Below are 141,787 nucleotides of genomic sequence, written 5' to 3'. Positions count from 1 at the left end.
CGTCGCAAGCCTTTAAAAATGATTAGGAGTGACAGAAGACAGGGATGAGAATTATCAATACATGTTCTGCAGCCGCATAAGGGACACGTGCTGCAAATTTGGTGTCAAACGAGGTTACGATACCAGACAGAAAGTATTTTAAAGATGCAATTCGCCATGAAAGAACTAAAAATTACAACTATCGATAGACAGGATCATTGCTCTGTACACGTATAAGCACTCTGTGCTACATTCGCAGGCAGGGAGCTCGTAAACAAATTAGTGGTGCGAATAGTAAAATGTCTGAGCTCGCACACTCTATTCCACTGTCAATTACAACTCTTTTACATGGAACTGAACGAAAAGTATATAGACTTTATGTAAAGTGTGGTGTCACCGCCAGACACCACACTTGCTAGGTGGTAGCCTTTAAATCGTCCGCGGTCCGTTAGTATACGTCGGACCCGCGTGTCGCCACTATCAGTGATTGCAGACCGAGCGCCGCCACACGGCAGGTCTAGTCTAGAGGGACTCCCTAGCACTCGCCCCAGTTGTACAGCTGACTTTGCTAGCGATGGTTCACTGTCTACATACTCTCTCATTTGCAGAGACGACAGTTTAGCATAGCCTTCAGCTACGTCATTTGCTACGACCTAGCAAGGCGTCATATTCAGTTACTATTGATATTGATATTGTGAATCATGTACCTTCAAGAGCGACGTCCGCTTTCTGAATTCTAATTCCTTGTCATGTTCCAGACCTCACGTCAGTATAGTCCTTCCCGTTTCACGCCAGCCTGCGTGAGCTAAACGGGTGCATTTCGGCCTCCAAACACGGTGTTGGCCCTTCTGCCAACACAACATAAAGTATTACGGCGAAGTGGTCCAACTAAAAAATTCATATTTCTTTACGTACTACACGAATATGTAATAAAAAATGAGGGTCCCTATTTAAAAAACGCAGTTGATATCCGTTTGACCTATGGCAGCGCCATCTAGCGGGCCAACCATAGCGCCATCTGGTTTCCCCCTTCAAGCTAGACGAGTTTCGTTCTTTGTAGTTTTTTTCGTTTGACGCTTATTTCGTGAGATATTTGGCCCGGTCACTATCAATGGACCACCCTGTAGAGTAGTTGTAATTAGTCGTCTAGTATTTCTTCTGCCATCGCATGTATCGCATTCAGAAGGATGTAGGTTGCAGTAAGTACTGGGAGATGAAGAAGCTTGCACAGGATAGAGTAGCATGGAGAGCTGCATCAAACCAGTCTCAGGACTGAAGACTACAACAACAACAACAACATTGTATGTCAGTAAATACGTAATGTTCTTTTTTGTCAGGAAGTGTACTACGTAAAGAGGTAAGCGTCAGAGAATTTCTTTCTCGGTTTTACTGCAAAGTTATTTTCGGGCTCGGAGTGAGCGAGAGCAGTACGCCAGCCCGGAGCTGAAGATTCGCGCCGCGTCCCCCCAAATCGCATTCCGCGACACGCGCGGAGCTCCGGGACGCCGCTGCCCTGGGAATCAATAGCCAGCCAGCTCAGGCGGGCCGGCCAGCGAGCGGTCACGTGACCCGGCCGCCGTACTATGGAGTTGTACTCGCGGCACGCGACGTAAACAAACACAGCCGGCAGCCGCCATTGACGGGTCTGCGCGCCGCCGCCGCCGCCGCCGCTGCCAGCCACGACGCCGCTATTTTAAGCCCAGACCGGCCTCTTCCTTAACGGTGCCCTCGCCTTAGCCTGCTGACGGGACTGCTGCTGCTGCATTTCCCCACTGCGCCCGTATGCGCTACAAGTGCGACTCGAAATGCATTGCAGCCCTACTGACGCAAATGCATACACGAGCCATGCCGAAAAGTAATCTCTCCGATTGTTGTATGTGAAAACTCTTAAAGCTTTTTCATAATCATATGTTATTAATGGGAGGTTAACTATCTTTTGCCAGCCGCTGTGGCCGAGCGGTTCTAGGGTTCTAAGTTCCGATCGGTCGCGAAATGGAAACCACTGGGAAAATCCGGTAAAGCTTTGCACAGATGTGTTGGGCAGTGTCTCTAGAATACCCGTCGATCGTGTCGCGTCGCTATTTTCAGTTTTGAGTGAACAGTGGCCACGTAAAGATGCGCAGGGAATAGCATCTCCCGCCAAGTATGAGGGCCTGGTTAGAGATTTCGCCTGTATCATGCAGCCCACATAACACAACTGTCGAGCAGTTCTTTCTTCATACCAATTCCCGGCCGCACACTGCAGCGGCAATGAAGACGCTCCTGCAGCGTTTCCGATGAGAAGTGTTTGATCACCCACGATGCAGTCCGTAACTGGATCCCCCTGAGTCTCATCTCTGCTCTCAGGAACCGCTGGCTATGAAGACAAAAATTTTCCACAGACAACGAGCTGCAGACCAGTGCAGATAACTGGCCGAAAGCACGGGCGGCTGCTTTCTATGGCAAGGATATTGGAAAGTTGATACAACACTACCACAGAACTTGAAGTTGGAGCGGCGACTATGTAGAGAAGTAGATGGAAGGTGTAGGTAACTGTTGCAAATAAAACGTTTCTCGTTTTCACTGTGGTTTCCGTTTCGCGACCGATCGGAACTTACTTTCTGGACAACCCTCATATGTTACCACAAAGGAACTAAAGAGTCAATACTTCCACAACGGCACGCAGCTTCGAAAACGTTAAAACATGTATTTTGACAGAGCAAAGAGAAACTGTGTGATTGTGAAACTGTTGCGTTCGTTTGGTGCGGCTTATATGACAAACTATTACGTTTTCATCGTTTCCTTGGGAGTGATCAAATTTACATTCATACGAACACCTATGTAGCCCGCATCTCGTGGTCGTGCGGTAGCGTTCTCGCTTCCCACGCCCGGGTTCCCGGGTTCGATTCCCGGCGGGGTCAGGGATTTTCTCTGCCTCGTGATGGCTGGGTGTTGTGTGCTGTCCTTAGGTTAGTTAGGTTTAAGTAGTTCTAAGTTCTAGGGGACTTATGACCATAGCAGTTGAGTCCCATAGTGCTCAGAGCCATTTTTTTTGAACACCTATGTCGGGCAAGGAAGCATACCTCACTCATTTACAAGGCGTACAAATAACAGATTCCTATTATGAGACACAAGTACTGTCGCTAATACCGTTTTCCGGTGGAGGATTCTGTTGATTTGTCGCCTTGTCATCAAACCTTTTCGATTCCCATTCGAAAGCCATTTCCTTTCGGCTGATAATAGAGCAATATGCCTTTCGGCTCACAATAGAGCAGTGTGCAGAATCAACTGCCGTTAATGGTTCCTACCTTACACCTCGCTGTTGCAAACGGACGTTACATCACAAATTTGAATAAAGCGAAGAGCGGAAAAAAAAAGGGATTGGCACGCGGGAGGTCTGGAAACGGTTCGCCCGCTTGGCTATATTGCACCTCTTCTCTTCGCTAGTTCACTGTTTGTATGTCGCTTTTTTTTCGCAGTCCAGTACACCTTCTTCCTGTTTATATGCTTGATCTGTGTTCAGTTTTTGACGATATGTCCGCTATGCCCTCTTATCACTAAATGTGATGGGGATGCGTTGGGGAGTTTCCCTTGTACGAGGAGCGTTTGAAAAGTCCGTGCAAAGTCCGACAGATGGCACCACCGGCGCGTATCGAGGTCAAGTTTAGTTAGTAGCATCTTTGGAAAGAACGCACACCAATTTCCAGCTATATTGGTCTATTTCTTTGTGTTTGGCATTCGAGTGAATCAAGGAAGTCGAGTGATTGTCAAAAAATGGACGAAAAAGAATTTCGTGTGGTGATTAACCACTACTTTATGAAAGGCAAAACGACTCAGGATAGTAAAGTGAAGCTTGATAATCATTACGGTAACTCTGCACCTTCGATTCAAAATTTTCGGAGTGGCATTATGGGCACAAGTGATGCTGAACGTTCTGGACGCCCTGTTGAGGTTGCGACTCTAGAAATCATTGTTAAAATCCATGATATGGTGATGGATGACAGAAGAGTTAATATGTGTGAGATTGCTAGTACTGTGGGCATCTCGAATGAATGGGTACATAATATTTTGCATAAACATTTGGACATGAGAAAGCTATACGTAAGATGGGTTCCGCGATTGCTCACGCTTGACCAAAAACGGAATCGTGTGAAGTGTTGCAAGGATGGTTTGCAGCCGTTCAGGAAGGATCTGCAGGACTTTAAGCGTCGTTTCGTCACTATGTATGAAACATGGATACGTTACTATATTCGTGAAACCAAACAACAATCCAAACAATGGGTTACCAAGGGAGAATCTGCAACAAAACAGTCGAAGGCCATTCCTTCGGCTGGAAAGTTTATGGCGACAGTCTTTTGGGATTCGCAAAGGATAATCTTCATCGACTAACTGGAAGAGGGTAAAACTATTACAGGTGAATATTACTCTTCGTTACAGGACCGTTTGAAAACCGAGCTGCAAGAATAACGCCGGCAAATAAGTCCTTTTCCATCACGACAATGCACCAGTACACACCTCAGCAGTTGTGGTCGCAAAATTGATGGAAATAGGATTCCATCTCGTTTCACATCCCCCCATACTCTCCAGATTTGGCTCCCTCGGACTACGATTTGTTCCACAATTTGAAGAGATGGCTGGTGGGACAAATATTTTAATTCAAACGAGGAGGTGATTGCAGCAACTAACAGCTATTTTGCAGACTTGGACATTTCCTATTATTCAGAAGGGATCAACAAGTTAGAACAGCGTTGGACGACGTATATAACTCTAAAAGGAGACTATGTCGAAAAATAAAAAAAAGGTTTACCCCAAACATGTAAGTAGTTTTTAATTTTGCACAGACTTTTCAAACGCCCCTCGTAAGTTCTGCAGTAGTGCCAGAAGTTCCAGATATATACCACTGGCCATTAAAATTCCTACACCACGAAGATGGCGTGCTACAGACGCCAAATTTAACCGACAGGAAGAAGATGCTGTGATATGCAAATGATAAGTTTTTCAGAGCATTCACACAAGGTTGGCGCCGGTTGCGACACCTACAACGTGCTGACATGAGGAAAGTTTCCAACCGATTACTCATACACAAACACCAGTTGACCGGCGTTGCCTGGTGAAACGTTGTTGTGATGCCTTGTGTAAGGAGGAGAAATGCGTACCATCACGTTTCCGACTTTGATAAAGGTCGGATTGTAGCCTATCGCGATTGCGGTTTATCGTATCGCGACATTGCTGCTCGCGTTGGTCGAGATCCAATGACTGTTAGCAGTATATGGAATCGGTGGGTTCAGGAGGGTAATACGGAACGCCGTGCTGGATCCCAACGGCCTCGTATCAGTAGCAGTCGAGATGACAGGCACATGGCAGTAACGGATCGTGCAGCCACGTCTCAATCCCTGAGTCAACGGATGGGGACGTTTGCAAGACAACAACCATCTGAACGAACAGTTCGACGACGTTTGCAGCGGCATGGACTATCAGCTAGGAGACCACGGCTGCGGTTACCCTTGACGCTGCATCACAGACAGGAGCGCCTTCGATGGTGTACTCAACGACGAACCTGGGTGCACGAATGGCAAAACGTCATTTTTTCGAATGAATCGAGGTTCTGTTTACAGCATCATGATGGTCGCATCCGTGTTTGGCGACATCGCTGTTAACGCACGTTGGAAGTGTGTATTCGTCATCGCCATACTGGCGTATCTCCCGGCGTGATGGTATGGGGTGCCATTGGTTACACGTCTCGGTCACCTCTTGTTCGCATTGACGGCACTTTGAACAGTGGACGTTACATTTCAGATGTGTTACGACCCGTGGCTCTACCCTTCATTCGATCCCTGCGGAACCCTACATTTCAGCAGGATAATGCACGACCGCATGTTGCAGGTCCTGTACGGGCCTTTCTGGATACAGAAAATATTCGACTGCTGCCCTGGAAACGCACATTCTCCAGATCTCTCACCAACTGAAAACGTCTGGTCAATGGTGGCCGAGCAATTGGCTCGTCACAATACGCCAGTCACTGCTCTTGATGAGCTGTGGTATCGTGTTGAAGCTGCATGGGCAGCTGTACCTGTACACGCCATCCAAGCTCTGTTTGACTCAATGCCCAGGCGTATCGAGGCCGTTATTATGGCCAGAGGTGGTCGTTCTGGGTACTGATGTCTCAAGATCTATGCACACAAACTTGTCCAATGAATACCCGCTTATGATTTGCATTTTTTCCTGGTGTAGCAATTTTAATGGCCAGTAGTGTAGCAGATACAGGTAGATTTTAAAAACAGAACTGGAGAGGTTGTAGCCGATGGACAGTATCGATACTTCAATTCGTTACCACGCGTGAGCAGAGTATCGATAGCTGTCTTTCGATACAGTTTCTCTGCTAATGTTAAACTGCGCTGCGGGAGTCGGCGTGAACGGGCCGCAGTGTGTCGGCATTTTCCGCTCGGAGCCAGCGGCAGCGCGAACAAATCAGCGGTCGGCTTTGGAGTCGCGCCCCCCGGCAGCGCAAACAGAACAGAACAGGAGAGGGGAGAGAAGTGAGTGGGGGAGTCACCTCGCGCCGCCTCGCCGCCATCCACCCACGCAGTGTCCTCCCCGGCGCCTGCCTTTCATCTCCGCCGCTACCTGCTGCAGCGAGGGAGCGAATTACGCGCCTCCGGCCGCGATAAACATTTCATACGCCCTAATTACAGCCGGCAACAAAACGTTTACGGCCCTCGTGAGCTGAAAGCGGGCGCGATCCGCGGCAATCATTACTGCGCTCTCGAGGACTCTGGGGAGATCGAGATGCGCTCTCTCTGCGTGGGGGAGGCTGCGACGCCGGAAAAGCGTTCTACTGGCGGCCGATCCTCCAGCTGTGGAGGAGCACCTGCCTCCCCCGGCCGCGGCGCTCGAGCACCCCAGTTAGGCATTTATGAACTACTCGAGCCTCCTCTCCACGGCCCTACAGCGCTAACAATCAATGGAGCGCCGTCTCCAGAGGAGGCAGAAAAGGTGGTATTGCCGACCGCCAGTCAGACACTAAACAAATGAGAATCGTCATAAAACACTCCGTGCCACGCTTGTGGCAGATAAACCTGACGTTTAGTGAAAGCGTCGAGACATGTAAACAAATAATAAGTGTATAAAGATTAAAATAACATATAATACGAAGTGCGACGATAACGTAATGAGACTGATGTGAAATACAATGTTCAATTTTGGTAAACATTTTTGGAATACAGTGATCAATAGATTATTATATTTTAACTAAAGTTCAGTCTTGATCACAACACTTATGTCTCAATAACATAGGTGACCGGTTTCGCTTATTTTTACATAACCATCTTCAGACCCATGGCTTCCTTGGAGGATGGTAGGCGGAGCTCTCTACAGCTGCTACGAAGTCACCTATGTTATTGAAACGTAAGTGTTGTGATCAAGACTGAACTTTAGTTAAAATATACTACAATGTTGCTTACCATTTTAGTCAAGTTTAGTATTGTCTCCTTCAAAGTACACTACTGGTCACTAAAACTGCGACACCAAGAAGAAATGCAGATGATAAAGGGGTATTCATTGGACAAATATATTATACTAGAACTGACATGTGATTACATTTTCACGCAATTTGGGTGCATTGATCCTGAGAAATCACTACCCAGAACAACCACCTCTGGCCGTAATAACGGCCTTGATACGCTTCGACATTGAGCCAAACAGAGCTTGGATGTTGTGTACAGGTACAGCTGCCTATGCAGCTGCAACACGATACCACAGTTCATCAAGAGTAGTGACTGGCGCATTGTGACGAGCCAGTTGCTCGGCCACCATTGACCAGACGTTTTCAATTGGTGACAGATCTGGAGAATGTGCTGGCCAGGGCAGCAGTCGAATATTTTCTGTATCCAGAAAGGTCCGTACAGGACCTGCAACATGCGGTCGTGCATTATCCTCTTGAAATGTAGGGTTTCGCAGGGGTCGAATGAAGGGTAGAGCCACGGGTCGTAACACATCTCAAATGTAACGTCCACTGTGCAAAGTGCCGTCAAAGCGAACAAGAGGTGACCGAGACGTGTAACCAATGGCACCCCATACCATTACGCCGGGAGACACGCCAGTATGGCGCTGACGAATACACGCTTCCAATGTGCGTTCACCGCGGTGTCGCCAAACACGGATGCGACCATCATGATGCTGTAAACGTAACCTGAATTCATCCGAAAAGATGATGTTTTGCCATTCGTGCACCCAGGTTCGTCGATGAGTACACCATTGCAGGTGGTCCTCTCTGTGATGCAGCGTCAAGGGTGATCGCAGCCACGGTCTCCGAGCTGATAGTCCATGCTGCTGCAAACGTCATCGAACTGTTCGTGCACATGGTTGTTGTGTTGCAAACGTCCCCATGTGTTGTTGACTCAGGGATCGAGACGTGGGTCCATGATCCGTTACAGCCATGCGGATAAGATGCCTGTCGTCTCGACTGTTAGTGATACGAGGCCGTTGGAATCCAGCACGGCGTTCCGTATTACCCTCCTGAACCCACTGATTCCATATTCTGCCAACAGTCATTGGATCTCGACCAACGCGAGCAGCAATGTCGCGATACGATAAACCGCAATCGCGATAGGCTACAATCCGAGCTTTATCAAAGTCGGAAACGTGATGGTACGCATTTCTTCTCCTTACACGAGGCATCACGACAACGTTTCACCAGGCAACGCCGGTCAACTGCTGTTTGTGTATGAGAAATGGGTTAGAAACTTTCCTCATTTCGGCCGTTGTAGGTGTCGCCACCGGCGCCAACCTTGTGTGAATGCTCTGAAATACTAATCATTTGCATATCACAGCATCTTCTTTCTGTCGGTTCAATTTCGCGTCTGTAGCGCGTCATCTTCGTGGTGTAGCAATTTTAACGGCCGGTAGTGTAGTTCCCTTCTGATTGCACACACTTTTTCCAGCGCTTCTGCCATTGATGGTAACATTTCTGGAACTCATCTTTAATATCATCGAAGACATTCGTCTCTGCTTTTTGGACATCTTGTGTTATTTGAAAATGGTGTCCCTTGACCACAGTTTTGACTCTTGGGAACAGAAAAAAGTCGCACAGAGCGATATCTGGTGCGTAAGGTGGCTGTGGTAGTACTGAAATTTGTTTTGAGGTTAAAAATTGCTGTACTGACACAGATTTTTTGGGACCATTTTCGCACGAATCTTTCTCATACCAAGATCTTCAGTTATTATTAGACGGACTGTTTCTCGATTGATGTTCAGTTCTTCAGCGATCATTTTCATGGATAATCTTCGATCAGATCGTACGAGTTCACACACCGTGCCCAAGCTGACGTCTATCCGTGAGGTTGATGGTCGTCCACTGCGGTCTTCATCTTCAACTCTCGTTCTGCCTCCACTAAACATTTTATGCCGACGGAAAACTTGAGCTCTTGACACAACCTCCTCTCCAAAAGCCTTCTGAAGCTTACCGTAAGTTGTCGTTGCGTTTTCACCCAATTTAACGCAAAAAGAAATGGCCTACCGTTGCGCAATATTATGCGGTTCCATTTCCGTGACGAGAGACACAAACATGTCTTAACTTATTACAGCGCATCACACGACTGAGCAGTTGCATCGATGTGCCGCTTGGACTAGATCTCCAGTGGTACATTGCATGCCAGATTAAGTACAAAATGTCCTGTTTTATAGCCTGCTGGAATCGCAAAGTTTACAAGGCCTTAGTAGCCCAGGGTTAAATATATATTTACCTAAATTAGTTTGAGGAAGTAATTAAAATTATTTTAATCATTAGGACTAAATATTGAAAGCTAAATACGACAACAAACAAAAATTAATATTTTAATGTTTTCATCTTCGTGTGACAAATACATTTTATCTTTCCTCGAATATGGTATAGGTGCAACATTCTACGGAATTGTACGATGCATGAAAATGTAATGCAGGAAATACATCGTCCAGTCTACAATGAAGACTGCGAGGTTGTTTTTTGCCTTTCTAGCGGAGCATCAATAACATAAGAGGGCTGACGTACATGATAGGCACGAGATAACGTGCGCACTGGCAAACTACATATGTCTTCACGGATCTAAACGTGAGAGTAAGGTAAATAATAGCCATCATGGGGATATCGATTTAGAAATAGTAGTAAATAGCGAAGAAACAACCACGGAGGGTTCAGACTGCACCTCTGTCCAAAACATCGGATTGACAAACCCCTACAGTAGTAGAAGTCAGTATAAAGACAGCGTTCCTACATAAGTAATAGTACAAAGTTTGAATCACACATGTATGGAATTTATCATGAATGTAGCAGATACATACGATACATAAAAAATCATGACTGAACAACATAGTTTCTTTCATGACACGAGTAACAAAATACACTGTCCTGTTATGTTACTGCACTGTTGATACTTTGTCCAAACTTAATCCTTCCTAATTACCTTAAAAATTCTCTTCGGCATTGATTTTGTTAGGGACCGTATGTTCCGCAATGTCGCCCAGGCTTCTTGTATCGCTCTTTTCAGCTCACATACGGCCTCAAGTTCCCTCCCATAGCGATAAACAGGCCTTGCAAGTATTCCCCAAAGATTTTCCCCTTGGTTCAGATCCGGGACACGTGCTTTATCTTTAAAGCACTGTTTGGTTGTAGCAGAAATATACACAAATGTATTATCTTGTTGAAACATTAGATTCTCGTCTGCAAGGTCCTCACACATTCTGATCAATTCTGTCCCTGGCATCTCAGTGTACATGTTAGAGTCCATTCTAGTGTTCAGCCAAGCATTGCGTAATTTACGATTGTTCAAATGGCTCTGAGCACTATGGCACTTAACATCTGAGGTCATCAGTCCCCTAGAACTTAGAACTACTTAAACCTAACTAACTATGGACATCACACACATCCATGCCCGAGGCAGGTTCAAAATGGTTCAAATGGCTCTGAGCACTATGGGACTCAACTGCTGAGGTCATCAGTCCCCTAGAACGTAGAACTACTTAAACCTAACTAACCTAAGGACATCACACACATCCATGCCCGAGGCAGGATTCGAACCTGCGACCGTAGCGCTCGCGCGGTTCCGGACTGAAGCGCCTAGAACCGCTCGGCCACACCGGCCGGCGTAATTTACGCTTAGCGCAGAAGGCTGCCCAAATCATAACACTTCCGACACCAAAATTTCTGCACATTCTTAGCTGCTGCTCTGTTCTCAGATCATGAGAATAATACTGAAATCCGGCCCGTTTAAAATAAAGTTCTTCTCTGCACTCAAGATCACTTTATCCCATTGTGAATTCCATGACATGAGTTTTTCAGCAATCTCCGGTCTAGCCTGTTTATGTTTGCAGCAACAAGTTGAGGAGAATAAAGGTATGTCATCCCTGCTTTGCGCAAAAGTGGCCGTTTCGATGCCTCAGAAATTTTCTACGTTGCCCGTATTTTCCGTTCCATCCATATCGTGCACCCAAATCTAATAAAATTATCAATCACTGTGGTTGAACGTTTCAACTTCTTGATTATTTGATGATTAGAGAATTCCGTTTCCTTGTACGCACTGATTTTTGCTTTCTCACCACATGATAACTGTTTTCTGCGTGACACTGTCACAATTGTGATTCATGTTTTAGGGAACAGAGGTCATGCGAGACACAGCTGGTCCTTTTTGTGCATGATATAGAACAGGCTCTACATACCGGCTCCCAAGCTGATGCCATATTCCTCGACTTTCGAAAGGCGTTCGACTCAGTTCCGCAATGTTTGCTCCAAAAAGTGCGCGCTTACGGTCTATCCGATGATATATGCGGTTGGATAGAAAGTTTTCTAACAGACAGAGAGCAGTATGTAGTCCTGAATTGGGAGTACTTCAACAGAAACAAGCGTAACATCAGGTGTGCCCCAGGGCAGCGTAATAGGTCCGCTGATTTTACGATTTACATAAACGATCTGGTTGACGGTTTTGGCAGCGGCATTACACTGTTTGCCCATGATGCTGTAGTCTACAGGAAAGTATATCGCACGCAAGTTGTGAACAAATCAATGAGCATTTGCAGAAAAAAAATGCGAGATGGCAGTTATCTCTCAATATTAGCAAGTGTAACCTACTGCGAATGACAAGTCGAAAATCGCCATTAGTGTACGAGTACAAAATAAATGCCCAGTCTTTGGAAGCGGTAACATCTGTCAAGTATCTGGCTGTGACTATTCTAAATGATCTCAGATGGAACGATCAGATTACACAAGTAACGGGTAAGGCGAACTCTAGATTGCGGTTTATTGATAGAATCCTGAAGCGATGTACTCCTTCAACAAAGGAAATAGCTTACTCCAGTCTTAGAGTATCGTTCCTCTGTATGGGACCCTTACCAGTTGGGTCTGATTGGAGACATTGAGAAGGTCCAAAGAAGAGCGGCAAGATTCGTGACTGGTACATTTAGCCATCGCGAGAGCGTTACAAATCTCATAGAAAGTTTAAAGTGGGACGCACTTGAGATAGACGGCACGCTAAACGGAAGGGGCTGCTCACTAAATTCCGAAATCCGACCTTCGCCGAGGATGGAGAGCATATATTATTACCACCGCTTTCACATCGCGCAATGATCGCCGTTCAAAGATAAGGGAAATTAGAGCTCGTACTGAGGCAGTCGTTTTTCCCTCGCGCGATCCGCGATTGTAACAGAGGCGGGGTATGACTTTGGCGCGAATAGTGCCCTCCACCACACACCGCTTAGTGGCTAGCGGAATATATATGTAGATGTACACAATACGCACTGCCACCAATAGTGTTTTTTCCCATCTGCAGTAAAGCCACGTACGCACACACCGACACGGCACAGAATCGAAAGCTTTTATACAAGAGTTCCACTCTTTAGCACCTGCTTCGTTAATGTCATATACCACGAATGCATTTGTCTGTATACTGGATCACATACTATTGCATATAGCCTGTACATAACCATTCCAACCGACAATATTAATTTACCTGCAAATATCCATGCCTTCATACTGATTTCCACTACAGTGTGTGATTATGGTACGAAAGCGGAAAACTAGCACACGGGTTTCGATGCCCACTGCGGTCCAACGTGCCAAACAATTTATTACAACACTTAGTGCTCCACGGACAACACCTTCGGATTGAAGGCGCTACTTTCATCAAATGATGTGTCCATATGTATAAAAACGTCAAAAACTGTGGGGATTTGCTCCTGACGAGAAAACTTAACAAAATGTTCATATGAACAAGGGTGTCTGAGAATGTTTTGTTGGGTAGATATGAAAGGATTTCCTTGTAATGACTCCTGGTTGTGGAATTTACCTCAAACGAGCATTTTTACTCCTTTTTTGTCTGGATTTGGTCTTGGCATGTCGTTCGTTCCGTTTTAGAGCAGATTTGCATCACGACTCATCTCAACGATGTATTCACTGTTTGAAAAGACGAATACGCATTACATCTGCATCCCAGAAGCTGGGAAGGCGAACGCAGAACGTGAAGTTTATGGCGATCGTTACCCAGGGAGGCGGTTACCAGGTGCAACGCTTGCGAGAGAGAGGCTCGTTTGAGAAGAGAATTGCCCGTGGTGGGAGAGCAAGCGATGTACGAACACCTGCGCTCGAAGGACAAGTTCTTCGTACTGTAGATGAAACACCATCGACTAGTACAGGGCGGTTAAATAAAAGTCGTTCGAAAAACAGAGTTCCAGGGTACAAAGGAACACAGCACAGGAGAGGATGCCGAAAGTGACCACCATTCATCTCTCGGCACTTTCGGGCCATAGTCAGCAAGTTACTGAAGGCGGAGCGAACCTGGATGGGTGGGATTGCTGGAGCCCCATCCGAAATGTCCTGCTGCAGTTACTGAAGACTATGAGGGCTGCTGCGATACGCCTTGGACTTGAGGGCTTCGCACACAAAGTAATCGCACACTGACAGGTCAGGTGAGCTGGGTCGCCAGCTAGGACCTCGACCATGGTGCGAATGTGCTCCAAGGTTCGACTGACTGTATGGGCAGACCCTGTTGGAAGTAAGTGCAAGACTTTTCCTCCTCCGTTAATGCTGCCACATACGAGGTGTGGCTAGAAAAAAACCGGACTAGTACTGGTGAAACAATAAAACGAATGCAATAAGGCTGAAAGTCGCGTGGCCTGTCACGTGACTCTCGCTCCGCCTACTGCTCGACTTTCATCTGCCTCCTGCACTCAGTCTGCCGGTGGCGTCTGTTTTAAGTAGTTGACGTTTTGTCTGTGCGTCGGAAAACGTTGAGTGTACAGAAAGAACAGCGTGTTAACATCAAATTTTGTTTCAAACTAGGAAAATCTGCAAGTGAAACGTTTGCAATGTTACAACAAGTGTACGGCGATGATTGTTTATCGCGAACACAAGTGTTTGAGTGGTTTAAACGATTTAAAGATGGCCGCGAAGACACCAGTGATGACACTCGCACTGGCAGACCATTGTCAGCAAAAACTGATGCAAACATTGAAAAAATCGGTAAACTTGTTCGACAAGATCGCCGACTAACAATCAGAGCAGTGTCTGAGTTAACAGGAGTTGACAAGGAAGTGTTAGGCAGATTCTTCGTGAAAGTTTCAACATGAACAAAGTGTGTTCAAAAATGGTTCCAAAGTGTCTCACAATTGAACAGAAGGAACGCCGAAGAATGATTTGTTCTGACATCCTGGAAAACATTGAAAGTGATCCCACCTTCTTACAAAATGTTATTACTTGCGATGAATCGTGGTTTTTTACTTACGATCCCGAAACTAAACGCCAATCGATGCATTGGAAAACTCCTGGTTCTCCACGACAAAAAAAGCACGAATGTCAAAATCGAAATTCAAGGCAATGATGATTGTTTTTTTTGACATCAAAGGGATTGTGCACATTGATTGGGTACCAGAGGGACAAACAGTGAATCAGCATTACTACATTAGCGTCCTGGTTACCCTACGTGAGCGAGTACGGAGAAAACGGAACGATTTGTGGAGAAAAAAGTCATGGATCCTTCACCAAGACAATGCCCCAGCTCACAGTGCGTTGTCAGTGAAGACGTTTTTGGCAAAACACAACACTCCCATCTTAGATCATCCACCCTACTCACCTGATTTGGCCCCCTGTGACTTTTTTCTTTTCCCTAAAGTCAAGTCAGCTTTGAAAGGAACTAGATTTGAGACTGTTGAAGCAGTAAAAGAAAAAGCGACGGAAGTAATGTATGGACTTACCGAAAATGATCTGCAGCATTGCTATGAACAGTGGAAAATTCGTATGGAGCGGTGTAGAGACCGAGGAGGAGAGTACATTGAAGGAGATAACATGAAATTGTAAATAATTGTAAATAAATGTTTTTTCCAGCATCAGTCTGGTTTTTTTCTAGCCGCACCTCGTATAAGTGTGGTGCTCACTCGTCCGGGCCACTTTTATTTGGCCCAGTCTGTACAAGGTGAACTGCGAGAAAAGAAGGCACTAATCACATGCGGATCCGAAACATTCTGTACGAAAATCTTCTGAACCCGAATTATGTCAACGGGTGCAACAATTACGCGAGACATACTTCCAGCCAAGAATAACTATCTTTCCACACATGGTAGGGCAGTGTGCCGCGTTTCTGCAGTTGTACCTTATTCACTGATGAGGTTGGTTTTTAATTTTTTTTTAATTTATTTGTTGTTCCGTGGGACCAAATTAAGGAGAAGTCTCCATGGTCATGGAACGAGTCAATACATGAAATTATAACACGATACTAGAAACAGATAAAATGAAATATAAGAAACATATTCGGACGACAAGTCGTAAGTTTAAATAAAGGAAATCAACAATGTAACACTGGAATTTGCTTAATTTTTCAGCTCTTCCAGGAGCTCCTCGACAGAATAGGAGTGAGCCATGAGGAAACTCTTTAGGTTAGACTTAAAAGAGTTTGGGCTACCGCAAAGATTTTTGATTTCCTCTGGTAGCTTATTGAAAATGGATGCAGCAGAATATTGCACTCCTTTCTGCACAAGAGTCAAGGAAGTGCATTCCACATGCAGATTTGATTTCTGCCTAGTATTAACTGAGTGGAAGCTGCTAACTCTTGGGAATAAGCTAATATTGCTAACAACAAACGACATTAAAGAGAATATATACTGTGAGGGCAATGTCAGAATTCCCAGACTATTGAATAGGGGTCGACAAGAGGTTCTCGAACTTACACCGCATATAGCTCGAACAGCACGTTTTTGAGCCAAAATACCCTTTTTGAATCAGAAGAATTACCCCAAAAAATAATACCATACGACTTAAGCGTATGAAAAAAAGCGAAGTAGACTACTTTTCGTGTTGAGCTGTCACTTATTTCAGATACTGTTCTAATGGTAAATAAAACAGCATTTAGTTTCTGAACAAGATCCTGAACATGGGGTTTCCACAACAGCTTACTATCTATCCGAACGCCAAGGAACTTGAACTGTTTCGTCTCGCTTATAATATACCCATTCTGTCTGATCAAAATATCGGTTCTTGTTGAATTGTGAGTTAGAAACTGTAAAAACCGAGTCTTACTGTGATTTAGTATCAAATTATTTTCCATAAGCCACAAACTTATTTCATGAGCTACATTATTTGATACTGTTTCAATATCATACACAAGATCCTTCACTACCAAGCTGGTGTCATCAGCAAACAGAAATATTTTTGAATCACCTGTAATACTAGAAGGCGTATCATTTATATAAATAGGAAACAGCAGTGGCCCCAGCACCGACCCTTGGGGAACGCCCCACTTTAAAGTGCCCCATTCGGACTGAACATCACTACCACTCTCAATATTGCGGAGAATGACCTTCTGCTTTCTGTTCTTAAAGTAATAGGCGAACCAATTGTAAGCTACTCCCCTTACTCCATAATGGTCAAACTTCTGCAGTAATATTTTGTGGTCAACACAGTCAAAAGCCTTCGTTAAATCAAAGAAAACACGTAGCGTTCGCAACCTTTTATTTACTCCGTCAAAAACCTCACAGAGAAAAGAGAATACAGCGTTTTCAGTTGTTAAACCATTTCTAAAACCAAACTGTACATTTGACAGCAAATTATGAGAATTTAAATGCTCGAGTAACCTTGTATATACAACCTTCTCGATAACTTTAGAAAACACCGATGGCATAGAAATAGGTCTAAAATTGTCAACATTATCTCTGTCTCCCTTTTTATAAAGTGGCATCACTATCGAGTATTTTAATCATCATAACAATGACATCTGAGTTTATGAAAACCCTCATGGAGTGCTATAAGACATCAAGAGAGGTTCAGCCTCAAAGTGAGGGGTGGAATTATACATGATCATCACATTGGCTCCTACTTCTTTCCGCGACGTCTTACTAGGCAAACGTATCTATAGCTTCTCTTGCTTCATTCACTTGATGCTGTATCTCTAGACGTACGCGCATCTAGCGTAACGTAACGAATGTGTTTTACGCATCTGACTCTGCACAGGTAGTTCGCTACTATCTCGACAACCTGTTTCCGAACAGGTGAACTGGTCAAGAGGCATCCATTGGATGGCCTGTCCGATCGCCATATTTGAATTCAGTGGATTTTTATCTTGAAAACCTTTGTGTATACAACTCCCGTAATCACTGTCGATGTTCCGGGGGAGTGTGTCGAAAAGGGATGTGAGCAAATGCGGTGTTTTCTACGACGTAGGGCGTAGCATGTAACGCAGCATCAAGGATGCATGGAATCGGGAATTGGTCACTTCGTGCATTTTATGTAAACGTCAATGTATTTGACAAATGTATATTTCTTGAACCGTAAGTAATATATCTTTTCATACAGCTACATGTGTCTCGTAAATGTGTCATTTATTTCCCATGAATAACACATGGTTTAAATGACTCTAAGCGCTATGAGACTTAACATCTGAGGTCATCAGACCCCTAGGCTTAGAACTACTTAAACCTATCTAACCTAAGGACAGCACACACATCTATACCCGAAGCAGGAATCGAACCTGCGACCGTAGCGGTCGCGCGGTTCCAGACTGAAGTGCCTAGAACCGTACGATATAGTACTACTTGTCACAAAGAGTACAACGAAGCCAGTACTTGCCAAGCAGCTGATAGAAATTTACATTTCCGGAATGTAGATAATCAGGTAATTTGTAAATGAAGCGGATAATAAGTTATGTTTTAAATTTCCTTTTAAGTAGTTAGGGTCAGATACGCATTTCTTACGATGAACACCCCTGCGGCAGATCCAGTGGGAAACGAGTCCTTCGGAACACTTATTTTCATACACCCTATACATTCAATTGTTCTATGACTGCTCAAACTACGATCTTATTAAAAGAAGATAATGTAACGCGAAGCGTTTCGGGATTTTGTTCTCATTTCCAAGCAGTATGGAAGCAAATTGGATGTAACGTCTGCGTGTGTGTTGATCTCTCTCTCTCTTTTCCTTCCAGAGATCTTTTTGTTGCATTACAACAGTCGAACAGTATAAATATTGGAATCTTAGATTCCGCTGATATAAAATATTATTTTTTTGTGTATCTACTTACAGGTATTGTGCAGAACTCCAGGCACAAAATTTGTAAGTATATACAAAAAAAAATATTATTGCCGAACATCAGCCACTGAAATTCAAACATCTGTGTTTCTCGGATTTCCGACCGCTGTGAGACTATTAAAAGACGAATGCGGGAAAAAGCAGGCAGAAGAACACAGACGAAAGCATCGCATCAAATAATAGTGTAAACTCTGACACACTTCACAATCGGAATAAATTACCGAAACGCGTTGTGCTGCACGTGGAAAAAACTCACACATTTGCAGGCTTTCGGAAAACATCGTTCATGATGGATGGAAATCAGCTAAAATCTTTATTTCGTAATCTAAGAGTTCGATTATAATAATGAAATGAGAGTGATTACATGCACGTACAGAGGGACAATTATTGAACTATGTGAAATAAAGTCGTCACACCTTCTGAATGGTTTGGGTCAGGACTTTTCAAACTGCATGGTTGCCGCGGGGCATGATGGGAATTAGTATGCGCAGTATGGTTCGATTTAGCGACGAAGCACACTTTCATTTGGATGGGTTCGTGAGTAAGAGAAACTGGCGCATTTGGGGGACTGACAGTCCGCATTACGCGATCGAGAAGTGTCTTCGCCCTCAACGGGTGACCGTGTGGAGTGCAAAGTCCAGTCACGGAGTAATCGATGCTCTGTTCCTTGATGGCACGGTGACTACCGAACGGTACGCGAAGGTTTTGGAAGATGATTTCATCCCTATTATCCAAAGTGACCCTGATTTCGGGAAGATGTGGTTCATGCAATTCGGACTCAACCCCATCGAAGCAGGAGAGAGTTGGATGTCCTGGGGGAGCACTATGGTGATTGCATTCTCGCTATGGCATGGACCTCAGATCTGAACAGATGCAACTCCTTTTTGTGGGCTATGCTAAAGACAAGGTGTACAGAAATAATCACTCGCCACCCCCCCCCCCCTCAAAAAAAAAATGATGCCCTGAAAACATCCATTCAGGATGTCATCGACAACATCGATGTTCTGACCCTTCAGCGGGTCATGCAGAATTTCGCTAATCGTCTGCGCCACCCAATCGCCAATGATGGCAGGCAAATCGAACATGTTATAACCTAAATCCGAATATCTGTAGCGACGTTTACATGTTGAATAAAGTGTGTGCACAACATAAGTTCTAACAAATTTACGTTTTTTTCATGTGGTTCAATAATTGTGACCCTGCATCAGTACGTGGAATGAGAACGTGTGTGTGTGTATGTGTGTGTGTGTGTGTGTGTGTGTGAGAGAGAGAGAGAGAGAGAGAGAGAGAAGTGTTGCTCACTGTAATTTGTAGAATATATCATGTATCGGAAGCTGATTGAGTGGATAATTTATTTACCTTCGTAGTTACTTCACCTGGCAAGATTATAGCTTTCAGGGTCTCTCTCATGCCTGACTAGACGTCCTTTGTGAGTCAACATTACAATATGCATAGTACGTGGGCAGTACATAACGACATTATCAATCTTATACGCCGGCCGGTGTGGCCGTGCGGTTCTAGGTGCTGCAGTCTTGGAACCGCGTGACCGCTACGGTCGCAGGTTCGAATCCTGCCTCGGGCATGGATGTGTGTGATGTCATTAGGTTAGTTAGGTTTAAGTAGTTCTAAGTTCTAGGGGACTGATGACCACAGGTGTTAAGTCCCATAGCGCTCAGAGCCATTTGAGCCATCAATCTTACACACACTGTGTTAAGCAGTTTCCTCTTTACGTTTTTGTCGAATGTGTGTAGTGACACCTAACAGAAAAGTGAGGCGTTAGTATAAAAGGAATCATAGGTGTAAAATTAGTTGACTTGTCAGAGCAAGAGAGAGAAATAACAGGGTAAACTAAGCAGATGAGTTGGGGGGAAGAAAACAGAAATAAATAGAAATGAGTAAAGCATGGACAGTGGTAACATTGTGGCTGAGATACTGGTTCACTGTTGCAAACTAGGGAAATAGGCGGGATATGCCGAGAGGGAAGCTATGCCGATGATAGGGGAAGAAAATATCAATCGCCTCTTGAATTCAGAGTGGTTTTGGCTAGAGTCAGGTTACACGGTAATTTATTCCACAGTCGTAGAGCTAAAATGGTGAAGGAAATGGAGAAAGATTTACTGTCAGGCAAAGGTGTAGGCAATGTGCTGGACATGTTCGGTCTGATATTGCATTCATGAAGTGTTGATAAGTATGTGAAGATAGGTACTGAAGACGCCAGTGATCAAAAGACGGATGGCATAACAGAGCGTGTGGAAATCACATCACCTGTCCGGTCACATCCACCTTAACTAAGCATATGAAAGACTGATGTGATCAAACGACACACATATTAAGTACCTTCGGGAAGGTGTCATAGTCGAGCAAAATTTCTGAAATGACAACATCTCAGCCTTTCACTACAATTATTTCATGTTTTTCAATATTGGAAATTTCGGCTATTATGTCACTGTCGTGCGTCAGTCGGCATTCATAGAGAACGGGCCATCATCAAATGGTGGACAAACATGAAACTACTTCTCATTGTGGGCGTAGTGTCTATTCTTGGCAAATCGAGACAGTGAAATAAATGGAGAGCATAATAATCTCTGCCTATTACCTTTACATCATTTTTGTTACGCTAGTGTCGTTTCAAAGTCACAGCTTCATCATAAGGACTTGCTTTTGTTATTTATGGATCTTCATTGCGATGTCAGCACGCCGTGAACGCGTATCTGTCAATTTTGCTGATACAAAGAAATGAACACAATTCACACACACGCGTTTCTGAAATGCTGACATCCCAATGAAGAGCCTCTGATACAGCAAAACACAGCCTTAATTATGCAAATGTGATTCGACACGCACACTGACATAAAAAATGGTATAAAGGTAGTTGATGGAATTCGCTGTTAAGTTTTTCATAAAATTTGTCGTAAGTATTGTTTGACTCCAATGCGCTGGTGGCTTCACATACTGCTTTCTTTACCTCGTGCACATCAACTACCGCTCTTCAATCACGTAACAGTTGAAACTGGCCAATACTGAAAGCAAAGAGAATAAGGCGGTAACTTTGTCATTTCGGTCACACACATATCTTACGCAGCCATCCACGGCTAGCCCCAGTAGTCTGGAATTTTTCATTAAATGTTGTGCGGTAGCAACAATACAGAAAACATTTTCATTTTGTTGGCAATTGCCCATTGTTATATACATGTTGTTATTGTTATATGTTTTAGGAAGCGCACGACACACATCTGTCTACATTTATTTTATTACTAGATAGCCCCATAGCCCCGCGCACGCATATATATATATATATATATATATATATATATATATATATATATATATATATATTGCATTTAAGATATTTCACTCATATTTGTAGAGATATATATTTCAAATGCATTTAAGATATTTCACTCATATTTGTAGATATATTGACGACAGTAATTAACTGTCGTTTCAAGCAGAGGGATTGTCCCTGGCAACTGTCTGATTCTTTGCTGATTTAGACCGTGCGACTCCAGAGAGGACGTTAATTGTATCTGTGGTATTCAACAGTGTGACATGATCTTTGGCGCCAAAATGCACTGGGAAAGTTGTGGCTCACTTCAGTCCGTATTCTCGCCTCCTTCTGACGGACTGAACAACACAAATAAAATAAAGATTGTCCTTCATACTTTTAAAGGATTCCCAGTAAACCGAACGCAGGACCAAATTCTCACGGGTAATTTTCTTGAATTGTTACAAGTCACCCTTTCTCGTCGTCATACGCTCCCCTTGCGATAGAAGGGGATGTTACTCCCACAGTATTTTTATGAAAATAATGCGTAATGTATTTACCAAATTTGGTTGTGGCGTTAATTGTATCTGTGGTATTCAACAGTGTGGCGTGATTTTTGGCGCCAAAGTGCACTGAGAAAGTTATGGCTCGCTTCAGTTCCTCAGTTATATTGTTATGTCGTCATTTTCACCCCCACCCTCAGCCATAGGGGCGCCAGGGGTGTCTTACTGCAATAGTCATTTTTCTAGATAGTAAAAGATATGTGCGCCAAGTTTGGCAGAAATTCCTTCAGGCGTTACAGAGATACCCTAATACGTCAGTATCTTTGCCTCCTAGTGCTGATACACCGACAATGTCATCATTGAGCGTAGCGACCCCAAAAATAATGGATTCGGTACTAATGTGTTTCGTTATCGAGTATTTTTGCATGTCAGATCTTCTTACCCCCACCCTCTCCGCTAGGGGTGATAAGGGTATACAGTATTACCCCACAGTATTTTTATACAAATAACAATGCAAATAATGAGTGGCGTTTATAAAAAATGGTTGAAATGGCTGCAGAGTTTTCTCAGTTACGCTTGTGTGAAAACGCTTTTTCAACCCTCACCAGCTCCTCTGTGGGGAAATTGTTGTATTTCAAGATTTTAAACATGGCTGAAACGGCAACTGTTGAAATTCTTCACGGTAAATGATGACAGCCAAAACAGTTGCACGATAAAGATTTATTAAAATTCTTGACCACGGTTTCGGTATATCTAATATACCTTCATCAGAAGTAAAATACACTAAAATTACATCCTGCAATGGAGATTCATAAAACAATTGTGCCAAACACTACTGACGACACAATTGTCTTATGAATCTCCATTGCAGGATGTAATTTTAGTGTATTTTACTTCTGATGAAGGTATATTTAGATATACCGAAACCGCGGTCAAGAATTTTAATAAATCTTTATCCTGCAACTGTTTTGGCTGCCATCATTTACCGTGAAGAAATTGTTGTACTAATTTAGAAGCCCCCGCGGGTTTGCGTACATCTCACCAAAGTTTCATCACAATCAGATGAATGGTATATTAGGCAAGTGTCACGTACATGTTCGACTAGGCAATGATTTTAACACATCCTGGTCTCTCGTCAGATCTAAAAAAGGTGATATATACTGAGATGTAAATGTGCCTTCACATTTAACAAACTACAATTGTACTTTTTTTCGATTACGGGTTGGCTATTGGATACCCCTTTTTTCAGTTCTGTTGAGGTGTATTAATAGCCTTGCTGAGTCGAAGATATACAGGGTGATCAAAAAGTCAGTATAAATTTGAAAACTTAAGAAACCACGGAATAATGTAGATAGAGAGGTAAAAATTGACACACATGCTTGGAATGACATAGGGTTTTATTAGAACAAAAAAAACCAAAGTGTTGCTAGACGCGTGAAAGATCTCTTGCGCGCGTCATTTGGTGATGATCGTGTGCTCAGGCGCCACTTTCGTCATGCTTGACCTCCCAGGTCCCCAGACCTCAGTCCGTGCGATTATTGGCTTTGGGGTTGCCTGAAGTCGCATGTGTATCGTGATCGACCTACATATCTAGGGATGCTGAAAGACCACATCCGACGCCAATGCCTCACCATAACTTCGGACATGCTTTACAGTGCTGTTCACAACATTATTCCTCGACTACAGGTATTGTTGACGAATGATGGTGGACATACAGAGCATTTCCTGTAAAAGAACATCATCTTTGCTTTGTCTTGCTTTGTTATGCTAATTATTGCTATTCTGATTAGATGAAGCGCCATCTGTCGGGCGTTTTTGAACGTTTGTATTTTTTTGGTTCTAATAAAACCTCATGTCATTCCAAGCATGTGTGTCAATTTGTACCTCTCTATCAACATTATTCCGTGATTTATTCAGTTATCAAATTTATACGGACTTTTTGACCACCCGGTACATTACACGTGACTAGTACATCGTTTTTATACCACGAACATATTTTATAGCCGAAAATGGTTGTAATAATAAAATAGATGCAGGCAGGAAAAGAGTCATGCATTTCTTACAAGGGAACCTCCCCATCGCACCCCCCTCAGATTTAGTTATAAGTTGGCACAGTGGATAGGTCTTGAGAAACTGAACACAGATTAATCGAGAAAACAGGAAGAAGTTGTGTGGAACTATGAAAAAAATAAGCAAAATATACAAACTGAGTATAGTGTGAGTTCAGAGGCGCCGTAGTCCTGTGGTTGGCGTGAGCAACTGCGGAATGAGAGGTCCTGGGTTCAAGTCTTCCCTCGAGTGAAAGGTTTACTTTCTTTGTTTTCGCAAAGTTATGATCTGTCCGTTCGTTCATTGACGTCTCTGTTCACTGTAATAAGTTTAGTGTCTGTTTTTTGCGACCGCACCGCAAAACCGTGCGATTAGTAGACGAAAGGACGTGCCTCTCCAATGGGAACCGAAAACATTAGATCGCAAGGTCATAGGTCAACCGATTCCTCCACAGGAAAACACGTCTGATATATTCTATACGACACTGGTGACGGCATGTGCGTCACATGACAGGAATATGTTGTCGACCCACCTAACTTGTAAACTTGGCGAATGGGTGACAAGATTCTTCTAGCTTGCCCGATTTAGATTTTCTTGAGGATGTGATAACCACTCCCAAAAAAGTGATGAAAACATAAGAGTTTGTCACATAAACTGAAGAAAAGAATGCAACAGTTTCACAGTCGCACAGTTTTCCCTGTGCTCTGTCAAAACATGTGTTTTTAACGTTTTCGCGCTGTAGTCGACTGACGTCGTGTGTTTCGATGTTTGTTTAGTTGTAGCGTCTCCATACTACGGCGCAGTTACCTCGCATCGGACGGGCGGACGGACAGATAATAATTGTCTGAAAATAAAAAATTAAACTTTTCACTCGAGGAAAGACGTGAACCAAGGACCTCTCGTTCCGCAGCTGCTCACGCTAACCACAGGACCACGGCACTCCTGAGCTCACACTGTCCTTGATGTTGCCTATCTTGCCCATGGACTACTCAGTTTGTATATTTTGTTTATTTTTTTCATAGTTCAACTGTTTCCTGTTTTATCGGTTGATCTGTGTTCAGTTTTTCAAGGCCTATCCAGTGTGCCAACTTGTAATTAAATCTGAGGGGGGTGCGATGGGGAGGTTCCCTTGTTAGTATAATGAGGAGTTGGGCAGAGACGAAACGAGTGCCAAACGCAGCGCAACGCGACGCGGCCACGTGGCCGCTGGAAGACTGTCGCCGGCTGGAAGCTGGAAGCTGCTGAGAAGGCAGGGGAATCGATAGGGCGCCGCGGGTGTGGCGGACTCACCCCTCGTCGGCGTCGCCTTCGGCGCCGGGCTCCGGCGGCGGCGGCGGCGGGAAGACGACGTCGTCGTTGACGCCGGCGACGACGCCGACGCCCACGGCGTCGTCCTCCTCGAGCGCCTCCTCCACGTCCGTCTCGGCGTACAGCGGCTCGTCGTTGCCGTCTCGCTCCTCCTCCTCCTCCTCCCCCTCCCCCTCCCCCTCCTCTTCGTCCTCTTGTTGTCCTTCCGGCGGCTGCCCGCCGGCGTCGCCCGGCGGCTCCATGCCGGGCCGCAGCTTGATGCTCAGGTCCGGCGAGCTGTCCTCCATGCTCGCGCTGTCGGACAGACCCGCCGCGTCCTCGGAGGCAATTGTTCCGCTCGTTTTGTCGCACGCGTCGGCGCGGGCGCTCACGCCATAGCGCGGCGCCGCCCTGTCCTAACCTACGGCACTGCGCGCGGCGGCGGCGGCGGCTGTGTTTTGGGCGTCGCGGAGCGGCTGGCGGCTGTCGCTTGTCGCTGCGGGCCGGCGAGCCGAGAGCAAACTGGCGGCGGGAGCGCGCGCGGCCGGCACGCGGCGCGCCGCTGCTGCCATCCTGTGGCCGGGCGCCGCAACAGCCGCGGCGGCCGAGTGGTCGGCGCCGCTGGCCGCGCTTAATTGGCCTCTCGACGCCGCGAAGCGAGCAACTGCGAGAGAGCGCGCGGCCGCTCGTAAGCACCTTTCAGGTGAGCTGGCAGGAACTGCTGGCGTCAAACTCGCGGAACAGCCGTCTGGTCCCTCGTCTCTTCTACAGTAGACGAAGTCAGCACACAGGAGCTTCTACATTCACTACGTGATCAAAAGTATTCGGACACCTGGCTGAAAATTACTTCGTGGCGCCCTCCAGCGGTGACGCTGGAATTCAATATGGTGTTGGCCCACCCTTAGCCTTGATGACAGTTTCCACTCTCTCAGGCACACATTCAGTCAGGTGCTAGAAGGTTTCTTCGGGAATGGCAGCCCATTCTTCATGGTCTGCTGCACTGAGGAGAGGTATCGATGTCGGTCGGTAAGGCCTGGCACGACGTCGCCGTTCCAAAACATACCAAAGGTCTTCTGTAGGATTCAGGTCAGGACTCTGTGCAGGCCAGCGCATTACAGGGATGTTATTGTCGAGTAACCACTCCGCCACAGGCCGTGCATTATGAACAGGTGCTCGATCGTGTTGAAAGATGCAGTCGCCATCCCCGAATTGATTTTCAACAGTGGGAAGCAAAAGGTTCCTAAAAGATCAATATAGGCCTGTGCTGTATAGTGCTACGCAAAACAACAAGGGGTGCAAGCCCCCTCGATAAAAAACACGACCACACCATAACACCACCGCCCCGAATTTTACTGTTGGCACTGCACACGCTGCCAGATGACGTTCATCGGGCATAATCTGTCTCGCGCAGTCGTAAGGAGTCTTTCTGCCGTATAAATAACTTGCTCTGTCATTCCCTTCACGGTCAATCCGTCTATACAACACGAAGTCGATCGAAATAATCGTCCAAGATGGCGGGGCATCGTTGAATCACGCCTGACAAGAATGATATAGATGCACTTATAATTGAGTGAAGAATGCGTCCTAATTTGCGAGTGATGCCACACTAGACCCAATGCATGCCGCTGTGGCCGAGCGGAATCGCTCGATTCATGCCTCGAGCATGGATCTGTGTGTTCTCCTTAGGTTAGTTAGGTTTGAGTAGTTCTAAGTTCTAGGGGACTGATGACGTCCCATTGTGCATAGAACCATTTTTAACAGAGTACCAAAATCCATAATATCCAGACAAAATTCCAACTAAGTAGATATTACATCTAACGACGATAATTAACACGCTGTATCAGAACCTCAACGAAGAAAAACAAGACCTGCTAATAGAATAACAGATACAAAAGTTTGAAAAAAGAAAGGACAAAAATACAGCAGAACCAAACAAGTAGGTAGCAACACACGACACAAAAAGCGGAAAGAAACTTAAACATTTCTGCTAAAAAAATTATACTACAGTGGCTACACTCCACACAAATACTTTCACAAAACACTTCCTGTCACTTGAATCTATACTGGATGTCACAAATTTCTCTTCTTCAGAAACGCCTTTTTGCCATATTTTTAACAGAGTACCAAAATCCATAATATCCAGACAAAATTCCAACTAAGAAGATATTACATCTAACGACGATAATTAACACGCTGTATCAGAACCTCAACGAAGAAAAACAAGACCTGCTAATAGAATAACAGATACAAAAGTTTGAAAAAAGAAAGGACAAAAATACAGCAGAACCAAACAAGTAGGTAGCAACACACGACACAAAAAGCGGAAAGAAACTTAAACATTTCTGCTAAAAAAATTATACTACAGTGGCTACACTCCACACAAATACTTTCACAAAACACTTCCTGTCACTTGAATCTATACTGGATGTCACAAATTTCTCTTCTTCAGAAACGCCTTTTTGCCATATTTTTAACAGAGTACCAAAATCCATAATATCCAGACAAAATTCCAACTAAGAAGATATTACATCTAACGACGATAATTAACACGCTGTATCAGAATCTCAACGAAGAAAAACAAGACCTGCTAATAGAATAACAGATACAAAAGTTTGACAAAAGAAAGGACAAAAATACAGCAGAACCAAACAAGTAGGTAGCAACACACGACACAAAAAGCGGAAAGAAACTTAAACATTTCTGCTAAAAATTATACTACAGTGGCTACACTCCACACAAATACTTTCAGAAAAGACTTCCTGTCACTTGAATCTATACTCGATGTCACAAATTTCTCTTCTTCAGAAACGCCTTTTTACCATTGCCAGTCTACATTTCACAGCCTCTTTGCTTCGACCATCATTAGATATTTTGCTGCCCAAATAGCAAAACTCGTCTACTCCTTTAAGTGTCTAATTTCAATGCGAAAATATTTGTTTACAAATGTGACAGTATACATGTGGTGTGTTACGACAGCGAATAGGAACCTGTGACCACTGGAGGCAGTACCACAGGTTCCTCCAAAAATCGTAACACAACACACACACACATGTAATACTAAATAATGTAAATCCACCCGATGATGGAGGTTGAAACCTTTGAAACGCGTCGCGGAAATAAATAAAACGGTGACTGGTAACAGTAAACTTGTTGTTTCATTTAGTGTCTAATTCCCTAATCTAAATCCGTTAGTACCACCTGATTTTATTTTACTACATACCAGTATTTTGCTTTTGTTGATGTTCATCTTATATCCTCTTTTCAAGATACTGTCCATTCCGTTCAACAGCTCTTCGGACGCCTTCGCTGTCTGTGACAGAATTACAATGCTCTCGGCAAACCTCAAAGCTTTTATTTCATCTCTCTGGACTTTAATTCCTACTCCAAATTTATCTTTTCTTTCCTATAGTTGTAACCTCCCCTTTCCCAATCGGCCTACTCGACTGCGGTATAATTGACCGTCGTCACATATACATAATGAAATTTTACAGTGAGTAAGGCTATCGTTACCGAAGAAAAATAACGCCTGGCTAGATGGAGGAAAGTGTACGACAAACTCTTCTGAAGGGAGAATCTATTCTAAACTTAAGCTAAATACTGATGATAATTTTGAAATGGGTGGAGTATAGGGTAATCACTCATGAACCTCACAGAAGGGAATAAGGGTACCACGTAATGCAGTTGTTGTGGTCTTCAGTCCTGAGACTGGTTTGATGCAGCTCTCCATGCTATTCTATCCTGTGCAAGCTTCTTCATCTCCCAGTACCTACTGCAGCCTACATCCTTCTGAATCTGCTTAGTGTATTCATCTCTCCCTCTACGATTTTTACCCTCCACGCTGCCCTCCAATACTGAACTGGTGATCCCTTCATGCCTCAGAACATGTCCTACCAACCGATCCCTTCTTCTAGTCAAGTTGTGCCGCAAGCTCCTCTTCTCCCCAATTCTATTCAATACCTCCTCGTTAGTTATGTGATCTACCCATCTAATCTTCAGCATTCTTCTGTAGCACCACATTTCGAAAGCTTCTATTCTCTTCTTGTCTAAACTATTTATCGTCCATGTCTCACTTCCATACATTGCTACACTCCATACAAATACCACGTAATAATTACTACAAAAATCACTGATAACACTAAGAAAACACTGATTAAGTAAAAAAGGGATAATTAAACGGTCGCCAGCTCGCAAGGGCAATGAATCTCCAGCATCTTGAGAAAGGTAAGTTCAAAGAAATTTAAGCAAATAACCACTGGCGTGGCAACAGAAGGTTGTCGCGCTTCTCCACAGCACTACAGTTCACGAGAAAATAAATGAATCAGAAAGCACTGAGTTTGCAGTTACGTATTCTGAAATACTAAATTTTGAATGTAAAATTAAACGGAGTTACTTGTTAAACGAATGCCTGGCTTAACTTAAACTGTGTTATGTAACAAAAATTACTTTCAGTAACCTCAGTGTAACATAATGCAAAATTTAGAAAAAGGTAAGCACTTTACTTTTGATTATTGAACGACTGAACTGAGCAATTGGTTTTACTTTCAAAATAACAAAAATACGTACCAAACCACCTGAAGTCGCTCGCTTAGCTAAATACAGAATAAATGAAATTGCACACTCGTAATTTGTGCTGTATCTTTAGTTATTAGTTTTGCCAATGAAATTTTTCTTCCTCTGTCATCCAATACAAGAATGAACAATTACTGAGGCAGAAAATTTAGACTGAAACTGCTCATTAGCAAACACACAGATCTGGCTGTAAATATTTAATAACTTTCATATTCTTACGACACTCGGCGATTGCACGGAAAGGAAAGGGACCCTGCTTGGTAATAATGTCTGAGGACAATGACAACACATTCACCCTACACGTTTTAACTATTGCATGTTATTATTCAAGTTATTCATACATGTTGCTGGGCAATGTCAACGTAAATTTATAATTTTTCACGTAACTGTCTTACGTTGTAGGTGTGCGGACTACGATGAATGTAGCCGACGAGAATGCTGACCTGCTCTTGTTGTTGCTCCTGCAGCTGCTCGATGGGAACCCCGAGCCGTTTCCAGAGCTACGGATAATTATGGGACAGGCAATAGTTGTAATTGCAGCTTCCTCCGCCTGTACACTTTTAATACTCGCGTCGCGGGTTAACAAATTAAGCCCGTCAAAATTCGCACCAGCATAACAGCACACCGCGGCGGCGGGAGCGTCCGAGAAACACTTCCGCACTCTTTCATGGCTCAAACTGTTCTGCTTCCTCTGTGCTCGCAACGCAATAGACTCGCTATACGTCTGATTAAAGATTTCTTTAGTCTTGTAGGGTTTGATTCTCTCGTAGGAGAAACTTAATTTGGTGGTAAAAAAGAGCTCCTTTATATATTTGTATTTGAAGACTAGGTGATTCGAGTTACCATATTACCGTGGTACTGAAATTTCTCGACGTTTTCTACTTCTCTCGATTCAGTTCGATGTTCAAATGTAGTCCTTTTCTGTTGACTGACACTACAATTGTTCTTGTGCAGTTGGCTTTTAGGCCAAACTGGTTCAATTGACGGTTTCATGACTTTAAATTCTTTCATGTTCTGTGTTTCCCCACATCACCACGGTAGCTCCAAAGGCAAAAGAGCTGAATTTCTTATCGGCTTTATGTTTCACTCACTCCAAGACTCCATCCATCATAGTGATGAACAGTAGCGGAGACAATGTGCTGCGCTGTTGCACCACTTTGCTTGTAATAAACTAGTCAGAATCACAATCCCCTACAGGGACGTAGCTGTTCTGACAAGAGACTCTGCTACATTTCTTCATACCAGACATTCCCATAACCTGTGTCATGGCAATTTTTTTCTAAATGTATGAAGACAAAGATTCCAATATCATTCTAATAGCAAAACTGAGGCGTACTGTTGATCTGTTACCTCTAAAGCCATACTGTTCTTCTCAAGCTACGGCTCGTCTTCTTTCCAAACTTTATTTATTAGCCTGTACAATCAGTGGAGTCCGTGAATTCTAGCAGCTTTGATCAAGGCTCAACTTGATCTGTGCCATGTGATTTACCTTTGTCATGTTATTCAAGGCATTTTCGACTTCACACTAAGCCAGAGGTATCGCACTTATTTCTCTCCTTTTCGTAGTTCCTGCCACTGCTAGTTCTTTCTGCGTTAGATCCATTCCAATGCAAAACTACAAAATATTTCTTAATCTCTTTTTATAAGTCCTCAAAAAACTATGCGATCGTTCCATTTTCCTTCGCAACTGCTTTTCTTTCTTTGTAAGTTTGTTCCTCTTACTTTTTACAGTTCTGCACAGCAGTTTCTTGCTTCTCCTTCACAGTGTTCTTCCAGTTTCTCACAAAACTCTGTCATTTCTTTTTCTTACGCAATTACTCTATTTACTTCATTTTCAGGTCTCTGTATTTTTGTGTAATTATCTAAGGCTGGTCATGTTCTTTCCAAGTTTTCTGGTTTCCGTTGTCTCTTTCTTTGGTGTTCCGTTTCTTTATGACGCACTTAACAGGATCATACCACCAGAAGGGTCTCCTGTCCTTTCGCTGTAGTATCACTTGTCTAAGTAGGCTGTCTAGGTTTTTATATTGGTAAAGCCACGTAGCGCTCTGTGTTAAAATCAAATGGCTCTAAGCACTATGGGACTTAACATCTATGGTCATCAGTCCCCTAGAACTTAGAACTAGTTAAACCTAACTAAGTAAGGACATCACACAACACCCAGTCATCACGAGGCAGAGAAAATCCCTGACCCCGCCGGGAATCGAATCCGGGAACCCGAGCGTGGGAAGCGAGATATGAAACTCACTGGCTGTGCGGTGTGCAGTCTGTGGCTGGTTACCATTGTTGGAATATTCGCTATTGTAGTGCTGGGCAGTTGGATGTGAACAGCGCGTAGCGTTGTGCAGTTGGAGGTGAGCCGCCAGCAGTGGTGGATGTGGGGAGAGAGATGGCAGAGTTTTGAGAGCGGACGATCTGGACGTGTGTCCGCCAGAAAGAGTAAATTTGTAAGACTGGATATCATGAACTGATACATATATTATGACTTTTGAACACTATAAAGGTAAATACATTGCTTGTTCTCTATCAAAATCTTTCATTTGCTAACTATGCCTATCAGTAGTTAGTGCCTTCAGTAGTTAGAATCTTTTATTTAGCTGGCAGTAGTGGCGCTCGCTGTATTGCAGTAGTTCGAGAAACGAAGATTTTTGTGAGGTGATTCATGAAAGGTATAGGTTATTGTTAGTCAGGGATTGTTGTAGGGATTATTGAAAGTCAGATTGCGTTGCGCTAAAGATATTGTGTGTCAGTTTAAGCATAGTCATTCATAATTTTTTTTAAGGGGACGTGTCATACTTGTTACCACGGTGTCTACAGCAGTGCGCCCACCAATACTAGACATTCACATGTAAATGACTGAGAAGTTGCTGTATGCGTACCCCTAGAGGACAACACTGTATGGAAGTGAAACACGGACCATTGCAAAATGCGGAAAAAAAAGAAAAGAGAAGGATCTGAATTAATACGGTGCTATAGAAGAATGTTGAAAATTAAGTGGGGGGATAAATTATGAAACGAAGATTACTAAGAAAATGGACAAAGAAAGAAACATATGTAAGTCCCTTCCAGAAGAAACGATAGGTTAGTAAGACATCCAGAAATAGTTGACTTGGCTCTGGAAGAAGCAATAGAGGCAAAAAATTGTAGGAGCGAACCAAGATTAGAGCATATGAAACAAAATATTGAAGAGACTCGGCATAATACGTAAGTAGAGATGAAAAAATTGGCAAATCAGTCGTCGGAGTAACGAGTCAGCATAAACAAGACTACCTTCGGACTAAGAAACCAACATAGATGGAATAAGGCAGTAAAACAAGGAAATCTGACTTCTCTGATTTACAGAGGAGAACATAATGACTCGAAAGATTTTCAATGACGATTAGTTCAGCTTTAGAACTCCTGAAGGTAGCGAACCTCTGCTTACCTTAAGTCTGTAGTGAAACAATTCAGAATAATCTTAAAACCGTCCTGATATTAGCAGGTCTTAATAAAACTTCCCATTAGGCCTAACTAGCGACCCGCCTGGCACTCGCAAAGTACATCTACATCTACAGTTATACTCCGCAAGCTACCCAACGGTGTGTGGCGGAGGGCACTTTACGTGCCACTGTCATTACCTCCCTTTCCCGTTCCAGTCGCGTGTGGTTCGCGGGAAGAACGACTGTCTGAAAGCCTCCGTGCGCCCTCTAATCTCTCTCTAATTTTACATTCGTGATCTCCTCGGGAGGTATAAGTAGGGGGAGGCAATATATTCGATACCTCATCCAGAAACGCACCCTCTCGAAACCTGGCGAGCAAGCTACACCGCGATGCAGAGCGCCTCTCTTGCAGAGTCTGCCACTTGAGTTTGTTAAACATCTCCGTAACGCTATCACGGTTACCAAATAACCCTGTGACGAAACGCGCCGCTCTTCTTTGGATCTTCTCTATCTCCTCCGTCAACCCGATCTGGTACAGATCCCACACTGATGAGCAATACTCAAGTATAGGTCGAACGAGTGTTTTGTAAGCCACCTCCTTTGTTGATGGACTACATTTTCTAAGCACTCTCCCAAGGATCTCAACCTGGTACCCGCCTTACCAACAATTAATTTTATATGATCATTCCACTTCAAATTGTTCCGCACGCATACTCCCAGATATTTTACAGAAGTAAGTGCTACCAGTGTTTGTTCCGCTATCATATAATCATACAATAAAGGATCCTTCTTTCTATGTATTCGCAATACATTACATTTGTCTATGTTAAGGGACAGTTGCTACTCCCTGCACCAAGTGCCTATCCGCTGCGGATCTTCCTGCATTTCGCTACAATTTTCTAATCCTGCAACTTCTCTGTATACTACAGCATCATCCGCGAAAAGCCGCATGGAACTTCCGACACTATCTACTAGGTCATTTATACATATTGTGAAAAGCAATGGTCCCATAACACTCCCCTGTGGCACGCCAGAGGTTACTTTAACGTCTGTAGACGTCTCTTCATTGATAACAACATGCTGTGTTCTGTTTGCTAAAAACTCTTCAATCCAGCCACACAGCTGGTCTGATATTCCGTAGGCTCTTACTTTGTTTATCAGGCGACAGTGCGGAACTGTATCGAACGCCTTCCGGAAGTCAAGAAAAATAGCATCTACCTGGGAGCTTGTATCTAATATTTTCTGTGTCTCATGAACAAATAGAGCGAGTTGGGTCTCACACGATCGCTGTTTCCGGAATCCATGTTGATTCCTACAGAGTAGATTCTGGGTTTCCAAAAACGACATGATACTCGAGCAAAAATGTTCTAAAATTCTACAACACATCGACGTCGGAGATATAGGTCTATAGTTTTGCGCATCTGCTCGACGACCCTTCTTGAAGACTGGGACTACCTGTGCTCTTTTCCAGTCATTTGGAACCCTGTATCTGCAGCTGGACGAGTTTTTTTTTCTTTATTGGATTTCGATTTCCCCCCACTGGCAGCACAATACGCCGCTCTGCGGCTTACAGAAAAGTTAAAAAACAGAATCAGGAGATATGAAAAACAAAGGCAGGAGACAAAACAGTGACTGTTAAAACTGAAGCATGGAGAAAAAGGTACGAAGAAAATATAAAAACAAAATGGTCGGCGATGCTGATTAAAGCACATAGTAAATAGACAGGCACAATTCAAAAAACACGGTGACAGTCTGGTTTCTGTTCTCGTGAGATAAAAAAAAACACAACTAGCGACAGTATGGTGGCTGTTCGGAACACTGACAGGGGATGCTCTACACTGAGCACTCACTTAAAACAGCACTATACAGGCGACACGAGCTGTGTTCACTGGGGTGCACCCATTCGTTCCATATTTTCTAGGAACCCTCAAGTAGCCAATCGCATCTCGATTGCGCTGCTATATCACCCGATCTCTGTCCCACAGCAGAAGTCTCTGCGACTGTTTGGAACAGCAAGAGCAGTTTGTCAGTCAGCATTCCCTCAGTTTGGTGATTCTACGGGATCGGTTCAGCTGAGTATGGCATACGTGAAGAAATTTGTGCAATATCTTCGTCGAAATGAGGTCATTAACAGTGCCAGTGCCGGTGTCACACGGTATTAGCGTAATGTCTCTTGGGTGTTACTGTTTCTTTCCTCCAGTCTCGTGAAGTGGCTTAAAGTCAGCATTAAGCCCAAAAAGCTCTCATAAATAGAGAAGATAGTAGTTGTGAATCAAACACTGGTTATCTGTGGGAATTACAGTTATGAAGATGAGCAATACTTCTTTCGCATTGCACCCGACCAAGAACGCAACTTATAAAGCAGTATTCAGTAGGCCCAGATTTTTTAATTATCTTTCTGTGATCAAAATTTATTCCGTGATTTCCATTAAGTACTTGAAGGGAATGCTGGGATGGTTCCTTAAACCAGGCCACGACCGATTTCCGTTCCCAGCTTTTGTCCAGTGGGCGGTTGCGTTTCAACTAACCTTGACGTCGACATGGCACTTACCTTTAAGCTACTTTCCTGTCTTACTGCCCATTAAGCATGGAAGGACACTTCGACTTACATGAATTCCCCACCATTTACAATGGGCGGAGGGGGAGGGGGGAAGGATCCGGACCGACGAGGGGAAAAAGGGGTGGGAGGAGAGGAAAGGAAGAAAGGGGGGAGCCGATGGAGGGAGGGGACATACAAAAGGAGAGGGGCTGGGCAGACGCGAGAAGGAGTGGGAAAGGCAGTGGAGGGGGACAGGGCAACTTTTTTTTTTTTTCCTTTATTGAGTTTCGATTCCCCCCAAGGGAACGGGCTGGCAGCAGCTTAATACACAGCTCTTCAGCCTACAGAATTTTTAAAACAAAAAAAAAATGGTTCAAATGGCTCTGAGCACTATGGGACTTAACATCTATGGTCATCAGTCCCCTAGAACTTAGAACTACTTAAACCTAACTAACCTAAGGACATCACACAACACCCAGTCATCACGAGGCACAGAGAAAATCCCTGACCCCGCCGGGAATCGAACCTGGGAACCCGGGCGTGGGAAGCGAGAACGCAACCACACGACTTTTAAAACATAAGATGAAGATGACAAACACTAAAAGCAGGCGATAAAAACAGTGACTTAAATTGTAAAATGGCGGAAAATTGTGCAAGTTAAAACATTAAAACAAAGGGTTGGTGATGCTAATAAAATACACAGGAAGGAGACAGGTGAAATAGTAGACAGACAATTAAAGAAACAAAGCGACAATCCGGTTTCTGTTCACACCCAGCGACAGTATGACTTCTGTTCGCAACACTTCGGAAAAGATCCACAACACTTAACACTCACTTCAAACACTGCACTAAAAAGTTGGCATGAAGATGACATACCACAGTCAAGGGCAGATGGGGGGACATGGACAGATGAGGGAAAAACGGGGGAGGAAAAACGAAGTGGGGGGAGGAGCCGACGGAGGGAGAGGACTCTTAAGGGGGGCAGGGCAGACGTGAGAGGGAGTGGGGAAAGGCAGAGGAGGGGAATGCAAAAGGACTCTGGGGAGAGAAGGGAGTCAAAGAGAGTGTAGGTGGGGAAGAGGGAGCCTGGGAAAAGGATAGAGGAAGCGAGTGGGAGGTGAGGATCAGAGTTGATAGGTGGGACAAATGGAGGGAGAGAGGGCATCATCTGGGAGGGTGAGTCGATGGAAGCCACCTTGGGAAAGGAGATGAAGGGTGTAGAGATGGAGGGCAGGGGGGACACAGCAGTGAAGGTGGGGCAGAGGGCTGGGGATGGAGAGGAGAGGAGCAACCAGGGGGTGAGGGGGATCAAGGCGGCGGGAGGTGTAGAGGATGCGGATATGTTCACAGAATAGAAGCAGATGGGGGAAAGGAATCAGGTCATAGAGGATCTGCGTAGGGTACAGGAGGCGTATACGGAAGGCGAGTTGGAGTGCATAGTGCTCGAGGATCTGGAGGGAATTACAAAATTTGGAGGGGGGGGGGACTGGCATAACAGAGGATGGGACAGATTGATTTGTAGATGTGGATGATGGTAGAGGGGTTCAACCCCCATGTCCGGCGAGATAGGAGTGTGAGAATTCAGAGGCAGTTGTGGGCTTTGGATTGGATACAGCAGAGATGAGGGATCCAGGTGAGGTGATGGTCAGTGGTTGCACAACTTGTGTGGCATGGCGGTAATAAGATATAGACACAAACTTTCCTTGTGAGTATCTATTAGTGAAAACCGAACAAAATCCCTACATCAGTTTCTAAGGTTAGCCTTCTCATACTTACTGGTGGGGGATTTTAATTTATGATATGTATAGACATGTAGTGATAGATATGTACAGATTCTGATCAAGCGCCACTGCTCTCTGGAGTTGCGGCGGCCGTTTGGTTTACTGCTTCTGCCGCCAGGTACCACCTCCTCTGTAGCAGACCAGCTTGTAGCTCCCATCACTGCCACGAGATGTCGCTCCAAACGGCAGTTACTTATGGAACAGATAATACATGTATACGTATGTTACGTACTCATCGTAACAATAATTACAAATTACATACACAAACCTTCCTCCTGGATCATTAATTTATTAGTAAAAACTATATCAATATCTCTACACTAGTTCTTGAGAACAGCGTTCACATACAGACAGAAAAAACCGCCAGGGCACTTTCATTTATAACATGTGAGGAGACTGGTAATCAAGACCAATGCCAATAATGGCAGGTTGTTGATTTGTATGGGTCGTCTGAGTAGAACAGGCTCGCACACGTCATGTTAGATTTAGGTGCTCCAAGGTGGACGGAGGAACTATGACAGTGGAAACAAACTAGTGACACACAAATACACACTATCTTACGCTGCGATACTTGACTAAATCTCTACATCAACTGGTTGGACGTGCTCGCGGGCAGATGCATCCAAGCAATTGCCTGTCAAGATATACGTTACTGAATACAGTGTCAACAAGACCACGTCCGTCCTGGGCGCGACGCAATCAATCACTGTAGTAAACCTTGTCGCGAAGCGAAGGCTATTGGCGCCCAGGTCTCGCAGGCGTATCTCCACTACGAACTGTAGCTATGAACAGAAAACCTGGAACCCCATACTACAATTGTCGTGAGCCAACGCCGAACTTCAACGCATTTCTGGCTATGGTGGCCGCTTACCATAACGCGAAAGTCCATCTTATTGGCAGCGGCGCGGAGGTTACTGATGGGATCGCGCTTTTGGTTGGTGGAGAACATCAAAGTGCCTCTTGTGGCGCCAGTCGGAAACTGTCTCAGCGCGCCAGCTCGGGTTGCGTCCATTGGCGAGTAAACAACAGTTGTCAGCCTCTACTACTACTACTACTACTAGTAGTAGTAGCTTTATTCATCCGTAGATCTCTTCTTACAAGTATATAGGACATGTGAAAGTATTTACAAATTTAGACCAATTTAAAATAAGCTAACTCGTATACACATACATTGACAGACTTCTAGTTGGACACAATCATTAGATTTACTCCTGGTATACAATACTTTTTTTACAAGTAACTTATTAAATACTGTAACGCAACACTGTTCACTCATAGCTCGCTATCGGTCACTGCACACACTATACACACATCGGTTCATAATACTTCACTCACTACACACAGCCAGCCGGTGTGGCCGTGCGGTTCTAGGCGCTTCAGTCTGGAACCGCGCGACCGCTACGGTCGCAGGTTCGAATCCTGCCTCGGGCATGGATGTGCGTGATATCCTTAGGTTAGTTAGGTTTAAGTAGTTCTGAGTTCTAGGGGACTGTTGACCTCAGAAGTTATGTCCCATAGTGCTCAGAGCCATCTGAACTACTACACACACAAACACACACACATTGTGATCTCTGGGCCATTTTCTGCACCACAGCCATTTTCTATGCTGAAAAACTGAGTCTGCGTCCCTCTTTAATGAGAGAGATGTTGAGCTCAGAAAGAGGAAGAGGTGTCAGTATTCTGCTATGCATAGCTTCGGGGAAAGTACTTCTAGAAAAGGAAAAAAGAAGAAAAAAACATAGTGTGAAGGTGTTACGTAGAATGTTGGATGTTTTATGGCTATTATTATCATTTATTTGTATAACATTTTTTTACCAGTTTACTAGTTATCACCCACTAAATTGAATGAGAACCTTTAGCTCAAACGGCACTTCTAGATGAGTTAGGGTCAAGCTTTAAATTTGTCATCCATAGTTGTTGGGAAAAGTGGATACCAAGCAAGCTGAGATCATTAAAAACAATGCGTTTGCTTTAAAACTTGCGCCATTTGAGTCCAGACTGATCTGACAGATAAAATACGATGGTGTTAACTGTCTTGCAGATTAAGTGATGGACTTATGTTGTAACATTTTTTACATCATCTCATGAGCATAGTTCAATACCGTTTTAGAAACAGTTTCGACCAGCCATTGTTCATCCTCAGTCGTCAGTAGGTAAGAAGCGGAAAAATGTGAACCACTGCATAATCTATAAAACCTAACAAGTACTGATCTACGTAGTGATAGAATATAACATCATACCTAAAGGCGAATACTAAACTGGTTTCCGTTGCGTTGCCAACAATACTAAAGACACTGTCATGATGGCCTCGTAAAAATAAGAGGGCTATTCGAAAAGAAAGTTCTGATCTGGTGACGCGACAATTCTCGGCCGCACTCTGCAGGGGCAATGAACACGCTCCTGCAGCGTTTCCGATGAGAAGTGTTTGATCACCAACAATACAGCCCGTAATTGGCTCATCCTGAGATTCATCTCTGCTCAAACGAACCGCGGGCTGTGAAGACAACATTTTGGCACAGACAACGAGGGTAGAGAATTGGTGGAATGCACACGCGCCTACCTTCTGTGACGAGGATATTAGAAAGTTGGTACAACACTACAACAAAGGTCTAACAAGTAAGTAGGAGCGGCGACTATGTAGAGAGAAAACATTTTTGATTTTCACAGTGGTTCCCCATTTCGCGACCGATCGGAACTTACTTTCCAAGTAGTCCTCGTACAAAAGAAAAGGAAAACAACATCTCTCTTGACAAGACGAAGAACGACGCGTGACTTCTGTAAAAACGTAAACAATGAGACACAGAAAGACGTCTTCCTGGGAAGGGCGAAAACTTCAGGTCACGTGTAAAGCGGCTTCGTGTATAGACAGCTTTTATTCAGTCATTCGTAAGTCATTCTGGTAACGAAGAAGACAGCGCAAGGAAATCCAGAAATTTGAGTTTAGATAAACACCGACACATCGCTTTAGTGCTGCACCTACTGTTCAATGAGTGATACAGACGTCTTCTGCAGCGAAAAGCGGTAGGGACCACTGACAACAATTAAGGTGCCACCGACTTGTAACGGATCTCCTGTTAGGTATGACACTGAATACGGCGAGAAATTATGTTTTGCATTTACCATTCAACAGTCGCAGATAACTAAATAGAGGACAAGTTAAATCGGTTTCAAACCGTAAAACCACTGTGAGGCTGCCACGTCTTGAATCTTGAAACGCTTTAGTGCAAGTTCAAACAAATTTCGCACAAGTTTCGCCCTGGATTTTATATCAGTTCTAAAATATGGGACCCTGGATAACGCAATTAGACTCCTAAAACGTAGATAATGACTTGTGAGATCTTACGCAAACGTAACGGGTTTTTTTCTCTACTGCATTACTAACTAGCACGGACTGATATTACGTACACTCGCTGCCTGAACAAAAACCAAACGTGTAATGAATTTTACCTTAAAGGCTAGATTCATGTGGGGTAAATATGTTTGCCATGTTATACATTTCACTTCAGAATTGCTAAACAATGCGCTGTGATGGACCTGAAAATTATTAAGCAAGCGTTTCAGGAACTGTGTTCACGGCGTCCTAACCTGACTGCCGAAAAATTTTACGAAAGAGAAAAGGCATGAGCATCAAATGGTCAAATGGCTCTGAGCACTATGGGACTTAACTGCTGAGGTCATCAGTCCCCTAGAACTTAGAACTACTTAAACCTAACTAACCTAAGGACATCACACACATCCATGCCCGAGACAGGATTCGAACCTGCGACAGTAGCGGTCGCACCGGCCGGCACATGAGCATCGCTAAGCGAAGAAATGTTTTGGTTTCAAAACAAAAAAAAACAAAAAAAAACTTCCACAAGAAAACGAGGTTAGGTTCTATGAGGTCACCTCGTATCAGTATGAATAAACAAAGCTACGTGGCTATACCGAAGGACAAAAACTCTGTTTCAACAAATACGTGTTCGAAAAATTTGAAAAACTGAGTGCTATAATGTTTGAAAATAAATAGCGAAGAAAATGTACATTCACGTGACTGTACAGATCTCCAATACAAATGTTGAACAAATTCACAAATCACTTAATCAGCGGATAACATCCATGATGAAAGCTTCCTACAAGATGTTTCTAACGCATTTTACAACACAGAGAGAGACAGAGAGATAGGAAATAAGTTAGACTTGTAAATGATGGACGGAAAACTTATAACTGGACCTCCGCATCTACGTGTGTACGCGGATTCTAATAGAAGTAGCTAAACCCCTACCAAATAGTCAAAAACGAAGTTCAGACCTTTACTTTGAGTGAACACTATTCGAAATACGTGTTTGAAACACAAGAACCATGAACGGATCTCAAATGAATGGCGCAGCTATCGCCTGCAACAAAGCAGCTGAATTATCCAGTTGTACCAAACAGTGCGCTGAAGGAGCGAGAATCCACCATCTTCCTCCATAAAATTTAAACTGCACTTTACCAGCACCCATGAGCAAGTGTTAAAGTTCGTTAACTTTTGACGTTGTACCACACTGTCGATTGACGATAAAGATACCAACATACGCAGTTTTAAGCACTGTGAATGACTGGTGCTCCACAGTTTGCTTAAACGTTTTTAGCGGTATCTAGTTTACAAAGGTAATTAATTAAAAAGTTATTTTAAAGCAACTAGAAAGTCTCCTGAAAAAATAAGATACAGCTCCTGCAACGTTGTTTTTCTCTTTCTTTAGTTAAGTCATGATTCTTTATTTGAATTCATGCCATTGTCCGTCTCTTCCACAGTCTTCCAAGTTTTTGTTGCTTTTTAGGTATCCACAAACGTGCTGCACCAACCTTCCTGGCAATATTTCTCGTATTTCTACTCTTTGTCTACCGATACAATGGTTCACTTATGCGTGTCATTGCTTCCGGTAACAGTTTTCCATCGATGACGCTCGTGGGATATAATTTTAGTATGTCTTCATTTCGAACTCTCTCTTTTCACTTACTTTTCCACATTCTTCAGATACTTCCAATCTCTTCTTCGATTTTTCCATAGACCATGTCTCACTTACATAAAACGCTGTTTCCTTTCCTACATTTCAAGGACCTCTTTCCTAAATCCATGTCTATATTCGATACCAGTACAGCTCGTTTGTTGAAAGCTGGACCAGTTCGCTTCTGATACTTTTCACACTTCTACCATCGTCTGCTTCTGTGACAATACAGTTCTTCCATTTCTTGTACTACTAGTTTCTCTTCCCCAGTTCTGTTGCTAAGCAAGTTCAAATGGTTCAAATGGCTGTGACCACTATGGGACTTAACATCTGAGGTCAGCTGTTATGCAAGTCATACGTTTAGTTGTACATATCGTGATCACTACCGTCTTATGTTTTATTTATACTTAAGCCATATTGTGCCGGCCGTTGTGGCCGAGCGGTTCTAGGTGCTTCAGGCTGGAACCACGCTGCTGCTACGGTCGCAGGTTCGAATCCTGCCTCGGGCTTGGATGTGTGTGATTTCCTTGGGTTAGTTAGGTTTAAGTAGTTCTAAATTCTAGGGTGCTGATGACCTCAGATGTTGAGTCCCATAGTGCTCAGAGCCATTTGAACCATATTGTACGCGAAGTAACGCTACCCATTCCATTCAACAGGTGTTCTAAGTGTGCCTTACTTTCAGTACGAAAGGCTTTATTATTGTGAAAGGCCATCTGTTGCCAAGGCTCTTTTCTTCTGATACTACCGTTCATTTTCTTCCTCGTTCTTCAACATAGAAGTCAAGTGACAATGGCCATAATTTCAGATCGCAACTCGCACATTTCCTGCATAGTTCGTGTCTTTCTTAGACTTCCACACTCATTACTCCAACTTAATTTAGGAAAAACTGCCCATGTTTGAGCAATTTTTTCAGATATTATCTCATTACAGGTAATTGCATTCACTCCCAAAAAGCCTAAGGTTATTCGTTGACGAACGAGTGAATGCAAGGTTCCATGGGACATGACTTAAGTCACTTCTTCATCTGTTGATGACTCTCCATCCAGTGTATCGTTCTGCATCCTTCCTACCAAGAAATAATCCAGTCAGAACTTTCGCTCTGCACAACATATAGTTGTGCTTTCGTAAACGTTATGATACTAAGTCAAATGCATTTTATAAATACGTGAAAAAAATTGCGCTAGAATGATGACGTCCTGTAATAACTATAATTCTCTAGAAAAGAAAATTCAAAGCAGCGCGTGCGAATCATTGTGCCGTGGTCGATTATTTGTTGTGCTTGATGGCAATGTAATTCATTTTAACAGCACCCTCAGTTTTGTCTAAACCCCGACAAATATCGCGCTCGTTGCTCCAGGGAACCTACAGAAGCTGGTAACCATGACAAGAGCTTTAACAGGAAGACCTGAATGTAAACAGCGCGTGTGTGCGGTCGTAAAGTGGAATCAGTGCTGGTCGGTGTTGACAAAACGTAAACGCGACAAAGACTAACAAACAGCCCTCCTACCTACGGGTCGGCCCGTGGCTACGTCGCTCCTCTGCTACGGCTAATCACTGATGTCGCTGGCTGCTACATCAGAACGTCAAAATAAGACACGGCAGCCAACAGAACAGTCCTGACAGCGGGCTACTAATAACGTGTTCATGTACGTTGGTTGAGTGTATGGCGTGCGCTACTCATAGGTGCAGGCGATTTCTTACAGAGTGTGACATGAGGGACTGAAGTGTCAATATAGAGCCCTACCGAACCTGGCAATACTTTGTGATTGCTAATATGTACGGGAATTGGATGTGCGTCCTAAACTCTGTCTCTGTCGTCTTTCTGTCCATCTTCTCCTCCACCTCTCTTTGTCCATCTCTTCCTTCCCCTATTATTTGTTCACTTCCTCCACCCCTGCTCTCCCCTTCCCCCCTCCCTCGCTGACTTTGAGCCTTGTATACTGGTGTTGCAAAGGAAACTTTGATTGTGAACTGAAATCGCTTAAAATGAATAGGTAATTCGGCTGGTATCACTGGCATAAGAGATATGAAATACGTCCCTCCAGGTGCTGAATCTGTGAGGATAGTAGCTTCAACGACAATATTCTCCATGGTTTTAATCTGTGAATGAGTAGGATTACAGAGTTTCCGATCATTCAGATTCTGTAGTAGTAGTCTATCCAAAGTCGATATGCCATAAATACTACTGTCCGGTTTAGTGTTAAAACCAACTACGAGGAACAAAATGAAACAGCACATCGTTGTGTATACAAATTTTGTTTGAAATTATACGTAAGTAGAAAGAATATACGACGGTCATTCAACAATTAAAGAGACATATTGGTCTGAGAAATAAACTGTTAGTAGGGCAAGTTTGGTATTTTCATGGCTTTAAGTTGGCATCACTGGGATGACCCTGATCAGCTGATGTATCAACATTGTTTTGTTTATAACATCAAAAATACATTTGAAGATGGGGAGTCCGCTTGAAACGTCCACATTAGTTGAACAACGCTCTGTTATTCGTTTTTTACTTGCTGAACGCGAGAAACCAGTGAATGTATACTGTAGAATGTCTAAAGTTTATGAAGGTTGTATGAATCGTGCACATATTTACAAGTGGGTAGAGTAGTTCAAATTCAAAAATGGTCGCGACTCAATGACTGACGAACACCGTTCTGGCCGACCAGTTGCAGTTTGAACTCCCTCACTTGAAAGTCGAATTGATGGCCGACCGCCGTATGACTGTAGAAATGATAGCTGATAAGGTTCAAGTTAGCACTGGTACATTTCATAACATTATCTGTAACAAGCTGAAGTACCGCAAAACATATGCAAGATTGGTCCCAAAGGAGTTGACGCGGCTACACAAGGCAACAAGGTTGAGAGTGTGCACAGACCTAAACAGACTTTATGAAAAATAAGATGAGCACTTCCTCAGCAAAATTTTAACTTGTGATGAAACTTATGAGCCAGAATCAAAAAGTGAAAGCATGGAGTGGACGCACACCAACTCACCTGTCAAGAAAAAATTCAAATTCTAAGCGTGAGCAGGAAAAGTCATGTTGACGGTGTTTTGGGATGCTGAAGGTCTAGTCTTTTTGTGATGATCTCGAAGAGTAGCCTACAATGAACAGCCAATACTAATCGGATTTGCTTTTAAACAAGGTGAGGCCAGCCCTGAGAGAGAGACGTCGTGGATCTCAGAGGAGAGCTGTGATTCTACAGCAAGACAACTCACGTCCTCATATTGCTCAACTAACCCGTGAAACCATCGAAAAAGTGGGCTGGGACGTACTGCCTCATCCCCTTACAGTCCTGATTTAGCACCTAGTGATTTCCATTTGTTTGGTGCACTGATGGAGGCATTTCGTGGGAAGACGTTCCAGTACAAGGAGGAAAATGTTTGCGGGAAATTTGTTCAAAGATCAAGATAAAGAGTTCTTTGCAGCCGGAACAGAAAACCTTGTAGCCCGTTGGAACAAGTGCATAAATGTTTAAGGGGATTATGCTGAAAAGTAGAAAAAGTATGGTTTTGTAAAAATTAACGCTTTTTTCTCCATACCAATTTTAATTATTGAATGATCCTCATATTAATGAGAAACAATTTGTCTAATGGTTTAAATACCTTATTATATGAGTTAAAATTGACTGTGAGAAAGAAAACTAAACCACACTTTTTCACAGCACAGGACAGAATTTATGTTCTCGCAGTCGGTTGTAACAAAAAATCTGTACAGCATTGTTTGAAAATTGTAGTGTGTAAATCTTGATGAAGGGATTTTCGACATTTTGGTTAACAGTATCTGCCTCAGTAGTTAAGGTTGTCAAATTTTATTACAGAATCGTGTGAAAATTTGAGGTTAAATCGGTCAAGAGCTTTTCGACATTTTTGCTAACAGTGTTCCCGCTTTACACAGTTTTCATTGCAACTGAAGACATTGAATATCTCGAAAACATCGGATCAAAAAAAGTAATCATTACAATGTTTTTGTCTTCGAAAGGGACATCAACCAATACCACACTCGACTCGCCACAACACTCCATGCGTGGGTGGCGGGAGGCATCTTTGAAATTTTTTTGTTGCAGATTACGATTCTACGGAAAAATCTACATACATTTCGTCTGAAACATTTTCTGCGTTTCGCAACAGGTGGCAGTATAAGCGGAGGAACAGAAATTGGTACACAATCGTAATGTAATTTGCGACACGCTACCCAAAGGCCGTTGAATATCGAATGGCACTTGGGACCCCACTTCATGCTTTATTTATTTATCGTGTCAGAAGCAAACTGAAAACAATATTAGATACATTACTACATATATACATACATTATGGTTTATAAATTAAACTAGTCAAGAATGAAATAAATGATTAGACACAGATTGTGTTGTCAAACATAAGATAATTTTAATCTATACAGTGGATGCCCAGACATTTGCAACGTCCAGTGCACTTTGTGTAGCGTTTACGAGGTCCTCCATGGTGCACACAGTTGGAGATAATGTGCATTGTAGTAGATGTGTTGATGTCTGCACGGGAGCTCCGCAGTCACACTGGAGAGTGTCCACCTGGAAGCCCACCTCTCCAGATTACTCTTGGATCTTGTGACAGAAGAACGCAGGCGGCTGAGTGATTTCCATGTGGACCACTTCTCTGTATGGCCTGGGAGAAGAACTTCTTGCGGTATCAGCCACTCCTCCAGATGCTGGCATCTGACCTGCCATCTCTTCTCCCGGTGTTGATGTGGAGTGTCAGCGAGTGGTTCTGTACTGTGAAGGAAGCTCTTTCTAGACACAAGTCTTTGCTGTGCCGGTTGGTGGCCATGTAGTGGGTGGGCTTCGGATGTTAATGCCTTCTTCATTTCACTCCGTGCTGCTGTATCTCTTCGGATGTCCGGGGGGGGGGGGGGGGCTATGCCGGATAAGCAGTACAGTTTTTCCACAGGTGTGGCTCTTAGACAACCCGTAGTGATACGACATGTCTCATTCAGAGCAACATCAACTTTCTTTGTATGTGTAGATCTGCACCATACTGGGCAAGCGCACTCAGCTGCAGAGTAGCAGAGGGCTAATGCGGATGTGCGCACTGTGTCTGGCTGTGCTCCCCATGTTGTTCCAGTCAGCTTCCTAACCACATTGTTCCTGGCAGCCACTGTTTGCTTTGTTTTTAAGCAGTGTTCCTTATATGTAAGAGCACGGTCCAGAGTGACTCCGAGGTATTTTGGAGTCCTGCAGTGTTCTAAAGAGGTTCCTTCCCAATCTATCTGCAAGGTTCTACTAGCCTTCTCCTGTAACACGTTACATCGTTTCTTACCCTCGTAGTACTTCATGCTACGAGGGTAAGACAGGCCACTATTTCGTAACTTCTAACTGGTTACTGCGTTGAAAACCATATTTCTCCGACATATCGAACAGGGGACTACCCGACACGCCAACGTGGCCGTGTGCCGAACTACGACGTATCATAACAGGCAATACACTGCAAACGGACATCGCGTGTCATGGAGACGTAGAATAGATAGCACCTCTAAAAATTACAGCACTTGCGCAGTGTTTACTGTCGGCACACCCACGTGTCTTTTGGAGAATAGACGTGCAAGTGGACGATGAATGTTGCAACCACAAAAGAAAAAGTTGAAATTATCCTGATTTACGGAGAACGTAGAAAATATGTTGAGGCTGCTGTTTCCTTGTATTCCGAGCGTTTTCGAGATAAAACTCGCTCTCGTTCGTTCTTTCACAAGCTTGTGAAAGCCTTTATGTCTTACGGCAGCGTACAGACCGGCAAAAAGAAACGATGTAACGTGTTACAGGAGAAGATAATTAAGTAAAGTAACTACACTATTGGCAGTGGAACACAATCCCCCGGATAAGCAACCGGAATTCCACCGCGATTCCAGTATGTCCGTAAGGTGTACCAGCAAGTGCCAAGAGGCCGTGAAGACATGGTCTACCGCATCGGAAACGCCCTAGTTGATATTGCCGTAGATATGCTTCTGTCCTGTGTACGGTAATTTGTACTGTGTACTAAGTGTAGTGAAGTTGGCGGTACTACGTTTGAACACTTACTCTAATTCGAAAAGTAGAGTAGCGTTCGTCTCTAGCCACGGCCACAGTGGCGCGCCGAGTAGTCCCCTGTTCGAGCCGACCGCTGTGGCCGAGCGGTTGTTGGCGCTACAGTCTGGAACTGCGCGACCGCTACGGTCGCAGGTTCGAATCCTGCCTCGAGCATGGATGTGTGTGAACTCCTTAGGTTAATTAGGTTTAAGTAGTTCTAACTCTAGGGGACTGATGGCCTTAGAAGTTAAGTCCCATAGTGCTCAGAGCCATTTGAACCATTTCCCCTGTTCGATATGTCTGAGGAACGTGACGTTTCGAATGGGGTATCCAGTTATAAGTTATGCAATACTGACCTGCCGTACCCTCGCAGCATGGAGATGGCGTCCCACATGCTATTGGATATTCAAGGACCATTAAGTAGCATGTCGTAAATTACGACATTGTGTACCCATTTCTATTCCTCCGATTACAGTGCTGTCTGCGGCGAAAAGAAAAAAATGCTTTGGACGAAACGTATGCATATTTTGCCGTGCAGTCGAAATCTGCAATAAAAAACTGGGGTTCCCATGGAAAAATTCAAAGTTGCTCCCGCCACCCACGCACGGGGTGGAGTTGCGGGTCGAGTATAGTATAATAGGGTGACCCCATCCGAGGCAAATGAATTGGAATTATTACGTTTTTCAATCCGATATGTAGTTTTCAAGAACTTTCAATGTATTTAGTTAACATAAATACCCTGTTAATGTGTAGATTCGGTCGGACATGGAGTGTTCACTGACCAGCCAGAACAATATCACCACCGACCTACTAACGACATACACCCCTCAAGACACATGGCAAGGAATGACTGTTGGTCAGACACACGCACGGTCATTACGTCACGCCTACAGACTGCACTCAGAGTGGCCGAGCCTTGGTTGGAGAAATGGCGTGTTAGAGTAAACGTCGACAAGTGCGAAGCCGTTCTGTTCACTAGAAGACCGAAGCAACTGCGCAAACACCGCTACTGCAGACCAATAACTCTACATGCACGTCCAATACGTTTCCGCGAGAGAGTCAAATACCTCGGTGTCTGGCTGGACCGGAAATTACTCTGGGGGGACCACATACAACACATGACCAACCGAGCTAGCTCGAGGCTCAAACAGCTCTATCCTACGCTCAACAGGCGTAGCACACTGAACAGAAGGGTGTCGAGGTCCATGTACATGACACTTATCCGACCCCTGATGACGTGCGCAGCTCCCGTCTGGGGATACGCTGCGCCTACACGCCTGCTCTGTCTGCAGCTCATACAAAACAAAGTACTCAAAATCATAAGCAATGCTCCACGATACACACGCATCGCGGACCTTCACCGGGAATACCGACTTGAGACTCTCACGGAGGTAATCCACAAACTCACCACAAGACTATACAGAAACTCCAGACATTCGCAGAACCCGTTTATTCTGAATCTGGGGAACTACGACCACAACCGTAGATGGAAACATAAAAGACCAAAAGACATACTTGTAAGGACATAACATCTATGGCCAAGCATACGCAAACATAACGGCACAGGCGAGCCCCTGTTAATCAGACCCATTACTGGATATCCAGCTGGATTGGAGTACACTGCCGAATAACTGGCACCACACAGGGAAGCCGTACCGTACACTGCATGCAGACAAGCTCCACACATCCCCCACACAGTGAGATGATCTATGGCCGATCTCCCACTACTGTATAACGATCGTGATTGTTCCAGGAATGTAGCAGCTGCAGCAACAACTGGGACACATCGCCATCGCTTGTCACGGTAATGATGCATGATACCCATACTAACAAATCCAACCTTGCATGAACTATCGCAGCTAGTAAGCCACTACTGCTCTTACTACCCATCCCACTGTCGCAGAGGTTTTTCTCCCACAGCACGAGCCATGGCACTTTTTTCCCTCTGCTCTTCAAATCGCTACCATCACTCGCTTTTCGTCCACTATCTATCACCTGATGGACCGTGTTAATGCGTAGTCTTACCCAGACGCACGGACAACATCACAGCCCAGCATCCTGTGATCCACCTACTAGATAACTAACACATTTACGGAGGTTGCCATCCAGTTAAGTGAATACAACCCTGGGCTGCCTGACTCATCAGTTACGAAGTAGACTAAATTTCCCAGGTCGATCCTTGGAGCACTGTCTGAGGCCCACTTCTCTCTTGCTTTGATCAGATTTTGATAATTTTTTAATAAAAAAATATTATAATTTTATGTTATTACTACTGGGGCCTTCAGCTGACAAGTAATTTAAATTTTTTGTCAATAAGTCCTTCAGTGGACAAGTTTAACTGCTTTTAAGAATTTACTATCCAGGCCTTCCGGTTTTTGAGTTGTTACCATTGGGGCCTTCAGGTGACAACTAATTTGGATTTCTGGTCAGTAAGGCCTTCAGCCATGAGTGCAACTTGCTCAAGAATTTTGTATTAGACATTGTTCCTTATTGTCAACCTGATTTGCAACTGGTTCCAAATAAAGTGTACGTGATTTAAAAATAAAAACCGAGCAACCAACGGTAATTAGAGTAGGTGCCGATCCACACCAAATCCTGCCTTTCCCAAAGTACCACGTCTCAAACATGAAAAAGACTAAGCGCCATTTCCACTGACAAAAACAATGTGCATAAAGATAATTTACAGTTCCTTTGTGTAATTATAAGAGGAACTATAATTTTGTAACGCACACAAGACTTTCACAACACCCCATACATTTAATCCCTCCGATTCAGCTTTCTTATGGCTCTAACTGGCGGCTGAAGAAACATTATTAAGAAACACTGGACGGACAAGCGAGCGTAGACGGTCTCCTTAGTAGATCTGTTACACTTTCTAAGTATCCTCCCAATAAAACGCATTCTTTGGTTAGCCTTCCCCACAACATTTTCTATGTGTTCCTTCCAATTTAAGTTGTTCCTAATTGTAATTCCTAGGTACATAGTTGAATTTACGGCCTTTGTATTTGACTGATTTATCGTGCAACCGAAGCTTAACTGATTCCTGTTATCACTCATGTGCATGACCTCATACTTTTCGTTATTTAGGGTCAACTGCCACTTTTCGCACCATTCAGATACCTTTTCTAAATCGTTTCGCAGTTTGTTTTGATCTTCTGATGACTTTATTAGTCGATAAACGACACCGTCATCTGCAAGCAACGTAAGACGGCTTCTCAGATTGTCTCCCAAATCGTTTATATAGATAAGGAACAGCAAAGGGCCTATAACACTATCTTGGGGAACGCCAGAAATCACTTCTGTTTTAATCGATGACTTTCCGTCAATTACTACGAACTGTGACCTCTCTGACAGGAAATCACAGATCCAGTCACATAACTGAGACGATATTCCATAAGCACGCAACTACACTATAAGCCGCTTGTGTTGTACAGTGTCAAAAGCTTTCTGGAAATCCAGAAATGCGGAATTGATCTGAAATCCCTTGTCAATAGCAATCAACACTTCATGCGATTAAAGAGCTAGTTGTGTTTCACAAGAACCATGTTGTCTACATCCATGTTGACTATATGTTAACAGAAGGTTTTCTTCGAGGTAATTCATAATGTTCGAACACAATATACGTTCCAGAATGCTGCTGCATATCGATGTTAATGGTATGGGCCTGTAATTAAGTGGATTAGTCCTACTACCTTTATGAGTATTGGTGTGACCTGTGCAACTTTCCAGTCTTTGGGTACGGATCTTTCGTCGAGGGAACGATTGCATATGACTGTCAGGTATGGAGCTAATGCATCAGAATACTCTGAAAGCAACCTAATTGGTATACGGTCTGGATCAGAAGACTTGCTTTTATTAAGTGATTTAAGTTGCTTCGCTACTCCGAGGATATTTACTTCTACGTTACTCATATTGGCAGCTGTTCTCGATTCGAATTGTGGAATATTTACTTGTTCTTCTTTTGTGAAGGCATTTCGTAAGGCTGTGTTTACTAACTCTGCTTTAGCACCACTGTCTTCGATAGTATCTCCATTGCTATCGCGCAGAGAAGGCATTGATTGTTTCTTGCCGCTAACATACTTCACATACGAGCAGAATCTCTTTGGATTTTCTGTTAGGTTTCGAGACAAAGTTTCGTTGTGGAAACTGTCATAAGCATGTCGCATTGAAGTCCGCTCTAAATTTCTAGTTTCTGTAAAAGATCGCCAATACTGCGGATTTTGCGTCTGTACAAATTTGGTATGTTTGTTTTGTTGTTTCTGCAACAGTGTTCCGACTCTTTTTGTGTACCATGGAGGATCAGCTCCGTCGTTTGTTAATTTATTTGGTATAAATCTCTCAAGTGCTGCCGATACTATTTCTCTGAATTCAAACCACATGTGGCCTACACTTGTATCATTAATTTGGAAGGAGTGGAGATTGTCTCTGAGAAAGGCGTCAAGTGAATTTTTATCTGCGTTTTTGAATACGTATATTTTTCGTTTATTTTTGGAGGGTTTGGGGATTACAATATTCAATCTCGCTACGACAACCCTGTCTTCACTAATCCCTGTAACCGTTTTGATGCTCGTTGCTAACTCAGGATTATTTGTTGCTTAGAGGTCAAGTGTTTTTTCACCAACGTTTACTATTGGCGTGGGCTCGTGAACTAACTGCTCGAAATAATTTTCAGAGTACGCGTTTAGCGCACTTTCGGATGATGTTTTATGAGTACCTCCGGAGAATGGCGGATAAAGAGTTCGCAACTCCGAGAAGGATGCAAATGTGGTTTGCTTTAAATACACACCGTAATGGTCGTGAGAGTTAGTTGCCTTTAAGACTGGGCCTGGTGAGTTAATGTTAGTCAAGAATACCTTTAAGGCGACTAAGACGGCATTATTGAGTACCCCACTGAGATTGAACGAGGTCGTGTGACAGAGCTGCGAGAAGTTGGATATTCCTCCTGTAGTAGTGTAGGAAGACTTGGAGGAGTGTAGCCTCTGTACATGATTGCTGGCAGCGGTGGCCACGAGAATGTACGGTCACATGAAGACCTGACTCTAGATGACCACTTGGCGCTACCGAGAGGAAGACCTCGTGTTCGGCCTGTGGCGGTGCCGCATCGAACTGCATCTGCAGCAGAAATCTGAACAGCAGTTGCTGCAACAGTGACACGCCGAACTGTTACAAATGAGTTACGTCAAGGACAGCTGCGAGCCAGACGCCCTGTAGCGTGCATTCTACTGACCCAAAACCACCGCCGTCGTCGACTTCAGTGGTGTCAAGCGAGAGCTCATTGGAAGACAGGGTGGCTCTCTGACGTGTTTTCCGACGAAATCTCGTTCTGCCTCGGTACCAGTGCAGGTCGTGAGTTGATTCGAATGGCCTGCAACCAACCTGTGTGCGTGCTAGACACACCGGACCTTGTAAAGAAACTGGTTCTCTACCTCTGAAAAAAAAAACCTTTTAAATAATAAAACATGTCCTGTACAAGAAATCTGATTACCCCTGTCAGTCATGGACAAAAAAAATGGTATAGTCTTTGTCAGAACGTGCTATGTGGGGCCAATAAGACGTCAATTTAAATCTATGTATGGTATGCCAATGTTTACGTAATGAAAAAATAAATTAGGTAATTCGGTACAATTATTATATAGATGCGATAAATCACTTTAACGGGGGCCAAATGAACAATTAAAGAAAATATAATTCCAGTAAATCTACAAAAGTAAAAAAAAATATTGCAGGGGCCTACACAGACATCGCGCATGTGCTAGATGCCCACGAAACACGTAATTTTGTTTTGAAGCTGACAGCCAATGAGAAAATAAGTGCAAAATTACTATTGGTCAGTTTTCAGGCAGTAATGGCGGACAGCATCAGCTGGTAATATGCGTAATTTTATGGTGGCTAATTTTACTGCACAAAAAATAAAATATGTACTCCCTCCAAAAGAAGTTACACACAAACATTAAAATAAAATTATGATGAGCAGAAAAATGTTTGACAAGAATTTTTAAAGAAAATTATTTATTGAACTTTAATTTGGCGCGTTTTCAACACTGTCAACAAGACGAAATAATGGAAAGACTATTTATCGGAACTAAACAAAATTGAACCTTGATATTGTGACAGTATTTTTAAAATAGATAATTTAACTGCAATTGTCTTTAGTTTTGAAATAAGAGAGAGCGTAATAGTTTTCTTTTAATGTCTTAATTGATTGTTGCTGCTGGCAGTGCGATGACGTCAGCGGTGGTCCGCGCGGACGATGTGTGAAGTTCATCCTGGTTCGTGGCCTAAAGACAATGATGGATCCTCCTGTTTCATTAACATTCCAGTTTCGGCGGTGGTCCACGTCTCCGTTGTAGTCGAATCAGCTGGCAGCACTGGCGCGATAATAATAGTTCCAGTGTGTGCGTTGTCGTTACGCGCGCGACGTTTTATTATTAAAAGTTTATTAACCACGCGGTGCGGGTAGGTCGGAATTATGCAATGTCTTTAGTATTTACGATATATAGCCGGTTAATGCCAATACTTCGTACAGTTCTTTCACCGTCTTGCCACAGGAAAACAGTCAAATGTGTTTATCACTATAACACTCTGTTAAACATCAGTTCAATTTACGTCGTCGTCTTTAAGACAGTTTGGATGATATAATAAATGTTTCTTGATCAAATTACAGCACTGTTCTTTTACTTAACATTTTGGTTTGTTCCACTTTCACCCAATTCTAACAGTTAGTGTCTCCACACGACAATGATGTCTGGTTCACGGCTAATTGTCACAAGTTCACACAGTATGTAAAATCGTCACCGCAAAAACTCCATATACTTTTCAGGTTTTACTGTTCACTTAATAATGCACGATCTCTTATTAACACAGGGGACGCACTGTAATTAATTATTCCTCCGTATCACCGTCTTTCACGCCGAACTTTGCATTGTTTCTCCACCCGCGAACCGGCCACGATACCCCAACAACTCGCACGCTCTCTATCGATAGTCGTTCGCTCTCTCTCTGAGACAGTACTTCTCCTAGCCTAACCAAAGATTTACAAAGCATATAAAATCAGAACATTCATATTCGTACAATATAAAAAATAAAACAGTAGCAAAATGAGTGAAGAAACAATGTGACGTATTAACAAATAAAGAATAGTTGAAATAATTGATACATACGTACTATGACAAGGTAATACACAAAAGAAAAAAAATATTATCGACTTTCGGGGAAAGCAATGTCTTTACAACCAACACTGGAGTTATGGTTTAGGGTGCACTTTCGTACGACAGAAGGAGCACGTTCAAGGTTCTTCCTACACCGTGACTGCAAATTTGCACGTCAGTCTGGTGATTCGACCTGTTGTGCTGCCATTCACGAAGAGCTTTCCAGGAGGTGTTTTGCAACAGCTTAATGCTTGCCCAAATGCCATTGTTAAAACCCAACCTACTCTGCAGAGAGGCGACATGTTGCCTTGGCCAGCTTGATCACCAGACCTGTCTCCAGTCGAGCACATGCGGGACAATATCGGATGATAACTCCAGCGTCATCCAGAACCAGTAATAACCGTCCCTGTATTAACCGACCAAGTGCAACAGGCCTGAAGCTCCATCCCACGAACCAATATCTGGCAGCAGCACAACACAGTACACGTGAGTTTGCATGCTTCCATTCAAGTTTCTGGTGGTTCCACCTGTTATTTATGTACCAACAATTCTCATTCACAATGGCTCATCTCACTCTTCCATTAATATGTTATCTTGATATGTTAATCGCTTAAATACGTTACCTAGACAACTGTATTCCCGAAATTTGATTACTCTACATTAAATTACTCAAAAATGAGATCGACAGGAAGTGCAAAATGGCTAAGCAGGGATGGCTAGAGGACAAATGTAAGGATGTAGAGGCTTGTCTCACTAGGGGTAAGATAGATACTGCCTACAGGAAAATTAAAGAGACCTTTGGAGAAAAGAGAGCCACTTGTATGAATAACAAGACCTCAGACGGAAACCCAATTCTAAGCAAAGAGGGGAAACCAGAAAGGTGGAAGGAGCATATAGAGCGTCTATACAGGGGCGATGTACTTGAGGACAATACTATGCAAATGGAAGAGGATGTAGACGAAGATGAAATGGGAGATACGATACTGCGTGAAGAGTTTGACAGAGCACTGAAAGACCTGAGTCGAAACAAGGCCCCGGGAGAAGACAACATTCCATTAGAACTACTGGCGGCCTTGGGAGAGCCAGTCCTGACAAAACTCTACCATCTGGTGAGCAAGATGTACGAGACTGGCGAAATACCCTCAGACTTCAAGAAGAATATAATAATTCCAATCCCAAAGAAAGCAGGTGTTGACAGATGTGAAAATTACCGAACAATCAGTTTAACAAGCCACAGCTGCAAAATACTAACGCGAATTCTTTACAGACGAATGGAACAGCTGGTAGAAGCCGACCTCGGGGAAGATCAGTGAGGCAATACCGACCCTACGACTCATCTTAGAAGCTAGATTAAGGAAGGGCAAACCTACGTTTCTAGCATTTGTAGACTTAGAGAAAGCTTTTGACAATGTTGACTGGAATACTCTCTTTCAAATTCTAAAGGTGGCAGGGGTAAAATACAGCGAGCGAAAGGCTATTTACAATTTGTACAGCAACCAGATGGCAGTTATAAGAGTCGAGTGGCATGAAAGGGAAGCAGTGGTTGGGAAGGAAGTGAGACAGGGTTGTATCCTCTCCCCGATGTTATTCAATCTGTATATTGAACAAGCAGTGAAGGATCAAAAGAAAATTTCGGAGTAGGTATTAAAATCCAAGAAATAAATACTTTGAGATTCGCTGATGACATTGTAATTCTGTCAGAGACAGCAAAAGACTTGAAAGAACAGTTGAACGGAATGGACTGTGTCTTGAAAGGAGGATATAAGATGAACATCAACAAAAGCAAAACGAGGATAATGGAATGTACTCGAATTGCTGAGGGAATTAGATTAGAAAATGAGACACTTAAAGTAGCAAAGGAGTTTTGCTATTTGGGGAGCAAAATAACTGATGATGGTCGAAGTAGAGAGGATATAAAATGTAGACTGTCAACGGCAAGGAAAGCGTTTCTGAAGAAGAGAAATTTGTTAACATCGAGTATAGATTTAAGTGTCAGGAAGTCGTTTCTGAAAGTATTTGTATGGAGTGTAGCCATGTATGGAAGTGAAACATGGTCAATAAATAGTTTGGACAAGAAGAGAATAGAAGCTTTCTAAATGTGGTGCTACAGAAGAATGTTTAAGATTAGGTGGGTGGATCATGTAACTAATGAGGAGGAACTGAATCGGATTGGGGAGAAGAGAAGTTTGTGGGACAACTTGACTAGAAGAAGGGATCGATTAGTAGGACATGTCCTGAGGCATCAAGGGATCACAAATTTAGCATTGGAGGGCAGCGTGGAGGGTAAAAATCTTAGAGGGAGACCAAGAGATGAATACACTAAGCAGATTCAGAAGGATGTAGGTTGTAGTAGGTACTGGGAGATGAAGGAGCTTGCACAGGATAGATTAGCATGGAGAGCTGCATCAAACCAGTCTCAGGACTGAAGACCACAACAACAACAACAACATTAACTACTTTCTGGTGTTGCGATTTTTTTCCTGTTATTGTAGATGACGATATCTACCAGTGAGAAGAGCCTGGAAGAAGTTCTTCGTAGCTCGCAACCTCGAACAATCATCCCTACCAATGATCACTGCAAACTCCGTTTAGCTTGTCGGTCCAATCTACGCGCAAACATTTGGTCAGCTGTCCAGCATTTTCTTTTTCTTTTATTTTTCTTTGACATTTGCATTATATAAATTATATTCTCATCAACTAGGTAGTAAAAAATTATATGGAACCATTTTAACAATTGTTAAGTATTCAATTCGCTGTAACCTCAGAGAAATCTTTATATATTACGTTCTTTATATTATTAAAAAAAGCATTAACAACTTTATATCAATAATATTGTAACAATGAGAAGTCTTTGCTATTAGATTCAGAAGCATCTGACCCACCTTACATTTCAAGGCTGTGGGTTACTCTGTACTGTTAATGAAATAAATAAGTAAATGTCCAAGTGGGCTTCAATGACAGCCATTGCAACGCATTCGCGTCATATGTTTAACACCAATAACAGTGGCGCAGAAGTCTCTAGACACCAGAACCAGCTTCACCCTTGATGAACCGACAACCAGCAGCCTCAGCTACAGCCACCACCGACGCTACTATCACTGACGAAGCTCCAGCATCTGGTGCATACGTCCTGGACCAAATGACAGGATTGTTCTTCAAACTCGTGATCCTTTAGGTAGTAGACCGCTTGCCAGTCAGCGGTACAAAATCACAGGGACTGTCAGCAGTGAAGTACCTCCTCTCAAGGTCGCATTGAGCCCAAAGGACGCTGAGATTCGTCTGGTAACGACCTCGCGTACTCCATTGGGAGTCCTGCTGTCACTGAGACGTCCTGCAGCCCTAAACATAGGTATGTGGGAATCGCCAGCCACCAACATAGGTGGGCCACCTTCTACAATCCTCATTGGAGCCATCCCCAAAACCTGCTCCTGCCCCTATATTGAGACACCACGACAGGCATAACTCATGATCCAGTCACAACAGGAAGAGGATGCCTCCAATTACATTCAGGAGGCCTGTATACATAGGTTGGAACTGAAATAGTGGCAACACTGCTGTGGAGACACTATGCAATGGAATCTACTATTGTCGCTGGTAGCACAAGTTGTTGACATACCCACCTTACCTCCGAGCAAATGGACTGGCCCGTCCCACATCACCGGCGTGCACACAGTCACTTGTGAGCGAGCGGTCTGGCGTAATGGCGTCGAGACAGGATGGAACAAGATTGAATGTGCCAGAGGTCGTAAAGCACAACAGTGTCATCTAGGTCTTCAAGAGGCATGCGGGGAACCGACATTGCCGTAGACAACAGTGGCACGTTGGGTAAAAGACTTCGACGAAGGTCAGCAAACTGTGGCACATATGCATCGAGCAGGTCGTCCTAGCGTCTCTTGTCTCCGAAGAAGAAGTGCATGCTGTTGCCGCGTTAGTGGACAGTGATCGACGACATACGATTCGTGAACTCGCCCACGAAACCGGATTAGCGCATACGACTGTGCTTCGCATCCTCAAGGAACGCCTGGGCATGCGAAAAATTGCATCACGATGGGTTCCGCATGACTTGACGGAAATGCAGAAATGGATGCGTTACGACTCTGCTCAGACGCACTTGGAGCGCTATGAGCGCGGAGGAGAGGCTTTCTTACGCGGTATCGTAACATGGCCACATCGTACGAGCCAAAATTGAAACACCAATCCAACGAATGCGTCATTATGGGTCGCCGCAAAAGTCGAAAGTGCGTCAGAGCTCCAGTATGGTGAAAGTTATGGTGATTCTCGTGTACGACTGTGATGGTGTTAGCCTAACGCATTACGTTCCTCCACGGCAGACCGTCAATACACAGTATTACTGTTCGTTTTTGGAGCATCATCCGCAACCAACTTTGCGAAAGAAGCGGCGACACTTCCTGCTCAACCCACCCATTGTAAGCAGGTTGTTTAGGTTTTTTTATTGGTAACGCTACGTAGCGCTCTGTATGAAAATCACTGGCTGTGCTGTGTGCAGTCTGTGGCTGGTTTGCATTGTTGTTGGCTATTGTAGTGTTGGGCAGCTGGATGTGAACAGCACGTAGCATTGCACAGTTGGAGGTGAGCCGCCAGCAGTGGTGGATGTGGGGAGAGAGATGGCAGAATTTTGAGAGCGGATGATCTGGACAGAGACAGTAAATTTGTAAGGCTGAATATCATGAACTGATATATATATATATATATATATATATATATATATATATATATATATATATATTGACTTTTGAACAATATTAAGGTAAATACATTGTTTGTTCTCTATCAAAAGGTCTCATTTGCTAACTATGCCTATCAGTAGTTAGTGCCTTCAGTAGTTTGAATCTTTTATTTAGCTGGCAGTAGTGGCGCTCGCTGTATTGCAGTAGTTCGAGTAACGAAGATATTTGTGAGGTAAGTGATTTGTGAAAGGTATAGGTTAATGTCAGTCAGGGCCATTCTTTTGTAGGGATTTTTCAAAGTCAGATTGCGTTGTGCTAAAAATATTGTGTGTCAGTTTAGTGTTGATCAGAATAAGTAAAGAGAGTAATGTCTGAGTACGTTCAGTTTTGCTCAGCTGTTTGAAAAGCAAGTAATTTAAGAGGTTTATCAGCACAGCAATTCATTAATTTTTCTAAGGGGACGTTACACCACGATTTTGCACGACAATGGACGGGCGCATACAGCGCAAGCTGTGGCTGCTCTCTTCGGTCGAAGGGACTGGGAAGTACTATACCATCCACCATACTCCCCAGACTTAAGTCCTCGTGACTTTGATTTCATTCCGAAGATGAAGGAACCACTTCGTGACATTCGCTTCAGAACTGTACCAGCGATTCGACAGGCAGCAGACCGCTCCATTCGCACCATCAACAGAATAGGCTCTGCTAACGGCATACTACGCCTTCCACATTGCTGGCAACGGGTTCTACACAACGCTGATGACTACTTTGAAGGACAGTACCAGGTGCAAACATGTAACTCTTTTGTATCGGCTGTGAATAAATAGTTGCCACTATTTAAATTCCAGCCCTCGTAGGTATAACACCCTAGTATGTAGTACACCTGGTTCCAGTTTGACGTTGCCTGATGCCCTCTACATGATGCTGCAATTTTAATAGCCAGCATAATGTTTTAGACTACGTCAACGGCCTTCCCTCCGGTTCCCGTCAAATCACTGAAGTTAACTGCTGTCAGGCAGGATGGGGACCGAGCGCTGTTGGACATGGCATGCACTCATCAAAAATGGTCCAAATGGCTCTGAGCACTATCCGACTTAACTTCTGAGGTCATCAGTCGCCTAGAACTTAGAACTAATTAAACCTAACTAACCTAAGGACATCACACACACCCATGCCCGAGGCAGGATTCGAACCTGCGACCGTAGCGGTCGCTCGGCTCCAGACTGTAGCGCCTAGAACCACATGGTCACTCCAGCCGGCGATGCACTCATCCTATGTGAGACCAACTGAGTAGTTATCCGACTGAGAAGTAGCGGGTCTGGTCACGAAAGCTGACAATGCCCAGGAGAGTGGCGTGTTCACCTGGCCCTACATATCCGCATCCTGTGATTCTGAGAATGACGCGGCGGTCGATCGGTGTCGTTGGATCTTCTCAGGCCTATTCGAACGTAGTTTAGTTTTAGAGTGTTTTAGACTCTTTTTGAAAATACGTCCAAGTTAAAAGATTAGGCATGGAAGGAGGTAGTAACAAGGCAATCAGTAAAGTACCTGAACTAATATGTGGAGTATCAAGGATTACATTATGCACAAAAAGCACATCTCAGCACAACGATTTCATTCTTAACAGCTCAGTTATTGGCATCAGTTAAGTAAGTCTGCTCACTGAGAACTTCTACTTCACTCTGAAAGCAAAAGAAATGTTTTCTTTTTTCCAAATTTCAGTCAGTAGAATTAGACAAAAAAATGCTGTACGACAGAAGGAAATTACAATAATTGGCTGCTAGCGAGCACTGATTTAAATCAATGGAGAAAGTTGAAAATTTGTGCCAGGTCGGGATTCGAACCCGAGTCTCCTCCTTGCTAGGCAAATACGCTGACCACGGTGCAATCCTGACACAGTGGTCAGCGCACCTGTAAGGACTACTCTAACACGTCTTCCGTCACAACCAAATTCTCAACTTATCCACTCATAACTAATGTAGTGCCCATTGCCCATTGTCCTCTTTACTCGCGGCACTTCGCCGATTACGTAAGGATTCGAGTCTATTACGCTGAAAAAATCTCTGACCGTCTCGCCTTAATTACATATATATGTGGTGTCTGTTCAGTCAGACACGCACACACACAAACACATTATATATATATATATATATATATATATATATATATATATATATATATATATACTGTGTTGTTGCATACTAAAAAAACAGAATGATTGTGATTCAGAAGGTTTTGAGGAGAAATCATCGACAAGGAGCTACAGAAGGGACGCCACGACGTTTATTAGGTCCTGCGTATTCGTCTGGGAGAAAATGTTTTATTCAACCAGTGCTCGATAATCGAATCGAGACCCTTCTAAGAAGTGGGGGAGACAGTGGATGGGGAGGAAGAGCACCCAGCAGCAGCATCGAAATTACCTTTATAAGAAGAAAGGGCGGCGGTACCAATGCGCGAAAGAGGTTTGTGTTCTGCAAGTACAATAAGGACGCACAGTAGCTGACGAATAAAAAATGCTCTGTTTGCAGCCGCAAGATAAAACGTCAGATAACAGTAAATGAGAACAATTTCGACTTGTGGTTATTGGTAATTCGAGACTTTCGTTATAAATGTAGAGGAGAAGACATTGTGTATCGGAACAAAGAACGCCTGAATGCATTGAATATGAGAAGATACTTGGTAACCTCAAGAACACAAGGTCCAATTACAGTCATGTGTACTGTCAGCAAAAAGTTCAAGTTCGTGCAAGCTTTTCCGCTAGCATTGTATTTGTTGTCTGCACTGATGAAACACGAGAAACTCCTCCCAACGCCTGCTGCATGACATCAGTAAGAGCCGACGAGGCGAAACGTTAGGTGAAAATGCGTCAAAAATATTGAAATTATAAATATGAGCACAGAGAACAGAAATAATACATAGAATTACATCGGCGTTAACTGCTATGGGCAGTAGTTAATCAGTAAAATCATAATAAAAAGTAAATACAGTAACCAAAACGATCGGTTATGAGAATGGTAATTGCTCTATGTGGGCCGTACGTGTAAGCACAAACGAAATTTTAGGGACACGGTCCCACATAGACAGTTGAAAGTGCCGCCAATGTTTCTCAATGAGACGGCGTGAGGAGTATCGATGTGGAACGTCCATAGCAAACATCGATAAACAAAAGATGTAATGGCGATCGGCGGACGTTGTCGGTCGCTATGGCGACGAAGTGTCGGTGAAGCACTGATGTGTCGAAAGCGTGGAGTTATCGGCCGCCATGGAGATGTAGAGATTCTATGACCCTCCAGCAAACGATAAGAGGAAAAGTCGTGATCTGGGGCTCGCCTGTGGTAACGCAGATGTTGCGTTGATGTAGCGTCTAAAGAAGCCACAGGGCCCGACGGAGATGTAAAGATAGGAGAACAAACCGCAATGTAGAGCCTTAAGAAGTGATTGGCCTCGAACTTCAACGTAGAAAGATGTACCCACAGACACTATGCGCTGCTTAAAAAAATAGTTGGCCTGGAGCTTGAGAAAAAAAATAGAAACGGCCAGAATTGATCAGAACGACATCTAATTGAAAAGTAAGTATGATTTGAGACTGTATACACAAACTATGAATCATTCAGCCCAAGGATAAAACGCGATTAAAACCATAATTTTACTGCCTAGACCGCAATTTACGTTAGATAGCTTGGGCTGTTCATCATGTTTTAATTGTCTAATGTAAATTGATACAGCAGCAGCAGCACTCCGTCTTCAGGCCACAAGTGGCCCATCGGGACCATCCGACCGCCGTGTCATCCTCAGGTGACGATGCGGATAGGAGGGGCGTGGGGTCAGCACACCGCTCTCCCGGTCGTTACGATGGTTTTCTGTGACCGGAGCCGCTACTATTCGGTCGAGTAGCTCCTCAATTGGCATCACGAGGCTGAGTGCACCCCGAAAAATGGCAACAGTGCGTGGCGGCCCGGATGGTCACCCATCCAAGTGGCGACCACGCCCAACAGCGCTTAAGTTCGGTGATCTAAGGGGAACCGGTGTATCCCCTGCCGCAAGCCCGTGGCCAATGTAAATTGATACAGTGTATTTTAAGCTTTCGGAATGAATTTTTGGGGCACTAATAAAGATGGAAATGGAAATGAAGTCCCATGCTTCTTTACAGAGCGTAGGGGAACGATGCGGGAGACCCGCACCGCCTTACTAGGCAAGGTCCTAATGGAAGTGGTTTGCCGTTACCTTCCTCCGACCGTAATGGGGATGAATGATGGTGATGAAGACAACACAACACCCAGTCATCTCGAGGCAGGAAAAATCCCTGACCCCGCTGGGAATCGAACCCGGGACCCCGTGCTCGGGAAGCGAGAACGCTACCGCGAGACCACGAGGGCGGACACTAATAAAGATATCCTTTTGAAATTTGGCTGAATTACTACTCGGACATGTCCGCAAGGAGTAATAGGTCATTTTTTATTTTAATTTATTCATTGGCTAATGCAGAACGCGTGACCCGACAAAACTACATCTTTGTTTCAAACGTCCGCCTTTTTATCAGTTTGTTAAATTTCAAAAAACTGTGCTATTACTCCGAACGCAATATCCTAAGATTAAGAAAACTGTTCGGTTTCAGATAATATTAATACATTGCAGGACTTCCGCCATGGATGCACCTCACTTTGGACTGTGCAACTTCAAAATTTTTTAAAAATCAGAAAATGTTGTTCAAAAAATGATTCAAGTGGCTCTGAGCACTATGGGACTTCACATCTATTGTCATCAGTCGCCTAGAACTTAGAACTACTTAAACCTAACTAACCTAAGGACATCACACACATCCATGCCCGAGGCAGGATTCGAACCTGCGACCGTAGCGGTCACGCGGTTCCAGACTGAAGCGCCTAGAACCGCACGGCCACACCGTCCGGCTTGAAAATGTTGTCCAAGAATCAATAAAGAATATCCAAAAGGACTTACACTGATTGCTTCATTGCTTTTTCCAAGAAAATCTTAAAATTCGCTTATTTTATGGGCTGACTGAGGAGACTGGACCCTTATGCAGTATGTTGTGACTGTGGGTACATTTTTCTATGTTCAAGTTTCAGACCAAACACTATTTAAGACTGTATACTGCGGCTTGTTCTCCGATCTTCACATCTCAGTCGTGCCCTGTGGTTTCTTGTCTCCACCAGAACATGAGCGTGACGTCTGCATTTTCCTCGCAGGTCATCGAATGTATACATCTCCGTGGTGACCGACGGTGCGGCATTTCGACAGTGTCCGTCTGTCGCCGTTACATCTTCAGTTTATCGTCTGCTTAATGCGGACGTACCCCATGCCGTCTCCATGATAAGCGATGGCGCACCTTTTAATTATCTTTGCTGCGACAGTGTGAGGCGTAGCGCCGTATACCGATCCTGCCTTGGAGGCGGTTAAGTGGGAGATGTGTCTCAGAGCTGGATAGTGACAGATGGTGACGCGAGACTGGACGCGCACGTAGTTTATGTATCAGCCGATAGAGGACAGTATTGCATAGGGGGACTGTGATTGTAGTTTCGATTGTGCCCACTAGAGTGCACTAAAGTAATAGAATATTTTTCATAAACTGTTTTAGTATTTTCATAAAGTGTTATTATATCTTTTTGTGTAGGTAAAATGTTATAAATGTGTTTTAGCAGTATGAATGATGCGTGAGTGTGGTTTAAGGTTAATATGAAGATAATTGTTTATCGAGTTATGTAGTAGGTTTTAGTGTGGGAGCATTTCGAAGAAGTATGGATATGAATTTTTCTAGAATAGATTTGTAAAGTAAGTTTATGGTAAAGAGAAAGTTAATTCAGGTATAAATAACAATAGTAAATAACTTTATGCATAAACAAAAACTTCAGCATATTAGATAATTACGTCGGTAAAAAGTGCAGTCGTTAGGTTTACTATTTTGCGATTGGTTATTGGTGAAAAGCTCGGATTGACGGGGGAGAATGTTGTTTCGCTATTGGCTGTTGGGTACACTGACCAATGGTAAAGCAATATTCTTCGCGCCCCTTCTCGGGTGGTAGAGAAGACTTAGAATATTCTAGAGAAGAGTCGGAGCCTATTCATGAAACAGTTCGGACGTCTGTAGTGTATAACGACTCCATTTCTTACTAGGCTAATTACTGTTTAGCTCTACAGGGCCATTATACTGAAATGTTTCCCCACACCACCTAGTACTGTCTTTCTATGTGTGTGAGTAACTGTATGTTCACTGTTGTGGGTAAATACATACAGCGTACACAGGGCGGTGTGTGAAACTGATGGGGATTACACGCTTCCGCTGTTGTAGAAATCTGCTCCAGATGCTGCAGATACCGTGTTGATCTGAAAGTGGTAACCAAAATACGGAGAAATATTCTTCGGGGCTCAGTTGCATAGCAATCAGATTGCTTTCAGTTCTGAGAAATGTCCAGTTACTATTGTGGATTTGAATGATCCATGAAGTGACTTCTTTTCCGAAGAAAACATCGAACTATTTCACTAGAACTGAACGCTCCCGTCGGAACTGTTCTCAACTGGTGTTTATTAGTATATCACAATAGCAGTACATCGCTGGGTGTATAATAAGACGTACCTTCTTGAAATGAACAATATTTTATTGTTCTATTAACTGATTTCCTTCCATATGGACTTATATTTTACAATGTGAATCAAAAACTCGCAATGGCGTCGATTTTTTTACATCACAAGAATGGCTCTCTTCTACTAAAAATTACTCTTAACCAGAACAAAACAAAAAACTATATCCTAAGAATAATTATGTGAGCGCTGTCCGCCACAGAGTAATAAACAATATCTTTGTCTCTCTCTCGCACTGTCACAGCAAGTTACGCTGCATGATACATCATAAGTGGTAGTTCCGATGGAAATAATAAGTTGCTGGATCTAGCAGTGTTTCACACATCAAAAGTGTTGTAAAGTGACGGCATTATTATTCCGATGGGCGTGTAGGAATTTCGGAATTTTTAAGTAAATTTTGTGATGAGAAAAGACTTATATTCCGCATGGCGTATTGAGTAGGTCGGTGGCTAAAAACTGTGACTGCATTTGGCACCGACAGACTTAATATTTGGCAACCATTTTCAATAAAAAAAATCAGTATTTTTGTAGCTATTACGTTTTCGGGAAATGCAACACCATAAACTTGCTAACGTGAGTGAAAGGGATTGTGAGTGACTGTGTTAAGACTAGCACGGGCTTGGCAGTGAAACATGTTCACCTAAGTTTCAGAACATATTGAGGACCAAATTTTCGACCTTTCATTTCGTGTGAAAACTTTCTCCCGAAACGTAGATTTAGTGACTTTAATTGCAGCCTGGTTCACGTCGAAGTACAGTAGATTTCGCTCGGCTTCCCTACTGATGATACGCTGAGACAATGTTCACAGGTAGGTGCAGGTCCGTCGTAAAGGTACGGAAAGAACCGCACCGCCGCGCGTGTTCTGTGTGGTTCGACCTGACCTATCTCGTCGTGCTCTACGGCCTTCCGCCAGCCATTCTGCACACAGCCGTTGCACTGCCGTAACACTTCGTCCCACACGAGCAGCAATTTCTCGGATGGATGCATCACATTCTCTCACACGAATAGCGCGCCCTGTTTCAAACTCACTAATTTGACGGTATGGTTCGCGCATACGTCTGGGAGCATCCTGCGTGTATGCTCAAGTTACACTAGCCTATTACCTTCAGAGTATAGAGAGAACGCGAGCTGCCTGCATGTTTTACGGGTAGGTGACCTTGACCTTGAACCCGAGTGCCGACGTGGTTCAACAGCTAATCATCTCCTCACAACATACTAACGTAGGTTACCGTGAATACGAACATCCTATCTCTGGTTGTTCAAGGTGTTCTGGTTTTTTTTTTTGTGCTCGAGTTCCAAGCCTGTTCTACACAATTTTTTACATAAATTTATACAGAACACTGTATTTCCAATTATGTGATTAAAATATGTCATTATAACATGGTTTTTATATCTAATTATCGTTATCATATAGTTTCAGATTATTATCATTATTATCTACATTGAAACATCCCCTTAGAAAAATTAATGAATTACTGTGCTGATAAACCTCTTACGTTATTTGATTTTCAAACAGCTGAGCAGAACTGAACGTACTCAGACATTTCTCTCTTTACTTATTCTGATCAACTCTAAACTGACACGCAATATTTTTAGCGCAACGCAATTTGGCTTTCAATAATCCCTACAAAAGAATGGCCCTGACTAACAATAACCTATACCTTTCATGAATCACTTACGTCACAAAAATCTTCGTCACTCGAACTACTGCAATACAGCGAGCGCCATTACTGCCAGCTAAATAAAAGATTCTAACTACTGAAGGTACTAACTACTGATAGGCATAGTTAGCAAATGAAAGATTTTGATAGAGGACAAACAACGTATTTACCTTAATAGTGTTCAAAAATCAGTTCATGACATCCAGTCTTACAAATTTACTGTCTCTGTTGGACACACGTCCACATCATCCGCTCTCAAAACTCCGCCATATCGCTCCCCACATCCACTACTGCTGGCGGCTCACCTCCAACTGCGCAACGCTACGCGCTGTTCACATCCAGCTGCCCAACACTACAACAACGCCAACCAGCCACAGACTGCACACAGCACACACAGCCAGTGCTTTCATACAGAGCGCTACATGACGTTACCAACATAAAAACCTAAACAGCCTACTTACAGCATCTGCATCAACATGATTACTCTGCAATTCACACTTAAGTGCCTGGCAGAGAGTTCATCGAACCATTTTCATACTACTTCCCTACCATTCCACTCTCGAATGGCGTGTGGGAAAAAGGAACACGTAAATCTTTCCGTTCGAGCTCTGATTTCTCTTATTTTATTTTGATGATAATTTCTCCCTACGTAGATGGGTGCCAACAAAATATTTACGCATTCGGAAGAGAGATTTGGTCATTGAAATTTCGTAAATATATCTCGCCGCAAAGAAAACCGCTTTTGTTTCAGTGACTGCCACTCCAACCCGCGTATCGTATCAGTGACACTCTCACGCCTATTGCGCGATAACACGAAACGAGCTGCCCTTCTTTGCACTTTTTCGATGTCCTATCTGATAAGGATCCCACACCGCGCAGCAATATTCCAGCAGAGGACGCACAAGTGTAATGTAGACTGCCTCTTTAGTGGGTTTGTCGCATCTTCCAAATGTTCTGCCAACAAAGCGCAGTCTTTGTTTCGCCTTCGACACAGTGGTGTGGTCTTTCCAATTTAAGTTGCCCGTAATTGTAATTCCAAGGTATCTAGGAGCATTCATATCCCTTAGATTTGTGCGATTTATCGTATACCCAAAATTTATCGGATTTCTTATAATACCCATGTGGATGACCTCGCACTTTTCTTTGTTTAGTGCCAATTGCCGCTTTTCGCACCATATAGAAATTCTCTCTAGATCATTTTGTAATTGGAATCGATCGTCTGATGATTTTACTAGACAGTAAATTAGAGGGTCATCTGCAAACAATCTAAGGGGGCTGCTCAGATTATCACCTAGATCATTTATATAAATCATGAACAGCAGAGGGCCTACGACACTACCTTGGGGAACACTAGAAAAATGGTTCAAATGGCTCTGAGCACTATGGGACTTAACTTCTGAGGTCATCAGTCCCCTAGAACTTAGAACTACTTACACCTAACTAACCTAACTACATCACACACATGCATGCCCGAGGCAGGATTCGAACCTGCGACCGTAGCAGTCACGCGATACCAGACTGCAACACCTAGAACCGCTCGGCCACACCGGCCGGCGCGGAACGCCAGACATCACTTCTGTTCTACTCGATGATTTACCGTCTATCACTACGAACTGTGATCTCTCTAAGAGGAAATCACGAATCCAGTCACACAACTGAGACGATGCTCAATATGCACTCAATTTGAGTAACAGTCACTTGTTAGGGGCGGTATCAAAAGCCTTCTGAAAATCTAGGAATATGGAATCGATCTGAGACCCCTTTTCCACAGCACTCATTACTTCATGGGAATAAAGGGCTAGCTGCGTTGCACAAGAACGATATTTTGTGAAACCGTATTGGTTATGTATCAATATGTCATTTTCTTCAAGGTGATTCATAATGTTTGAGTACAGTATACGCTCCAAAATCCTACTGCAAATTGAAGTCAGTGATATGGGTTTGTAATTCAATGGGTTATTCCTATTTCCCTTCTTGAATATTGGTGTGTCCTGTGCTACTTTCCAGTCTTTAGGAACAGACCTTTCGTCAAGTGAGCGGTTGTATATGGTTGCCAAGAAAGGCGCTAATTTGTGTGCATACTCCAAGAGGAACCTGATTGGCATACCATCTGGACCGGAAGACTTGACTTTCTTAAGTGATTTGAGTTGTTTCGCAACACCTAAGATATCTACTTTTCTGTCACTCATGCTAACAGCTGTTCTTGTTTTGGAATTCTGGAATATTTACTTCGTCTTCTTTCGTGAAGGAATTACGGAAAACTGTATTTAGTAACTCCGCTTTAGTGGCACCATCATCGGTAACATTTCCATCGCTATCGCGCAGTGACGGTATTGACTGTTTTTTGCCACAGGTGTACTTTACATACGACCAGAATCTCTTTGGGTTTTGTACCATATTTTGAGACAATGTTTCATTGTGGAAACTATTAAAAGCATCTCGCATTGACGTCCGCACTAAATTTCTAGCTTCCGTGAAACGTAGCCAGTCTTGGGAATTTTGCATTATTCTATATTGGTTGCTTTTTTCGTTGCTTCTGCGACAGTGTTCTGACGGGAATATACATAAGGGATGTACGAGTACAGGTTGTGGACGCATGGTTGACGACATATGGAAGTTTTGGTGTAGTCGTAGATCGTGCGTGGAAGGGCAAATGGTATGGCGACCGCTCTGGATATTGGGGAAATCCGGCATCGGGTCCCGATGCGGCACAGATTTTTATTGTTGTCATTCCATTCTACAGCTGATGGCTGTCCTTACTCGCGTTTGCGAACGCATTTAATGAGAAGACCATTGTCCGTCTCCTATTGTATATAACACTTACCGGAATCGGCGAAATGCCGCGAGTAAGGAGGATAATGGCCAAGGGGCAGTACATTAGTAGCGTGTGGGTAAGTTGAGAATTTGGGTCTGACAGGAGCCGTTATAGGGTAGTCTGCGCAGTTGCAATGACCACAGTGTCCAGATTGGTTACTGATCAGAGTGTAAGTGGGCTGCTTCTGTGTTGTCAGCGCTGTGTAGCGCTTTGCATTGGATCTCTGACTGCGCTTTCTTTGTAAGAGACTCTGTGGCTGGTTGGACTCGGAAGTTAATCGCCAGTAGTGTTGGGCAGTTGGAAGTTAGTCGCCAGCAGTGATGGAAGTACTGTTGGACAGTTGGAGGTGAACAGCCAGCAGTGATGGATGTTAGATGTGAGAAGTTAGCATTGATGGAGGGTAGAGGTCTGAAGTGTTAGCGTAGGCTAACGATCTGTACATGTTCGACTTGGAGGTTTAACATTATTCATGATTATATGCCTTTGTACTAGATGCCAATGACGATTTATGTTTGTGTCTGAACTGCATGTCACATTATTAAGGTAAAAAATACACTATATGGTCTGCAACAAAATCTTTACTTTGCTAACCACATGTCTATTATTAGTTAGTGGCTTTAGTAGTTGGAATCTTTTACTTAGCTGGCAGTATTGACGCTCGCTGTATTGCAGTAGATCGCCTAATCAAGATTTTTGTGAGGTAAGTGCTTAATGAAATGTATAGGTTATTGTTAAGATTTCTTTTTTAGTCAGGGCCATTCTTCTGAATTAATTACTTGAAGTAAGGTTATCCTTCTTTTGACCAGTCATATTGCGTTGCGCTAGAATATTGTGGGTCAGTGTTGACATGATAAGAATAAGTAAAGAAAAAGTAGGTTCACTTGCATTCAATTTCACTCAGCAATTTAAGTAAAATATTTAGTAAAGAAGTTTCATCTTGCCTAGTAAGCAGGAGACGCGATTTCGAATCCTGGTCTGGAACAAATTTTCGACTTTCTCCATTGGTTTCAATCAATGCCCTCTCGCTGCCACTGTCTGTAATTCCATTGTGTCTTAATTCTTTATGGCTGCTGCATCAAAAATGGTGTTGTCGCTTCGGACATGCTCGATGGAGCATACATCGCATATATGCATCAAAGACTGGTTTGACAGTAGCACATGTGTGGCCAGGTCACACTGCTCTCCACAGACCGCGGTATTTCTGAGACCCAAAAAGGCCAAGGGGGACAATGGAGACCTTCTCTTGGCCGCATTTGAGGGACTATGTGAAAAATAAGCTTATTGTGAAATTAATGACTATTGATCTATGCTGAAGCGCCAAAGAAACTGGTATATGCATGGTTATTCATATACAGATATACACTCCTGGAAATGGAAAAAAGAACACATTGACACCGGTGTGTCAGACCCACCATACTTGCTCCGGACACTGCGAGAGGTCTGTACAAGCAATGATCACACGCACGGCACAGCGGACACACCAGGAACCGCGGTGTTGGCCGTCGAATGGCGCTAGCTGCGCAGCATTTGTGCACCGCCGCCGTCAGTGTCAGCCAGTTTGCCGTGGCATACGGAGCTCCATCGCAGTCTTTAACACTGGTAGCATGCCGCGACAGCGTGGACGTGAACCGTATGTGCAGTTGACGGACTTTGAGCGAGGGCGTATAGTGGGCATGCGGGAGGCCGGGTGGACGTACCGCCGAATTGCTCAACATGTGGGGCGTGAGGTCTCCACAGTACATCGATGTTGTCGCCAGTGGTCGGCGGAAGGTGCACGTGCCCGTCGACCTGGGACCGGACCGCAGCGACGCACGGATGCATGCCAAGACCGTAGGATCCTACGCAGTGCCGTAGGGGACCGCACCGCCACTTCCCAGCAAATTAGGGACACTGTTGCTCCTGGGGTATCGGCGAGGACCATTCGCAACCGTCTCCATGAACCTGGGCTACGGTCCCGCACACCTTTAGGCCGTCTTCCGCTCACGCCCCAACATCGTGCAGCCCGCTTCCAGTGGTGTCGCGACAGGCGTGAATGGAGGGACGAATGGAGACGTGTCGTCTTCAGCGATGAGAGTCGCTTCTGCCTTGGCGCCAATGATGGTCGTATGCGTGTTTGGCGCCGTGCAGGTAAGCGCCACAATCAGGACTGCATACGACCGAGGCACACAGGGCCAACACCCGGCATCATGGTGTGGGGAGCGATCTCCTACACTGGCCGTACACCACTGGTGATCGTCGAGGGGACACTGAATAGTGCACGGTACATCCAAATCGTCATCGAACCCATCGTTCTACCATTCCTAGACCGGCAAGGGAACTTGCTGTTCCAACAGGACAATGCACGTCCGCATGTATCCCGTGCCACCCAACGTGCTCTAGAAGGTGTAAGTCAACTGCCCTGGCCAGCAAGATCTCCGGATCTGTCCCTCATTGAGCATGTTTGGGACTGGATGAAGCGTCGTCTCACGCGGTCTGCACGTCCAGCACGAACGCTGGTCCAACTGAGGCGCCAGGTGGAAATGGCATGGCAAGCCGTTCCACAGGACTACATCCAGCATCTCTACGATCGTCTCCATGGGAGAATAGCAGCCTGCATTGCTGCGAAAGGTGGATATACACTGTACTAGTGCCGACATTGTGCATGCTCTGTTGCCTGTGTCTATGTGCCTGTGGTTCTGTCAGTGTGATCATGTGATGTATCTGACCCCAGGAATGTGTCAATAAAGTTTCCCCTTCCTGGGATAATGAATTCACGGTGTTCTTATTTCAATTTCCAGGAGTGTATGTAAACAGGCAGAATACGGCAACACCTATATAAGACAACAAGTGTCTGGCGCAGTTGTTAGATCGGTTACTGCTGCTACAATGGCAGGTTATCAAGATTTAAGTGAGTTTCAAGCTGGTGTTATAGGCGGCGCACGAGCGATGGGATGCGGCATCTCCGAGGCAGCTATGAAGTGGGGATTTTCCCATACAACCATTCCACGAGTGTACCGTGAATATCAGGAATCCGGTAAAACATTGCTGCGTCCGGAAAAAGATCCTGCAAGAACGGGACCAACGACGACTAAAGAGAATCGTTCATCGTGGTAGAAGCACACTCCTTCCGCAAATTGCTTCAATTTCAATGCTTGGCGATCAGCTTGGAAACCATTCAATGAAACATCATCGATACGGACTTTCGGAGCCGAAGGCCCACCCGTATACACTTCAGGAATGCACTACACAGAGCTGTACACTTTGTCTATGCGTGTGCAGTTGGAGTGATATGGGACCCTTGATATGTCTAGATACGTCTCTGACAGGTAATACGTACGTAAGCATCCTGTCTGATCACCTGCATCCATTCATGTCTACTGTGCATTCCGATGGACATGGGCAATTTCACCAGGACAATGCGAAACCCCAGACGTCCAGAATTGATACAGAGTGGCCCCAGGAACACTCATCTGAGTTTAAACTCTTCCGCTGGCCACTAAACTCTCCAGAGATGAACGTTATTTAGCATATCTGGGATGTCTTACAACGTGCTGTCAGAGGAGATCTCCACCCTGTCATACCCTTATGCATTTATGGACAGCACGGCCGGAGACATGGTGTCAATTCCCTCCAGCACTACTTCAGACATTAGTCGAGTCCATGCCACGTCGTGTTGCGGCACTTCCACCGGAGCTCTATGCGATGTTAGGCAGGTGTACCACTTTCTTTGCCTCTTCAGTGTACTAGTTCAGCAAATGTATCCGGCCATTTATTACAGGACATGAGTGTAGTGTGCGTCTCCGCTTCACCTTTATGACGGCTTGAACTCTGATGGGGTCACTTTCAGTGACGTGTCTGAACGTCCTTGGAAGAATGGCAAAACCATTCTTCCTGAACAACCGAAAGGAGATAAGACACTGATGTAGGATGCAGGCGTCTGAACCGAATTCGACGTTCTTACGCGTCTCAAAGATGTTCCACTGTATTCAGGTCATGAGTCTGGGCAGGCTAGTCCGTCTCAGAAATGGTACTGTCCACAAACTATCGTCTCACAGGTGGTACTTTATGTCAGGATGCAATGACATGCTAACAGAAATACTCTTCGTCTCTCAACTGTTCCTCTACTGTATGCAATACACAGCCCTGTAAATATGTTCATAATCTTCCCTGTCAGCGTTTCCTCCGCACTTCGCTGTCGGCACTACATGTTGAAACGTCCCCTTAGAAAAATTTCTGAATTACTGTGCTGATAAACCTCTTACATTATTTGCTTCTCAAACAACTGAGCAAAACTGTACGTACTCAAACATTCACTAAAGTGACACACAATATTTTTAGCGCAACGCAATCTGACTTTCAAAAATCCCTGCAAAAGAATGGTCCTGACTAACATTAACCTATACGTTTCATAAATCACTTACCTCACAAAAATCTTCGTTACTCGAACTACTGCAATACAGCGAGCGCCACTACTGCCAGCTAAATAAAAGATTCAAACTACTGAAAGCACTAACTACTGATAGGCATGGTTAGCAAATGAAAGATTTTGATAGAGAACAAACAATGTATTTAACTTAATAGTCATAATACACTCCTGGAAATGGAAAAAAGAACACATTGACACCGGTGTGTCAGACCCACCATACTTGCTCCGGACACTGCGAGAGGGCTGTACAAGCAATGATCACACGCACGGCACAGCGGACACACCAGGAACCGCGGTGTTGGCCGTCGAATGGCGCTAGCTGCGCAGCATTTGTGCACCGCCGCCGTCAGTGTCAGCCAGTTTGCCGTGGCATACGGAGCTCCATCGCAGTCTTTAACACTGGTAGCATGCCGCGACAGCGTGGACGTGAACCGTATGTGCAGTTGACGGACTTTGAGCGAGGGCGTATAGTGGGCATGCGGGAGGCCGGGTGGACGTACCACCGAATTGCTCAACACGTGGGGCGTGAGGTCTTCACAGTACATCGATGTTGTCGCCAGTGGTCGGCGGAAGGTGCACGTGCCCGTCGACCTGGGACCGGACCGCAGCGACGCACGGATGCACGCCAAGACCGTAGGATCCTACGCAGTGCCGTAGGGGACCGCACCGCCACTTCCCAGCAAATTAGGGACACTGTTGCTCCTGGGGTATCGGTGAGGACCATTCGCATCCGTCTCCATGAAGCTGGGCTACGGTCCCGCACACCGTTAGGCCGTCTTCCGCTCACGCCCCAACATCGTGCAGCCCGCCTCCAGTGGTGTCGCGACAGGCGTGAATGGGGGTCGAATGGAGACGTGTCGTCTTCTGCAATGAGAGTCGCTTCTGCCTTGGTGCCAATGATGGTCGTATGCGTGTTTGGCGCCGTGCAGGTGAGCGCCACAATCAGCACTGCATACGACCGAGGCACACAGGGCCAACACCCGGCATCATGGTGTGGGGAGCGATCTCCTACACTGGCCGTACACGACTGGTGATCGTCGAGGGGACACTGAATAGTGCACGGTACATCCAAACCGTCATCGAACCCATCGTTCTACCATTCCTAGACCGGCAAGGGAACTTGCTGTTCCAACAGGACAATGCACGTCCGCATGTATCCCGTGCCACCCAACGTGCTCTAGAAGGTGTAAGTCAACTACCCTGGCCAGCAAGATCTCTGGATCTGTCTACGATCGTCTCCATGGGAGAATAGCAGCCTGCATTGCTGCGAAAGGTGGATATACACTGTACTAGTGCCGACATTGTGCACGCTCTGTTGCCTGTGTCTATGTCCCTGTGGTTCTGTCAGTGTGATCATGTGATGTATCTGACCCCAGGAATGTGTCAATAAAGTTTCCCCTTCCTGGGACAATGAATTCACGGTGTTCTTATTTCAATTTCCAGGAGTGTATATATAGCAGTTCATGACATCCAGACTTACAAATTTCAAAACTCCGCCATCTCTCTCCCCATATCCACCACTGCTGGCGGCTCACCTCCAACTGCACAACGCTACGCGCTGTTAACAGCCAACTGCCCAACGCTACAATGGCGAGTATTACAACAATGCCAACCAGCCACAGACTGCACACAGCACAGCCAGTGATTTTCGTACAGAGCGCTACGTGGCGTTACCAACATAAAAACCTAAACAGCCTACTTACATAACAAAGAAACAGACAATGACTCGCACCGCAGGCAGCCACGTGCGCCCGCTGGCTCAGAGAAAAATGACATAGGCGCTAACCTTGAGAAAAACTCCAGTATTCTTTACCGATGTATACCACATGATAATTGCTTTGAAGTTGAAACTCTGCATACTAGGAAGAGTAAAGGTTTACACCACATTTCACATGTAAAACCGTTTATTGAAAGATAATCTGCTTTTTAACTTTGTCTTTGCCATATAACTTTTCACTTTACATTACTAGTATGCTTTGTCAGACTTAGAATCTGTTAATATGCAACAATGTTTGAAGTTAAATATCCAGTCAAGAACCAAGAGAACTTAGTTAAACAGAAATTACGAATGCATTGTTATTGTGAACAGACGACACTGTGTTATTGTGTGTGTACATTCTTGCTTGTTAGTTGCACGATTACGTAACGACTATAAGGCTCACATACTTAGAACATTTACCAGTACTGCTAATGAGATTTTAATGCAACATTTTGGTTTACTTGAAAATACATTCTGGATTTAAAGTACTTTCTGTGAGATACCAGATGACACAGTGGTTAGTTTATGTGACAGCCACACGGTTTTATCATGACGGTACTAATGAGTGACAATTTACAATGTTGCTTTTGCGGTGTATCTGTTTTATATCTGCACAGTTTTTCTGAATTGTTCTGGAAAGTAAAACATGTTTTAGTAGTAACTTTTGTGCTATAGCAACAATGAGACAGCCTTTTTCGTGGCACAACAATACGTTACTGTACAGTACTTTCTTCATCACGCCAATAAGCATAATAACTACGATATCTATATGCAAAGCATTTCACTTTTGTTTATCGTGAGGTAAGTACATTGACTTCTGCAGAACTTAGCTTTCGGAGGACAATAACTATGACACTTCCACAGAGATTATCTTACAGCAAGACGCACATTTAGCGCTACAGGACACGTATCTGAGTGATTAATTTTGCACTTAAATCATTTATTTTTAAAGATATTTGAAGTACAATGATACAAAGGTTTTCCGTGATACATTTCATTCCATTGATGTAATCTGTAACACCTGAGGGTATAATTACATTAATCCTCAGGGGGGTATACGCTTACTTTGTGTACCATGTGTTTGGCAAGCACAAGGAGCCCTAGCTAATATGGTATTTGCTTATACAACTTTACACATCGGTACCATATTTCTCTGACACACAAATTACACAGCTATCTGATTATTTAACTGAGAGAGACAAACATTTATTTTACTACAACAGTGACACATGTTTACGCAGTTACACAGTTGGGCAACTTCACACTTATGAAACTGTATTTTGTGTGTACTTTGCGAACTCTTCATATTTTCTCAGAACTATTGTGATATTATGAGAGCTTTGAATGATGTATTTGGTAAGGGAGCATGATTTTTAAAGTACATTTGCGGTAGATGACACTATTAAAATGAGCAGAGAATTCTTTTTTAGGTTTTGACATTATTGCAGAAAGCTACGCCTTTTTTGAGATTTGGCTGAGGTTTTAGGATGTTATGATGACGATGTGTATTACGCTGTTGCGGTATGTTTATGACCAATAAGCTGATGCTATATGAGGAATTTGATTATGCTGCGTATTTATTATGATGAAATATTGAAGAAGTGTCGACGAATATGTATATGTGTAATAGGGTAAGGAATAATGAGTAGTGGTTAGGGACTCTGACTTGTGAAAAAGTATGTTGGAAACCAAGAATCGTACTTTAAGAGTTATGAAATGTGTCTAAATGTGTGAATGTATCACAATGCCGACGAATATTTATCAGACACTGTTATATTTATAGGATTTTGTTTCTACAGATTTGCAACACAAATTCTCGAACTGTGAAATTTTTATATGAGACTGTCACAGTTGTGCAAACTGGTGTCGTAAATATTTCGGTAAGAAAGCCAAGTGACCTTGACGTAATGCATCTTGAGCAGCCAGCTGTGTCAGACGCCTGGAGAAAAAGCCATTAGTGTGTGCCTTTTCAGAGGCACAGGTAAAAAAAAAAGGGAGGCCATTAACCTCGCTATTGACATTTCTTTGTAGAAAGCATCGCAAATACGACACACTAAAACTTGAAAAGCAAATAATGTAAGAGGTTTATCAGCACAGTAATTCAGAAATTTTTCTAAGGGGACGTTTCAATGTAACAACCTGTAACTTTCTTCAGGCATTAACAAACCCAAACGCTTCCATCGGGTTGCCGCAAGGTAATGGGTGATTCATCACTCCAAGTCACTTGTCTCCAGACATCTGTTATCCAGTGGCTTCGCTCTTTACACCACCTCAAGAGTCACTTAGCATTGACTGTACTTATGTGTGGCTTATGAGGAGCTGCTCGAACTTTCTACCCGTTTTTTTTTCACGTCCCCTTGTGAGCCGTTGTACTAGTTTTACAGTGGATAGAAGATTGGAACTCGCGAGTTATCCGCTCTGCTGATTTCAAGCGATTTGTTAGCCATACTCTCGGGAATGCTCGTCGGTCCATGTCCGACAGTACATGAGATGAAATGGTACATTAGTATCCGCTCCATAAGCAGCAGGTTTCGCTGCTCGCTCGCACCAGGAAATAGAAACAGAGGCGGCTCTGCAGCCAATTTTATTGCACGACGCAGCCGGCCGCGGGTGCAACAGAACCCATGTGGACGGGTGGAAAGAAATGTGTCAGGCTTCATAATACGTATTTATATGTGTCGTGTATTATGCATTTCTTGTACGTGGATGTGAATCTGCACGTGAACTTTCCTAATCCTCCTCACACCTTTGTGTAAAGTGTGGCCAAATCCTGGTTGGGAAGTAGTTCTGTAGTACAGTAGTGCCAACCTTACTCCTGGCTAGGGGATCAGAGAGACAGCACAGGCAGGTAAAAGTCAAAGACGTTCCAGTGTCACAAGATTTGGGGTGGAGAGGTTGGTCACGGCCAAGTGGTTCGACCACCCCCTCCACTGGGGCCCAGGAAGACCTCCGGGTGCCCGCCATATTCTTGAGGGTGTTACAGAAGACGGGTAAGTGAGCAGACGTGCGCTCAGTGCGTCTGTCTCGATGTTCACGCGTGGAAGAGAGGTATTTGAATAATTGCACTAATTCGTTTATTTCCAGCTTCGAATTGTGTAAGGAAATGAATGTTCTCGTTTAATTTCGGAAATTTGACCCCCTGTGTTAATGTATCTGGTCCCCAGTTTGCCCGTTATCCTCCTCACATAGTGGATGTCCCATGTAAAATATTGGGAGGCTTTGGTGGTATTCATTTGGCCAACTCAAGTCCGTCTTGCCCTTAGAAATGTGCGTGCGGATTAGTATATAATATACCCGAGCTATAAGTTGTAAAACTGTAATATCTGTAAACTGGAGGAAGTGCTACAATTGCTGTAAAGTCGAGTGATAATGTTTAAAATAAATAGGTAATCAACTGTCATTAATCTTTAACATACCTTAAAAATCACAAAGAAGTCAAGTCAAAGGAATTTATTTAAAATAAAAGCTATAGAATGCGGGGACCCACACATCAGAGTGTGAGTCCTTCAGCCCCTTGCCTAGAATCGTACAGAAAGGACACGCTCTATAGGTAGCGCTCTCAAGCTCCCCTCCCCAGTTATCCGTTGCGCAGTCTTCATTCAGGGCTTGACGACATCAGCTTTCATCTGGCCTCCCTAGGCAAGGAGGTTTGACGGTAATCTTTCAAGGTCGCCTGTTCTTGTTTTGGCAGTGGTTGTTCCTTTCCGTTTACATCTGATAATCACCTAACCAACAGCCGACTTCAGCAATTTTAAAAAGCTTCAAATGTCCCTGGTGGACTTGTTACTCAGATGACATCAAATGACTAGTCAGCATTCGAAATCACTGAGCTCTTGTGACTGATTCTGCAGGTACTGCTTCCCTGATTACAGCACAGTACTCCCCACCTTCTTTTATACTAGCGGGTCTGCCGCTTGTCACATCCACTGGTCAGCTCAACTTTACATTGTGCACTTGATAGATTTGTTAGTCTGGTGCCAACCAGTGACTAGTCCATTTCCGAAGCCATTGAGCTCTCCTAAGCGACCCATACTGCTCTCTGTCGACAACACGCTTTTACACTACTGGCCATTAAAATTGCTACACGAAGAAGAAATGCAGATGATAACGGGTATTCATTGGACAAATACATTATACTAGAAATGACATGTGATTACATTTTCACGCAATTTGGGTGCATAGATCCTGAGAAATCAGTACCCACAACAACCACCTCTGGCCGTAATAACGGCCTTGATACGCCTGGGCATTGAGTCAAACAGAGCTTGGATGGCGTGTACAGGTACAGCTGCCCACGCAGCTTCAACACGATACCACAGTTCATGAAGAGTAGTGACTGGCGTATTGTGACGGGCCAGTTGCTCGGCTATCATTAACCAGACGTTTTCAATTGGCGAGAGATCTGGAGATTGTGTAGCCAGGGCAGCAGTCGAACATTTTCTGTATCCAGAAAGACCAGTGCAGGACCTGCAACATGCGGTTGTGCATTATCCTGCTGAAATGTAGGGTTTCGCAGGGATCGAATGGAGAGTAGAGCCACGGGTCGTAACACATCTGAAATCTAACGTCCACTGTTGAAAGAGCCGTCAATGCGAACAAGAGGTGACCGAGACGTGTAACCAATGGCACCCTATACCATCACGCGGTGATACGCCAGTATGGCGATGACGAATACACGCCTACAATGTGCGTTCACCGCGATGTCACCAAACACGGATGCGACCATCATGATGCTGCAGACGTCATCTAACTGTTCGTGCAGATGGTTGTTGTCTTGCAAACGTCCCCATCTGTTGACTCAGGGATCGAGACGTGGCTGCACGATCCGTTACAGCCGTGCGGATAAGATGTCTATCATCTCGACTGCTAGTGATACGAGGCCGTTGGGATCCAGCACGGCGTTCCGTATTACCCTCCTGAACCCACCGATTCCATATTCTGATAACATTCATTGGATCTCGACCAACGCGAGCAGCAATGTCGCGATACTATAAACCGCAATCGCGATAGGCTACAATCCGACCTATATCAAAGTCGGAAACGCGATGGTACGCATTTCTCCTCCTTACACGAGGCATCACAACGTTTCTCCAGGCAACGCCGGTCAACTGCTGTTTGTGTATGAGAAATCGGTTGGAAACTTTCCTCATGTCAGCACGTTGTAGGTGTCGCCACCGGTGTCAATCTTGTGTGAAGGCTCTGAAAAGCTAATCATTTGCATATCACAGCATCTTCTTCCTGTCGGTTAAATTTGGCGTCTGTAGCACGTCATCTTCGTGGTGTAGCAATTTTAATGGCCAGTAGCGTACATTGGCGTGCGCACCTCTCGTGACATCCAGTGGTAGGTTCAAATTGACATAGGAGTGTTGGGTTGGGTTGGGTTGGGTTGGGTTGTTAGGAGGAAGAGACCAAACAGCAAGGTCATCGGTCTCATCGGAGTAGGGAAGGAGAGGGAAGGACGTCGGCCATGCCCTTTCAGAGGAACCATCCCGGCATTTGCCTGGAGCGATTTAGGGAAATCACGGAATACTTAAATCAGGATGGCCGGAGACGGAATCGAACCGTCGTCCTGCCGAATACGAGTCCAGTGTTCTAACCACCATAGGAGTGTCTGGATACTTTTGATCACCAGGTGACGTTGGTGTAGATGTACAGTCGTGGACATAACGAGCGAGACCCCTCGCCTTTTCGTTATGGTGATCCGCACAGCTCTAAAGTCTGCTACACAGCATAGCACGCAAGCCGACGAAGTGCTATGCACAGGCGTGAAACTGACGAACTATCCGGATTTTCTCAGACTGTTCTCAATCATGTGTGTGACTATATTAATGCTGATTCCTAACAACGAAAATAGCTACGACGATTACTGAAGATGAGGGCCGCATAAATAATTCCCCCTACTCTTTATTGGAAATGTTCCAGTTGCAGCCGATACATCAGCACATTACTCGTAGATATGCTTTAGATCCAAATACCGTTTACAGGAATGCAAATAAAATCCATTTGCCTATACACGTGGTAATTCAGATCCCAGTATTAATACCACCGCGTTTTATAAGTTCATGCATTTCCATTGCTAGGTAGCTTAAGAAACACTTCGGCTAATGAACGTTTTCGGGCTGTGACGAGTGTAATGGAGAATTCGAAACATTGTAGAATACGTTTGGCAGCTATGTAGCTGTTTATTTCCTGGGGTGGTGCAGAATTATCCTACTAAATTTACTCGCTTAATAACAGTATTTTGTTATTTCGATAAACATCCCGAATGATTGTCACATAAGCGGTGATATACAGGTAGAAAATTCTTGTTTTTGAGTCCAGAAAGCTCTATGCAACAGAAATTACAAATCATTTTGCCATTTTCATTGCGAAATTGCCGGCTTATTCAAGTCTGGGGTAATAATAGAGTGCTGTTTGCTTGGGTTGTCTGCTAGCGTAGTGAAAGGTGTTATGTACTGCAAGGGAGGTCTGGTTTGTTTTCTGTTCTAATCTCGATGGAGGCAGATAGACTATCAGTAAAGCAATTTTAGGAAATTCTCGCACCCCCCAATACGTCTTATTGCTACCTTTATTCTGTACCGGCGCCCTGTGGATGTAAATACGAAGATCTTGTCGAATTTCATACTTGTTACTGCCTGCTTTTTCCGCTTCTGTCAATAGTTGAATTGACTTAAGTGTTGCACAGAAATATTTTTAACTGAATTTCGTTATGAATCTTGACGCATTGCTAAGTTTGCACACTTTCATGGTAGGTCAGCTACAGTAATCCAGTATGACTGGTCTGAACGTTGACACAGACCGTTTCGCAGCCGAATGATCATAATGTTTTGCTAATTCGTAACGATCTGGAGTACTTTGTCTTACTATGAGAGTTATGTTATCTCGATAAGCTGAAATTCATTTTTATTAGTACAGTTCATACTAATTAGCGTTTCTTCTTTAATTTACATCTTATATTTACGTGTTGTGCTTAACATACTAATCAGCATTGCCGGCCACTGTGGCCGAGCGGTTCTAGGCGCTTCAGTCCAAAAAGTTCGAATACTGCCTCGGGTATGGATGTGTGTAATGTCCTTAGGTTAGTTAGGTTTAAGTAGTTCTAGGGGACTGATGACCTGAGATGTTAAGTCCCAAGGTGCTCAGAGCCATTTGAACCATTCGAACTAATCAGCATTAATGTAGTCTTACACATGATTGAAAACAGTCTGACAAAGTTCGGATAGTTTTTCAATTTCACGCCTGCGCATAGTATGTTGGTAGCACTTCGTCGCCTTGCCTGTTATGCTGTGTAGCAGACTTTAAAGCTGTGCGGATCAGCATAACGAAAAGGCGAGGGGTCTCGCTCGTTTTGTCCACGACTGTACATGACTGTAGATGTGGTTGTACGTTACAGTACCAAGAACGAGCCTGTGGTGAATCTGCCTCTGACACCACGTGTTACCAGTCCACTTGTTGAATCCACGTGACGTCGAGTCGGCGCTCGGTAGGGCTGTATGGGAGGGTGGGGAGCTCCATATGCTGCCGGGCACCTGTCCCGTGACTTTTGTGCTGTCAAGGTGCGTTTACACTGCGATTTGTATCGGCACATGTATGAGATACATGTATATGCGACTTTGGGACATGTATCGCGACTTGTATGAGTTGACAAGTATCAACCTCATACATGTATGAGCGTGCGTTTACACTGGTTGATATGTATCACTGTGCGATAGCTTCCAACGACGATTTGGAAGATTTCACATTTTTATGTGCTGATACACTTGCTCTTTTGGAAGATGATAGGAAGAAAAGGCGGAGGAAGCGTAGATGGTGGCACAGAGAGTTTCTCGCGAATTAACGCTAGAGGATGGAGCATATTTTAGAAATTATGTTAGGATGAGTATGGAGGATTTCCGCGGTTTGTTATCACTTGTGGCTCCTCTTGTGTCCAAAACCAACACAAACTTTCGGGAAGCTATTCCACCAGAGGATCAGTTGGCTGTAACACTCCGTTTTTTAGCCACTGGGGATTCCTCGTAAAACGAAGATTTCATGACAAAACATTGGCATTGTCGCGCGATTGCTAATGCCAACGTCTCACTCACGATTGTCGGCATCCATTGTCAACATTATCACGCGAGGCCGCCGGAATAATAGCAAAACATTGCTATACGTGCCAGATGCATGAAAAAATTATATAATGTATTACATACTCTGATATATATATAAAACTTTTACCTTCACTTCTTGGGATAAAAGTTGCACAATGGCCTCGCAAACACGAAGAATAATGTTGCATATGGCACTTTTTGATATTCTATGCAGATACATTAACGTCGAAACGACAGTCGGCACCTCCAAAACTCAAACAGCCGCCAAGGAGCCTGGTACTACGCATACGCTAATCGTCGAAATAAGCGGCAGTCGACAAGACGACAGGAAATGATAGTACTGCGCAGGCGCGAGTTCTTCAAATGTCGCTCATACATGTCGCGTATATGGCCAAAAAGCGATATACAAAATGTACACGCGACATGTACGAGCTCGAGGGTCCGCATACAAGTTCCTTGAATTTTTGTATGAGGTGATGTATCGCGACATGTCAAACTGACATGTCGCTCATACATGTCGCGATACATGTATCCCAGTGTAAACGTACCTTCAGCACGGCAGCCGTCCCGTCAATTGGCCGGCCTGTTTCGACCTCCGCCAGTGCGCGCCAAGTGCCCACAACAATGGCGTACAGCCGGCGCTGCGCCGATTGTCGAGTGCCGTCAGCACATTGCCCTGTCTGCGGAAGCGGCTTACGGCGGCGAGAGGCGCGCCGATCGGATTGCGCGCTTTGTTCTGGGGCGGCGCTCCGGGGTCCGGGGAAGTCAGCCGGAAAGATACGGCGCACAAAGGCGGCCCGTCACGAGGGACAGCAGGGGCGCCCTCCCCCACCCTTCCTCCTCACAGTAAAGTGGGCGCCGTTATCTGCTCCCCGAAATGGCTTCTTTCACTGTCCAATTAGCGTCACAGTTCACCTGCACATTGTCGTCGGCGTTGCTTTTTGACCTCCTCAAACAAATGGAATGAAATCAGACCGCCAGAATAGGTTATCACTAAATCCGAGACCGACTTTCTCCGTTTCTATCAGTCTCGTTCTCACTGACAGCAAAACACGTCCGAGCCATTCTCCGACAGGCGATCTACATCTACATGGATACTCTGCAAATCACACTTAAGTGCCTGGCACAGGGTTTTTTTCGAACCACACTCACAATTCTCTATTACTACAATCTCGTACAGCGCGCGGAAAGAATGAACACCTATATCTTTCCGTACGAGCTCTGATTTCCCTTATTTTATCGTGGTGATCGTTCCTCCCAATGTAGGTCAGTGTCAACAAAATACTCTACTGGTCATTAAAATTGCTACACCACGAAGATGACCAGCTACAGAAGCGAAATTTGACCGACAGGAAGAAGATGCTGTGACACGCAAATGATTAGCTTTTCAGAGCATTCACATAAGGTTGGCACCGGCGGCGACACCTACAACGTGCTGAGATGAGGAAAGTTTCCAACCGATTTCTCGTACACAAACAGCAGTTGACCGGCGTTGCCTGGTGAAACGTTGTTGTGATGCCTCGTGTAAGGAGGAGACATGCGTACCATCACGTTTCCGACTTTGATAAAGGCCGGACTGTAGCCAATCGCGATTGCAATGTATCGTATCGCGACATTGCCGCTCGCGTTGGTCGAGTCCAATGACTGTTAGCAGTATATGGAATCCGTGGGTCCAGGAGGTAATACGGAACGCCGTGCTGGATCCCAACGGCCTCGTATCACTATAGCAGTCAAGATGACAGGCATATTATCCGCATGGCTGTAACGGATCGTGCAGCCACGTCTCGATCCCTGAGTCAACAGATGGGGACGTTTACAAGACAACAACCATCTGCACGAACAGTTCGACGACATTTGCAGCAGCATGGACTATCAGCTCAGACACAAGGGCTGCGGTTACCCTTGACGCTGCATCACAGACAGGAGCGCCTGCCGTGGTGTACTCAACGACGAAACTGGGTGCACGAATGGCAAACCGTCATTTTTTCGGATGAATCCAAGTTCTGTTTACAGGATAATGATGGTCGCATCCGTGTTTGTCGACATCGCGGTGAATGCACATTGGAAGCGTGTATTCGTCATCGCCATACTGGCGTATCACCCGACGTGATGGTATGGGGTGCAATTGGTTACACGTCTCGGTCACCTCTTGTTCGCATTGACGGAACTTTGAACAGTGGACGTTACATTTCAGATGTGTTACGACCCGTGGCTCTACCGTCCATTCGATCCCTCCGAAACCCTACATTGCAGCAGGATAATGCACGACCGCATGTTGCAGGTCCTGTACGGGCCTTTCTGGATACAGAAAATGTTCGACTGCTGCCCTGGCCAGCGCATTCTCCAGATCTCTCACCAACTGAAAACGTCTGGTCAATGGTGGCCGAGCAACTGGCTCGTCACAATACGCCAGTCACTACTCTCGATGAACTGTGGTATCGTGTTGAAGCTGCATGGGCAGCTGTACCTGTACACGCCATCCGAGCTCAGTTTGACTCAATGCCCAGGCGTATTAAGCCCGTTATTACGGCCAGAGGTGGTTGTTCTGGGAACTGATTTCTCAGGATCAATGCACCCAAATTGCATGAAAATGTAATCACATGTCAGTTCTAGTATAATATATATGTCCAGTGAATACCCGTTTATCGTCTGCATTTCTTCTTGGTGTAGCAATTTTAATGGCCAGTAGTGTATTTTCGCGTTCGGAGGAGAAAGTTGGTGATTGGAGTTTCGTGAGAAGATTCTGTCGCAACGAAAAACGCCTTTCTTTTAATGATTTCCAGCCCACATCCTGTATCATTTCTGTGACACTCTCTCCCATATTTCGCGATAATACAAAATGTGCTGCCCTTCTTTGAACTTTTTCAATGTACTCCGTCAGTCCTATCTGGTAAGGATCCCACAGCGCACAGCAGTATTCTAAAAGTGGACAGACGAGTGTAGTGTAGGCAGTCTCCTTAGTACGTCTGTTACATTTTCTAAGTGTTCTGCCAATAAAATGCAGTCTTTGGTTAGTCTTCCCCTCAACATTTTCTATGTGTCCTTCCAATTTAAGTTGTTCGTAATTATAATACCTAGGTATTTAGTTGAATTTATGGCTTTTAGATTAGACTGATTTATCGTATAACCGAAGTTTAACGAGTTCCTTTTAGCACTCATGTGGATGACCTCACACTTTCCCTTATTCAGGGTCAACTGCCACTTTTCGCACCATTCAGCAATTTTTTTCTAAATCGTTTTGCAGTTTGTTTTGATCTTCTGACGACTTTATTAGTCATCCGCAAACAACCGAAGACGGCTGCTCAGATTGTCTCCCAAATCTTTTATATAGATAATGAACAGCAAGGGCCTATAACACTACCATGGGGAACGTCAGAAATCGTTTCTGTTTTACTCGATCTGTCACTGGAATTCCTGAAGAGTTTCACATGAAAGTCGAAGGTGGCCCAACACTCGGAAAATGAGCACTGGAGAAATATAGGAATCCCGCATTTTTCTAATGGAGGCAGTTTTCTGGGGCAGTCTCTTGTAAAAGTATAAAGAGTAGCTCAGTGCGATCCGTACTTCCGTAGTACAAGGTGCATTTCATAAGTAATGCAACGCATTTTTTTTTCTCAAAGCAGGTTGGTTTTATTCAGGAATCCAATACACCATATTATACCCTATTATTTTGATACAAAAACCTTTTTTCCAATATAAAATCTCCTTTCAGTTTGACGGCTTTACGTTGCCTCACTGGGAGGGCCTTTATGCCCGCAAGGTACCAGTCTACTTGTCGATGTCAGACCCAAGGTTTTGCTGTGTCAGCAGCCTCCCCACTATCTACCTCCTGCCTCCCGCAGAGTGCACCCTTCACTGTGCCGACAGGTGGAGATAGGAAGGTGCTAGATCTGTTTTGTAGGGTGAACGAGGAAGGTTTGCGCCATCTTGTTACGTTGATGACAGACGCTCCGCCCAACGACTCACCGTGCTTTTGTTCACTGCCAGGTCCCTGTAGACATTCTGCAAGCGGCTATGGACATCTGCAATGGACTGGTTTTCTGCCAAAATGAACTCAGTGACTGCTCTCTGCTCTGAACGCACTTCCTTCGTAGACGCCATTTTGAAAGCTATGTACACCGTCGCCACCTAACGGAGCTTCATGAAACTGTAGTGGCCATAGCGGGAATGTTCCACAATGTCCCACAACAAATTCCGCAACTTTTCCACCGAATCTGTCTGAGGAAAACGTATTGCATTGCTTATCGAACAACCCTTTATAATGTTGCATTATGTTTATCGTCTAGATGTCGTTGTGCTTTTATTTCCTTTTCGAATCATTTTCAATTTCGTCTCAAGAGCTATATTGAAACGAATCTTTAATATCTTTTGACAATGAAGGAGACACATTGCTCTGCCAAGGGAACGATGGCACAAACATTGCGAAGATGGAACAGGAAGATGTCTGATATCTGTATTAAGGCAACTGCGCATTAATCAGTCACACTGCATTCCGTTGGACATAATATGCAACATCTAATCAAACAGCGAACGTCATGTCAACGCGACTTATATGGTATCTCTTATAAACATTAGCTCTCAGTTCAACGCCAGTCGAACTTACAACGTAACTTCTGCTGCAACTATAAGCATATTTGATCTTTGTCTATAGCTGTGTCAGGTGCCACGTGGTGAGTTGGGCTAGTGGTGGTTGTTTGACATACCATACAAGTGGTTTTGGCATGGTGATGCTCTATGGTCAGATGATGCACATTATGCTCTTCACATGCACTACTACATGGAATGTGACTTATTACCACAGGATATGAGAGAAATTTCGAAAGGGAATTAATTTTCAGAGAGAAGAAATAAAAATTTTGAGGTTTCAGAGACGGCAAAGGAGTTGTTAATTCAGCTGTACGATAAGAATAGCGTCCTGAGAAGAGGTTATGACTAAACACTAGCAAAGTAAAACAACGGCAATGGAATGTAGCTGACTTCAATCAGGCGATCCTGATGGAATTAGGACGTAGTAGATGAGATTTCCCTTTTGGACTGGAAAATAACTGATGACAGCCAAAGTAGAGGGGATGTAGAATACAGACTGGTAATAGCAAAAAAGGAATTCTCTAAAAGATAGATTTATTAGCATCGAATACAAATTTAAGTGTAAGGCTTTCTCTTAAGCTATTTGTCTGGAGTGTAGCCTTGTATGGGAGTCAGGGTGCGATTTGTGCTTTTACCATTGGGGGGGGGGGGGGGGGGAATGTCTTAGTTATAAATAGATGTTAATGCCGAAACTCACTATTCACGCGCATGCACTATCAGAAAAGCCATCCCTTGTTATATCTTTAAAAGTACATTATAGGTAAAGATTATTTACAAAATCATCTACGTACGGGTAGATATATACAAGTGGAATTAAAAAAGTAGAGGCACATTTGTGAAAAGTTGTACTTATTCTAATGATAGAAAACTGAAACATATTAATAGTAAGACTCATTAAAAACATTCAGTATTCGGCTCCACAAATTTATATGTAAAGTTTACTCCAGTGCGTGGGAAATAAACATCCCAGGTTGGGATGCAAAACTAAAACCAGAGGAGGGGATGGTCTGATGTAGAGGGGGGAAGTCCCCCCCCCCATCCCCCCCTGCAAATCGCACACTGATGGGAGTAAAATATGGACGATAAACAGTCCAGACATGAAGACATTTTAGTGCTGCAAAACAATGTTGGGGAATAGTTGGTAGGTCGAATAACCAAGAGTCGAGGTACCTGTCGAATTGGGACAACAAATTAAAACAATGGATTGGTTAATAGGTCGTGTCCTGAGGCATAAATGAATCTTCACTTTGGTAATATACGGAAATGGGGGAGCGCGAAGAAATTTTAGAGGGAGACTCAAGCTTGAATGCAGTAAGCAATTTCAAATGGGTGTAGGTAGCAGAGATGAAGAGGCTTGCACAGGGAAGATTAACGTGAAGAGTTACGTCAAACCAGTACAACAACAACATTAAAGCGCTTAAAAATGGTTATAAACCCGATATTGAAATAATGTCCAAAGGGAAATAAAAGAACAGTCAAATTGCGAAAAAAATTATCATGTACACAGTTCTACAGGACTGTAGCTCCCAAAAACAGAAAAACTATTGTTTATATTACTGTATGTAGATACACAATAAATGAATGATGGTATACAGAATATTACATTCAAAGAGCATCAAAGTAGCCTCCAAGGTTAGTCTCTGTCCCGCAAATAGTTTAATCCAACAGTGTGTCATTAACCCATCTTCCATGAGAGACAAGGTAGAAGTTTGGATTTTAATCTTGGACATCGTCAAAGTTTTAAGCCACCATCTTTTTGGCCGAATGCTAGGGACAGTTATTTGTAAAGACTAGTCTCAGTTTCCAGAATGAGATTTTCACTCTGCAGCGCACTATCGGTGCACACTCCGCTGCAGAGTGAAAATCCCGTTCTGGAAACATATCCCAGGCTGTGGCTAAGCCATGTCTCCGCAATATCCTTCCTTCCAGGAGTGCTAGTTCTGCAAGGATCGCAGGAGAGCATATGTAAAGTTCGGAAGGTAGGAGACGAGGTAGTGGCAGAAGTAAAGCTGTGAGGACGCGGCGTGAGTCATGCTTGGGTAGCTCAGCTGGTAGAGCACTTGCCCGCGAAAGGCAAAGGTCCCGAGTTCGAGACTCGGTCCGGCACACAGTTTTAATCTGCCAGGAAGTTTCATATCAACGCACACTCCGCTGCAGAGTGAAAATCTCATTCTGATAACTGAGACTAGTCTTTACAAATAACTTCAGTAAAATGGAAATGACACCTCGTCTCCCAAAGAAGTAATATCGATCAGAAAATCATTAAAATCAAAATATTCTGGTAGTTATGATAACATATCAATGAAGTTAATTATAGAGTGCTCACGAGAGTTGAGTTTTGTCCTACGTTATTTGTACAATCAATCTCTCATCAGTGGAGCATTTCCAGACTGACTAAAATATGCTGAAGTTAAGCCTCTTTCCTGCCAAACTATCGATCAATTTCACTTTTGCCGACTTGTTGAAAAATATTTGAAAAGTTTGTTTTCAAGCGTTTCCTTAAGCATCTGACTGCAAATAACATTTTGTAAAAATCACAGTTTGGGTTCCTTAAGGGCTATGATATAGAGAAGTCTATTTACATGTATAGTGAGAATGTACTTAATTTGTTAGATAACAAATTAGAGGTACTAGCATTTTCTGCGACCTGTGACAAACCTTTGACTGTGTGAATTACAGTATTCTCTTAAGAAAATTAGAATATTGTGGTACCACTGGCAGTGCTGCAAAATGGTTCAAATGTTGCCTAACTAACATAAAACGAAGGTGTCATTGCGAAATACCTGTAGAGTTAGCAATCAGCCTTCACCTGATTGGGAATTAATTACATATGGTGTTCCTCAAGGTTCCAGTTTGGGTCCATTGCTTTTTCTTGAGTATATTAATGACCTGTCGTCTGTTACACTGCCAGATGCTAAGTTTGTTTTGTTTGGAGGCTATACAAAAATGCAGTAATTAGCAAGTTAAGTACAGATTTAGAAATGGCTGCTAATCAAATTTCCACTGACATTAATAATTGGTTCAAAGTTAATTCACTGTCATTAAACTTTGAAGAGACTCATTTTATGCAGTTCATGACCTCTAAGAGATTTCCTTCCAGCATATGTACAACATATGAAGACATGAAAATCGAAGAGTTTGACAGCGTTAATTTTCTGGGATTAAAACTTAATAATAAATTCAGTTAGGAAGAGCATACCAAAGACTTTCTGAAGCATCTAAACAACTCCCTACTTGCAATGTGAATGATGTCAGATGTAGGAGACATAAATGTAAAAACAACTTCCATACATAGCTTACTTTCATTCTGTTATGTCATATGGGATCATATTCTTCAGTAACTCATCAAACCAAGAAAAGTTTTAGAATACAGAAGCGTGAAAAAGACTCATTTGCGTAATAAATTCAAGAACATCATGTAGAAGTCTGTTCAAGGGACTGGGTATTCTAACCACTGCTTCTCAGTATATTTGTTTCTCAATGAAATTTGTTGCAAATTATATTTCTCTATTCCAACCAATAACTCAATACATATTATCAATAGGAATAAGAACAATCTACATAGAAACCTAAAATCACTTACATTGGTCTTATTCAAGAACACACATTTTCAATAAATTGCCAGCAACCATTAAAAACTTAGTTTCCGATAAAGCACGATATAATCAGAGTTTGAAAGACCTTTTGATAAGCAACCTCTTCAGCTCTGTAGATGAATATCTTAACAGGGACTGTCAGACGAACTTAAGTGAAAAGGTCTGTTAGATTTGTGAGTTAACGAGCAGTGCGCTCTCATTTAAATATAAGGCCAAAAGAGTCACGCTACAGGAATTGTGAAACGAACCCTGTCGTCCAGGACCGCGTGCCACAAAGGGTGCAGATTCACCTAGAGATGGGGAAATTCACAGACGTATATTGTCTATTGAAGCCTAAGCATTGTAGTGTGCTAGTGAGACAGACGAGAAACTACGCCATAGGGAAACCCAGTAGAAGCCGTTTGTGGCCAAGGAGACGTAGCAGTGGTAAATATGGCGGACCTAAGATCAGCCATAAAGGGAAACATTTACGAAAACTATTTGATTCTGCAGCAATGCAGACTACTGGAGAATGGAGAAGACGCCATAACACTGAATTAGAAGAGCTGTACAAGGAGCCTAACATCTTGGGAGTGATGAGAAGCAAAAGACTGCAGTGGGGTGGACATGTTGTTAGAATGGAGGCAACAAGATGGCCCAAAATCACAATGGACTGGATCCCGTCAGGCAGCAGACCAGTGGGAAGACCTAAAAAGAGGTGGATCGATGGAGTGAGAGAAGACCTGTTGCAGCTGGGAGTCACGGACAACTGGAGACAGGTAGCAGAAGACAGAGACGGATGGAGAGCTCTAACTGTGGTGGTGCGCGGTCCTCTGGGCCTGATCGCGTGAAGAAGAAGAAGAAGCAATGCAGGGAATGAAGCCACAGTAATTTTTTAATCTACAATACTTCATAAATTTACATGGTGATACCAATAAAACTTGAATATTGATCGTATCTATAATAGTTTAGGACTTACTGTTAAAGTGAAATTCACAAGTTTTCTAACAAAGACCTGAATGCTAAAATCTGAACGCTTTAGTCGATCTTAACGATCATTTCCTATAGAAGCGCATCATTAAATTGACAAATGTTGTAAATATCAACTTTGTAACTTAATTTGTTTAAAAGATACAGTAAATTTAACTATCAGTATTTTCAGCTAAGCATCTGATCATCGTTTCCTCCACACAAAGCACATTGAACGATGACAGCATGACACCTTATTGAATCATTAGGTGATAGAATACTTGTTGTAAAGTTTAGAGCATAATACTTACTTTTGTTCTGTATTTATTTCTCAGAAAGCACATTGGTGCAAGGCTACTGGCCATGACATTCCAAGGTAGGAAAGAAATTGTATTGGTTTTATGTAACAGAATTTAATGTTTATTATGTAATGGATATTATTGTTACTTTATTTAGAACGTAAAAGTGGTCAACTTATGATTATTTAAATATGTTAAAATGTACAATAGTGTAGAATAAGCTGTAGCGAATCAGATGGACGGCTTGAGGAAAGGGAACTGCCCTAGTCAGTTGAGCGAGGATGTTCGGCGCACGGGAAGCTCGGCCGGAGACGGGCAGAGGGACAGTGCTGGTGGAGACGCGAAAGCGGACAGTTCGGCTGGAGACAGCAAAGTGGACAGTTCGGATGAAGACGCGAAAGCGGACGGTCGGTCTTTAGCCAGCTAGGAAGTGAAATGACTTAGAAAATTTCGCGTTGTGTGGTATCGCGGGACTTAGTCTCTGAGCGGTGAGCAGCCGCGAGCCTGGAGTGAACTCTAACTTTTCGTGTAAATATCGAGGTGGAGTATTGTGTTTCGCGATGAGAAAGTGAGTGATCCAGCTGTGTCAAATGGATATGCGCTCGAGTGTAACAGTAACTCTAAATACGGCCACTTCCCCATTAGTTTGCTTTCTGAGTAAACATTATTGTAACCAAATCGCAATCATTTTTGGGTAGTTAATTTAGCTCCAAGTATTATTATTACTATTTTTATATGTTACATTAACGTTGTATGTTCCATACAATTTTGCAAAATTTCCATCAGCCAGACAATTTAACCAAAGGGTCACAAGTGTCTAATTTAGGACGTATAATGCGACACGTGCGGTTCAGCCCCTAGACGAGTTTGAGCCAAGAAATTTCGACGAAGAGGAATCGCTTGTGAGCCTTAACATCTTTGGGATGTTAGCTCGCAGATTTCAATTTTGACAGCACCTGGTCACAATAGTCAAGATTAGGTATTTTTTGTATGATAAATTTATTAATATTGCATACCAATGTTTTGTTCTGATAGTGTATTAATTCTGTAAATATTAGCAACTCCAATTTACTGTAATGTATTCACATATGTTGACAATGTCCCGATAAATGATCAGAGAAGTGATTATTATACTCAAATGCTGTATGTTTTATATGTTATACTTTCTGACATGTTCCAGATCCATGAGGATCATCTAATTTTTGGATCTATGGAACGTAAACTGAATCTAATCTCATGTAATCTAAAACTGGCCCGAGATCGTGATGTGCCCCTCCACTGCTAACACGTACGACAAGTACTCATGAAGTTTTAATTATCAGCTCGAAAAAATAAAGCTGTATGATTAATTTTTGTTTGTTTCCGGTACCTGTTTGCCGTCGTTGTACACAACTAAATCTCCGCGGCACGGTAGAATGTCGCTGGAGGAGCCAAATCAAAATGTTGTACCTTGGTGATGAAATGGAGGATCTGTGGTAAGCCGTTTTCTTTACTTAAAGGAGAGGAACGATGTAACAATTTGTGCTGAGTTGGCGGAACTCTACGCCAGCGATACACCGTCATGCGGTCCAACGTTTAGGTGGTGCAGATGCTTCCAGCGTGGTCAAAGAAGAGACAGACCACCTCTCTGTCAAGAACCGGAAACTACAAGAGAAGTGGAGACACTAGTCAAACACTACCGGGTCTAAGAAGCTAGGCGACAGTGGGAAAGGTGAAAACCAGTCACGTATCAGCTTTCAACATCTTGTACGGCATATTGGATATGACGGAAGTCGTCACCCGTTGAGTTCCGCGACTACTCAAACCCACCGAGAAAGCCCACCGAAACGAAACGGCAATGGAAGTGTTGCAACTGTGTCAGGTCGATCCAAATGACTTCTTTAACCAGCTAATCACTGTGGACGAGTGCTCGGTGTATCAGGATGACCCCGAGACAAAGGGGCAAAGCAAGCGGTGGAAATGTGTGAATTCATCATCGCTGAAATATGCGAAACCCAAAAATCATAGGGAAAAGTGGTGCAGAGTGTTTTTTCGACCAACCGCCAAGCAAGAAAAAATATCACAGCTCTGTTAAATACGCAGCGTCATAATCCGGCAGTTCTAAAACTTAAAAATTACTTGCGTACGTCACGAAATCTGTCTCATTGTTTAATATATCTGGGGAAAAGGTTTGCATCATCTCGATTCCGAGAGTTCCGGAACCTGTACAAAAAATTGGAATAGAGATCAACACAGACATCATTTCCGCTCTTTTTATTGCTCATGAAAGACACACATTGCGTGTTGTACTAACATACAGCGAGAGCTTCAGAGGTGGTGGACCAGACTGCTGTACACACCGGTACCTCTAATACCCAGTAGCACGTCCTCTTGAATTGATATATGGCTGTATTCGTTGTGGCATACTATCCACAAGTTCATCAAGGCACTGTTGGTCCAGATTGTCCCACTCCTCAATGGCGGTTCGGCGTAGATCCCTCAGAATGGTTGGTGGGTCACGTCGTCCATAAACAGCCCTTTTCAATCTATCACAGGCATGTTCGATAGGGTTCATGTGTGGAGAACATGCCGTCCACTCTAGTCGAGAGATGTCGTTATCCTGAAGGAAGTCATTCACAAAATGTGCACGATGGAGGCGCGAATTGTCGGCTATGAAGACGAATGCCTCGTCAATATGCTGTCGATATGGTTGCACTATCGGTCGGAGGATGGCATTCACGTATCGTACAGCCGTTACGGCGCCTTCCATGACCACCAGCGGAGTACGTCGGCCCCACATAATGCCACCCCAAGACAGCAGGGAACCTCCACCTTGCTGCACTCGCTGTACAGTGTGTCTAAGGCGTTCAGCCTGACCGGGTTGCCTCCAAACACATCTCCAGCGATTGTCTGGTTGAAGGCATATACGATACTCATCGGTGAAGAGAACGTGATGCCAATCATCAGCGGTCCATTCGGCATGTCGTTAGATCCGTTTGTGCCGCGCTGCATGGTGTCGTGGTTACAAAGATGCACCTCGCCATGGACGTCGGGAGTGAAGTTGCTCATCGTGCATCCTATTGCGCACAGTTTGTGTCATAACACGACGTCCTGTGGCTGCACGAAAAGAATTATTTACCTTGGTGTCGTTGGTGTCAGGGTTCCTCCGAGCCATAATCCGTAGGTGGCGGTCATCCACTGCAGTAGTAGCCCTTGGGCGCATTCGCAAGGCTTGTCATCGACAGTTCCTGTCTCTCTGTATCTCCTCCATGTCCGAACAACATCACTTTGGTTCACTCCGAGACGCCTGGTTCAAATGGCTCTGAGCACTATGCGACTTAACTGCTGTGGTCATCAGTCCCCTAGAACTTAGAACTACTTAAACCTAACTAACCTAAGGACATCACACACATCCATGCCCGAGGCAGGATTCGAACCTGCGACCGTAGCGGTCACGCTGTTCCAGACTGAAGCGCCTAGAACCGCTCGGCCACATCGGCCGGCGAGACGCCTGGACACTGCCCTTGTTGAGAGCCGTTCCCGGCACAAAGTAACAATGCAGACGCCATCGAACCGCAGTATTGACCGTGTACGTCTAGCCATGGTTGTACTACAGACAACACGAGCCGTGTACCTCCTCCCTGTTGGAATGACTGGGACTGATCGTCTGTCGGACCACCTCCGTCTAATAGGCGCTGCTCATGCATGGTTGTTTACATCTTTGGGCGGGTTTAGTGACATCTCTGAACAGTCAAAGGGACTGTGCCTGTGATACAACATCCACAGTCAACGTCTGTCTTCAGGAGTTCTGGGAACCGGGGTGATGCAATACTTTTTTGATGTGTGTATTTAATTGTCCGGGATTTATTTTGGGGTTTCTGCCTTACAAGGTAATGGTCCAATCCAACATGTCGAAATCCACCCAGAAACTTTTTACACAGGGAGAATACAACGAAAGAAATGCACTGTCGAAATTTAGCTGCAACGACGCATTATAATTATTTTTCAAATAATTTTTAAAGTTATTCGTTTTCGCCGCACGAAGAACAACTTGTGACAGCTATCTGTACAACCCTTTGCTGCCTAGCATACGATCGGCCTTGACAAAAGAGCGTAGCACCGCGTAGTTTAGCGTAGCACAAATATCTAGGGTGACGCGTGCTAATTTGAATCTCGTAAACTCTACAAAAAATGAACGTATCATTAATGTTTTGAATATGGCGCAGTTCATACCTGCAGCTTAACTGTTGCAGATGTAATTCTTATAAAGGTGAATAACAGAGGAAAATAAATCAAGGCAGGGTCTTATGTTAAAGTCGACTTTTATCAGTCAGGATTTTAATTTGTTGAAATGAAATATTTCTTACACATAAAGCGTTTTATAGCAAGTCAATTTGATAATTTTTGAATAATACATATTTTAATAACAATGAAACAGCTCCTTTTTTTATTCCCCACAGCCGTCTCAATAAAGTGAAGTGTCATTTGAATAACGAAAACAAACTTTTCCTTACACCACGAACATCTGACGAAAGAAAACGTGATGCATTCGGGCACTTCACAGCAATTACTAGTTTTATTTAGACAGAATTGCAGTGGATTAAGAAATGATCCTAGCCGAGCCGGCCGGGGTGGCCAAGCGGTTCTAGGCACTTCAGTCTGGAGCCGCGCGACCGCTAGGGTCGCAGGTTCGAATCCTGCCTCGGGCATGGATGTGTGTGATGTCCTTAGGTTAGTTAGGTTTAAGTAGTTCTAAGTTCTAGGGGACTGATGTCCTCAGCAGTTACGTCCCATAGTGCTCAGAGCCATTTGAACCATTTGATCCTAGTCGCTGCTCTGCTTATCATGCTGCATATCAGGCATACTTAATGAAATTCGTAAGACGTGCCGATGGAAACTGATAATGCACAAATGACTGAAATTTAAGAGTACTGTTCCCATACTAAAACCAAATGGTGTGTATAATACTATTTTTTGTGGTTCGTCTATACTTTTTATAATTTTTTCTTTAAAATTTTCTTATATTGGTACTATATTTTCTGTATATTCAAAGTAAAATGTACTATAATGGAGACTGAAGTTCTTTCCATTGTATGTGAATAATGTGTGTAAAAGACTATGTTAATTGGTTATAACGTTAAATAATTTTCTGTTGACATTTGTATTTAAAAATATTTGTGTGTATAAACTATTCATATTGATGTAAGTTTGACAATTGTATGAAATGGTCACGCTTAGGGACAATGTAAGAAATAGGTGTTATGTAAAAGCCAGTGTGCTTTTGTTTGAAACGAAAGTGGCTCTGAGAAGTGGAAAAGGTGGCAAGGGCGAATTGGCGCGCTACCTACAGCAAGCGCGGGAAGTAAGTCACACAGTCTGTAGGCGGCAGTGGTTGAGGCAACAACCTTGTGGAGCAGGAGAAGCTTTTCCTGCAAAATTGCACAGAAATGCCTCGGATGGAGACTAGAAACGGCTTACGGCATAGCCGAGAGTTTTTGAGCTGTATGCAAAATTGAACGATGCCAAGAAGAGAAATTGAGCCCATACAGCAAGATACTAGCAAGCTGTACTATCGGAGTGTAGCCGATATAATTGTCCGCCACACTCAAGCCTACAGCCACCAGGTAAGATATATTTGTGTTTTACTTTTGTACAGCGTGAACCATTAATTTAAACAGTGTTTCAATAGTCATTCTTGAACTTTTAAAGAAACTGGTTTACCCTGTTACTTCATCCTAATCACACACCTATATAGGGTTCTTTACTGGTATTTGATTAATGCGAGTATCCTGTTTTACAGACTTATGAAGTGCCAAGTTAATATAAAGAGGCATCATTTAATTGTTTTTGTGTAAATAATGAGAAGATTTTCTTAACTATTGCGGTTTGAAATTAATCCTGAACTACTATTGATGTCAAACCTGAGCTACACCATGATGATTTTCATCCGTCCACAAACGTTCGTCGTGAAAATTTGCTATTCCGTATCTTCCAAATGTTGCGCCGTGTGTTAACGAGACTTAAGACGCAAATAACGGGAAAGCAGTTTGAGCAACAAACCGTCTGCTCAAGTTCTCCCGCGGCTGTCATATATAGCGAAAAAACGTTGAAGATCATACAGATGGATCGGCAGCTCGTGAAGTGTTGTCCATGTGATGTCACAAGGTGCTGATACCTGCATCTTCGTCGACAGCCGGCAGAATACGTTCTATCCGTTAGGTGTATGGGAGAATCCCAGTTTTTCTTTAGCTATTGTTCGTGAATTTACGAAACTTCTTTCAGAAACGAGCAAAGCGTTTAACACATCAACACAACAGTAACCATTGGTGCTGCGGGCCATAAAAGTCGTATCTGCCTGAGAACGAGATTAATTGGGTCAAATGGCTCTGAGCACTATGGGACCTAACTTCTGAGGTCATCAGTCCCCTAGAGCTTAGAACTACTTAAACCTAACTAACCTAACACATCCCGAGATTAATTTCCTGCCTTGATTAAATGGAACATTTAGCAGGTAACTCATTACTCACTACCCGCGCGAAATGTTAAAGACAGACTAAGCTCAAACATACAGAAATGTCAAATCTATACACGTCTCCATTTTCTTCTGTCTACTCGTATATGAATTTAAGTCTCTCACCACAGATTCCATCTGTATGTTTAGTATAAACAAAGGAACTATTGTAGGAATTTTGGTTCGGTTTTCACTAATAAATAGACTGCTTCATGGGGAAAGTTTCGTTATATAATTTATAAATACTTAGTGAAGTTGGCTGAACTGTGAGGAATTTAAGTCACCTGCCGCTGTGAAAACAATGTGATTGCCATCTAGCGCTGAATGGCACAGCTTCTTGGGAGCACCCATACGTATTATAAATTGAGGTCTCTTGCGACGTTTTTCTGTCTGAATGTGAAGGTAATCTCAAGAACTATTAAGGGCTTTTAACACAATTTTCACAAATAGAGGCCAACACGAGCTATATCTAACTTCCTAAATGAACTGCGAAGTACGACGTGTTAAATATTAAGCTGATAAGAACAGATTTTTTAGTTTAGTGTTAAAGGTCAAGGGGTGTGAAGACAAATGCAGTAAGGGTCGCAGAAGAAATGTAGCTCGTACCGGAATGGCGCTGCAGTCGGGTGACCAGCAACTGGCTTTAGTTTCCATCACCATTCATCGCCACGAGATGTCACTCCAAAAGCCAATTAAACATGGAAGAGATAACATTCGTGCCTCTTGAGAAATTTCCTGGGAAGCACTGCTTAAATCATTTAAGCTTAAGCGAGCAGTCCTCTTGGAAAATTTCAAAAAATCGATTTTTTGTGTAAAATGTTCTCAGGGGTGTCTACTTTGTTGTAATGTACATCCCAAGTTGTCCCGAAACTCCATTATTCAGTTTCGAGGCGTTTTCTGAAAAGAGGTGGGAAAAATAGTCAACATCACGGCAATTGTGGCAGCTTGTAATATGAATTTCGGCCTAAAGGGCATTACGGAAATTATGAAAGTGCTCAAAATTGAGATTAGACCAGCCTGTTACAAAAGCCTATCGAGCGAGCAGGGAAGCGAGTGACAGGAACTTCTAAAGAGCCACGAAAAAGATGGATTAGGACCTCTTTCTGGATCTAAAACTATCTCTGTTGGTCCAGGGATCAATGCGTAATTTAACTATAAAAAATATAACCAGAAACTTTAATCTCGTTTTTCTCCAAATTTTTTCAAGTTTCTGGGGAACATAACTTGAGAATGGTAAATACGATTTGGATCGGAATTTGTTACTGAGATCCCTAAATAGAATTCTATGTCAGCATACATAACGGTTTTGCTGTATTTTCTAAAGTTAATTGACGGTGCATCCTTACGTCTCAGTTTTTTTGGGGAAAAATATGCCACTTATTTCGACACATCACAATCCCTTTAGAACTTAATATTTTTTAATTATCTTGTTGAAACTTCCCCTTTGAAAAATTAAGAATGGCAGTGCTGGAAAAACTCTTAAGTTATCTGATTTTCAAACAGCTGAGCAAAACTGAACATACTCAGACGTCTCTCTCTTTACTCATTCTCGTCATCACTAAACTTACACACAATATCTTTTAGCGCAACGCAATCTGGCTTTCAATACTCCCTACAAAAGAATGGCCATGGCTAACAATAACCTATACCTTTCATGAATCACTTACCTTACAAAAATCTTCGTTACTCGAACTGCTACAATACAGCAAGCGCCAATACTGTCAGCTAAATAAAAGATTCTCACCACGGAAGGCACTAACTACTGATAGGCATAGTCAGGAAATGAAAGATTTTGATAGAGAACAAACAATGTATTTACCTTAACAGTGTTCATGACATCCAGTCTTACAAATTTCCTTTTTCTGACGGACACACGTCCAGATCGTCCGCTCATATTAATATCTCAAAACTCTGGCATCTCTCTCCCCACATCCACCACTGCTGGCGGCTCACCTCCAACTGCCCAACGCTACGGGCTGTTCACATCCAAACGCCCAACGCTACTCTAGCGGATATTCCAACAATGAGTCCAACCAGCCGGCCGAAGTGGCCGTGCGGTTAAAGGCGCTGCAGTCTGGAACCGCAAGACCGCTACGGTCGCAGGTTCGAATCCTGCCTCGGGCATGGATGTTTGTGATGTCCTTAGGTTAGTTAGGTTTAACTAGTTCTAAGTTCTAGGGGACTAATGACCTCAGCAGTTGAGTCCCATAGTGCTCAGAGCCATTTGAACCATTTGAGTCCAACCAGTCACAGACTGCATACAGCGCAGTCAGCGATTTTCATAGACAGCACTACGTGGCATTACCAACATAAAAACCTAAACAGCCTACTTACACTGTGTATACCGATGGAAAATATTGAAAATGACTTATATGAAATTATTTAGTTCAGGTTCAGTAGGAGGGCTTCGAAAATTCCCACCGCTGACCAATGTGATGGCTGCAAGGGATTACAGATAACGTCCAATGTAGACACAAAAATGATTTCTTAAAGACAAAACTATAACGAGTAAAACATATCTACAGATTTGGCATTACTTTTTATTTTACTTGAAAAATCACGAAAATCACCTACTTTTCACGGGTTCAAAGAGTAATACACCCTTAAGAGATGACATTCAGCTACCTAACGTAGTTTTCGAAATTTTAATCACGTCTCTACGTGGTGGCTCGTAAACAAAACTATTGTTACGATAGACAAGTCGTCCAAGTAGAAACACTTAGTGCTATCTGTGTGAAGCCGGGATGGTCCCAAGTTTCGTATAATTGGCTACAAATATCAATTGTTGAATTTTACCTCAACACGAGTTGAATGTAAATAACCAGTCTAACAAATCAAAACCAAGAGCAGATGAAAAGATGGAAATGTCGTGTGGCTATGGCCTCCCGTCGGGTAGACCGTTCGCCTGGTGCAGGTCTTTCGATTCGACGCCACTTCGGCGACCTGCGCGTCGATGAGGATGAAATGATGATGATTAGGACAACACAACACCCAGTCCCTGAGCGGGGAAAATTTCCGACCCAGCCGGGAATCGAACCCGGGCTCTTAGGATTGACAGTCTGTCACGCTGGCCACTCAGCTACCGGGGCGGACAGAGCAGATGAAGAACGCTCACGTCCAGCAGGCTGCTAATCAACTGCCATCGAGTTATTTCTATGAAAGTTTTCACAGCGAAAAGACAGAAAATACACAATTATAAGTCAAGAAATTAATACATCCCGAAAATTAGTTCCTTTCTGATATGAGCAGTCTAATTTCTTTCCTGTCAATGATTGAACACCAGTCTGCGGGCTGTGCAAGCCACTTCACATTATGTGGTGGAGCGTTCTTCTGGCACCACTATCATTTCCTTTCTTCCCTGTTCCACTCACGACATGTGGGTGGAAAGAAAACATGTGAATCAACCTCCGTGTGACACTTACTTGTTTGGTGGAGAATCTCGCCATAAAGTAATATCGTATATTCTTTGCGCTCTTTCCAGTGTATGGAAGATCGCGTTGCAATTCACTAGCAACAAGGCGTTAAACATTAAATGAGGAAACTGTACTATATTCCGTTTAACATATGGCCTTGCGGCCGCGAATTCTTGTGAAACAAAAACAGCATACAACCTGGAAATAAAAGAAAACAAATCGTTTAATAATAAATGGTGAGTTCCTGTCAGCTCAAATGTGGCGGGTACGGCGACCATACAGGTGGTGAAAATATTGACATGTTCGCGTAATCTCTTTGCCAGGTTTAAATACGATCCTGATTCACTTTCACCACGGAAATAGAAAATAAACTGTTAGGCTCTATTTTGTGGCGTCCCACGCTCGCTTTTAACTCGTGGGCGGGCGCGAATGCAGCTGAGACGCCACATTGTTTCAGTACGGCCGCAGGGCCAACTTTAATTAACTCGTGAATTTATTGTCTTGTTATCTAGTGAGCTGAATGGCCCTCGTAGCGGCCCACAAAAACTCACCACACAATTCATATACGCAAGGGCGGCGCGGCCGCCTGTGCTGCCGCCAGTGTTCGGAGCATGAACTACAGCAGCGCGTGGCCAGGGCAACGATGCTGAGAAAATAAACAGCTCTGTGATCCTAAGTCCAGCATCAACAAGACAGAAGCAGAAATTCTCCCATGTGGCTGTGTGGGCGTTGTAGGGAAGCAGCCTACTCACGCTGTAGCAAATTCACATCAGTCTTTCCATTGTGTGCCAGCCAGTCCGCTGTAACTAGCTCTGACGTCATAAATGTTGCGCAATACATTAAAAATCAAGCAAATAACCTAAAACATTTCTAGCATGTCAGGAGTAATACTAAATTAATGTGTGTTGAATATCAGTTCGATAACTTTAGCCATTTTCGAAATTTGGACGTTTTTCTGTAAAAACCATTGGCGCAACAGAAAAGAGCTAGAGAATTAAAAATTTATATATAGATTCCTCTTTCAGAATAATTTAATAAAAACAGTCTTCTGGATCTCACAAATTATGATTTTAGTGGAAATTCATGATTTTCTGGTTTTCGTCTCAAAACTTAAGGAAGCAAGATAGATTAAGTAGGCTAATAAATAAGGCTAGGATGTTTATATTTAAGTAGAATGGAGATCCGCTATCACCATAAGGATGTGAGAAGTTTCATTTGAATACCTATAAAACTATAGCGATAGCGTATCTCCAAAGGGCCAGTTCAGAGCTCGTCTACTGCGTGCAGTACGATTAAATTAAGTCTCTCGCCCAAAATATTTAACTTAGCCACATCAAAATTTTATTATGATTACTTACCTGTGTGCTGAATGCACATTTAAATTGAGAGCTTCATCGGCCATCAGCAAAAGAAGCTATGATTTATTCAATAACTTAAAGTGGTGCGTTACTAGCCCAGCGGCTAGTCGGGAGTGCCGATTTGATCAGGCGTTCCCTTAGCTGTCCGCACCGCGGTTTTATATATAAGAACGCTGCGCGAGGAAGAAAGGCCCCAGTTCTCTCCAGACGCTGAACAGCACGCCATCTGTGTCGGGAGTCGCGTCGCGTCGCGTCGGTATCATTGCTACAAACAGCCTCGGAGGCCGTATTAAGTTACTCGAGATACGCGTACCATGAAATCATTTTCGAGTGAAGTGTTAATCCTGGGATGACTATAATTATCGATCTTCAGTTTGCGTATTGTCGTATTTTCACGTGCCGCCGCGGGACAAACATTCTACCATTATTTAGCGTGGCGTTTGGTGAACCTAATCATCAAATTTTGGCGAGCATTCATTTACATATTTAATTTGGACAGTTATAGTTGCATCAGCGCATTAGACTCTGAACTGCTCTGTTAGTCAGATTGTGTGGATTCTTTTTTTTTCATCTGTGACTTTCAGAATATACTCAACTATTTTAGAAAATCGTTTTTGATTATGAATCCCAGACAATCTCCTATTCCCCAGAGCTATAAGCTGTAGCTATAAGTGTATTCTCAGATGAAGTGGGCACTAGGAATTCTAATTACAGGCTTCACGTTTTGCTAATCACTTTCTGGTTGCCAATATTGTAGTTAGAGAGCCAGTGTTGAGAACGGCGAAAGACAGCATAAATAATAGGAACACATTTAACATCAATCATTTCCACCCGCCGCACCACATATGGTGCATAGGCCGGGAAATGCAGTGTTTCAACATTCAAACTTTTATTTAACAACAATAAATTCCACCCGCCGCCCCACAGCGTGACTCTCCTACTAAATAACATCTAATACCGACTGAAGACTTTTTCCGCCACTAATTTCACTTAACGAATAAAGATAACGTTTCTTGTTGAATATAGAATTATAACTCTGCCGTATTTTTCCTGTCTCCAAATCTACTTGCTATCTAGTTGGTTATGACAATTATAGTCAAGCCTGCACCTACTAGCCTGTCCTCATACAAACTGAATCACAAAAACAGTAGGCTATGCCAGTGACTCTCAGAAACGTCGTTATTCCCACCCCCCCTCCCCCCAATAATTTCTACCAATATAATGGTTTCAAGTCCTCTCTCTGAGAGGTAAGCTTATCTTTCACACACATACGCATACATATCATGCGCTATCCTCGTCCCTAGCAGAATGGTGAGCATGACTGTCTCCCCCGTGGGGGTCCCGCATTCGATTCCTGTACGGGTCGGGGATCTTATCTGCTCGGAGATTGAGTGTTGCGTTGCGTTGTCCTCAACCCCAAATGGTGTCTCCCAGCCAAAAATTCCATTCGATCATTTCGCTTCACAGCTCGTGCGCTCTCTCTCAATCATACTACTCAACAAGGTTTTCAGATGCCGTGTAACAATTTTAAAGAAACAGATGAATATAAAAAGATGAATGTTTAGACAAACTACCGTCCACACGTTACTGCAAATATATGCAAAACTAACTTATTTAAAAAAACTAAAATCCACAGATTTTCTTGTATAATGACTCGTGTTAGCAGACGACTGCGAGAAATAATTCCGTTATACATTCATTACATCGCACTTCAAAACTACTTCATTAACTTTTTTCTGATATCTTTTGGGTATCTGTATGAAATAATAAATGATATTGTAACGCTATTCAGTTGAGTGGTTTGTCGAATTCTGTTCCCAAGTTGTCACTCTAATACGTCGCATAAATAAACGTTGAGGTACAAAGTTTCCAATAGTTGCACCGTCTTGTCTTGTCACCGCTGGCTTTCGTCAAAGACGAAACATATGTCAGAGAAGACATACTTTGAGATACGTAACATCGCTAACTCCGGAAGAAAATCTGTGAGCGCCGATACATAAAGACAAAATGGACGATCACCATAATGGTGTATCTCCAGTGATTGATATACGTAAACAGCAGATTAAAATTCAGCGTGATAGGCTTTTGCGGTGGAAGTACACCGTTCGACAGTCTGAGACATGTTTAAAGTCGCAACAATCACGGGCGGATGCTGGGATGAGAATTTGACAGACAGTTTGTGCAAAACCTAGTAATAGTCACCAGTACACGCCCGTTCTAAGCTTATTTTATCAAAGCGTATACATTTATTTTAATCCACACATACGCGCGTAAACTGCGAAAATTTCCCCTGTAATTTGTCAGCTTTTGTTTGTTTAAGCTTCACTCGATTGCTTAAAATATTACTCTCTTTTTTAATACATCCTTGAAGAAGAAATCACAGTTCGATACACTTCAGCGTCTAATTAACACGGTTCACAGCTCCTATCAGAAATTTTCACTTCTTGAACTTCCAGCTCCCACACAGCTCAAATTCACGAGCGTAATATTTTAATTATCTGCAGGTTGAGTATAGCAGTTGCCTCAATTTGCGTAATATAGTGGTGCACAAATGTTCCATTCCACAGATTCCACATCGTCTTCACTTAGCCAAGTGCAACCAAAAGGGTCTCTGCAGAATCACTCGGGAAACTACTCGTAGCGATAGTTCGAAGCTGTTACCAAACGTAACTGGTGAGGTGATATTTTTGTAACACAACTGGTGAGGTTGGGTTATAGGTACCCAATAATTTCCATGGCCCTCATACTTCAATGGTGAAGGAGAAATGAAAAGTATCTACATACATTGAAGAAGTAACTTTTATTGACATCTCTGAACAACTTTTGACAGCAGAAAATTATTTATAGTGAACAGAATAGACAATTTTTCAAATATATGTAAGTCGATAACAAATTTTGCGACATGTCACGAAATATATATATCTGCAAATTTTTATAAACAAATAAAACAAATTTGAATATTACAGTATAAAGCAACAATGAACCTTTATAAAAGCACATTATTTTTTGACAAGTTATTACACACAGAAGAATTGGCAAGCTATTACTCTACGCAATCTCGGCATACAGGAATCGTGCAGGCTCCGCAAATCGGTACGTTCCAGCTGTTACAGACCTTTTTCGTTTTTCTGCCACAGCCTGGTGGGCACTTCTTACACCTCACTTGTTTGCCCAAGTCTCGTCTGGCTTCACATGGAACTGGTATCTTGAGAATTCCGCTGAGGTTTAGCCGCAATTCACGGGGCAAATGGTAGTTTTGAAGTCGACGATTGAGATGAGGGTCTACAAGTTCCCTGGCAAGATTTTTGATGTATTCCAATCTGGTTAGCTCTGGATTCCCTGGAAATCCGCGTTAGATAACATAGGCATTCACTAGGCTAACGTTCATTAGAGTGAAAAATATGGCTAATGGCCATCGCCTTGTGCGTCGACTTGTTGAGTATACTGTGCATTTCTCATCTAAGGCGTCGACCCCACCTTTTGTGTTGTTACAAAAGGAAATGATTTCTAGTTTCTGGATCAGTTGACTGAGTATGATGCATTGAGGATACAAGTAGGATGGCCTTGCCTTTCTTTGGTGCATAAGATAGTAGTGTCTCCTTTGTGAAACCATAGAGAGCTTCTCCTACTTCTCTTTCCTTGGCAGGTAAAAATTCTTTCGGTATTTCTTGTTTATTTTTTCGCAGTGTTCATACGTATGTCAAGCCCCTTTCACGTAGTTCCTGTACGAGGGCAATGGACGAAAATCAATTATCTGCTGTGATATTGCGGTTACTTCCGATAATGGGTTCGGTCAATTGCAACACTGCTTGAATTGGCTTGGAAAATTTCTTCTCCTCATCAGTGTGTGTTCTGCCATCACTATTCTCTCCGGAGTAAATGTAGGCGTTTAGCAAAAATGGTTCAAATGGCTCTGAGCACTATGGGACTTAACATCTGTGGTCATCAGTCCCCTAGAACTTAGAACTACTTAAACCTAAATAACCTAAGGACACCACACATATCCATGCCCGAGGCAGGATTGGAACCTGCGACCGTAGCGGTCGCGCAGTTCCAGACTGAAGCGCCTAGAACCGCTCGGCGTTTAGCAAGTAGTGGGTTTATGCATCTGCCAAAGCCATTATTTTGAGTCCATATTTTCTAGGTTTGCTGCGGATATACATCTTAAAGCGGCATCGACCACGAAAGCCCACCAACATTTCGTCAATGCAAGCGTACATTCCAACTGAGTAACTAGATATACAGTTTTTCATAAACTCTTGGAAAACCCATTTTAGAGGAGCTGTTGCATCACATTTTTTCCTCACATCTCTGTCTGAGGCGTCATCAAAACGTATACTGGGCAGTAACACCAAGACCCTCTTCAGTGACATTGTACAATGAAAAATATCACGGCCAGTACCGTCGTTTGCAAGCATAGCTTGAAGATCTTTATTATTAGATTTGAAGATGGCTGTGAATATGAGAATGCCCAAAAAAGCCTTGAACTCGATCAGATCCAAGTCTTTGTAGTCAGTTCTTGTATCATGAGACAACTTTTCCCTCGTGAGGGCCAATTTTTTATTGGTTTTCAGAATTATTTCATTCAGCATTCTCTCACTAAAAAGTAGCGTCCAAGCAGTCTGGGGTCTACAAATCTGACCAAGGGCTTTAGCAGGGCCAATTATTAGCGGTAAATGTGAAACGATATTATGTTTCCTTGTGCGAACATTTTAAGCTGGAGGTTTTTTGGACCATATGAAACGGTTCTTCCCATAACACTTCTTTCGCTCGTATTGACGGTTCTGCCTTTTTGATAGGGGTTCGTTTTCATCTGATGACGATGTGTATGTTTCAAAGGAATGTGGTGGTTGTAGTGAACTTGGTGATGATCCAGGAACTGTAGCATTAGGTATACCATGCACTTGATTCTCAGCTTCACATACTTCTTGCTGTGATTCGGTTCATGGGCACTCTCGAAACCTTGTCCTATACCATTTTCATCGCCACTACATTCACTCTCAGGCTGATCCAGTATAGATCTCGGCCAGTCACCAAATCCAGGATCACTAGGTTTCATAGACCACCTTCCAGATGGCATGTCAGCTGAAATCGGAAAACGAGAAAATCTCAGGGTAACTAACGTCGTTATCAATAAGCAGTTTCTAGTAGTAACGAATCAAATAAACTCACAGCTTTGATGAGAACTGCGTCCAGGGTTATTAGTTATCACAGGAAACCTGCTAGACGCCATACTACCTATAAAATACACTCCTGGAAATTGAAATAAGAACACCGTGAATTCATTGTCCCAGGAAGGGGAAACTTTATTGACACATTCCTGGGGTCAGATACATCACATGATCACACTGACAGAACCACAGGCACATAGACACAGGCAACAGAGCATGCACAATGTCGGCACTAGTACAGTGTATATCCACCTTTCGCAGCAATGCAGGCTGCTATTCTCCCATGGAGACGATCGTAGAGATGCTGGATGTAGTCCTGTGGAACGGCTTGCCATGCCATTTCCACCTGGCGCCTCAGTTGGACCAGCGTTCGTGCTGGACGTGCAGACCGCGTGAGACGACGCTTCATCCAGTCCCAAACATGCTCAATGGGGGACAGATCCGGAGATCTTGCTGGACAGGGTAGTTGACTTACACCTTCTAGAGCACGTTGGGTGGCACGGGATACATGCGGACGTGCATTGTCCTGTTGGAACAGCAAGTTCCCTTGCCGGTCTAGGAATGGTAGAACGATTGGTTCGATGACGGTTTGGATGTACCGTACACTATTCAGTGTCCCCTCGACGATCACCAGTGGTGTACGGCCAGTGTAGGAGATCGCTCCCCACACCATGATGCCGGGTGTTGGCCCTGTGTGCCTCGGTCGTATGCAGTCCTGATTGTGGCGCTCACCTGCACGGCGCCAAACACGCATACGACCATCATTGGCACCAAGGCAGAAGCGACTCTCATCGCTGAAGACGACACGTCTCCATTCGTCCCTCCATTCACGCCGGTCGCGACACCACTGGAGGCGGGCTGCACGATGTTGGGGCGTGAGCGGAAGACGGCCTAACGGTGTGCGGGACCGTAGCCCAGCTTCATGGAGACGGTTGCGAATGGTCCTCGCCGATACCCCAGGAGCAACAGCGTCCCTAATTTGCTGGGAAGTGGCGGTGCGGTCCCCTACGGCACTGCGTAGGATCCTACGGTCTTGGCGTGCATCCGTGCGTCGCTGCGGTCCGGTCCCAGGTCGACGGGCACGTGCGCCTTCCGCCGACCACTAGCGACAACATCGATGTACTGTGGAGACCTCACGCCCCACGTGTTGAGCAATTCGGCGGTACGTCCACCCGGCCTCCCGCATGCCCACTATACGCCCTCGCTCAAAGTCCGTCAACTCCACATACGGTTCATGTCCACGCTGTCGCGGCATGCTACCAGTGTTAAAGACTGCGATGGAGCTCCGTATGCCACGGCAAACTGGCTGACACTGACGGCGGCGGTGCACAAATGCTGCGCAGCTAGCGCCATTCGACGGCCAACACCGCGGTTCCTGGTGTGTCCGCTGTGCCGTGCGTGTGATCATTGCTTGTACAGCCCTCTCGCAGTGTCCGGAGCAAGTATGGTGGGTCTGACACACCGGTGTCAATGCGTTCTTTTTTCCATTTCCAGGAGTGTAGAATACGAGAATATTCCAAAAAAAGTTCCGCAACTGGTGAGGTTGGGTTAAAAATACCAGTAACTTTAAAAAATCGCGTGTAAAATCAAACAACTCACCGCTCTGTTGAGTACTGCGCTTCAGGCGGACTTGCAACAAACTGACTTGAAGGTATAAGAACCAACAACGATGTACTCACGACAATCTGGTAGTAATGGGGCTTCAAAGATTTAGCTGGGTATCTGACATCCAACATCACCAGTTACGGGTTACAATGCCCACATATCGCATCCGCAACACTCGCGTACACGTTCCCCTCCCGACTCACATTCTCTTGTTTCAACAATAAAATCTCCACAGTCTCAACAACATTTTCCATAGATAAAATATCCCTCTAAAAGTTCACACTGCATTACAAATACAATAACATTGTCACATCACATTATAATTACAGCCTAGACAATGTTTACACATGAGAAAAACAAGCGATTTAGTTTACGTCCAAAAGGATATCATTGGCTTTCGGGCTAGGGGTGGAAGTGTTTCCAAAACGGGTGAGTTTGTAAATTGTTCGCGTGCCGTCGTGGTTAAAGTATTCTGTGCGTGGCAAAATAACGCTATCCAAAACCGGCGCCAAGACAATTGTGACGTACCGAGGGCCGTAGGTAACAGGGGAGAACGACGGTTGCGGAGACGTGCTTGGGTGAACATAAGTGCAACTGTTGAGCAACCGACCCCCTAGTGAACAAAGGGTCTACCAACAGTACCTCCTAAACCATCGTTCAGGGAACATTACTACGTATGGGTCTCTGCAAGAGGCGCCTGGTTCACGCTCTCATGTTGATTGCTGTCCTTGGGTGACGAAGGCTCGCAGTTGCACGCCAACACTGCAAATGGACTACCACGGAATGGCGACAGCTGGCCTTTTCAGACGTATCACGTTTTACGCTCCTTAGCCCAGATAGCCTTTGGCGTATACGACCCCGCAAATACTGGCCAGAAGGGTCCAGGCCGAAGGAGGGAGCGTTACGTTCTGGGCAATGTTTTCGAGTCATTGCCTCGGTCATCACGCCATTCTGGAAGGCAAAATTCATCAACACAACTACACTACTGGCCATTAAAGTTGTTACACCAAGAAGACATGCAGATGATAAACGGGTATTCATTGGACAAATATATTATACTCTACTAGAACTGACATGTGATTACGTTTTCACGCAATTTGGGTGCATAGATACTGAGAAATCAGTGCCCAGAACAACCACCTCTGGCCGTAATAACGGCCTTGATACGCCTGGGCATTGAGTCAAACTGAGCTCGGATGGCGTGTACAGGTACAGCTGCCCATGAAGCTTCAACACGATACCACAGTTCATCAAGAGTAATGACTGGCGTAAGCTGATAGTCCGTGCACATGGTTGTTGTCTTGCAAACGCCCCATCTGTTGACTCAGGGATCGAGACGTGGCTGCACGATCCGTTACAGCCATGCGGATAAGATGCCTGTCATCTCGACTGCTAGCGATACGAGGCCGTTGGGATCCAGCACGGCGTTCCGTATTGCCCTGCTGAACCCACCGATTCCATGTCATTAGATCTCGACCAACGCGAGCAGCAATGTCGCGATACGATAAACCGCAATCGCGATAGGCTACAATCCCACCTTTATCAAAGTCGGAAACGTGATGGTACGCATTTCTCCTCCTTACACGGGGCAACACAACAACGTTTTACCTGGCAAAGCGTTGCCAGGTCAACCGGTCAACTGCTGTTTGTGTATGAGAAATCGGTTGGAAACGTTCCTCATGTCAGCACGTTGTAGGTGTGTCCACCGGCACCAATCTTGTGTGAATGCTCTGAAAAGCTAATCATTTGCATTTTACAGCATCTTCTTCCTGTCGGTTAAATTTCGCGTCAGTAGCACGTCATCTTCGTAGTGTAGCAATTTTAATGGCCAGTGGTGTATTCATATATGCTTGGGGTCAAGTCTATCCCTACGTGCAATTTGTTTTTTCTCGGAAGAGTGGTAGGCACCAGCAGGACAATGCAACGTCCAGCAGGACAACGCAACTTTTCACAGAGTTCGCAGTGTAAGTGCCTCACTCGAAGAGCACCTAGATAGGTTTACCGTACTCCCCTGGCCACTCCCCAGCTTTAAAACCCAACGGAGAATCTGAGGGACAACCTGGATCGGCCTGTTCATGCCTTCGATACTCAGCCCTGGCACCTCGTGCAGCTAATCATCGCAATGGTCTCGGCATGGGTTCACATCGCTTTCGGTACCTTCCAGAACCTCACTCTCCCTGCACATCACACAGATGTCTGCGCTGCAAAACGTGGCTATTCAGGCTTTCGACCGGTGGTCACTTTAATGTGACTGGATAGTATATCATTCTACAGTTGTAAGGTCGGAAAAGTTTATGTCGGAATGACTGGACGATCCATTAACACCAGGATCAAAGAACATAAGCGACATTGCAGGTTGGGGCAGGTGGAGAAATCGGCCGTGGCAGAGCACACACTCAATGAGACCGACCACGTAATAAAATTCGCCGACACGGAAGTTCTGGCTGTAGAGAAGCACTATCACACGCGCTTGTTCAGAGAAGCTGTAGAAATACAAAAACACGCGAACAGTTTGAACAAGAAAGAGGAAAGCCGTAAGGTCAACGGATCCTGGCTTCCCGTACTGCAGTGAACGACCGTCGCAGGTAGCAAGAGGAGAACCGCACCGGAAATGACCGCGGAGAAGCCCTCGGACGTTGGCGAGCCAGGTACATATAGTCTGCGGCCGCGAGCTCGGAGTTCACCACCGGCAATGGAGGGTGAAGCTTTGACAATGCCAGCCACTCGTGCTGGCGAAACGTCGGCCGAAGAACCCGAGACAGAAGCCAATAGGCAGTTTGTCAGTTGTAAGGTGGCTATAATTTCTCACCTTAGAAGCACCCATCCACATAAATGGCTCTGAGCACTATGGGACTTAACTGCTGAGATCATCAGTCGCCTGGAACTTAGAACTACTTAAACCTAACTAACCTAAGAACATCACACACATCCATGCCCGAGGCAGGATTCGAACCTGCGACCGTAGCGGTCTCGCAGTTCCAGACTGAAGCGCCCATCCACATACTCAGCCGTGAACTACAGACACAATTAGGTATCATGTGGTAGGTTGTCCATCGTATATATGAATATATAAAGGAGACTGACAGTGTCACTTACGCCTTATAAATAATTGTTAACGCTTATTGCATGAAAGGTCACGCATTGACTTTATTATAAAACGGCGTAATGAATGATTGCCAATGCTAGTAGAGGTTGGAACGCCAGTGGAAATGAAACGGCAGGCAGAATTCAAGCTCTGGGTGGAAGGCCCACACAGGTGTTGGTCCTGCTTAAACTCAGGAAGTAGCAAGACGGACGCCGTGGCACCTGAGCTCTGGAGCACAAAATAGGGTGACGGCCGGCCGCTATTGTAGCAGGACCGGAGGGATAACTGGGAACTCTGCAAATCTTGGACGCAGGTGAGAGGAACGAAGAAGCGGCACCTCGGAAACCACCCAGGCTGGGTTACTTCCAAGGATTTTTACTCAGAAGCGTACTATTGTACGAGTATAGGTTTTTCCGCGCTGGCCGACAAAAGACTAAAATATGGTTGGTCGGCGTTCGGAAGAACCTGTAGAGAGGGAGAATATTCCGTAGTTTCGGGAATATGATTCGTTTTCGGAATTGAGCCTTGCTGGGAAGCCAGCGGTGGAGAGACAAGTTCCTCCGTTATGAGCACCCGTGTTGTACAGACGGACTTGCTGTCTTTGTTCTCAGGAGAGTTTATAGTTAGAACAGTTAGGCACTGTAATGTTGCGAACATATACGATTCTGGACCTGACCTCCAGGTTGGAAGTCGTCGTTGACTACGCAGTACTCAGTAATTGAGAGCACTTCCTCTGCCTACAGTTACGTTATCTGAACTCTGTGCTTGTGGCTAGGAGTTCGCGTTTCTCGTCTGAAGAACGCAGAGAGGAGAAGACAGTATTAGAGTATATTTGTCAGAGGGCCGCCTTCTGCCGTCCTAGTGTTTGAAACAGTTTATTTGTGGCTGGAGTCCTGACACATAGATGTATGGATGTGCTGAAAGGATTGTGCCTCTGTGTTGAGAGCCATCGTGCAATGCAGCTGTCATGTGAAATTGACCATAGATCACATCTGAAAATGTTCATTGTAAAAATAAATGCAATGCTTGTTGCCACAAGTAATAAGAAAAATAGTAACCATTTATCATTTCGTGAGCCAGTTACAGCAACAAATTCTATCGACATATTCATACCTGAGAGGTAAAGGTGCGTAAGTCCAGTTTCCCCATTTCGACTTAAGAGTACGTTCAAAACTTAATTACATCTACATCTACATTGATACTCCGCAAGCCACCCAACGGTGTGTGGCGGAGGGCACTTTACGTGCCACTGTCATTACCTCCCTTTCCTGTTCCAGTCGCGTATGGTTCGCGGGAAGAACGACTGTCTGAAAGCCTCCGTGCGCGCTCTAATCTCTCTAATTTTACATTCGTGATCTCCTCGGGAGGTATAACTAGGGGGAAGCAATATATTCGATACCTCATCCAGAAACGCACCCTCTCGAAACCTGGACAGCAAGCTACACCGCGATGCAGAGCGCCTCTCTTGCAGAGTCTGCCACTTGAGTTTATTAAACATCTCCGTAACGCTATCACGGTTACCAAATAACCCGGTGACGAAACGCGCCGCTCTTCTTTGGATCTTTTCTATCTCCTCCGTCAACCCGACCTGGTACGGATCCCACACTGATGAGCAATACTCAAGTATAGGTCGAACGAGTGTTTTGTAAGCCACCTCCTTTGTTGATGGACTACATTTTCTAACCACTCTCCCAATGAATCTCAACCTGGTACCCGCCTTACCAACAATTAATTTTATATGATCATTCCACTTCAAATCGTTCCGCACGCATACTCCCAGATATTTTACAGAAGTAACTGCTACCAGTGTTTGTTCCGCTATCATATAATCATACAATAAAGGATCCTTCTTTCTATGTATTCGCAATACATTACATTTGTCTATGTTAAGGGTCAGTTGCCACTCCCTGCACCAAGTGCCTATCCGCTGCAGATCTTCCTGTATTTCGGTACAATTTTCTAATGCAGCAACTTCTCTGTATACTACAGCATCATCCGCGAAAAGCCGCATGGAACTTCCGACACTATCTACTAAGTCATTTATATATATTGTGAAAAGCAATGGTCCCATAACACTCCCCTGTGGCACGCCAGAGGTTACTTTAACGTCTGTAGACGTCTCTCCATTGATAACAACATGCTGTGTTCTGTTTGCTAAAAACTCTTCAATCCAGCCACACAGCTGGTCTGATATTCCGTAGGCTCTTACTTTGTTTATCAGGCGACAGTGCGGAACTGTATCGAACGGCTTCCGGAAGTCAAGAAAAATAGCATCTACCTGGGAGCCTGTATCTAATATTTTCTGGGTCTCATGAACAAATAAGGCGAGTTGGGTCTCACACGATCGCTGTTTCCGGAATCCATGTTGATTCCTACATAGTAGATTCTGGGTTTCCAGAAATGACATGATACGCGAGCAAAAAAACATGTTCGTCATTCACAAAATTGCCGGAGATATTACAAATGACGTGTAAAACCTCAGGTAAATTTTGTAAACAGTGAATGTGTTAAGTTCAAATACAGGTCATTCGAAGAAAGAGAAGAACGAAAATGTGCAGGATTGCACAGATTTTCGAAATGTTTCGTTTCCCAGGGACAGTGCATCTGAGCTTAACAACAGAATCGTCATCTCATGACGAAACGAAGCCTTCAAACGCGTCATAGACAAAAAAAAATTATTGACTGGTTACTTTGTGTTTTCGGTTGGATTAGAAACACAGGCACACGTGTAGCATCGGATTCATAGCGCATTTGTAATACCCACATTCTGCTAGGTTTGTTGATGAAGGGCAGCAGTCCTTGCTGCACTCCATGATCGAGTTTATGACTTAACTGGGCGTGCACTCAGTTAACACCGCTTATATCGGCCACAGGCTAAAGAGCGATCGTCACTCTTCTTCCACAAATGGAACAGTGGGTAGGTGTGAATAGATATGACCTTATTTCGAAATGCAGAAACTGGACATGCGCCGCTTTACCTCTCAGGTAATAATTACAGACTTAGGGAGTCTCCGTTAATTCTCTTTTTGATACAACCCTTTCGTTTTATTTTGCTGATATTTAAATTGTAAACGCAAAGTTGTAATTATTGCCAGAAGCAAATGAATTGTTTCTCCATATGAGATAACGTCGAACAACTGTTGACTGTTGGTTGGTTAGTTCAAAATGGCTCTGAGCACTATGGCACTTAACATCTGAGGTCATCAGTCCCCTAGAACTTAGAACTACTTAAACCTAACTAACCTAAGGACATCACACAACACCCAGTCATCACGAGGCAGAGAAAATCCCTGATCCGCCGGGAATCGAACCCGGGAGCCCGGGCGTGGGTAGCGAGAACGCTACCGCACGACCACGAGATGCGGGCGGTTGGTTAGTGCTCGCAATTGCTGATAGTGGTGGAACTATGTGACGTGCCCAAAATTTTGTATAAATAATGAAAAAGTAATGAATCGTTATTGGGATCGTACAATACGGCACCTGCTATAAAGTAACGATATGAGTAAGTGGCGTGACACGAGCCAGGCAACAATCAGAACTTACTATACCGTGCACAATTATATTCTGTTTCGCCGCGCTTGCCCTGACAGCGATAATTGGACTTTCTTTAAAAAATGATATAATAAACTTTACGATTAAGTGTAACGTTCTTTAAAAAACGAAATAATAAACTTAACGATTACGTTGAATGAATGTATGATATGTGGAATGGGTTGCGTGTTGTCCGTGCAAGTGGTGTGCTTACTCTGTGTTATTGTTAGCAAAACTTTACACGAATTGATTGGGAAATGCAACTCCCAATATCAATAAAGAAATACAGTCACTGCAAAATACACTCAGCGCCTTAGGGACTGAATCATCTGGCCCTGTTCAGAACCGATAACTTTGGTCCCTCTGCATATAACAAATAAATTAAATTGTATTACCAATAAAGCAGCAACGGTCGAACGCGGTATATTCTGGTTGCCCACAAAAAATATGAAAGCTTGCTACAGGCTCAGTAGTGTGCAACGTTAGCCATAATACTTGAAATGCATATGAAATTATTTTGGCTGATAGACAACATTTAAGAAAATCCTACTTCTTCAAAATATATATGACCTGGACAGAGAGGCAGTATTGATTATGAAGAATTACAGAGTTTTTTTAGCAAAATTATATTGCAAGTTAGGTTTGGCTTTTCAAACACATCTGACAAATGAAGTTACATTACTCACAATTGACTCACAAGCAATGAGATTTAAACAGCAATTCTTATCTAACTTCACCAGCCCAACATAAATGCAAATCATAAAATTACACATAGCTCTGTTAATAAATATTAGCCCGCCGGGGTGGCCGAGCGGTTCTGGGCGCTACAGTCTGGAACCGCGCGACCGCTACGGTCGCAGGTTCGAATCCTGCCTCGGGCATGGGTGTGTGTGATGTCCTTAGGTTAGTTAGGTTTAAGTAGTTCTAAGTTCTAGGGGACTGATGACCTCAGAAGTTAAGTCCCATAGTGCTCAAGGCCATTTGATTTTTGAACAAATCTTAAAAGCATTACAAAAATGAAATATCTAAGTAGCCTCTTGATCAAAGCCGTTTACGTACATTCTGGGGTTATTCAACAATTACAAATTATCAGCCAACTCATCTATACTAACCCGCTGGTAAAAACAAAAGTCATAACTATTGAACATCTTTATCTTGCTTACATGAAGACTTCAGCCTCCATGTTCACAGTATTGACATACCTACATTAATCTAACACTTGGTGCCTTCACACAGCATGCCACGAAAACTACCCACTCCATCATCCTTCCCTCACAGACAGCTACCTAGAACTGTGCGCAAGCGCTCTCTTATTCCAACACTAGCAGCATCTCTGGGTCTGCGATATAAAGCCTATCAAAGACATACATCGTTTATAGAAATCATATTCGGGTGCCACATACACATGTACTCCAGTATACTCTTTTCAAACTGTTGGTTTGTTAGTGATCGCGCGTTAGGTTGCTGAAATGTTGGAACTGTGCGACGCGCCCAAAATTTTGGGTAAATAACGAAAATTTAATGAATCATTACTGGAATCGTACAATACGGTACCTGCTATAAAGTAATGACATGAGTAAATGTGCACTCTAAGACAAGGAAAAACGACTCACCCCGAATGACTTATACGAACGTGAGGTAAACTGGTAGAAGTGATGTACATGCACAGACAAGCAAATGATTGTAATTTCAAAAAAATTGGATTATTTATTCGGGAGAAAGAGCTTCACAAACTGAGGAAGTCAATAACCTCCGGTCCTTATGCTAGCAGTAATTCGGTTCGGCATTGATTGACAGAGTTGTGGCCGCCCGTGTGACCGAGTGGTTCTACGCGCTTCAGTCGGGAACCGCGCTGCTGCTACGGTCGCAGATTCGAATCCTCCCTCGGGCATGGATGTGTGTGATGTCCTTAGGTTAGTTAGGTTTAAGTAGTTCTAAGTTCTAGGGGACTGATGACCTCAGCAGTTAAGTCCCATAGTGCTCAGAGCCATTTGATTTTTTGAGAGAGTTGTCGGGTGCCCCCCACAGGGATATCATGCCAAATTCTGCCAAACTGGCGTAAGGGATTGTCAAAATACCGATCTGCTGGGAGGGACCTGCTCATAATGGTCCAAACGTTGCTAATTGGGGAGAGTTCATGCTACCGTATTGGCCAAGGTAGGGTTTTGCAAGCACGCAGACAAGCTGTAAGAAGTCTCCCGGGTGCGAGCGGCTGTTACTTTGATGAAACGGAAGCCCTAGAATGGTTTCCATGAAGAGCAACAAAACGGGGCGCAGAATATCGTCGACGTACCGTTGTGCTGTAAGGGTACCGCAGATGAAAACGGAACGATCCTGCTATGAAACTAAATGGCATCTTACACCACCACCCCTGGTTGCCGGGCTATATGGCGGGAGACACTCGGTTGGTATCTCACCACTGTCTCCAGACGCGTCTTGGCTGATCATCGGGCCCAGTTCGAAGCGGGACTCATCACAAAAGACAATTCTATTCAAGCCAATGAGATTCCACTGCAAACGGGTTTGTTGGCGTACAGACGTCAACGGTAGTCGGCACTAGGAGCGTCATGAGCACAGCCCGCATTCTGTCAACCGCCATTTAATGGTCCTTGCCGTCACTGAAGCACCAGTTTCACGTCGGACCGATGGTAATTGTGGGTCAGGGACTCTGAGTGCCTCCCTGAGGACTGCTGTGTCCTCACGTTCTGTCGTCTCTCCAGGCCGACCACTTCGTTGTTGACGCTGTGTTCGGTTCAAATGGCTCCAAACCCTATGGGACTTAACATCTGGTTCAAATGGCTCTGAGCACTATGGGACTTAACAGCTGAGGTCATCAGTCCCCTAGAACTTAACACTACTTAAACCTAACTAACATAAGGACATCACACACATCCATGCCCGAGGCAGGACTCGAACCTGCGACCGTAGCAGCAGCGCGGTTCCGGACTGAAGCGCCTAGAACCGCTCGTCCACAGCGGCCGGCCGCTGTGTACGGCCATGGTTCATCCGTTCCTTCCAACAGCGTCGAATAGTGGATGGCTCCTATCCACATACAGAGCGATTTTCCGATTAACCCAACCTGCTTCTTTGAGCCCAACTACACGTCCTCTCTCAAATGCTGACATCTGCATACATTGTTCACGCGCCTGCCTGCGAAGCATAGTTATGTCAAATTGAGTACACGAAATGAAATTGGCAAAGAGTTTATGATCTGGTATCGATATGTCCCCGTTTACTATCCTTGCCACTTGAGTGATGAAATTGCGCTGAGGTATCACACATTCCTCCATTGGCCGCCAAAGTTAACAATCTTGAATTAACGAAAATTACCGAAGACATAGCTGAACTGGAACTATTGCTTAAAAATGACACCATCCCAAAGGCGTGGAGAGAAACCAAGAGCATAATGATGCCAGGACCGATCCCACATCATATCGACCCATCTCGCATAGGGTGGCACAATATCCTCACCGCTCCGCTCTCCCTATACAACAGACCTACGAACGACCAACAGACATACTGAAAGAATGCAACTTTATGCAGACGGTACAGCTTTCTGGTGCTCCGCAGTCTTCGGTATCACAATACAAGGACAAACAGATGATTAACTCAATAGATTACAGACTGGCTGCACCAATCGAGAATAAAACCGAACCCAACTAAGACCTTCAGTCTGCAACCGTGGGACCGCTACGGTCGCAGGTTCGAATCCTGCCTCGGGCGTGGATGTGTGTGATGTCCTTACGTTAGTTAGGCTTAAGTGGTTTTAAGTCTAGGCGACTGATGACCTCAGGTGCTACGTCCGATAGTGGTTAGAGCCATTTCGAGCTTGACCTATACCTAGACCTAGCTACAGAAAAATAACAACATTAAGTCAACTCACACACACTACTTGAACAATCACCAGAATCTAAAATTAGAAAAACCAAGAAAAAATTATCACTACTTTATAACACCACTAAAAGTACATGCATAATATACAAATTGATACCGAAACTATAAAATAAAGCTAAAGCATATGCACAATACAGAACTTTGTACCAAAAATGTGAAATGTAAAATCTGTCTTCTCTGTATAAACACAATAAACAAAAGCACATATAATAAATTCAACTGTAATAACCAAAACAAAACACATTGAAAAAGCAATCAAAACTTAAAAATTGTGAATAGATCTGATTTAAGTCAGAGCTAAGATAGAAATCAGAAAATAAAATAAATAAATGTCGTGTGGCTAGGGCCTCCCGTCGGGTAGACCTTTCGCCGGGTGCAAGTCTTTCGACTTGACGCCACTTCGGCGACTCGGGTGTCGATGTGGATGAAATGGCTCTGAGCACTATGGGACTTAACATCTGAGGTCATCAGTCCCCTAGAACTTAGAACTACTTAAACCTAAATAACCTAAGGACATCACACACATCCATGCCCAAGGCAGGATTCGAACCTGCGACCGTAGCGGTCCGACGGTTCCAGACTGAAGCGCCTAGAACCGCTCGGCCACACCGGCCTGCCGATGGAACTGAAATGATGATGATTAGGACAAGACCGAGTCCCTGAGCGGAGAAAATCTCCGACCCAGCCGGGAATCGAACCCGGGCTCTTAGGATGGACATTCTGTCGCGTGGATCACTTTTTTTTTTTTTTAAGTGAAAAAAATGGGGTAAAGGTGGCTGAAGCTCCGACTGAGACTTCAACCTACCCTTTTTTTTCCAATGTCAGACTTACAACCTTTTGCTGATATACATTTGGTATACTACCGCATAAATAGTGTCTACAATGTTCAAATGTTGACAAACAGTGGCTAATTAGAAAATTATTAAGTAAGGAAGTGAATAAAACTGGAAATGTCCAAATAAAAAAGACGTGAAGACATTGCGGATAGTACAAATACAAAAGAAGCATGCTCCTCTAGCAATGAAATGAAATTCGTGTCGGGGACGACACCTGCTCACGACCCGACGTTCGATAGAGCAAGAGAGCCATCTATCGACTCGTTCTCCAGACACTGGTGTAAGACTGGGTCGTCTTCTCGAAATTAACTAAGGGCCCGTAAAGTGTGATCGATGTCTATCACGGCTTGTTCGTCTATCTCATCTCTCACCCGTTACACCCCATCTGGCCGGCGGGTCGGTAAATGTAAGTCGCAGGTAATTAGCTAAGTTTCTTATGCTGTTGCAGCTTCGTGTGTCCATCCAGGAGAAAATGTCAAAAATCCATTTTGTCCTTTTCCGATTCGTTATAGACGTAGCCCACAACCACTCAGCTACCGGGCGCAGACAATCGGAAAATGAAAAGTTGTGAGTAGATTTAAGCGTAGTGAGTTAGTTTGTATTTAAGCTAGAAACTAAGACACAATGTAACAAGAAAAAATTTGATTAAAATATCCACCTTTGGCTCTCAGTGGCCCGTAATCAACTGTATGAATATTAGTTTGTGACTGTTTTGCATAAGTCTTTCGTGGTGCACTTTTTTAATTTTTTTCATTTTGAGTCTGTGAGTTGAAAAGTACCGAATAAAATGGCAACTATGCTGAGACGAATGTGCACGATACCAAGCCGAATCGCTGTTTTTATCTTTTCGGTGTCTCTAAAATCGGGTACTCACAGAAGCGGCCTCGCATGGCAATAGGCGGAGCAAAGATATATGTTCCATACAAGGAAACCTCCCCATCGCACCCCCCTCAGATTTAGTTATAAGTTGGCACAGTGGATAGGCCTTGAAAAACTGAACACAGATCAATCGAGGAAACAGGAAGAAGTTGTGTGGAACTATGAAAAAAATAAACAAAATATACAAACTGAGTAGTCCATGCGCAAGATAGGCAACATCAAGGATAGTGTGAGCTGAGGAGCGCCGTGGTCCCGTTGTTAGTGGGAGCACCTGCAGAACCCGAGGTCCTTGGTTCAAGTCTTCCCTCAAGTAAAAAGTTTATTTTCGCGAAGTTATGATCTGTCCGTTCGTTCATTGACGTCTCTGTTCACTGTAATAAGTTTAGTGTATGCGTTTTGCGACCGCACCGCATAACCGTGCGATTAGTAGATGAAAGGACGTGCCTCTCCAATGGGAACCGAAAACATTTGATCGCAAGGTCATAGGTCAACCGATTCCTCGACAGGACAACACGTCTGATATATTCTATACGACACTAGTGACGGCATGTTCGTCACATGACAGGAATATGTTGTTGACCCACCTAACTTGTACACTTAGCAAATGGGTAAAAAGATTCTTCTACCTTGCCCGATTTCGGTTTTCTCGTCGATATGATAATCATTCCCAAAAAAGTGATGAAAACATAAGAGTTTGTCACATAAACTGCAACAAATGAATGCAACAGTTTCACAGTCGTACAGTTTTCCCTGTGCTCTGTCAAAACATATGTTTTTACGTTTTCAAATTTTTCCGTGTGTAGACCGTCAAATCCTGCAATGTCCAAGCAAATCTGAACATGACCAGGAATTTTGGAGAGCGAAGTTGATTATGTGTGAGTGCCTGAACTTTGATGATTGTTGTTGTTGTGGTCTTCAGTCCTGAGACTGGTTTGATGCAGCTCTCCATGCTACTCTATCCCGTGCAAGCTTCTTCATCTCCCAGTACCTACCGCAACCTACATCCTTCTGAATCTGCTTAGTGTAATCATCTCTCGGTCTCCCTCTACGATTTTTACCCTCCACGCTGCCCTCCAATACTAAATTGGTGATCCCCTGATGCCTCAGAACATGTCCTACCAACCGATCCCTTCTTCTAGTCAAGTTGTGCCACAAACTACTCTTCTCACCAATCCTATGCAATATTTCCTCATTAGTTATGTGATCTACCCATCTAATCTTCAACATTCTTCTGTAGCACCACATTTCAAAAGCTTCTATTCTCTTCCTGTCCAAAGTATTTATCGTCCATGTTTCACTTCCATACATGGCTACACTCCATACAAATACTTTCAGAAACGACTTCCTGACACTTAAATCTACACTCGATGTTAACAAATTTCTCTTCTTCAGAAACGATTTCCTTGCCATTGCCAGTCTACATTTTATGTCCTCTCTACTTCGACCATCATCAGTTATTTTGCTCCCCAAATATCAGAACTCCTTTACTACTTTAAGTGTCTCATTTCCTAATCTAATTCCCTCAGCATCACCCGACTTCATTCGACTACATTCCATTATCCTCGTTTTGCTTTTGTTGATGTTCATCTTATATCCTCCTTTCAAGACACTATCCATTCCGTTCAACTGCTGTTCCAAGTCCTTTGCTGTCTCTGACAGAATTACAATGTCATCGGCGAAACTCAAAGTTTTTATTTCTTCTCCATGGATTTTAATACCTACTCTGAATGTTTTTCTTTGTTTCCTTCACTGCTTGCTCAATATACAGATTGAATAACATCGGGGAGAGACTACAACCCTGTCTCACTCCCTTCCCAACCACTGCTTCCCTTTCGTGTCCCTCGACTCTTATAACTGCCATCTGGTTTCTGTACAAATTGTAAGTAGCCTTTCGCTCCCTGTATTTTACCCCTGCCACCTTCAGAATTTGAAAGAGAGTGTTCCAATCAACATTGTCAAAAGCTCTCTCTAAGTCTACAGATGCTAGAAACGTAGGTTTGCCTTTCCTCAATCTTTCTTCTGAGATAAGTCGTAGGGTCAGTATTGCCTCAAGTGTTCCAATATTTCTACGGAATCCAAACTGATCTTCCCCGAGGTCGGCTTCTACCAGTTTTTCCATTCGTCTGTAAAGAATTCGCGTTAGTATTTTGCAGCCGTGACTTACTAAAATGATAGTTCGGTGATTTTCACATCTGTCAACACCTGCTTCCTTTGGGATTGGAATTATTATATTCTTTTAAGATAGCAATCAGAAAATGAGAAGTTGTTAGTAGATGTAAGGCTAGTGAATTAGTTTGTATTTAAGCTAGAAACTAAGACACAATGTAACAAGAATAAATAGAATTAAAATATCCATTTTGGCTCTCAGTGGCCCGTCGCAAGCTGTATGAATATCAGTTTGTGACTGATTTGCATAAGTCCTTCGCGGTTTCGTGGTGCATTTTTTTTTTTTTTTTCATTTTGAGTGTGTCAGTTGAAAAGTACCGAGTAAAATGGCAGCTGTACTGAGATGAATGTACACGATATCAACGCCAATCGCTATTTTTATTTTTTCTGTGTCCCTAAGAACAGGTATTCACAGAAGTGGCCTCGTAGGGCAATAGTTGGAGCAAAGATGTGTCTGCCAGTTCCCATAGCGCGCTGCGAGACCTTGACGTTCGACAACAGCCGTCTTACGCGTATTCGTGAAGTGGGGAGCTAACGTGATCGGGTAGCCCGCGGGCACGCGTGTGGAAGTCGGCGCACGCGGCGACAATGCGCCGGCAGATTGCGCCAATCGGGAGGCGGGCATTGTGCTGCTCCTTAATGAGGAAGCCGTCGCCCGCTTTTGTACGGCCCCGTCTGTCGGACTGCCGCGCTTCCTTTTCATTCCGAGATTGTCCCGCCGCCTGCCCGCCATTATCTTGGCGCACCACCTGCGTTCTTGGCAGACGCAAATGAAGACCTGAGAGACATTGTGAGGCAGGGGCCAATCAGTCGCGAAGCGTCGAAGGCGCCAGATCGTTCCGGCAGCGGCTATCGTAATTGCGTGTGTCTGGCTGTGGAAATGTGTCATGCAGCCAATAATCTTCCCGATATAGCTCATTATTTCCTTATTGGAGAACGACCCTTTCGAGGTGCCACAGTGTCTTGAGCATCAGACCACCTCACGTAGGCTACCTGATCAAAAATATCGGACACCCCAGTCTAATGCGGAATTGTCACGAGAGGTGGACGTGCTGTGACGTTTTAAATAAATTACTATTCAATATAGAATTCAGCTTTCCATATTTCTGTAGCCTTTTCTCCTGTCAACAATTTTCATTAAAAAAAAGATTCGGCAAACTCGAACCACTGGATTTTAGCCTTGTAGACGTGCGCTATTCCGCAGCTACATGTTTCGCTTTCCTGTATTTTTCTTAATTCATTTGTGGATGTACTCCTATAATTTTAATTGAATCGACTTTGCTCTGCCGCTCAGATACTGTCTAGAAATCCATGTTCAGATCGACTATGACAGTCTTATGCGCAGCAACAAGTCGCTGCTTGTTTCTGCAGTCAACGTCATTGAAATTCTACAAATACCTATGCATAACATTGATACCAAAAAAGCGAACAATTGAAACTTCCTAGAAGATTAAAATTGTGTGCCGGACCGAGACTCGAACTCGAGACGTTTGCCTTTCGCGGGCAAGTGTTCTACCAACTGAGCTACCCAAGCACGACTCACGCCCCGTCCTCACAGCTTTACTTCTGGCAGTACCTCGTCGCCTACCTTCCAAACTTTACAGAAGCTCTCCTGTGAACTTTGCAGAACTAGCCCTCCTGAAAGAAAGGATATTGCGGAGACATGGCTTAGCCACTGCCTGGGGGATGTTTCCAGAATGAGATTTTCACTCTGCAGCGGAGTGTGCGCTGATTTGAAACGTCCTGGCAGATTAAAACTGTGTGCCGGACCGAGACTCGAACTCGGGACATTTGCCTTTCGCGGGCAAGTGCTCTACCAACTGAGCTACCCAAGCACGACTCACGGCCCATCCTCACAGCTTTACTTCTGCCAGTACCTCGTCTCCTACCTTCCAAACTTTACAGACGCTCTCCTGCGAAAGGCAAAGGTCCCGAGTTCGAGTCTCGGTCCGGCACACAGTTTTAATCTGCCAGGAACTTTCATATCAGCGCACACTCCGCTGCAGACTGAAAATCTCATTCTGGAAGCGAACAATTGCCTCCGTCCCCCACTTAATTTTTCACTTTGTTTATTCTCTACCGACACACCTAACCTCAGTACTCATGCAACTAGTGCCGACAAAGTTGGAACAAGCCGAAAATGTTTAGTTTCGCGCATGCGCAGTGGCTGGTAGTGCAGTTGCCTGCAACACAGTGTTGTGGCATAAACTAGGCTTTACTTCAAAGACTGTACAAAGCAGTATTGTAGTATGCGATACACAATCTGTTTGGTTCCGAGATGTAAACGTCCGGAAGGCGCCTTGGTCGAGCAAATTTACAGCAAACGGCCAGTGACGGTGGTACGGTTGGGAAGAGATGAAGGAATCTCGTAATGTTGATGCATTAATTTGTTCTGAAAGCGGTGCTGATATTCAAGACAATAAAAGCGGGTTAAAATCTGTGAGCTATCTGGGGTAGTTAACCTTGCATTACTGAGCAACTGTTTCACCAGGTATCCAGTCTAGCTTACCAAATTCCCAACCAGACTAACATTAGTTATAATCTTTTAATAGTCATCTTACGACAACCGGTGATATATATATATATATATATATATATATGAAAAGAGAATTTAAATAAAACGAAATAAATCAGTTTATATTGGGACACTTATTTTAACATTCATCATTGTTCCGTTAAAGTGTCAGCATATTACACTTGATTCGTAACTAAACTGGTGCCTTATTTAGGATTGTGAAAATGTGAGTTTGTAATCTTACGGAACACATCAAATATGGAGCCAAGATTGGGAGACTGTATACAACACTGCATTCATAAAATAACACACGAAGAACGTTGAAACATATGCAAGAGGAAATTAACCACAACCAACCGATTCAATTTTCACCCAAACAAGTTACGTTCGTAGCGCAGTCCTGTCTGTCATGAAATTACCACATACTGGTATACTAAATTCATACTAACTCTCTGTGAAATCTTCCCAAAAAGAATAGCTGATGGCTAGATTGATGATTACAACCTCGAACTGGTTACTATCGTCTTACTATTAACCTGATGGGTGAAACAATTGTATAAGCACATGGTACTGGTCTCACAAAGTACACCCCACGTGGGTTGAACATAAAGAAAAGTTGCTATATTGAAAAATATTGTCAAGACGAGACGTTATAATCTCAAGCACATTCGCTTTTAAGATTGATGATCTTAGTTAGAGTTACGGATCCTCAACACGTGGTTCCACTTTACTCACAAAGTAGTGAGAAAGCAACTACCGGAAGATATTCTGAACTTCACACTCGAATTACACTGCGTTGCAATTTAAGATAACGTTAGATATTTTAGAGCTAAACCTGAAATAAAGGTGATTAAATTTTCAGTTAGGCTGAACTTAAGAAATCCACTGTCCTAAGGACTTAGCAGACACGCGCTTAGCCGGAGATCTTACCACTTCAGACGCTCGCCGCGGACAGACTGCCGTGGGCCCCTACCGAGCGTGCTTCCCAGATACAAACGGAAGTGACCAGAGAGGCAGCTTCCTATACCAACATGACAAGGGACGGACAGGACCATACTAAGGATAGAAACCTCTCTGCTTTTAGAAAGCGTAGCTACCTGTTCCGACGTTGGTCCTACTGTTCTCTAGCAGACAGGCTTGTCTGCTACCATCAAGTATGTAACTAGAAATACATTTGATCATTCATCTTTTCACACAGAAGTGAAAGGGGATGACAGTATCTTATCATATACAGTATATAAAAGAAAGCGCATGTAGGTTCCGTATGAGACTGTGTGACATGAATTACATATAAACTGTGTTTTAAAGTGTAGTAGTGTGACAGATCGTTCTTGTTTATGTGTAAAAGTAACACGTTCCACTGCCCAGTCCCCTCCCAGATAGTCAGAGACGCCACAGTAAATTTAGAAGAGGAATTTATGCCGTAGATGACAACAGATTTAAGAAATTAACATGAAAGGAATCCAACAGAGACCTTTCAAATCGTTGTACAAAGTAAAAGATAAAAAAAAAAAAAATAAGAAACGTGTTTGGGTTCGTGAATGCACAAAGAAAAGACGTCAGATCGATTGCTCACAGATCCTACTGAAAGAAATTGTCCTGGAAGTGTCAATATTTTAAATTCTCCTGGGCCTGAAGCGTTATAGATGTCTTGTAAGGACATTATGTGTACATTAAGCCAAAACGCTGCTTTTTGTAGCTTCTGTTACTATTGTGACTTTATTTTCGTTGGCTATAGGCCTATTTCGGCTCAAAGGCCATTTTCAAGCACTCTGCAACATATAATACGGTATTTAGATTATACATCTGTGGGTGTTCGTAATGAATAATTATTTTGTACATTTGGCGTAAGACTTATTTCCATATTACGTCGTTGATGCTCTTGCTGTCACATACCTTACTTGGTGCGTACTGAAAGACTCGAAAAGTTATTTTAATCATCTGTACCACATTTTGTGAACGGGAAGCAGTGCTGTGACGTTTTAAAGAAATCACTATTTAATAAAGAATTCAGCTTTCCAGATTTCTGTAGCCTTTTCTCCTGTCAACTATTTTCCTTAAAAAAAGATTCGGCAAACTCGAACCACTGGATTTTAGCCTTGTAGACGTGGGCTATTCCGCAGCTAGATCTTTTGCCTGCCTGTAATTTTCTTAATTCATTTGTATATGTACTCCTGTAATTTTAACTGAATCGACTTTGCTCTGCAGTTCAGATACTGTCTACGAATACATGTTCAGATCGACTATGACAGTCTGCAGCGCAGCAACAAGTCACTGCTTGTTTCTGCGGTCAACGTCATTAAAATCCTACAAGTACCTATGGAAATGGAAATGAGCGTTTGGCGTCATTGGCCCGGAGGCAGGTTCGGCCGCCTTGGTGCAGGTCTTATTACATTCGACGCCACATTGGGCGACCTGAGCGCCGGATGGGGATGAAATGATGATGAAGACAGCACAACACCCAGTCCCTGAGCGGAGAAAATCCCGACCCAGCCGGAAATCGAACCCGGTCCCATAGTACGGCAATCCATCACGCTGGCCACTCACCTATCGGGGAGGACACAAATACCTATCCATAGCATTGATACCCAAAAAGCCAACAATTTCCTCCGTTCCCCACTTACTTTTTTTCAGTGTGTCTATTCTCTACCGACGCACCTAACCTCAGTACTCATGCAACTAGTGTCGACAAAGTTGGAACAAGCCGAAAATGTTTAGTTTCGCGCACGTGCAGTGGCTGGTAGTGCAGTTGCGTGCAACACAGTGTCGTCGCATAAACTAGGCTTTACTTCAAAGACTGTATAAAGCAGTATTGTAGTATACGATACACAATATGTTTGGTCCCGAGATGTAAACGTCCGGAAGACGACTTGGCCGAACAAATTTACGCCAAACGGCCAGTGACGGTGGTACAGTTGGGAACCTGCACGATCCCGATCCTGGCAGTGGAAGGGAGGGAGGGAGTGGCTCAGACAGCGGCACTTGCAGACTCTGCCCCGCGCGCCCCTGGATCTCGTGTTACGCTCTCCAGCCCACTCCAGCCCACTTCCGGGCCGCGCCCTGCGCTGCCCGCACAATCGTCGCTGCCGGCCCTCGACGTCTTCGCGAGTACTCGCCGCTTCCTGCGCGATACCATCAGCCCTCTCCGCCCCTGTGTCCTGTTCTGCTCTGGCGCGCCATTACGGCCAGATGCCGCGAGATACGGCGTCCGCCTTTGTTCCCGCCACTGCGCACTGCGTATCGCCACAGTCGCCGCGGGGCCAGTTAAGGGGCCCTCTCACGGGACGTGAAAACGTTCGTGGACGAGGAGCTGGTGACGTCACAGCGCGGAATCCCACGATCCACTACAGTGCTCACGTGAGGCAATTTTCCAACCGTACACACATGTACACTACTGGCCATTAAAATTGCTACACCACGAAGATGACGTGCTACAGACGCTCTGATATGCAAATGATTAGCTTTTCAGAGCATTCACACAAGGTTGGCGCCGGTGGCGACACAACGTGCTGACATGAGGAAAGTTTCCAACCGATTTCTCGTACACAAACAGCAGTTGACTGGCGTTGCCTGGTGAAACGTTGTTGTGATGCCTCCTGTAAGGAGGGGAAATGCGTACCGTCACGTTTCCTACTTTGATAAATGTCTGATTGTAGCCTATCGCGATTGCAGTTTATCGTATCGCGACATTGCTGCTCGCGTCGGTCGAGATCCAATGACTGTTAGCAGAATATGGAATCGGTGCGTTCAGAAGGGTAATACGGAACGCCGTGCTGAATCCCAACGGCCTCGTATCACTAGCAGTCGAGATGACACGCATCTTATCCGCATGGCTGTAACGGATCGTGCAGCCACGTCTGGATCCCTGAGTCAACAGATGAGGACGTTTGCAAGACAACAACCATCTGCACGAACAATTCGACGACGTTCGCAGCAGCATGGACTATCAGCTCGGAGACCTTGACCCTGCATCACAGACGGGAGCGCCTGCGATAGTGTACTGAACGACGAACCTGGGGGTGCACGAATGGCAAAACGTCACTTTTCCGGATGAATCCTGGTTCTGTTTACAGCATAATGATGGTCACATCCGTCTTAGGCGACATCGCGGTGAACGCACATTGGAAGCGTATATTCGTCATCGCCATACTGGCGTATCATCCGGCGTGAGGGTATGGGGTGCCATCGGTTACACGTCTCGGTCACCTCTTGTTCGCATTGACGGCACTTTGAACAGTGGACGTTACATTTCAGATGTGTTACGACCCGTGGCTCTACGCTTCATTCGATCCCTGCGAAACCCTACATTTCAGCAGGATAATGCACGACCGCATATTGCAGGTCCCATACGGGCCTTTCTGGATACAGAAAATGTTCGAGTGCTGCCCTGACCAGTACATTGTCCAGATCTCTCACCAACTGAAAACGTCTGGTCAATGGCGGCCGAGCAACTGGCTCGTCACAATATGCCAGTCACTACTCTTGATGAACTGCGGTATCGTGTTGAAGCTGCATGGACAGGTGTACCTGTACACGTCATCCAAGCTCCGTTTGACTTAATGTCCAGGCGTATCGAGGCCGTTATTAAGGCCAGAGGCGGTTGTTCTGGGTACTGATTTCTCAGGATCTATGCACCCAAACTGCGTGAAAATGTAACCACATGTCAGTTCTAGTATACTGTATTTGTCCAATAAATGCCCGTTTATCATCTGCATTTCTTCTTGTTGTAGGAATTTTAATGGCCAGTAGTGTATTTTATACGCGTTCAATTTCGTAAACAAACTGTGTGATCTACGCCCCAGATGCAGCCGACGACGGAAGCTGGAGAGCTGCGTGTTCTCAAATCACGATGAGCAGCACGTTGTTTTCCGTGAGATGTAGCAGGTAGTTTCAGAGCGCGTGCTGCCAGCACGGTTGATATCGCATCTGGCGTAATTTGCAATCAGAAACGCGTCGCTTCTGTGGACGGCTTTAGTAACCTAGGCTAGGCGCCGCGAAACATGCTCGCCGCTTATACCGATACCGCTCCCTACCTGGGGTCACTCCGACCTTTCTGTGTGCAGCCGAGCCCGCAATGTGCGCTCTTTGTCTCTGGCGGGGGCAGAAGCGCTGTGACTCGTGTAGTGGGCGCTCGCCTCAGACGCAGGGCCGGATTTACGCGTAGGTCAGGTAGGTCCGGGCGTAGGAAAGGTTGCGCCCTGACACCTCGATCGGCGCTTGTATTTTCTGCATACTTCGTCTCACGCAAATTTAGTGCAGTTGAAGACCGGTTATTAATGTCACTGGCCGCAGCTGCTGTAGTGTTATGTTTCGGATCGATTCGTGTACCAGTTTACGTTGATTTCTTTGCCATTTGTCTTCGTTTGATATGTTTCGTACTATTCATTTTCAAAAAAGTAGTTTACTTGACACGTCTTCCCCGATAGCTGAATGCCGGCACGGTAGCTCAGCGTGTTTGGTCAGAGGGTTAGCTGCCCTCTGTAATAAAAAAAAACTGAGTTAATAGATCAACGACGAACTTAAAACGGATGTCTTGTGACGTCCGCACCGAGCAGATACAACAAACGAAAACTAACGAAGTGAGACTAAAAAAAAAGTGGTCAGCGCGGCGGTCTGTCAAGCCAAGGGGCCCGAGTTCGATTCCCTGCTGGGTCGGAGATTTTTCTCCGCTCGGGGACTGGGTGTTGTGTTGTCATTTCATCATCATCAGTGGAAGGCAACGGGAAACCACCAGAGGACTCAGTTCCCTAGACACTCATGCGGTGGACCTCTCTGACGGGGCTTCCCCCATGACAAGACCTGCCGTAAGGCAGAAGACAAATTTTAAGTTTTTTACCTGAAACGATGACAGAAAACGAACGTAATAATTCTTCCTATGTCAGTACGCAGAAATGTTGGAACACGTGAGGCAATACTAACCCTAAGACTTATCTTAGAAGAAAGATTAAGAAAAGGCAAACCTACGTTTCTAGCATTTGTAGACTTAGAGAAAGCTTTTGACAACATTAACTGGAATACTCTCTTTCAAAATACTGAAGGTGGCAGGGGTAAAATACAGGGAGCGAAAGGCTATTTACAATTTGTACAGAAACCAGATGGCAGTTATAAGAGTCGAGGGGCATGAAAGGGAAGCAGTGGTTGGGAAGGGAGTGAGACAGGGTTGTAGTCTCTCCCCGATGTTGTTTAATCTATATATTGAGCAAGCAGTAAAGGAAACAAAAGAAAAATTCGGAGTAGGTATTAAAATTCATGGAGAAGAAGTAAAAACTTTGAGGTTCGCCGATGACATTGTAATTCTGTCAGAGACAGCAAAGGACTTGGACCAGCAGTTGAACGGAATGGACAGTGTCTTGAAAGGAGGATATAAGATGAACATCAACAAAAGCAAAACGAGGATAATGGAATGTAGTCGAATTAAGTCGGGTGATGCTGAGGGTATTAGATAAGGAAATGAGACACTTAAAGTAGTAAAGGAGTTTTGCTATTTGGGGAGCAAAATAACTGATGATGGTCGAAGTAGAGAGGATATAAAATGTAGGCTGGCAATGGCAAGGTAAGCGTTTCTGAAGAAGAGAAATTTGTTAACATCGAGTATAGATTTAAGTGTCAGGAAGTCATTTCTGAAAGTATTTGTATGGAGTGTAGCCATGTATGGAAGTGAAACATGGACGATAACTAGTTTGGACAAGAAGAGAATAGAAGCTTTCGAAATGTGGTGTTACAGATAAGGTGGGTAGATCACGTAACTAATGAGGAGGTATTGAATAGGATTGGGGAGAAGAGAAGTTTGTGGCACAACTTGACTAGAAGAAGGGATCGGTTGGTAGGACATGTTTTGAGGCATCAATGGATCACAAATTTAGCATTGGAGGGCAGCGTGGAGGGTAAAAATCGTAGAGGGAGACCAAGAGATGAATACACTAAGCAGATTCAGAAGGATGTAGGTTGCAGTAGGTACTGGGAGATGAAGAAGCTTGCACAGGATAGAGTAGCATGGAGAGCTGCATCAAACCAGTCTCAGGACTGAAGACCACAACAACCACAACAATGTCAGTATGCATCAAAATTAAGGAAATACTGTTAATTTTAGATGTTAATGTTCACCATTCTTTTACCACCTAACAAACACTGGGAGGAAATAATTAGAAACGAAATACTTTTTATTTATCTTTTCGTGTATCTTTTACCAGCTCGTTGTCCGTGGTCATCTTTCTCGTGTGAAGATTGAAATATATTCTTCGCCTTTTCCCTCATTTGCTAACGTCAGAATAGGGTAGCATGGAGCAGAGCAATCGGGCGTTCCTCTTACGTCATCTAAGGTTCTGCTGATCTTCAATGGCACCGCCGAAATCAGCTGCGCTGCGCGTGTGAGTGAGTCAGTGATTGGGCTGCAGAATGCTTGTCGGTAGACCCAACACGTTGCCGGGATTCTCACCTGCAGGCGCCAATCACGGCCAGCACCTACCACTGTGGTGCCCATGCAGGTCGGCGTCATCACCCACTCACGTCCATGGCCCAGTAGCCTAAATCGATATCCATGGATAAGCCACCCACGGAAGGTCATGACACCGCTCGAGACGACCACGGCGTCTGCATCTCTGGATGTATGTTTTTCAGCCGGTGTTCCTGGCCATCCTCATTGTGAATACCGGGTTTGAGTAGGAAGGCACCATCTCGATAGTAAATTCAGTTGGGAGGAGCACACCACAGAACTGCAGAAACGCCTTAACAAATCTGTATTTGCAATTCGAGTGTTAGCGGACATAGGCGACATAAAAATGAAAAAGCTTGCATACTTTGCCTACTTTCATTGCATAATGTCATATGGTATAATATTTTGGGGTAACTCTTCAAGTCAAGCAAAAGTTTTCAGAGTCCAAAAGCGTGTAATACGTATTATTTGTGTAGTAAATTCACGGACGTCATGTAGAAACATCTTCAAAGAACTGGGTATACTAACTACTGCCTCTCAGTATGTTTACTCCTTAATGAAATTTGTCCTAAATAATATATCTCGTTTCCCAACAAACAGCTCAGTTCATACATAAAATACGAGGAGAAAAAATGATCTGCACAAGGACTTAAAAGCACTTACTTTAGTTCAAAAAGGGGTCCACTACTCAGGAACACTCATCTTCAATAATTTGCAGGCAAACATAAAAAATTTAGTTACAAATAAAGATCAGTTTAAAAGGAGCCTGAAAGACTTACTAGTGGCCAACTCCTTCTACTCCATTGACGAATTTTTTAATAGAAACAAATAATATATTGTATATATTCATACTATTAATATCGTTACTTCAGCTTAAAAAAAATTGACATGTTCCACATCCACGAGGATCTCCTCAGCACGGATCTATGGAACGAAAAACTAATCTAATCTAATCTAATCTACCGTAGTTACCCTTCCTGCCCCCTTATCTGTATCCGCATTCAGTCCTCCTTCCTTCCCTCCCCCCCCCCCCCCTCCCCGACCAAGTCATCTCATGTGTCTGCCCTGCACGATGCCGGTGCAGAGGTATGGGGGTGGGAGGGAGGGGGGGGGGGAGAAGGAGGCATGTGGCATCGTCCAAAGACTGTGGTGGCACACCGAAATCGTCAGTGCGCAACAGTTCCAGAAATATTAGTGATGCCTCTCTGCACGATGCCCCTGAAGAGACGCCCTATTTCTCAGCACTTCAGCGCCATCACACAGAGGTCGATATACGAGGTGCGGCTAGAAAAAAACCGGACTGATTCTGGAAAAAACATTTATTTACAATTATTTACAATTTCATGTTATCTCCTTCAATGTACTCTCCTCCTCGGTCTCTACACCGCTCCATACGAATTTTCCACTGTTCATAACAATGCTGCAGATCATTTTCGGTAAGTCCATACATTACTTCCGTCGCTTTTTCTTTTACTGCTTCAACAGTCTCAAATCTAGTTCCTTTCAAAGCTGACTTGACTTTAGGGAAAAGAAAAAAGTCACAGGGGACCAAATAAGGTGAGTAGGGTGGATGATCTAAGATGGGAATGTTGTGTTTTGCCAAAAACGTCTTCACTGACAACGCACTGTGAGCTGGGGCATTGTCTTGGTGAAGGATCCATGACTTTTTTCTCCACAAATCGTTCCGTTTTCTCCGTACTCGCTCACGTAGGGTAGCCAGGACGCTAATGTAATAATGCTGATTCACTGTTTGTCCCTCTGGTACCCAATCAATGTGCACAATCCCTTTGATGTCAAAAAAAAAACAATCATCATTGCCTTGAATTTCGATTTTGACATTCGTGCTTTTTTTTGTCGTGGAGAACCAGGAGTTTTCCAATGCATCGATTGGCGTTTAGTTTCGGGATCGTAAGTAAAAAACCACGATTCATCGCAAGTAATAACATTTTGTAAGAAGGTGGGATCACTTTCAATGTTTTCCAGGATGTCAGAACAAATTATTCTTCGGCGTTCCTTCTGTTCAATTGTGAGACACTTTGGAACCATTTTTGAACACACTTTGTTCATGTTGAAACTTTCGTGAAGAATCTGCCTAACACTTTCCTTGTCAACTCTTGTTAACTCAGACACTGCTCTGATTGTTAAACGGCGATCTTGTCGAACAAGTTTACCGATTTTTTCAATGTTTGCATCAGTTTTTGCTGACAATGGTCTGCCAGTGCGAGTGTCATCACTGGTGTCTTCGCGGCCATCTTTAAATCGTTTAAACCACTCAAACACTTGTGTTCGCGATAAACAATCATCGCCGTACACTTGTTGTAACATTACAAACGTTTCACTTGCAGATTTTCCTAGTTTGAAACAAAATTTGATGTTAACACGCTGTTCTTTCTGTACACTCAACATTTTCCGACGCACAGACAAAACGTCAACTACTTAAAACAGACGCCACGGGCAGACTGAGTGCAGGAGGCAGATGAAACTCGAGCAGTAGGCGGAGCGAGAGTCACGTGACAGGCCACGCGACTTTCAGCCTTATTGCATTCGTTTTATTGTTTCACCAGTACTAGTCCGGTTTTTTTCTGGCCACACCTCGTAGAGCCGAGCATGGACATGCACTGCCCCACTTCGGGACCTACAATGAAGCAGTCAACATCATCTAGTTTGGGCATCAATCCTATTCAACTCTCAAATGGAACTGTAGTTTTGTAAAAGTTGAACTTCTACTTCAAGAGAAGAGCTAGTAATTATTGTGTGCATCAAGACATTGTATACAGTTCAAGGTCAGTTGTAAATATTCGACACACTCCAGTGCCAATATGGATTGTGTTGCGTTAAGTAAATATTTTCATCATTCTTGTCATGAAATGAGCCAATGTTTCATATGTTGTAGTTCTGGTCAGCTGTGTCCCAGAGCTGGCCGGTGTGGCCGAGAGGTTCTAGGCGCTTCAGTCTGGAGCCGCGCGACCGCTACGGTCGCAGGTCCGAATCCTGCCTCGGACATGGATGTGTGAATTGTCCTTAGGTTAGTTAGGTTTAAGTAGTTCTAAGTTCTAGGGGACTGATGATCTCAGATGTTAAGTCCTAGAGCCATTTCAACCATTTCTCTCCCAGAACCATCAGAGAACCCAGAGTTATGACTGGATGACTGTAGTTTTTTCAAGTCTTTTTTTTTTTTTTGGTCATCAGTCTACTGACTGGTTTGATGCGGCCCGCCACGAATTCCTTTCCTGTGCTAACCTCTTCATCTCAGAGTAGCACTTGCAACCTACGTCCTCAATTATTTGCTTGACGTATTCCAATCTCTGTCTTCCTCTACAGTTTTTGCCCTCTACAGCTCCCTCTAGTACCATGGAAGTCATTCCCTCATGTCTTAGCAGATGTCCTATCGTCCTGTCCCTTCTCCCTATCAGTGTTTTCCACATATTCCTTTCCTCTCCGATTCTGCGTAGAACCTCCTCATTCCTTACCTTATCAGTCCACCTAATTTTCAACATTCGTCTCTAGCACCACATCTCAAATGCTTCGATTCTCTTCTGTTCCGGTTTTCCCACAGTCCATGTTTCACTACCATACAATGCTGTACTCGGGAGGTACATCCTCAGAAATTTCTTCCTCAAATTAAGGCCGGTATTTGATATTAGTAGACTTCTCTTGGCCAGAAATGCCTTTTTTGCCATAGCGAGTCTGCTTTTGATGTCCTCCTTGCTCCGTCCGTCATTGGTTATTTTACTGCCTAGGTAGCAGAATTCCTTAACTTCATTGACTTCGTGACCATCAATCCCGATGTTAAGTTTCTCGCTGTTCTCATTTCTACTACTTCTCATTACCTTCGTCTATCTCAGATTTACTCTCAAACCATACTGTGTACTCATTAGACTATTCATTCCGTTCAGCAGATCATTTAA

General features: G+C 43.9%; 1 protein-coding gene across 1 annotated transcript; it reads right to left on the bottom strand.

The window, feature by feature from the left end:
- Positions 1-25,596: 25,596 nt before the first annotated feature.
- On the bottom strand, positions 25,597-111,845 carry LOC126473703 (uncharacterized). The gene is made up of 4 exons (XM_050100943.1): positions 111,740-111,845; positions 86,708-86,911; positions 26,023-26,261; positions 25,597-25,716 (listed from the first exon to the last, which is right to left on the bottom strand). The coding sequence occupies exons 1-4, from the start codon at positions 111,843-111,845 to the stop codon at positions 25,597-25,599; spliced, it is 669 nt and encodes a 222-aa protein (XP_049956900.1).
- Between the last annotated feature and the right edge of the window lie 29,942 nt (positions 111,846-141,787).

Source organism: Schistocerca serialis, chromosome 4, assembly GCF_023864345.2.
Source record: "Schistocerca serialis cubense isolate TAMUIC-IGC-003099 chromosome 4, iqSchSeri2.2, whole genome shotgun sequence".
In the NCBI taxonomy this organism is placed as follows: Eukaryota; Metazoa; Arthropoda; class Insecta; order Orthoptera; family Acrididae; genus Schistocerca; species Schistocerca serialis.
This window is presented reverse-complemented; position numbering and strand designations above follow the sequence as displayed.

What these genes read in the sequence shown, in the direction of transcription:
- LOC126473703 (XM_050100943.1), bottom strand. Translation starts at nt 111,845, where the DNA reads ATGCCATCTGGAAGGTGGTCTATGAAACCTAGTGATCCTGGATTTGGT. An exon ending in ATGTAGTGGCGATGAAAATG is followed by an intron (nt 86,912 to 111,739) that starts GTATAGGACAAG and finishes TACTGTGAGGAG; the next exon opens with GAAGGGTGGGGGAGGGCGCC. An exon ending in CCGCCGCCGCGCGCAGTGCC is followed by an intron (nt 25,717 to 26,022) that starts GTAGGTTAGGAC and finishes GACGTGGAGGAG; the next exon opens with GCGCTCGAGGAGGACGACGC.